General features: G+C 49.3%; 1 protein-coding gene across 2 annotated transcripts; it reads left to right on the top strand.

The window, feature by feature from the left end:
• Positions 1-23,463: 23,463 nt before the first annotated feature.
• Positions 23,464-118,633, top strand: mcm3 (minichromosome maintenance complex component 3). 2 transcript variants are annotated; one of them, XM_085979050.1, is made up of 18 exons: positions 23,464-23,760; positions 24,838-24,950; positions 28,744-28,952; positions 29,526-29,656; positions 32,091-32,329; positions 35,623-35,731; positions 41,788-41,941; positions 43,616-43,747; positions 45,325-45,533; positions 46,335-46,509; positions 46,769-46,895; positions 92,597-92,764; positions 92,859-93,009; positions 94,085-94,225; positions 113,603-113,697; positions 114,180-114,292; positions 115,516-115,606; positions 116,537-118,633. In XM_085979050.1, exons 1-18 carry the CDS (start codon positions 23,689-23,691, stop codon positions 116,733-116,735), a joined length of 2,628 nt encoding a protein of 875 aa, XP_085835176.1. In that variant the 5' UTR covers positions 23,464-23,688; the 3' UTR covers positions 116,736-118,633. The 2 variants fall into 2 exon arrangements, with proteins under 2 accessions (XP_085835176.1, XP_085835184.1); XM_085979058.1 differs by lacking the exon at positions 92,597-92,764.
• The last annotated feature ends 24,294 nt before the right edge of the window (positions 118,634-142,927 follow it).

Genomic DNA, 142,927 nt, shown 5'->3' with positions numbered 1-142,927 from the left:
GGTTGCTGACCTGCTCCAGCTCCTGTTCTGCCCTGTCTAGACGGCTGCTCACTCCCTCCTCTGCCTCTCCCCGTGTGTCTCCACTCCAAGTCTCAATGGGGAGACGACAGTCTCCGTGTATTAAAAGGCTTCCCTGGGAGAGAATGAAAGTATAAACAAATGGGGAAAAGACTTAAAAAAACTCCCAAACCCACTGTACATATCCAGAACCGGAATGAATCAGGACCTTGCTCAATCTCACTCTGGCGACAAGCGGTGAGGAAAGTTTCGGAATCGAACTCGACGCCACCAAACTGCCGGAGAGCAGGTGGGCTTCTGTGAGTCGGCTGTTCCCTGGAGAAAACAGATTTCATGCTCGGGGTAAAGTGGCGAGGTCTCCTGGACTCGATGCAGATCAGTAACCGCTGGTGTCGGCCTGGTTTCCTGAGGCTGCGCACAGCCCAGCTCTGATATCTCAGCGTCTCCATGGAAACCCACAGTGAGAAAGCACTTGCTGTCTGTGTGCGAGGGGCAGTCCCTGCACCCAGTGGCCAAGTATGCTCAGCACCTCCCTCCCACACTCATTACCCAGACCCTCTTAAAGCAACAGCCTCTTGTACATTTTCTCTCTCTTTCTCTCTCTCTCCCGCTCTCTACCAGGTGTCCGCGGGACCTGCAGCACGGTCGCAGTTTAAAAGTGTGCGCGGGTCGAGGGCCACACCCACTGACACCTATGTTTCCAGCAGGAACCACTGGACTGTGAGCAGGGCTGGGGACTGTGGCTCATTAACCTCCACATCACCTGGAGGAGGACACGGACCGTGCTTGAAGGTGGAAATTTAACACTAATCTGCTTAAACATTATCAGTGAGCGAGTGGTCAATCTATGGAACAGGCTTCCTAAGGGAAGCAGTCAGTGTCGATTCATTCAAATGAAAATTAGATAGATTTCTTTCAGAAAATCACATTTTGGGACACAGTGGATTTTGCCAATGGGGGCGGGTTGGGGGCGGGACTGCTGCTTGTCGGGTTTTAGTCCCGCCTCCATCGACTTGTGGCCAACCCACGCTACCTTCCCTTGATTGACCTTGTTAAGCCTGCCCAGCGGGCTCAGCAGGCCAATTAAGGGGAAGTCGGTTACAGAGAACGTCAGTATTGAATCCGTTGATTCTTAAGGTATGATGTTTTCCAATAACTAGACGGAGGCTGTAAATTAACAATCAACAGGTGTTTACTGGAGGAGGGTAGTCTAAAGACTGACAGTACAGAGGCATGCTCAAGGCTTATATACAGGTGTGGTCACTGCCGGTACTACAGTATACAGGAGCAGTAAAAGTAGTTCTCTCTTAAAGGTACATACACTACAATTCCTCCCCTTTTAGATTAACAGTACCCATAACATTCAAATAACAGTTAACACTTTAACATGCACATTAAACTGAAATAGTCCATTTATAGATTCAGTCTTTGGGGCAGCTTCCTGATCCTTCCTGGATAGCGCCTTTCCTGAGGTTCTTCTTCTTGGTGCGGAGGCGATTTTGGCTCCCTTTCGTCGGTTAGTTCATCAGTTTCCGCTGTTACTGTTTCTGGGGTAGATGCTACCGGTATGTCGGGTTCATCCCCAGGTACACGAGACATGGGGTTGACTCATTCCTGTGACGCTAGGATCTGGTCGACGTGGCGTCTCACAATGTTCTCCCCGACATCCACTGTGTACATTAGTGGCCCCTGCCGTGTGCATATCGTTCCGGGTTGCCATTTCTCTGTTCGGTAGTCGTGGGCCAAGACTGGTTGTCCTACATTGAAGCTCCTTGTCGGCTTCTCATTAATGTGCTGGAATTGCTTATCCTCAACATTCCTTCGCATATTTGGTCTGAGCAAATCCAGACGAGATCTCAACCTTTGGTTAAAGAACATCATGGCCGGGGTCTGGTTGGTAACTGCATGTGTCGCATTTCTGTAGGCTAACAGGAAATTGTCCACCTTATGCTGTAGTGGAATTTCATCATCGCACATGGCCCTTATCGCCTTTTTAAAGGTTTGTATGAACCTCTCAGCCAATCCATTTGTGGCTGGATGATACGGGGCGGATGTGTAATGCCTTACCCCATTCCTTTTCATAAATTTTCGAAACTCTTCGGACACAAACTGTGGTCCGTTATCAGAGCAAACCTGCTCTGGCAAGCCGTTCCTGGCAAATATGGTCCGTAGGACTGCAATCGTTTTCTCTGTAGTGGTGGAGGACATTTTGATCACCTTAGGCCATTTCGAGTGCGCATCCACTGCTATTAAGAACATTGAGTCCATGAATGGACCAGCAAAATCAATATGCACCCGTTGCCATGGAGAGGAGGGCCACTCCCATGGGTGTAGAGGGGCATGTGGTGGTGCATTTTGGAACTTCTGGCATCCTCAGCAGCTCTTTGTTAGGTCCTCGATTTGTTGATCGATCCCCGGCCACCACACATAAGCCCTGGCAAGGCTTTTCATTTTCACCCCTCCCAGATGGCCTTCGTGAAGCTCATTCAGCACTCTCTCCCTTAACTTGGGTGGAATTACCACTCGGGATCCACACATCAATGTCCCCTGGCATACTGACAGCTGTTCTCTTCTGGATGAGAATGCTGGCAACAGTGAGTCGCCATGTGTTGGCCATCCCATCACCATCAAATCATATGCTCGAGACAGTGTCGGATCATTGCGGGTCTCCTTCTCTATATCCGCGTTAGTTACTGGCAATCGTTCAATTATCGACGAATAAAATATTTCGATAGGGTCCACTGCTGGTGCTTCCTCCACAGTAGGCAGTGGCAGGCATGATAGCCCATCAGCGTTTCCATGCTGTTTCGTGCCCTTATACTCTATTTCATATTGGTTCGCCCCTAGAAAAAGGGACCATCTTTGTAGCTGTTGTGCAGTCATCACCGGAACGCTCTTCTTTGGATTAAAGATGGAAACAAGTGGTTGGTGGTCAGTCAGCAAGGTGAACTTCTGCCCATGCAGATAGTGGTTGAATTTTTTTACTCCCCATACTAGGCTGAGGGCCTCCCTGTCAATCTGGGCGTAGTTGCGCTCGGCTGAGGTTAGTGACCGAGACGCAAAGGCTACTGGCCTCTCCAACCCGTCTGGGAATTTGTGCGACAGCACCGCTCCAATACCATAGGGTGATGCATCACACGCCAACCGAATTGGTAGTGCTGGGTTGAAATGGGCCAACACCTCTTTTGATGTGATCAATTCTTTGCACTTCTGGAAAGCTCGTTTACATTCGTCATTCCACTTCCATGGTACCCCTATTTGCAGTAGGGTGTTCAGCGGGTGTAATACTGTAGACAAATTTGGTAAGAACTTATGGTAGTAGTTCAACAGCCCGAGGAACGACCTCAGTTGTGACACATTTTCCGGTGCTGGAGCCTTGACTACTGCCTCAATCTTTTCAGGGGACTTATGTAACCCCTCTTCATCAATAACGTGGCCACAATACGAGATCTGTTTCTGGAAAAACTTGCACTTATGGCGATTAGCTCGTAGCCCATATTCCTTTAATCTAGTGAGCACCTTCTCCAGGTTGGCAAGGTGATCACTGTCATTTTCGCCCGTGACCAGGATGTCGTCCAAATAACACTGGGTCCCTGGAATCCCTTGCAGGACTTGATCCATTGCCCTTTGCCAAATAGCCGGAGCCGATGCTACCCTGAACACCAGCCGGTTGTATTGGTAGAGACCTTTATGAGTGTTGATCATGAGGTATTGTTTCGAGGCTTCTTCTACCTCCATTTGCAGGTACGCCTGGGCCAGATCAATCTTGGTGAAGCGTTTACCTCCAGATAGTGAGGCGAAAATATCCTCAATCCGTGGAAGTGGATATTGTACCGTGTGAAGGACTGGGTTCACTGTCACCTTAAAATCCCCACAGATGCGGACCTTCTTAGGTTCCCCAGACGTATTACTCAACGACCTCTTCATTACAGGAATGATGGTTGTAGCCCACTCACTCCAGTCCACTTTGGACAGTACTCCTGAACGTTCCAACCCTTCCAGCTCTGCTTCGACGGCTGGTCTGATCGCATAAGGCACCGGTCTGGCCTTAAAAAACTTTGGGCTTGCATTTTCCTCTATTTTGATCGTCGCTGTTATGCCTTTTAATGTTCCAAGTCCCTCCTGGAACACTTCTTGTGCATCAGTTAGCATTTTTGACAGTCGTCCAGGTGTGACGTCGTCATCCTTTTTGGCCTCAACCTTCAGTGCCTGTATGGAATGCCAATCTAATTGTATCTTCCGGATCCATTCACGTCCTAGTAGTGGTGGTCCTCCATCTGGCAATACATATAGGTCCATTTTGGGTATTTCCTGGCCTTTGTATATCATGTTCACCCTTATTTTTCCTTTGGGGTAGACTTTTTGCCCCGTGTACGTCTTCAAGACAATCTCTGTAGCTTTCAAGGGTATATGTGAGAATAGCCACTTGTAGTCCCTTTGGTTTATGACTGTTAGGGCTGATCCTGTGTCCAATTCCATTTCCATTTGGACTCCGTCTATCTTGAGCATGACCCAGATAGTCTGGTGATCCTCCATTTTGATTACCTTATGTAGTTTCAGACAACCGAGCTCCTTGCTTCCGGAGTCTGTATCACTTTTCTGTTCGTCTGAACTACTGTCCATCACCTTATGTACCTTTTTGTACTTCTCATGTGGAGATTTCTTGCTGCTGGTTTTCTTCCCTGACCTGCAGACTCTTGCTGTGTGTCCTGCTTTTCCACACTGTCTGCACACTTGGTCCTTGAACCAACAATCCTTCTGGTCGTGTATTGTTCTGCCGCAGCGATAACACTTCCCTGCTCCATATGACATTTCATTGGTGCCATATTCTTGCGGTCTCCGTTGTATCTCTGCAGCGCCCCGTGCAGCTGCTTCGTGTGATACTGCCATGCTGGAAGCCTTGTCCAGCGTAAGATCCTTTTCTGATAGAAGCCGTTTCTGGGTTCCTTCACTTTGAAGCCCACACACAAACTTGTCCCTTAACGTATCTGATAGTCCCAATCCAAACTGGCAGTGTTTCGATAGCTTGCGCAGTTCCGTTAAGTACTCAGCATTACTTTCATCTTTATGCTGGTTCCTTTTGTGGAACTTAAATCTTTCTGCTATCAGCAGCGGTGTGGGGTTTAAGTGATCCTGTAGGATTTCCACTATGCTTTCGAAATTCTTATCCACTGGCTTCTCTGGGGTTATTAGGTTTCGCAGTAAGCCATAAGTTTTTGCACCCATGGAATTTAACAAAACCAGTGCTTTCCTAGCATCTGGCACTTCATTCGCCTTGCAGTACACCTCAATGCGTTCCACATATGTCGCCCAATCTTCGACTTCATTGTCGAACGCAGTGATACTGCCACTCTTCGACATCCCTGGGTGTGATTAAACTGTCTAAAATGGCGTCTCCCGCGCTCTCCCTTCTTCTCTGCTGGCACAAAATGGCGTCTCCCACGCTTTCCTTTCTTCCCACACTCGCCCTTCTTCTCCGCTGCGGCTTCTAAAATGGCGTCTCCCGCGCTCTCCCTTCTTCTTTGCGGCTCAATGGCGTCTCCCGCGCTTCCTTTTTTTTTTCCATGGACGCTGTTCAGCCCTTGAGCCCTGGCTGCGCTCTGCGCGTTCTCCTGTGCTTTACCCTCTCTCTCTTTTTGTTTTCCGTCGACGCTGCTCGGTCTTCAAACCCCCCGGCTGCGCCCTGTGCGCTTCACCCTCTCTCTTACCCCGTGGTCGGCTCCAGCCGCCGCTGTCCGGGAAGGGTCTGCGCTGTACCTGTTGCCAGTCTGTTGCTGGATCGTTGTGGCTGGAGAACCAAGCCCAGCTCTCAACAGCCTCCCCTGCGATGTTCACTCTCTGCCGGATGACTGGGCGGTTGCTCGTGGTCGACGCCCGTGCTTCTGGCCTCGACTTTCTTCCACCGTCCTCCCGGAGCGAATCCTTAAAAGGAAATGCAGAGTTGCAGGTAGATTCGAATCGACCTCGTCGCCACTATTGAATCCGTTGATTCTTAAGGTATGATGTTTTCCAATAACTAGACAGAGGCTGTAAATTAACAATCAACAGGTGTTTACTGGAGGAGGGTAGTAGTACAGAGGCATGCCCAAGGCTTATATACAGGTGTGGTCACTGCCGGTACTACAGTATACAGGAGCAGTAAAAGTAGTTCTCTCTTAAAGGTACATACACTACAGTCAGCGTTTGACAGATCAATTGTCATCGTTTGATAGCTCTGTGAAGCTGTCAAACACGAACATTCTCTGCAGTTTGATGAGTCCTTGTATTCAAGACTCACCAAACCTATGTTGTGAGCAGAAATTAGATGGTTGTTGCATCGGAGAATGCAGCTGCCATTCTGTCATCTCTGCCGGTGAGATGCCGGAGCCTCCGCATCCCCAACGATTGAAGCCTGCAGGAAGAAACAAAGGTAAGGAAACTTTTTCTATCACTTTCCACTCACCTCACATACTCACCTCTCTCACCTCTCCACACTTGCACCCATCACTCACCTCCACAGCAGACTTTTCGACCCCTACAACACCCGCAGACGCACTGCTCGCCTCGGTGACCCTGGCGGGGTTTCCCGACGTCAGGAAGCACATACCTCTGCCAGAAAAATGGGGATAATCCTCTTAACTGCCTGTTAACAGGCAGATAAGTGACTGTAATGCCCTCCCTGCCTCCAGGAGACGGGACCCGGCACGGGTCGGGTACCCGCCTCCTGGGAAAATGGCACAGAGGCGGGTTGGGGATGGGATGGGTACCCGCCCCCAGATTCTGCCATTTTCCCGGGAGTCTCGCCTCCAAACCTGCCTCCCCAGGGCTGGGAAGATCGCCCTCATGATCTGAGTAATTTGAGACATGAGGTGTGGGGAGTGCAGCGAGCTCGGGAGGAACAGATGACTCTGGACCTCTGGTTCCCAAAGCTCTCCACCACTGGGGGTTTTCCTCACCTCATGTCTGGGTCTGTGATTACTCATTGATAGAGATTGATCGCTGTGAATGGTCAACAATCCATTATCGTAGGATCATGTGACTACCAGGATGGGCGAAGGGGAACTCGATGGACACAGGAACCCATTCAGTCCATCGAACCGGCTCTTGTCCTTCTAATCTGAACTGTACCTCAACTCCATTGACCCGCGTTAGCTCCACAACCCTTGACAGCCTTACCCAACATGAATCTGTCGATCTCAGTCTTGAAAATGTCAATTGCCCAAGCACTCACAATCTTTTGGAGGGAGTTGCATTTTTCCATTAACCTTTGTGCGAGTGCACACACACCCACACACACACGTACATTGACAAGTGCACATACAGTGCGTACTCGCAGAAACATTCAAACACATGCCAATGCTCCCTCACACACAAACACTCCTGCTCACGGGCACAATCTGACTCTCATGTTCTTCCACAATTAAAAAGCACAAGTTGTTCTCTTGAAATCAGTGCCGAGTGTGATGCAACAAGCTTCCCATTGGCCCAGCCCTTGTGTACTGACCGGGGCTGTGAGCACTGATCTGAGAGAGGGTAAAGCTCCCTCACTCAATGGGGGGCACACTCACCCAACTATAGGGAAACAAAGAGTTGATCCGGGTGGGAGCAGACTGCAGTTTCCAGGAGCACGCCGGAAGATGCACATTGATAACAGCGTTATCAGGGAGAAATACAGATACAATCCGGCACAGATCAGCATTCAAAAATATCACATTTCTACTGGCTGACATCACAGTGACAACCTGACATCACAAAGCAACTTCAGCTGGTGTTCCCGCTATAAACACTCTCGTTAAAAACTCTTTACAATTGCATGTTTTTACTCGAAACCCAAATACAAACACACAAGCAATGATCCCAGCCTTGTGACTTTACTCAGTAAGGACGTGCATGAGGGAATTTATCAGAACCTGGCCTGTAGAGAAGCTGCCTGAAGGCTCAGCAGATTATAAACCCTGACGCTCGGTGTGGAACTGAGCCATGTACAGATCAAGAAGGTCCCACATTCAGTCGGCACTGCGGGGGGGCTCTACCCTGCATGTCGGAACCCCTCGTGGTAGGGAAAGGTGGGAGAGGGGAAACAAATCAGCCGGGGTACCCGCTTCTGATCACTGTCCATTGAATCCGCGTGCTGGAAATGATACCTGTGTGTGAGGTCACGGCATCTCCTTTGGCTGGCCAGTGATGCCCAAGCTTGGTCAAATAGTCCGCTGACCCTCACTGCCTTGGGTCAGACGTGAAAAATATCCACTTGGGCGAGGTGCCAGAGAACTTTTTTTTTAATTCGCAGGATGTGGGAGTCACTGGCAAGGCCGGCATTTATTGCCCATCTCTAGCTGCCCTTGAGAAGGTGGTGGTGAGCCATCTTCTTGAACCGCTGCAGTCCGTGTGGTGAAGGTGCTCCCACAGTGCTGTTAGGGAGGGAGTTCCAGGATTTTGACCCTGCGACGATGAAGGATCGGCGATATACTTCTAAGTTAGGATGATGTGTGACTTGGAGGGGAACTTGGAGGTGGTGGTGTTCCCGTGCGCCTGTTGCCCCTTGTCCTTCTAAGTGGTAGAGGTCGTGGGTTTGGGAGGTGCTGCCAAAGAAGCCTTGGTGAGTTGCTGTAGTGCATCTTGTAGATGGTACACACTGCAGCCACGGTACGCTGGTGGTGGAGGGAGTGAATGTTTAAGGTGGTGGATGGGGTGCCAATCAAACGGGCTGCTTTGTTCTGGATGGTGTCGAGCTTCTTGAGTGTTGTTGGAGCTGCAATCATCCAGGCTAGTGGAGAGTATTCCATCACACTCCTTACTTGTGCCTTGTAGATGGTGGAAAGGCTTTGGGGAGTCAGGAGGTGAGACACTCGCCGCAGAATACCCAGCCTCTGACCTGCTCTTGTTGCCACAGTATTTATGTGGCTGGTCCAGTTAAGTTTCTGGTCAATGGTGACCCTCAGGATGTTGATGGTGGGGGATTCGGTGATGGCAATGCCGTTGAATGTCAAGGGGTGTAAGATTCTCAAAATTCACAGATCCCCCAAAACTTGGAGAAAAACCCTAAAGAAAAGGACTTTGGACTCTTTTCTAACCACTTCAGGGTGATAAAATGTATTGGGCCTAAGAGGGAGATTCAAGGTCAAAAACCAAGATTTGGTATTTAAAAAAAAACATGCTTGGGCTTGTAAAGGAAAAGGTTGCAACAGGAGATGGGATCAACCTCTGTAATAGACAGTTTAAGTATTGGAGTTAATCAAACTGTCTGGGGCACTGTCTAACGTCACTCAGCCCCATCAGACAATTTACATTCTAACAATAGACCCACGGAAGAACAGTCCCCACCCAAATTACAGGACCCATCCAAAACATGCATAAAACAAATCACCTCGCCCAACTCCATAGAAATCTCAGGCCCAGTCAGGAAACTCGAAACCTGAGCACAATGACTGCAATCAAGAGCTCAACAGCTCATGGAACCATCCCGAAACCACTTCACATTTATAAACAAGTTACTATTAACGAGCCCGCCAAAATCTTACAATAAACCGGGACTGATTTGGCACGCAGATTAGGAGGCCCCAATTAGTATAATTGAAGGCCTGTTTTTCTGAAGAAGACAGTTCAGCAGTTACACAGTGATAACAAGTTCTCTACAAGCCCTACAGTTCTCGGCAGTTCTCAGGAGTTGATCGAGTTCGAAGAAGTTCACAGTTCTGGAAGCAGGTCAACACACAAGAAGAAACCAGAGCAACAGTTCCAGTGACCATCAGACACCTCGCGGCAACAAGGGCCTTACAAAACAACCAACCGAATGTTACCACCAACCAACTGGGTAATATTGGGCCACCGCGACCAAAGAAAACCAACTCAGGAGAAAACCGAAGATTTGCAAGTTTTCCACTCTGCAATCTATTCCTGACTTACCCCTGGGTAAGATTTTTACTTAAAAAGACTCTAAACCCTATCTCTAACAGAAGAAAAGTGGGTACTCACCCGATAAATCCAATACGCACCCTACTGCATCAGCAGACTCGCGAAGACTGACCAGATACGCAGGTGAAGTCCTCTACTGCATCCAGGGTACGGCAGGCACCAACCAACACATCTAGTGAACCCCGAAAACGCGAACCAGCTCAACTGTCAAGGATTCATTTGGTGAGCATTATCCCTGGTCCTCTAGAGTCCAACTTAGCTAGTAAAGTGGGATTGGGAGGGATGAGGTATTTTCCTACTGTAATTTCCCTCGTGTGTATCGAAGTGTTCCCCATTTTATTAGAGTGTTAAGATTGTTGTGTTATATTTTCTCTCTTGAATAAAGATCAAAGTTTCTTGCACCAAAACCAGTTGTTTGCTGCACTTTTGTCACAACCCCCAAATAAGTCCAAGGTCTAGAACCAAGGGAGTGGGAGCGATTCGAACCGCTCATAAGTCAGAGGTGAAGCTGACACACACCACCACCCCCTACAGGGGCGGTGTTTAGACTCTTCGCTTGTTGGAGATAGTCATTGCCTGGCACTTGTGTGGCGCAAATGTTACCTGCCACTTATCAGCCCAAGCCTGAATGTCATCCAGGTCTTGCTACATGGAGACATGGACTGCTTCATTATCTGAGGAGTTGTGAATGGCGCTGAACACTGTGCAGACATCAGCGAACATCCCCATTTCTGTCTGACCGTATGTTGGAGGGAAGGTCATTGATGAAGCAGCTGAAGATGGTTGGGCCTAGGACACTGCCCTGAGGAACTCCTGCAGCGATGTCCTGGGGCTGTGATGATTGACCTCCAACCACCACAACCATCTTCCTTTGTGCTAGGTATGACTCCAGCCAGTGGAGTGTTTTCCCCTCCTGATTCCCATTGACTTCAGTTTTACTCATGTTACTTGATGCCAGACTTGGTCAAATGCTGCCTTGATGTCAAGGGCAGTCACTCTCACCTCACCTCTGGAATTCAGCATTTTTGTCCATGTTTGGACCAATGAGGTCGGGAGCCGAGTGGTCTTGGCGGAACCCAAACTGGGCATCAGTGAGCAGGTTATTGGTGAGTAAGTGCCAATACTAAGGGGGTTAGTGAACCAGATGGGTTTTCATGGTCACCATTACTGACACTAGCTTTTTATTCCAGATTTATTTAGTTAACTGAATTTAAATTACCCAGCTGCCGTGGTGGGATTGTGAATTCACGTCTCTGGATCATTAGTCCAGGCCTCTGGATTACTAGTCCAGTGACATTATCACGATTGTATTGTCCCCCAGCAAAGGGCCAGCTGTTACAGGACGGGAGCAGAGAAGCGGAGGAACGATGAAACCACAGGGTGACACCGCGAGCACCTCAGACTGCGGCGTGTAATGGGCGGACTTGCTAGCAGTTCACTTTGACAGTAATGACTGACTCTTGCTACATCTCTGTCTGTGCCACGTGATGACCCGCCACGTCCAGTGAAACATTCTTTTTTCCTTATCTCCCCAAATTTTTATAACTAATTTTTATAAGTGTTGAAAAAAATGAATAAAACACACCATTTTTTTAATGGCCGTATAATTTTTCTCCCTGCTTGCTCGCAGCCATATCCAGGAGATTGATCTCAACCCTATCTCCCCACCAAGCATTTAAGGGATGCATGCATGAGGGAGAAGGGAATAGAGGGATAAGGGGGCAAGGTGCGGAGAGGTAATCAGCGTGGGAGCGGGTTTGTGTGGAGAATAAACACCGGCGCAGACCTGTTGGGCTGAATGGCCTGTTTCTGTGCTGTAGATTCTAGGTCACCACCAACTCAATACATGTTGGCTGCCAGCTTGCTGATCGTCCTGGGTCTGAACATAAAAACTACAAATTGATACGAGAGAGAAAAAGGAGAGAGAAAAATGAGAAGGAAAGACTTGCATTTACATAGCGCCTTTCACAACCACCAGACATCTCAAAGTGCTTTACAGCCAATGAAGTACTTTTGAAGTGTAGTCACTGTTGTAATCTGGGAAACGCAGTAGTCAATTTGTGCACAGCAAGGCCCCACAAACCACAATGTGGTAATGATCAGATAATCTGTTTTTGTTATATTGATTGAGCGATAAATATTGGCCAGGACACCGGGGATAACTCCCCTGCTCTTCTTTGAAATAGTGCCGTGGGATCTTTTACGTCCACCGAGAGAGCAAACGGGGCCTCGGTTTAATGTCTCATCCGAAAGGCGGAACCTCCGACAGTGTGGCACTCCCTCAGTACTGCACTGGAGTGTCAGCCTAGATTGTTGTGGTCAAGTCTCTGGAGTGGGACTTGAACCCACAACCTTCAGACTCAGAGACAAGAGAGAGTGCTGCCCACTGAGCCACAGGCTGGCACTGAGAGAGGAGAAAGAGAGAGAAAAGAGAGAGACGGAAAGAGAGAAAAAGCAGAGAGAAAAAGGAAAGCGAGGAGAGAGCGAGTGAAAAAAGAGAGAGAGAAGAGTGAGAGAGAGGAAGCATGGGTTGGAAGAGGCAGAGTCCAGTGCAGCAGGGAGTCACTGCTGCCAGTGTTGTTGTTGCAGCTGCTGCTGGTGTTGTTGCTTCTGCTGGTGTTGTTGCAGCTGCTGGTGTTGTTGTTGCTTCTGCTGGTGGTGTTGCTGCCAGTGTTGTTGCTGCTAGTGGTGCTGGTGGTGTTGTTGCTGCTGGTGGTGTTATTGCTGCTGGTGGTGCTGCTGGTGTTGTTGCTGCTGGTGGTGCTGGTGTTGCTGCTGGTGTTGTTGCTGCTGGTGTTGCTGCTGGTGTTGCTGCTGGTGTTGTTGCTGCTGTTGGTGTTGTTGTTGCTGGTGGTGTTGTTGCTGCTTCTGGTGTTTTTTTTTATTCGTTTATGGGATCTGGGCATCGCTGGCTGATTTATTGCCCATCCCTAGTTGCCCTTGAGAAGGTGGTGGTGAGCCACCTTCTTGAACAGCTGCAGTCCGTGTGGTGAAGGTACTCCCACAGTGCTGTTAGGGAGGGAGTTCCAGGATTTTGACCCAATGACGATAAAGGATCGGCGACATACTTCTAAATCAGGATGGTGTGTGATTGGAGGGGAACTTGGAGGTGGTGGTGTTCCCATGCGCCTGCTGTCCTTGTCCTTCTAGGTGGAAGAGGTTGCGGATTTGGGAGGTGCTGCCGAAGAAGCCTTGGCGAGTTGCTGCAGTGCATCTTGTAGATGGTACACACTGCAGCCACGGTGCGCCGGTGGTGGAGGGAGTGAATGTTGAAGGTGGTGGATGGGGTGCCAATCAAGCGGGCTGCTTTGTCCTGGATGGTGTCGAGCTTCTTGAGTGTTGTTGGAGCTGCACTCATCCAGGCAAGTGGAGAGTATTCCATCACACTCCTTACTTGTGCATTGTAGATGGTGGAAAGGCTATGGAGAGTCAGGAGGTGAGACACTCGCCACAGAATACTTAGCCTCTGACCTGCTCTTGTTGCCACAGTATTTATATGGCTGGTCCAGTTAAGTTTCTGGTCAATGGTGACCCCCAGGATGTTGATAGTGGGGGATTCGGTGATGGTAATGCCATTGAATGTCAAGGAGAGGTGGTCAGACTCTCGCTTGTTGGAGATAGTCATTACCTGGCACTTCTGTGGCGTGAATGTTACCTGCCACTTATCAGCCCAAGCCTGAACGTCGTCCAGGTCTTGCTGCATGTGGGCATGGACTGCTTCATTATCTGAAGAGTTGTGAATGGCACTGAACACTGTATAGTCATCAGCGAACATCCCCATTTCTGACCTTATGTTGGAGGGAAGGTCATTGATGAAGCAGCTGAAGATGGTTGGGCCTAGGACACTGCCCTGAGGAACTCCTGCAGCGATGTCCTGGGGCTGTGATGATTGACCTCCAACCACCACAACCATCTTCCTTTGTGCTAGGTATGACTACAGCCTGTGGAGCGTTTTCCCCCTGATTCCCATTGATTTCAGTTTTACTAGGGCTCCTTGATGCCACACTCGGTCAAATGCTGCCTTGATGTCAAGGACAGTCACTCTCACCTCACCTCTGGAATTCAGCTCCTTTGTCCATGTTTGAACCAAGGCTGTAATGAGGTCGGGAGCCGAGTGGTCTTGGCAGAACCCAAACTGGGCATCAGTGAGCAGGTTATTGGTGAGTAAGTGCCGCTTGATAGCACTGTCAATGACACCTTCCATCACTTTGCTGATGATTGAGAGTAGATTGATGGGGCGGTAATTGGCCGGGTTGGATTTGTCCTGCTTTTTGTGGACAGGACATACCTGGACAGTTTTTCACATTGTCGGGTAGATGCCAGTGTTGTAGTTGTACTGGAACAGCTTGGCTAGAGGCGCGGCTAGTTCTGGAGCGCAAGTCTTCAGCACAGCAGCCGGGATGTTGTGCTGCTGCTGGTATTGTTGTTGTTGCTGGTATTGTTGTTGTTGCTGATGGTGTTGTTGTTGCTGGTGTTGTTGTTGCTGCTGGTGTTGTTGCTGCTGGTGTTGTTGCTGCTGCTGGTGTTGTTGCTGCTGCTGGTGTTGTTGTTGCTTCTGTTGTTGTTGTTGCTGCTGGTGTTGTTGCTGGTGTTGTTGTTGCTGTTGGTGTTGTTGTTGCTGTTGGTGTTGTTGTTGATGTTGGTGTTGTTGTTGCTGTTGGTGTTGTTGCTGCTGTTGGTGTTGTTGTTGCTGTTGGTGTTGTTGTTGCTGCTGGTGTTGTTGTTGCTGTTGGTGTTGTTGTTGCTGCTGGTGTTGTTGTTGCTGTTGGTGTTGTTGTTGATGGTGTTGTTGCTGCTGGCGTTGGTGTTGTTGCTGGTTGTGCTGGTGTTGGTGTTGCTGCTGGTGTTGTTGTTGCTGCTGGTGTTGTTGCTGTTGTTGTTGCTGTTGGTGTTGTTGTTGATGGTGTTGTTGCTGCTGGTGTTGGTGTTGTTGCTGGTTGTGCTGGTGTTATTGCTGCTGGTGTTGCTTCTGCTGGTGTTGTTGCTGCTGCTGGTGTTGCTGCTGCTGCTGGTGTTGCTGCTGCTGCTGGTGTTGTTAAGAACATAAGAAATAGGAGCAGGAGTTGGCCATTCGGCCCTTCGAGCCTGCTCCGCCATTCAATGAGATCATGGCTGATCTTCTGCCTCAATTACATTCGCCGGCCCTATCGCCATATCCCTTGATGCCCTTACTAGTCAGAAATCTATCGACATCTGTTTTGAATATATTCAATAATTGAGCCTCCACAGCCCTCTGGGGTAGAGAATTCCAAAGATTCACCACCCTCTGTGTGAAGAAATTTCTTCTCATCTCAGTCCTGAATGGCCTACCCTTTATCCTGAGGCTGTGGCCCCTGGTTCTAGACTCCCCAGCCCAGGGAAACATTCTCCCAGCATCCACCCTATCAAGCCCTGTAATAATTTTGTATGCTTCAATGAGATCCCCTCTCATTCTTCTGAAGTCAAGAGAATACAGGCCTAGTTTACTCAATTTCTTCTCATACGTCAGTCCCGCCATCCCAGGAATCAATCTCGTGAACCTTCGTTGCACTCCCTCTATGGCAAGTACATCCTTCCTTAGGTAAGGAGACCAAAATTGTACACAGTACTCCAGGTGTGGTCTCACCAAGGCCCTATATAATTGGAGTAAGACTTCTTTACTCCTATACTCAAATCCTCTTGTAATGAAGGCCAGCATACCATTTGCCTTCCTAATGGCTTGCTGCACCTGCACATTCACTTTCAGTGACTCATGTACAAGGATACCCAGGTCCCTTTGAGCATCTGCATTCCCCAATCTTTCACCATTTAGGAAATATTCTGCCTTTCTGTTTTTTCTACCAAAGTGGATAACTTCACATTTATCCACATTATAATCCATCTGCCATGTTCTCGCCCACTCACTGAGCCTGTTGAGATCCCCTTGAAGCCTCTTCACATCCTCTTCGCAACTGACACTGCCACCTAGCTTTGTGTCATCAGCAAACTTGGAAATGTTACATTCAGTCCCCTCATCCAAATCATTGATATAGATTGTGAATAGCTGGGGCCCAAGCACCGATCCTTGCGGTACCCCACTAGTCACAGCCTGCCATCCTGAAAAAAACCTGTTTATCCCTACTCTTTGTTTTCTTTCTGTTAACCAATTCTCAATCCATGCTAGTATATTACCCCCAGTTCCATGTGCTCTAATTTTGTTCACCAACCTATTGTGTGGGACCTTATCAAACTCCTTCTGAAAATCCAAATACACCACATCTACCGGTTCCCCTTTGTCTACTCCACTAGTTACATCCTCAAAGAACTCCAATAGGTTTGTCAAACAGGACTTCCCTTTCATAAATCCATGTTGACTCTGCTCAATTTTACTATTAGTTTCTAAGTGCCACTGTATTGCATCCTTTATAATAGATTCCAGCATTTTCCCCAACTACTGATGTGAGGCTAACCGGTCTGTAGTTCCCCGTTTTCTCTCTCCCTCCTTTCTTAAATAGCGGGGTTACATTTGCTATCCTCCAATCTGCAGGAACCGTTCCAGAATCTATAGAATTTTGGAAGATGACAACCAATGCGTCAATTATCCCAATGGCCACCTCTTTCAAAACCCGAGGATGTAGGTCATCCGGTCCTTGAGATTTATCGACTTTTAGTCCCATTAATTTTGCGAGTACTTTTTTTTACCAGTAATAATTTCTTTAAGTTCCTCATTCTCGTTTTCTCGTATTTCTGGGAGGTTTTTTGTGTCTTCCTCCGTGAAGACAGAAGCAAAGTATTTATTTAATTTCTCTGCCATTTCTTCATTCCCCATTATAAATTCTCCTGTCTCTGACTGTAAAGGACCTACATTTACCTTCGCATGTCTTTTCCTTTTCACATACCTATAGAAGCTGTTACAATCTGTTTTTATATTTTTCGCTAGTTTGTGCTCATATTCCATTTTCCCTTTCTTTATCAATTTCTTGGTCCCTCTTTGCTGATTTCTAAAAAGATCCCAATCCTCAGGCTGATTGCTTTTTCTGGCAACTTTATAAGCTTCCTCCTTTGACTTAATACTAGCTTTAATTTCTTTTGTTAGTCATGGTTGGATCACTTTTCCTTTTGGGTTTTTATGCCCTAGAGAAATATATGTTTGTTGCAAATTATGTATTATTTCCTTGAATGTTAGCCATTGTATGTCCATCAGCATACCTTTTAGTGTAGTCTCCCAATCTACCAAGGCCAACTTGTCCCTCATACCCTTGTAGTTTCCTCTGTTTAGATTGAAAACCTTAGTTTCAGATTGGACTACATCATTCACAAACTTAATATAAAATTCATTCATATTATGGTCACTTGTCCCTAAAGGCCCCTTTACCACAAGATTTTTGATTAGCCCTTTCTCATTGCACAGTGCCAGATCTAGAATAGCCTGTTCCCTGGTTGGTTCCTCCACATACTGATCCAGGAAACCATCTCGCATGCATTCCAAGAATTCGTCCTCCACACCATTATAGAGTCAAAGAGTTATACAGCACAGAAAGAGGCCCTTCGGCCCATCGCGTCCGCGCCAGCCATCAAGCCCTGTCTAATCTAATCCCATTTTCAAGCATTTGGTCCGTAGCCTTGTATGCTATGGCATTTCAAGTGCTCATCCAAATGCTTCTTGAATGTTGTGAGGGTTCCTGCCTCTACCACCCTTTCAGGCAGTGAGTTCCAGATTCCAGCCACCCTCTGGGTGAAAAAGTTCTTCCTCAAATCCCCTCTAAACCTCCTGCCCCTTATCTTGAGTCTATGCCCCCTTGTTATTGACTCCTCTACTAAGGGAAAAAGTTCCTTTCTATCTACCCTATCTATGCCCCTCATAATTTTGTACACCTCAATCAAGTCCCCCCTCAGCCTTCTCTGCTCCAAGGAAAACAACCCCAGCCTGTCCAGTCTTTCTTCATAGCTGAAGCGCTCCAGCCCAGGTAACATCCTGGTGAATCTCCTCTGCACCCTCTCCAAAGCAATCACATCCTTCCTATAGTGTGGCGACCAGAACTACACACAGTATTCCAGCTGTGGCCTAACCAGCGTTTTGTACAGTTCCATCATAACCTCCCTGCTCTTATAGTCTATGCCTCGGCTAATGAAGGCAAGTATCCCATATGCCTTTTTAACCACCTTATCCACTTGTTCTGCTGCCTTCAGGGATCTATGTACATGCACACCAAGGTCCCTCTGATCCTCTGTCTTTCCTAGGGTCTTACCATTCATTGTGGTAATTTGATTTGATTTGTTGTTGTTTCTGCTGGTATTGCTGCTGGTGTTGTTGCTGGTTTTGCTGGTGTTGGTGTTGTTGCTGCTGGTGGTGCTGGTGTTGTTGTTGCTGCTGGTGTTGTTGCTGTGGGTTTTATTGTTGCAGTTGGTGTTGTTGCTGCTGCTGGTGTTGGTGGTGTTGCTGCTGGTGTTTTTGTTGTTGCTTGTGGTGTTGTTGCTGCTGTTGGTGTTGCTGTCGGTGTTGTTGTTGCTGGTGGTGTTGATGTTGCTGCTGGTGTTATTGTTGCTGGTGGTGTTGGTGTTGCTGCTGGTGTTGTTGTCATTGCTGGTGTTGTTGCTGCTGGTGCTGCTGGTGGTGGTGTTGTTGCTGCTGGTGTTGTGTTGCTGCTGGTGTTGTTGTCATTGCTGGTGTTGTTGCTGCTGGTATTGTTGCTGCTGCTGATGTCGTTGCTGCTGGTGTTGTTGCTGCAGCTGGTGGTGTTGTTGCTGCTGGTGTTGTTGTTGCTGCTGGTATTGTTGCTGCTGCTGGTGTTGTTGTTGCTGCTGGTGTTGTGCTGCTGCTGGTGTTGTTGCTGCTGCTGTTGCTGCTGGTGGTGCTGGTGTTCCTGCTGGTGTTGTTGCTGCTGGTGGTGCTGGTGTTCCTGCTGGTGTTGTTGCTGCTGGTGGTGGTGTTGCTGCTGGTCTTGTTGCTGCTGGTGTTGTTGCTGCTGGTGTTGTTGCTGCTGCTATTGTTGCTGCTGGTATTGTTGCTGCTGCTGGTGTTGTTGCTGCTGGTGTTGTTGCTGCTGCTGGTGTTGTTGTTGCTGCTGGTATTGTTGCTGCTGCTGGTGTTGTTGCTGCTGGTGTTGTGCTGCTGCTGGTGTTGTTCTTGTTGCTGCTGGTGTTGTTCTTGTTGCTGCTGCAGGTGTTGTTGTTGCTGCTGGTGCTGTTGCTGCTGGTGTTGTGCTGCTGCTGGTGTTGTTCTTGTTGCTGCTGGTGTTGTTCTTGTTGCTGCTGCTGGTGTTGTTGCTGCTTCTGGTGTCGGTGGTGTTGCTGCTGCTGGTGTTGTTGCTACTGGTGTTGTTGCTGGTGTTGTTGCTGCTGGTGGTGCTGGTGTTCCTGCTGGTGTTGTTGCTGCTGGTGGTGGTGTTGCTGCTGGTGTTGTTGCTGCTGGTGTTGTTGCTGCTGCTGTTTTTGCTGCTGGTATTGTTGCTGCTGCTGGTGTTGTTGCTGCTGGTGTTGTTGCTGCTGCTGGTGTTGTTGTTGCTGCTGGTATTGTTGCTACTTCTGGTGTTGTTGCTGCTGGTGTTGCGCTGCTGCTGGTGTTGTTCTTGTTGCTGCTGGTGTTGTTCTTGTTGCTGCTGCTGGTGTTGTTGCTGCTTCTGGTGTCAGTGGTGTTGCTGCTGCTGGTGTTGTTGCTACTGGTGTTGTTGCTGGTGTTGTTGCTACTGGTTTTGCTGCTGCTGGTGTTGCTACTGCTGGTGTTGTTGGTTCTGTTGGTGTTGCCACTGTTGCTGGTGTTGTTGTTGTTTCTGCTGGTGTTGGTCTTGTTGCTGGTTTTGCTGGTGTTGTTGCTGCTGGTGTAGTTTTGTTGCTGCTGGTGGTGCTGCTGGTGTTGCTGCTGGTGCTGTTGCTGCTGGTGGTGCTGGTGTTGCTGCTGGTGTTGTTGCTGCTGGTTTTGGTGTTGTTGCTGGTGTTGTTGCTGCTGGGTTTGCTGGTGTTGTTGCTGCTGGTTTTGCTGCTGCTGGGTTTGCTGGTGTTGTTGCTGCTGGTGGTGTTGTTGTTGCTGCTGGTTTTGCTGGCGTTGTTGCTGCTGGTTTTGCTGGTGCTGTTGCTGCTGCTGGGTTTGCTGGTGTTATTGCTGCTGGTGTTGTTGCTGCTGGTTTTGCTGCTGCTGGCATTGGTGGTGTTGCTGCTGGTGTTTTTGCTGCTGCTGCTGGTGTTGATGTTGCTGCTGGTGTTGCTGCTACTGGTGTTGCTGGTGCTGATGGTGTTGTTGCTGCGACTGGTGTTGTTCCTGCTGGTGTTGTTGCTGCTGCTGGTGTTGCTGTTGCTGCTGGTGTTGTTGCTGCTGGTGTTGTTGCTGCTGGTATTGTTGTTGCTGCTGGTATTGTTGTTGCTGCTGCTGGTGTTGTTGCTGCTGGTATTGTTGTTGCTGCTGCTGGTGTTGTTGCTGCTGGTAGTGCTTGTTGTTGCTGCTGGTTTTGCTGGTGTTGGTGCTGCTGGTGTTGGTGTTGTTGTTGCTGCTGGTGTTGTTGCTGGTGGTTTTGTTGTTGTTGCTGGTGTTGTTGCTGCTGGTGCTGTTGCTGGTGTTGTTGTTGCTGCTGGTGGTGTTGTTGGTGTTGTTGCTGCTGGTTTTGCTAGTGTTGTTGCTGCTGGGTTTGTTGGTATTGTTGCTGCTGGTTTTGCTGGTGTTGTTGCTGCTGGTGGTGTTGTTGTTGCTGCTGGTTTTGCTGGTGTTGTTGCTGCTGGGTTTGCTGGTGTTGTTGCTGCTGGTTTTGCTGGTGTTGTTGCTGCTGCTTTTGCTGGTGTTGTTGCTGCTGCTTTTGCTGGTGTTGTTGCTGGTTTTGCTGTATTGTTGCTGCTGGGTTTGCTTGTATTGTTGCTGCTGGGTTTGCTGGTGTTGTTGCTGCTGGTGGTGTTGGTGTTGCTGCTGGTTTTGCTGGTGTTCTTGCTGCTGGGTTTGCTGGTGTTGTCGCTGCTGGTTTTGCTGGTGTTGTTGCTGCTGCTGGTGTTGTTGCTGCTGGGTTTGCTGGTGTTGTTGCTGCTGGTGGTGTTGGTGTTGTTGTTGCTGCTGGTTTTGCTGGTGTTCTTGTTGCTGGGTTTGCTGGTGTTGTTGCTGCTGGTTTTGCTGGTGTTCTTGCTGCTGGGTTTGCTGGTGTTGTTGCTGCTGGGTTTGCTGGTGTTGTTGCTGCTGGTTTTGCTGGTGTTGTTGCTGCTCGTGGTGTTGGTGTTGTTGTTGCTGCTGGGTTTGCTAGTGTTGTTGCTGCTGGGTTTGTTGGTGTTGTTGCTGCTGGGTTTGCTGGTGTTGTTGCTGCTGGGTTTGCTGGTGTTGTTGCTGCTGGGTTTGCTGGTGTTGTTGCTGCTGGTTTTGCTGGTGTTGTTGCTGCTGGTGGTGTTGTTGCTGCTGGTTTTGCTGCTGGGTTTGTTGGTGTTGTTGCTGCTGGGTTTGCTGGTGTTCTTGCTGCTGGTTTTGCTGGTGTTCTTGCAGCTGCTGGTGTTGTTGCTGCTGCTGGTGTTGTTGCTGCTGTGTTTGCTGGTGTTGTTGCTGCTAGTTTTGCTGGTGTTGTTGCTGGTTTTGCTGGTGTTGTTGTTGCTGGTTTTGCTGTATTGTTGCTGCTGGGTTTGCTGGTGTTGTTGCTGCTGGGTTTGCTGGTGTTGTTGCTGCTGGTGGTGTTGGTGTTGTTGTTGCTGCTGGTTTTGCTGGTGTTCTTGCTGCTGGGTTTGCTGGTGTTGTCGCTGCTGGTTTTGCTGGTGTTGGTGCTGCTGCTGGTGTTGCTGCTGGGTTTGCTGGTGTTGTTGCTGCTGGTGGTGTTTGTGTTGTTGTTGCTGCTTGTTTGTGTTGTTGTTGCTGCTGGTTTTGCTGGTGTTCTTGCTGCTTGGTTTGCTGGTGTTGTTGCTGCTGGTTGTGCTGGTGTTGTTGTTGCTGGGTTTGCTGGTGTTGTTGCTGCTGGTTTTGCTGGTGTTGTTGCTGCTGGTGGTGTTGTTGTTGCTGCTGGTTTTGCTAGTGTTGTTGCTGCTGGGTTTGTTGGTGTTGTTGCTGCTGGGTTTGCTGGTGTTGTTGCTGCTGGGTTTGCTGGTGTTGTTGCTGCTGGTTTTGCTGGTGTTCTTGCTGCTTGGCTTGCTGGTGTTGTTGCTGCTGGTTGTGCTGGTGTTGTTGTTGCTGGGTTTGCTGGTGTTGTTGCTGCTGGGTTTGCTGGTGTTGTTGCTGCTGGTGGTGTTGTTGTTGCTGCTGGTTTTGCTAGTGTTGTTGCTGCTGGGTTTGTTGGTGTTGTTGCTGCTGGGTTTGCTGGTGTTGTTGCTGCTGGGTTTGCTGGTGTTGTTGCTGCTGGTTTTGCTGGTGTTCTTGCTGCTGGGTTTGCTGGTGTTGTTGCTGCTGGTTGTGCTGGTGTTGTTGTTGCTGGGTTTGCTGGTGTTGTTGCTGCTGGTTTTGCTGGTGTTGTTGCTGCTGGTGGTGTTGTTGTTGCTGCTGGTTTTGCTAGTGTTGTTGCTGCTGGGTTTGTTGGTGTTGTTGCTGCTGGTTTTGCTGGTGTTCTTGCTGCTGGGTTTGCTGGTGTTGTTGCTGCTGGTTTTGCTGGTGTTCTTGCTGCTGGGTTTGCTGGTGCTGTTGCTGCTGGGTTTGCTGGTGTTGTTGCTGCTGGTTTTGCTGGTGTTGTTGCTGCTCGTGGTGTTGGTGTTGTTGTTGCTGCTGGGTTTGCTAGTGTTGTTGCTGCTGGGTTTGTTGGTGTTGTTGCTGCTGGGTTTGCTGGTGTTGTTGCTGCTGGGTTTGCTGATGTTGTTGCTGCTGGTTTTGCTGGTGTTGTTGCTGCTGGGTTTGCTGGTGTTGTTGCTGCTGGGTTTGCTGGTGTTCTTGCTGCTGGTTTTGCTGGTGTTCTTGCAGCTGCTGGTGTTGTTGCTGCTGCTGGTGTTGTTGCTGCTGTGTTTGCTGGTGTTGTTGCTGCTAGTTTTGCTGGTGTTGTTGCTGGTTTTGCTGGTGTTGTTGCTGGTTTTGCTGTATTGTTGCTGCTGGGTTTGCTGGTGTTGTTGCTGCCGGGTTTGCTGGTGTTGTTGCTGCTGGTGGTGTTGGTGTTGTTATTGCTGCTGGTTTTGCTGGTGTTCTTGCTGCTGGGTTTGCTGGTGTTGTCGCTGCTGGTTTTGCTGGTGTTGGTGCTGCTGCTGGTGTTGCTGCTGGGTTTGCTGGTGTTGTTGCTGCTGGTGGTGTTTGTGTTGTTGTTGCTGCTGGTTTTGCTGGTGTTCTTGCTGCTTGGTTTGCTGGTGTTGTTGCTGCTGGTTGTGCTGGTGTTGTTGTTGCTGGGTTTGCTGGTGTTGTTGCTGCTGGTTTTGCTGGTGTTGTTGCTGCTGGTGGTGTTGTTGTTGCTGCTGGTTTTGCTAGTGTTGTTGCTGCTGGTTTTGTTGGTGTTGTTGCTGCTGGGTTTGCTGGTGTTGTTGCTGCTGGTGGTGTTGGTGTTGTTGTTGCTGCTGGGTTTGCTGGTGTTCAGGCTCCAGTGGGCGGAGCCGGATGGGGACACGTGGTCCGGCACCGGCCGTATGCTAATGACGCTGCACGTTGGGTCAGCGCGGACTGTGATTGGTCGGTGCCGGAGTTTCAGCCCGCGAAATATGCTAATCCCAGCGCGCGCTCGGCGACACGTGACCTTCCGCTTGGCGCGAAAGACAGAGGAAGAGAGAGAAAGTGAGAGAGACTGAGGGAGAGATAGAGAGTGAGATAGACACACAGAGAGAGAGAGAGAGAGAGAGAGAGAGAGAGTGTGAGTGAGTGAGAGAGAGAGAGAGAGACAGACAAACAAAGGCTGAGCGTGGGTAAGCCTGCGGGAGGAGAGCGCGGTACCGGGGAGCGGGGATTGAGGAGCGGGGAGAGCGATGGCGGGCCGGGCGGATGAGCCGGCTCTGAGAGAGGCGCAGCGCGAGTACCTGGACTTCCTGGATGATGAGGTGAGGCTAGGGGGGGTTGTTAGGGGGTGGTGGGGTTGCTGGGGGAGGTTGCTAGGGGAGGGGGGTTGTTGCTGGGGGGGGTGGTTGCTAGGGGAGGGGGGTTGCTTGGGGGGGGTGGTTGCTGGGGGGGTGGTGGTGGGGGAGGGGGGTTGCTTGGGGGAGGGGTGGTTGCTGGGGGGGCGGTGGTGGGGGAGGGGGGTTGCTTGGGGGAGGGGTGGTTGCTGGGGGGGGTGGTGGTGGGGGAGGGGGGTTGCTAGGGGGCAGAAACAACAAAAACCCAAAGCAAACTCATTTGCTACTTGGCCCTAAACAGACAATACAACATAGCTGATTGCCTGACCATGGTAAAGGATAACAAACTGAGAAGAACCTTGACAAGGTACAGACTTAGCGAACATAGCCTAGCGATCGAAAAAGGCAGACACCGGCAGACCAGGCTGCCAAGAGAAGACAGGATATGCTCTCACTGCAGTCAGGGAGTAGTGGAGACAGAGATGCACTTCCTCACAGCCTGTGGAAAATATCAGGACATCAGGGAGAATTTCTACCAAAGATTCTCACAAATATGCCCTGAATTCAGAAATCTGAATGACAACCAAAAACTCCCATTCCTACTGGGAGAGGAGAGAAGCTGTGTAACACTGGCGGCACACTATGTTACAGCTTGCCATGAACAGAGGGACAACCAGTAAACTAAGAAATGAATATATATAAACAATGCGAATGTATATTTATACACTCAGGGATATACCTGTTTATACACTGTATGAATAGAACTGCGTTTATGTGCTGAATCATAAATGTATTTTGATGCTTTGGCAACATAAGATGTAACTTATCATGCCAATAAAGCGATTTGAATTGTGAATTGGGTGGTGGGGGAGGGGGGAGAGGGTGTATCGAGGAGGGGAGAGTCCAGTGGGAAAGGTCAGTGATGGAAGCGGTAGGGGAGGGCGGCCTGGAAGAGTTGCTCCATATAATTTTTGCTGTACTGGTGCCAGGTTTATGAAGTGTGGCTGTTGTAAAGGAACGGCTGAAAGAGACTTTCAGACTGACTGTTTTTGAATATGCTTGCAGCAAGATCAGGGGATTTACCAGAGCAAAGTGAGGGATATGATCAGTGACAACATGTACCGGCTGATCGTCAACATCAATCACCTGCGCAGCAAGAACGAGAAACGCGCACACCAGTGAGTACCTGCGGACAGTGACTCGGTCGCTGGAATCTCAACTATTGTTGTCACCTATTCCTCATCTGCCCCATCAGCAAGGACTGTTCTTTCCAGGTTACTTAAAAAATAAGAGCAGGAGTCGGCCATTCGGCCCCTCGAGCCTGCTCCACCATTCAATAAGATCATGGCTGATCATCCACCTCAACTCCACTTTCCCGCCCGATCCCCATATCCCTCGATTCCCCTAGAGTCCATAAATCTTTATCGATCTCAGTCTTGAATATTTTCAACGGCTGAGCCTCCACAGCCCTCTGGGGCAGAGAATTCCAAAGAATCACCGCCCTCTGTGTGAAGAAATTCCTCCTCATCTCAGTCCGAAATGGCCGACCCCTTATCCTGAGACTATGCCCCACTAGTTCTAGACTCTCCAGCCAGGGGAAGCAGCCTCTCAGCATCTGTCCTGTCAAGCCCTCTGCGAATTAGTGATCGAGTTTATTACCCAGAGGATTGAGAGTTTCAATGTCTGGCGGGAGAGTGTCACAAGTTCTCGGGTGAGCTGTACTGTTTCTTACAAGCAACTTGGGAGGAAATGCATTTCCTTTGGAAGTTGGATTGAAACATGCTGTTTAATCCGTTTGGTTGAGGTGGCTGTGTGAACATGAAACGTATCCTTCTATTGGAGTGAGATTCTCCTGTTGACAGTACAGTTGATATACTTAGAATCTTACAGCACGGAAGGTGGCCCTTTAGCCCATCATGCCTGGGCCAGCTCTTTCATCCAACTAGCCCCCCACCCCCCACTCTGCCCTTGCAAATTTCTCCGTTTCACAATTTCTTTCTGAAAGTTACTGTGGAATCTGCTTCCACTGCCCTTTCAGGCAGCGCTTTCCAGATCACAACACACTGCCTAAAAAAAAAAAAAAAAAAAAAAAAAAATTCTCATCTCTCTGGTTCTTTTGCCAGTGACCTTATATCTGTGTCCCCCTGGTTACTGATCCTCCTGCCAGTGGAAGCAGCTTCGCCTTATTTGTGCTATCAAAACCTCTGCATGTTGAACAGCTCTCTGAAATGTGTTTTTATTGCTAGTGGACTCTGCTGGTGCGCTGATACGGAGAAGGTAAGCAGGGCTCTGGTTGGGGTGCCAACGATTGACCGTCCAGGTTGAGTGGAAGACCAGAGGGCCTCCAAAAAAAAGGAAGAGGGTAGCTAAAGTAAATGTTGGTCCCTTAGAGGATGAGACTGGGGAATTAATAATGGGGAACGGGGAAAGGCAGAGACTGAACAAATATTTTGTATCTGTAGAAGACACCAACAACATCCCAATAATGGATAATCAAGGGGCCACAGGGAGGGGGGAACTAAAGACAATCACTGTCAATGGCCCAGAAATTCAGGTCGGGGGCTTCCCGTGGGTGCAAGCCCCCGACCTGCAATTACCTAGCGCGCCGGCCGTTGAGCTGTGGGCCTGCGTGGGATTCCGATCCTGGGCCTCCTCCAACTGCCGGCGCGCAGTGCTCGTGTATCCCAGGGGCGCAGTTAGTTCGATGCGTCCCCTGGGATCGCGTGGGCCATGGGGAGCCAATGGTAGCAGGGAATGCTTCATTCATCAGTTTGACAGGACCTGTCAAACCTATAAATACTATAAGCCCCAAAAATCACTAAATCTTCAAATAAATTTTTAAAAAACCATCACATTTTTAAAATAAACTATAAATTACATCAAATAACTATTTTAAACAATAATTTAAACTTTTGAAAAAATTAATTACATTTTCTAACGGGGCTAAAAATAATAAACCTGTGGAAAAAATGTTTTAATTTTAATTAATTCACCACTTACTTTGTAAAAAGCAGGCCTTGCGACTGCTGGAGACTTACCCTCCCAGGAAAACCTGCAAAAAAAACCGTAAGTTCGATGCGCATGCGCAGCCTCTCCTGCGCACACGTTTGACTCCTGAACCCCTTTCAGGGGAACGGAAGTGCTGGTTTCCCGCGCATGCAGGAAACTGGCACTTCCATTGGGCTAACGGGTGAGTACCCCGTGCGTACTCACCTGTGGAGACCCGAATTTCTGGGCCAATAAGGAAATAGTACTTGGTAAAATAATAAGACTAAAGGACGACAAGTCCCCTGGACCAGATGGCCTGCATCCCAGGGTCTTAAAAGAAGTGGCTGCAGAGATAGTGGATGCATTGGTTGCAATATACCAAAATTCCCTGGACTCTGGAGAGGTCCCAGTGGATTGGAAAACCGCTAATGTAACGCCCCTATTTAAGAAAGGAGGGAGACAGAAAGCAGGAAACTATAGACCAGTTAGCCTAACATTGTCGTTGGGAAAATGCTGGAGTCCTTCATTAAGGAAGCAGTAGCAGGGCATTTGGAAATCATAATGCAGTCAAGCAGAGTCAGCATGGTTTTATGAAGGGGAAATCATGTTTAACAAACTTGCTGGAGTTCTTTGAGGAGGTAACGAGCAGGGTGGATAAAGGGGAACCGGTGGATAAAGGGGAGCCAGTGGATGTGGTGTATTTGGATTTCCAGAAGGCATTCGATAAGGTGCCACATAAAAGGTTACTGCATAAGATAAGAGCTCACAGGGTTGGGGGTAATATATTAGCATGGATAGAGGATTGGCTAACTAACAGAAAGCAGAGAGTCGGGATAAATGGGTCATTTTCCGGTTGGCAAACGGTAACTAGTGGGGTGCCACAGGGATCGGTGCTGTGGCCTCAACTATTTACAATCTATATTAATGACTTGGATGAAGGGACCGAGTGTAATGTAGCCAAGTTTGCGGATGATACAAAGATGGGTGGGAAAGTGCGAGGTTATACATTTGGCAGGAAAAATAAAAAAGCAAATTATTTAAATGGAGAGAGATTACAAAATGCTACAGTTCAGAGGGACCTGGGGGTCCTTGTGCATGAAACACAAAAAGTTAGCATGCAGGTACAGCAAGTAATTAAAAAGGCAACTGGAATGTTGGCCTTTATTTCAAAGGGGTTGGAGTATAAAAGCAGGGAAGTCCTGCTACAACTGTACAGGGTATTGGTGAGACCACACCTGGAGTACTGCGTACAGTTTTGGTCTCCTTATTTAAGGAAGGATATATTTGCATTGGAGGCAGTTCAGAGACGATTCACTGGGTTAATTCCAGAGATGAGGGGGTTGACTTATTAGGAAAGGTTGAGCAGGCTGGGCCTATACTTATTGGAATTTAGAAGAATGAGAGGTGATCTTATTGAAACATATAAGATACTGAGGGGGCACGACAGGGTAGATGCAGAGAGGATGTTTCCCCTCGCGGGGAAATCTAGAACTCGGGGGCACAGTTTCAGAATAAAGGGTCACCCTTTTAGAACTGAGATGAGGAGGAATTTCTTCTCTGAGGGTCGTAAATCTGTGGAATTCTCTGCCCCAGAGAGCTGTGGAGGCTGGGTCATTAAATATATTTAAGGTGGAGATAGAGAGATTTTTGCAAGATAAGGGAGTGAAGGGTTATGGGGAGCGGGCGGGGAAGTGGCTTTGAGCCCAAGATCAGCCATGATCTTACTAAATGGTGGAGCAGGCTCGAGGGGCCAAGTGGCCTATTCCTGCTGCTATTTGTTATGGCCTGTACCTCCTCGGAGAGAGGCCAAAATTGTAGGGGCAGCTCACCCGAAGGCATGGTATGTCTGCCAGAGGGTCGTTGCAGTAGGAATTCTTGTTTGAGAAATTCTGTTAGTGAGGTTACTTTTAACATTCAGAAACCTGATGCTGAAAGGCAATGTGTCCGTGTACTGCCAGCTACCTCTGTCTAATCCTCTCTCAGGCTACTGAACAACTCTTTCGAAGAACTCTTGGCCTTCCAGCAAGCGTTGAAGGACTTTGTTGCCTCCATTGATGCCACCTATGCCAAGCAGTTCGAGGACTTCTATGTCGGCCTGGAAGGCAGCTTCGGATCCAAGCATGTCAGCCCACGAACCCTGACCTCTCGCTTCCTCAGCAACATCGTCTGTGTGGAGGGGATCGTAATCAAATGTGAGTCATTGGGGAGCCCTGGTGGGGCGGTGCGAGGCTGCTCCCCGCCACTGCTGTGGATTGCCGTGGCAGCTTAGTAGCACTCTTGCCTCTGAATCAGATGACACTGGGTTCAAGCCCCATTGAGAGAAGTGAGCATGTAAATATAAGTTGATTCTTGGTGTAGTACTGCATTGTGAGAACTGCTGTCCTTCAGCGGAAATGTTAAACTAAAGCCAAACTGCTTGTCCCTGTGGTTCAGGTGGATGGTAAAAATCCCGTGGCACCATTTGAAGAGGAACAGGCAGCCCCCTTGAGTTAACTTTCTCCCTCAACCAATGCTGCCAAAAGCAAATGAACTGGTTGTTGCAGTTTGAGAGATCTTGTTTGCCACTCTTGGCTACGTAAGTCGTTGTATTTCAAAGTAATTTGAATGTGTCCGAGGGATATGAGGTGTGGTCTAAATGTAGAAAGCCTTTCTTTCTCAAACGTGCCTGTGTAAACTCCTGACTCCTCCAGCACAGATCACTTCCCGGTGAGTCATCGCCGGGTCTTGCTAAAATTTATCTCTACTGCTGTTGGTTCTCGTTGCAGGTTCACTGGTACGTCCCAAGGTCGTTCGTAGTGTTCATTACTGTCCCGCCACAAAGAAAACTATTGAACGCAAGTACACGGATATGACTTCTCTTGAAGCCTTCCCCTCCAGCGCCATCTACCCAACCAAGGTGAGGCTCCCGAGGGACAATGTGGAGGGGCTGCACTGGTTTCAACATTAGACAAATTACACTCAGCCCTCTGGAACTCGTAGCTGTATTTCAGTTCTCCCTCAGACTGCCATCTGTGGGCGTGAGGGCAGGTGGGCACTCATTACTGGGCATGGGGTGGGCTCTGGAGATCCTTTAACTTTTATAACCAGGACACTTACTTACAGTTGAACTCTCAATGTTATTCTTGTTGGTAGCAAAATGTAGCTTCCATGGGCGGCCCACACCTCTGATCAGGAACCTTCGTGCCGTGAATGGGTGTAGGGTGTTGCAGGATTAACAGTTACTGAATTAGTTTACACCAGTGGTTGCACGCCAGGCACTCCTGACCCTTCTGATAGTCCGGCAAAGCACTGCGCTGAGGGTGAAACTATCACTCCGATTTATTTATGGAGATCAGAGTTGCACAGAAGCCAAAGAATATCCCAATTTTGATGGTATGAATACTTGTGCTTGTTTATAAGAGTTTTGTAAGCTTCTTGATGTGTTTGTGCACTAGTTGTTCGAGGGAAGCTGTCTTGCCCTGCGGAACATCAGTTAGTTCACAAAGCTGCGTAATCCTATGTACAACTAATAAAGGTCATAAGGGAACGCATGCTGAAATGTTGTTGTAATTTGACTTGAACCGGTGCTTTCTCTTGGGGGGGAACGAGCGCTCGCCAGCTGCATGGTGCTTCCGGCTGACCTTCAGCAGCCTCCATTGCCACAAGCCCATCTGGACATCCTTTTCCAGTGGGTGGAATGGTTGCCTCGTTGGGTTGCAGCTCAGCTGGTCTGGCTCACTGGTCAGGGAAACCGCCCTCTTGCTGTAAATCGAACCCCCTTCATGCAGGAGCCTTTCACCCTGCAGAGGGAGCGTGATTTCATCGCGCAGTCCGGGCTGGATTGAAATCCAGATCCGAGAGGGGACATGCCAGTGCACTAATCCATGGGAGCACCTGACATTCTGCCAGCCTATTGCTCCTCATCACCTTCAGCAGAATAATCTGAACTCCGCATAATTGTCCAAAGCGACTGAGTGATGCTGGTGTGGAACAAGGCTGACTGAATAAGGGATCTGCCAGTGACATTCACACCACTTCAACTCATTTTCCTGGGAAAGGAACAAAATTAATTTTCCCCAGAAAATGTTGAATGTCTCCCAAGTGTCACCTCACTGGCGACCGTGACTGTTTATTATGTTGCATTCAGCGCAGGGGCAGCTGGCTGGATAGTGCGTTTCTCTGTCTCAATTCTGCTTACATAGCCCACTCTTAGCAGATCTGTCCCTGGCGTTCTGGACAAGTTGACCTACCTGTGGATCTGCTGTTCTCCACAGTAAATGTGTGGCGTGAAGAAGTGAACCTGGCTCTGTCGGTCTGGTGCTCCCTGTTGGCACTCCACCATCTGTGTTAACAGCTTCACCGCTAGCTTCACAGCTGGGTCCAGCTCTGTCAAAACCTTCACATAATTAAGAGGCAAAATAAATGGGCAGCATTCAGACCGCCCTTTCCTGAGGTTTTATGAAGTCCAATAACACTAGGTTCATTGATCATGGTTTCTGATTTCTTGGACCCCTCCCTTCTATAACACCGGAGCTCCTTCAGTTGAAATGCCAGTGCTTTGTACAATGAATTACTTATGAAGTGTGCTGACCGTTTTGTAGGCAAGCACAGAAATAATCTAACTTTAGCATTAAATTTGCAAGGTGACGAGGTTGTGTTTCATGAGGAATGGAACAGATTCAAGTGGATTCCTTTTTAGGGCACTCTGTCTTGTAATGTAGAAAGTCCGTTCATGTCTTGTAATCCGATGGTGCCCTACAGGCCTGTTCTAAATATCACTCAGCTCTTTTTGCGTTGAATTCATCTCTGAGAAAGAACATCTGAATGGCGAGGTTACTTGGGGCAATGAATCGCAAGTTCAGCGCCCTTTTGTTTAAGGCATGCTGAATGCTGTTTCACCCGCTCCACCGCAACAAATGTCACCTGCTGATGGTGTTAGTTTGAGGCAGTTATATCTGGCCGAGGTGTAACCTGCTAAGTGTTTCGGGAACGGTGCCCTGTGTGGCACAGTGTGTTAAAGCTCTGATGTGTGTAGGTCTCACTGCTGCGATTTCTCCATTGCATGAACTCCCTGTCTCGATCCTGCCAAACACGAGAAACGTCTTCTCTTTCCTACCAATGCACCCGTCACTGAGACAGAAGGACATTTTACTGACATGTTTGGTGTCACTCTGAGCTCGTTCCTTGCTCAGCGCTTGGTATTGAGCGGCCCACTGTTAAATCTGGATATTGTAGGTGTGTGGCTCGGAGTCACACAGTATCGTTTGTTATGGAAAAAATATTGGGAGCGGGATTAAATAACCGGCTCTGTCTTGCGGTCAAGTAAACTTTTTATTTATTAATCTCTGCAGGACGAGGAGAATAACCCCCTGGAGACGGAGTTTGGGCTGTCCTTGTACAAAGACCACCAAACCATCACCATTCAGGAGATGCCGGAGAAGGCTCCTGCTGGCCAGCTGCCTCGCTCCGTCGACATCATTCTGGACAATGACCTGGTGGATGTGGTGAAGCCCGGTGACCGGGTGCAGGTCATTGGCACCTACCGGTGTCTGCCTGGGAAAAAGAACGGCTACACCTCTGGGACCTTCAGGTACGTTTGGTGTGACTGTGCACACAACATTAATCACCCGCAGGGGGCACAGCTTCCACTTGGTCAGCTCGTTCTCAGGTGAGGAGCCAAGGCTCATACACCCTTCACCTGAGTTCTTGTTAGGCTCCCCGTGTCCCGGAGAATCTATTTCAAGATCTCGGCCCTGCAGTTTCCTATTGTCAAGATATCTTCCATCTGTACGTGCCTGTGTGCAGCTCCATTCTTCCAACACCTTATTCCTATGTCTGCGGCCTCTCCTTCAGCCTCTATATCTCACTCTCTGGAACTTCTTTCATCCTTTCCGCGATAGACTTGAGCAGTTTTCAGGCTGAAGCCTTGAGCATTTTAATGCAGGTTCCATGGCTGGGAGGAATTTTCATCAAGGGGTTCATGTGGAATTGTTGTTGGGTTTTGTAAATCCTTTAAACTCTTATGGTGTTACCCTGTCACACTGTTTAATGGTGTTTAAGGTAATTTTTGAAGTCTTTTCTATCAGCTAATCTCCCCTGCCCCTAATGTACAGGTAGGTAATCTTGCTCGGTGTGGTCGCTACTTAATGACCATCATTGTAGTGAAGATACTTCACAACTGTTAAACGTTCCTGCTTTAAATTAAGTTGATTATTGAGAAGCGATGCTGGTGTTAATTTTTGTTGTGTCCAATATTGCATCGGATGTAATAATAAGAGCATAAGAATTAGGAACAGGAGTCGGCCATTCAGCCCCTCGAGCCTGCTCTGCCATTCAATAAGATTATGGCTGATCTTCTACCTCATCTCCACTTTCCTGCACTATCCCCATATCCCTGGATTCCCTTAATATTCAAAAATCTATAGATCTCTGTCTTGAATATACTCAACGACTGAGCCGCCACAGCCCTCTGGGGCAGAGAATTCCAAAGATTCACCGCCCTCTGAGTGAAGAAATTTCTCCTCATCTCAGTCCTAAATGGCCGACCCCTTATTCTGAGTCTGTGACCCCTGGTTCTAGACTCCCCAGCCAGGGGGAAACATCCTCCCTGCATCTACCCTGTCAAGCCCTGTAAGAATGTTGTATGTTTCAATGAGATCACCTCTCATTCTTCTAAACTCTAGAGAATATAGGCCTAGTCTACTCAATCTCTCCTCATCGGACAATCCCCCCATCCCAGGAACCGGTCTGGATGTGCTGGGAACCAGAGATTTTCAACCTTTTGGCAACTGGAGGCTGCATACACGTCAAGACTGGTGAATGGTTCACGTGTGATTTGTGCACTAGTCCTTCCAACCCCCCCTGCCCACACTCAGACAAACTGAACTGATGGGGCTTCATGGCCTGAATTCCGCCCGTGGGGCTGGTCTTGGACATTCTTGCTGTAAATTACATTAATTTTTCTATTGTATCTGATTCTTGCCATTTTAAGGAAAAAGAACTCTCGCTTATATACACACGGAGCCTTTCACATCCTCGGTGTCCCAAAGTGCTTCAGAGCCAGCGAATTACTGTCGAAGCACAGTCACTGTTCTGCATTTTGCACACAGCAAGATCACACAAACCAATCCGAGAATGACCAGTTAACTTTGTCTATAGTGATGGTGGAGGGGGGGGGATGTTGCCCAGGGCACTAGATAATGCCAAACAAACCTACAATGAAGACTTGATAAAGGGAATAGCCAATGAAAAGACCCAAGAATATTCCCCCTGGCTGTTAAAATGCTCCACCCTCCTCCGTCGCCGGCAGTGCTAACTCCTGAACACAGCCAATTTCAGGGGAAAGTTGTGAAATGCCTGCTGGAGCCCAGAGGGTAAGTTTGAAGTGAGCATGGTTACACATTATCAAGCGATGTAGTTGGCTAGGCTCTCCCTCCCTGATCTGTCCTCGCATGTAGCCCCAAAAATCAGACTTGCTACAATGCTCTCTATCTCATACTCTTCATTAGCTCTGTCAGCCAAAAATATATTCTTCACCCTCTTGAAATCTACATTCTCTGCTCGCACTGCTTCCCTGGGTGAGCTGTTCCACCTTTTCAAACTCTACCTGAAGGAGTTACTTCATAACTGCATATTCAGCCTTTCTGAATCCATGCCTGTGTCCTAGAGTGTGTATTAGTGTTAAAGATTGTGGGATCCAGTCTATCTACAGGAAACTTTGTGCTATCCGGAGGTTGAATGTCCGGCAGCTTCGATCTAACGGCAGAAATCAGCAGCGTTTTGGTAAGGTTTTTTTTCTTCTCCTAGCATTCTTTTCACAGGCAGGCTCTGGAAAGCGTCTTTGTAGCTTAGCAACAGCTTCAGAGACGCTTACAAGCCACGGGCCGAGTGTTGACAAGCTGTTGCTAAGCAACAGTCTTTGTTGTCAGATACGGAGATGAAAAGCTCCTATCTGATAACTTCCGGATAGACCAGCGTCAATGTTTTGAGGCAACGGCAGCAGCTCGGTCCCGTGGGTGCCGGATCGCACAAAGTTTCCTGTATATAGCTCGAGGAACAGCACCTCATCTTCCGATTAGGCACTTTACAGCCTTCCGGACTCCATATCGAGTTCAACAATTTCAGATCATAACCTCGGCCCCTATTACATTTTTATATATTTTTTATCCACACCTTTGTTTTGTGCCTTTTCCTTTTCTCTCTCCCACATGGCAGCTGTCTCTCACCCTGCCAGCGTATTTCACACTTCACCTCGAGCCATCCTTTGTCTCTACCTGTCCTATTACCATCTCGTCTCACCTGGAATATCTCTCAATGTCTCTCCACCTCCCGACCTTCCCTTTTGTTCTTTCATCCCCTCCCCCATTTCCCAGCCCCCAAACTTGCTTTTTCATCCGTTTCATTTCCTGCTTTTTTCTCCGTTCTGACGAAGGGTCATTGAGAGGAAACGTTGACTCTGTTTCTCTCTCCACGGATGTTGCCGGGCCTGCTGAGCCTTTCCAGCGTTTTCTGTTGTTATTCCGGTCTATCGATCCCCTTTAGGATCTTAAATACATTGAGATCCCCCTTGAAGCCTTCCTCTCGTGCCTTACAGAAATGATGGGGAGATCATTCAGTAGAATTGCCTGATAAATGACGATGTTTTCTTGCTGAGCTGACCATTCAATGAGATGAGCTTCACTGTATTGCAGGGTACTGTGGTCCTATCGGAGATTGATGTGTGCTGGAGGGGAGAGACGGATGCAGCGGTTTCCACCTTGTGTTTAGGTCTGACTGTCTGGCCAAGTAGATGCTAACCTTGAGTGACTAAGGGACATGATCTGGATGCACTGTTAGGGGAGGTAGAACCTGTTTAACCTGAGACTGACTGACTGTTTTCTGCAGGACGATTCTGATCGCGTGCAACGTCAAGTTGATGAGCAAGGAGGTGTCGCCCATGTTTTCTGCAGATGATGTGGCCAAAATCAAGAAATTCAGCAAATCCCGTTCAAAGGTAGGAGTTACTGAGTGTGGTAATGGAGTGAATGATGCGAGGTTGGGGCCGCGCTGACATCGTTTGCGCTTGCTTAATGTCTCCATAAGTGTAATGCCACAAAACAGAAAGTTAGCATGTAGGTACAGCAAGCAATTAGAAAGAAAAGAAAGACTTGCATTTATATAGCACCTTTCACGACCACCAGACGTCTCGAAGCACTTTACAGCCAATGAAGTAATATTAAAGTGGAGTCAGTGTTGTAATGTGGGAAACGCGGCAGCCAATTTGCGCACAGCTCCCACTAACGGCAATGTGATCTGCTTTTGGATATGTTGAGGGATAAATATTGGCCAGGACACAAGGGATAACTGCCCTACTGTTCTTCGAAATAGTGCCATGGGATCTTTCACGTCCACCTGAGAGAGCAGACGGGGCCTCGGTTTAACGTCTCATCCAAAAGCCGGCACCTCTGACAGTGCGGCGCTCCCTCAGTACTGCCCCTCCAACTGTGCGGCGCTCCCTCAGCACTGCCCCTCCGACAGTGCGGCACTCCCTCAGTACTGCCCCTCCGACAGTGCAGCGCTCCCTCAGTACTGCCCCTCCGACAGTGCAGCGCTCCCTCAGTACTGCCCCTCCGACAGTGCAGCACTCCCTCAGTACTGCCCCTCTGACAGTGCAGCACTCCCTCAGTACTGCCCCTCCGGCAGTGCAGCACTCCCTCAGTACTGACCCTCCGACAGTGCAGCGCTCCCTCAGTACTGCCCCTCTGACAGTGCAGCACTCCCTCAGTACTGCCCCTCCGACAGTGCAGCGCTCCCTCAGTATTGCCCCTCCGACAGTGCAGCACTCCCTCAGTACTGCCCCTCCGACAGTGCGGCGCTCCCTCAGTACTGCCCCTCCGACAGTGCAGCACTCCCTCAGTACTGCCCCTCCGACAGTGCGGCGCTCCCTCAGTACTGCCCCTCCGACAGTGCGGCGCTCCCTTAGTACTGCCCCTCCGACAGTGTGGCGCTCCCTCAGTACTGCCCCTCCGACAGTGCGGCACTCCCTCGGCACCTCCGACAGTGCAGCACTCCCTCAGTACTGCCCCTCCGACAGTGCAGCGCTCCCTCAGTACTGCCCCTCCGACAGTGCAGCACTCCCTCAGTACTGCCCCTCCGACAGTGCAGCGCTCCCTCAGTATTGCCCCTCCGACAGTGCAGCACTCCCTCAGTACTGCCCCTCCGACAGTGCGGCGCTCCCTTAGTACTGCCCCTCCGACAGTGTGGCACTCCCTCGGCACTGCCCCTCCGATAGTGCAGCACTCCCTCGGCACCTCCGAGAGTGCAGCACTCCCTCAGTACTGCCCCTCCGACAGTGCAGCGCTCCCTCAGTACTGCCCCTCCGACAGTGCAGCACTCCCTCAGTACTGCCCCTCCGACAGTGCAGCGCTCCCTCAGTATTGCCCCTCCGACAGTGCAGCACTCCCTCAGTACTGCCCCTCCGACAGTGCGGCGCTCCCTCAGTACTGTCCCTCCGACAGTGCGGCGCTCCCTTAGTACTGCCCCTCCGACAGTGCGGCGCTCCCTCAGTACTGCCCCTCTGACAGTGCGGCACTCCCTCGGCACTGCCCCTCCGACAGTGCAGCACTCCCTCGGCACCTCCGAGAGTGCGGCACTCCCTCAGTACTGCCCCTCCGACAGTGCAGCACTCCCTCAGTACTGCCCCTCCGACAGTGCAGCACTCCCTCGGCACTGCCCCTCCGACAGTGCAGCACTCCCTCGGCACCTCCGACAGTGCAGCACTCCCTCAGTACTGCCCCTCCGACAGTGCAGCACTCCCTCAGTACTGCCCCTCCGACAGTGCAGCACTCCCTCGGCACTGCCCCTCCGACAGTGCAGCACTCCCTCGGCACCTCCGACAGTGCAGCACTCCCTCGGCACTGCCCCTCCGACAGTGCAGCACTCCCTCGGCACCTCCGACAGTGCGGCACTCCCTCGGCACCTCCGACAGGGCGGCACTCCCTCGGCACTGCCCCTCCGACAGTGCAGCATTCCCTCGGCACTGCCCCTCCGACAGTGCAGCACTCCCTCGGCACCTCCGACAGTGCAGCACTCCCTCGGCACCTCCGACAGTGCAGCACTCCCTCGGCACCTCCGACAGTGCGGCACTCCCTCGGCACCTCCGACAGTGCGGCACTCCCTCGGCACCTCCGACAGTGCGGCACTCCCTCGGCACCTCCGACAGTGCGGCACTCCCTCGGCACCTCCGACAGTGCGGCACTCCCTCGGCACCTCCGACAGTGCGGCACTCCCTCGGCACCTCCGACAGTGCGGCACTCCCTCGGCACCTCCGACAGTGCGGCACTCCCTCGGCACCTCCGACAGTGCGGCACTCCCTCGGCACCTCCGACAGTGCGGCACTCCCTCGGCACCTCCGACAGTGCGGCACTCCCTCGGCACCTCCGACAGTGCGGCACTCCCTCGGCACCTCCGACAGTGCGGCACTCCCTCGGCACTGCCCCTCCGACAGTGCGGCGCTCCCTCGGCACCTCCGACAGTGCGGCGCTCCCTCGGCACTGCCCCTCCGACAGTGCGGCGCTCCCTCGGCACCTCCGACAGTGCGGCGCTCCCTCGGCACCTCCGACAGTGCGGCGCTCCCTCGGCACCTCCGACAGTGCGGCGCTCCCTCGGCACCTCCGACAGTGCGGCGCTCCCTCGGCACTGCCCCTCCGACAGTGCGGCGCTCCCTCGGCACCTCCGACAGTGCGGCGCTCCCTCGGCACCTCCGACAGTGCGGCGCTCCCTCGGCACCTCCGACAGTGCGGCGCTCCCTCGGCACCTCCGACAGTGCGGCGCTCCCTCGGCACCTCCGACAGTGCGGCGCTCCCTCGGCACCTCCGACAGTGCGGCGCTCCCTCGGCACTGCCCCTCCGACAGTGCGGCGCTCCCTCGGCACCTCCGACAGTGCGGCACTCCCTCGGCACCTCCGACAGTGCGGCACTCCCTCGGCACCTCCGACAGTGCGGCACTCCCTCGGCACCTCCGACAGTGCGGCACTCCCTCGGCACCTCCGACAGTGCGGCACTCCCTCGGCACCTCCGACAGTGCGGCACTCCCTCGGCACCTCCGACAGTGCGGCACTCCCTCGGCACCTCCGACAGTGCGGCACTCCCTCGGCACCTCCGACAGTGCGGCACTCCCTCGGCACCTCCGACAGTGCGGCACTCCCTCGGCACCTCCGACAGTGCGGCGCTCCCTCGGCACCTCCGACAGTGCGGCGCTCCCTCGGCACCTCCGACAGTGCGGCGCTCCCTCGGCACCTCCGACAGTGCGGCGCTCCCTCGGCACCTCCGACAGTGCGGCGCTCCCTCGGCACTGCCCCTCCGACAGTGCGGCGCTCCCTCGGCACTGCCCCTCCGACAGTGCGGCGCTCCCTCGGCACCTCCGACAGTGCGGCGCTCCCTCGGCACCTCCGACAGTGCGGCGCTCCCTCGGCACCTCCGACAGTGCGGCGCTCCCTCGGCACCTCCGACAGTGCGGCGCTCCCTCGGCACTGCCCCTCCGACAGTGCGGCGCTCCCTCGGCACCTCCGACAGTGCGGCGCTCCCTCGGCACCTCCGACAGTGCGGCGCTCCCTCGGCACCTCCGACAGTGCGGCGCTCCCTCGGCACCTCCGACAGTGCGGCGCTCCCTCGGCACCTCCGACAGTGCGGCGCTCCCTCGGCACCTCCGACAGTGCGGCGCTCCCTCGGCACCTCCGACAGTGCGGCGCTCCCTCGGCACCTCCGACAGTGCGGCGCTCCCTCGGCACCTCCGACAGTGCGGCGCTCCCTCGGCACCTCCGACAGTGCGGCGCTCCCTCGGCACCTCCGACAGTGCGGCGCTCCCTCGGCACCTCCGACAGTGCGGCGCTCCCTCGGCACCTCCGACAGTGCGGCGCTCCCTCGGCACCTCCGACAGTGCGGCGCTCCCTCGGCACCTCCGACAGTGCGGCGCTCCCTCGGCACCTCCGACAGTGCGGCGCTCCCTCGGCACCTCCGACAGTGCGGCGCTCCCTCGGCACCTCCGACAGTGCGGCGCTCCCTCGGCACCTCCGACAGTGCGGCGCTCCCTCGGCACCTCCGACAGTGCGGCGCTCCCTCGGCACCTCCGACAGTGCGGCGCTCCCTCGGCACCTCCGACAGTGCGGCGCTCCCTCGGCACCTCCGACAGTGCGGCGCTCCCTCGGCACCTCCGACAGTGCGGCGCTCCCTCGGCACCTCCGACAGTGCGGCGCTCCCTCGGCACCTCCGACAGTGCGGCGCTCCCTCGGCACCTCCGACAGTGCGGCGCTCCCTCGGCACCTCCGACAGTGCGGCGCTCCCTCGGCACCTCCGACAGTGCGGCGCTCCCTCGGCACCTCCGACAGTGCGGCGCTCCCTCGGCACCTCCGACAGTGCGGCGCTCCCTCGGCACCTCCGACAGTGCGGCGCTCCCTCGGCACCTCCGACAGTGCGGCGCTCCCTCGGCACCTCCGACAGTGCGGCGCTCCCTCGGCACCTCCGACAGTGCGGCGCTCCCTCGGCACCTCCGACAGTGCGGCGCTCCCTCGGCACCTCCGACAGTGCGGCGCTCCCTCGGCACCTCCGACAGTGCGGCGCTCCCTCGGCACCTCCGACAGTGCGGCGCTCCCTCGGCACCTCCGACAGTGCGGCGCTCCCTCGGCACCTCCGACAGTGCGGCGCTCCCTCGGCACCTCCGACAGTGCGGCGCTCCCTCGGCACCTCCGACAGTGCGGCGCTCCCTCGGCACCTCCGACAGTGCGGCGCTCCCTCGGCACCTCCGACAGTGCGGCGCTCCCTCGGCACCTCCGACAGTGCGGCGCTCCCTCGGCACCTCCGACAGTGCGGCGCTCCCTCGGCACCTCCGACAGTGCGGCGCTCCCTCGGCACCTCCGACAGTGCGGCGCTCCCTCGGCACCTCCGACAGTGCGGCGCTCCCTCGGCACCTCCGACAGTGCGGCGCTCCCTCGGCACCTCCGACAGTGCGGCGCTCCCTCGGCACCTCCGACAGTGCGGCGCTCCCTCGGCACCTCCGACAGTGCGGCGCTCCCTCGGCACCTCCGACAGTGCGGCGCTCCCTCGGCACCTCCGACAGTGCGGCGCTCCCTCGGCACCTCCGACAGTGCGGCGCTCCCTCGGCACCTCCGACAGTGCGGCGCTCCCTCGGCACCTCCGACAGTGCGGCGCTCCCTCAGCACTGCACTGGAGTGTCAGCCTAGCTTGATGTGCTCAAGTCCCTGGAGTGTGACATGAACCCACAACCTTCGGACTCAGAGGCGAGTGAGCTACCCACTGAGCCACAGCTGACGCTAGCGATTAGGATGGCAAGTGGCATGTTGGCCTTTATTGCTAGAGGGTTGTAGTACTAGAGTCAAGTCTTGCTGTACTTGTTCAGGGCTTTGGTCTGACCACACCTGGAGTACTGTGCACAGTTTTGGTTTCCTTCTCTAAGGAAGGACATACTTGTGTTAGAGGCGGTGCAGAAGGTTCACTAGATTGATTCCTGGGATGAGAGGGCTGTCCTATGATGAGAGATTGTGTAGAATGGGCCTATACTCTCGAGTTTAGAAGAATGAGATGTGATCTCATTGAATCCTATAAGGTTCTGAGGGGCATTGACAGGGTGGATGCTGAGAGGTTGTTTCCCCCTGGCTGGAGTGTCTAGAACTAGGGGACATAGTCTCAGGTTAAGTGGTCAGCCATTTAAGACTGAGATGAGGAGGAATTTCTCCACTCGGCTGTGAATCTTTGGAATTCTCTTCCCCAAAGAGTTGTGAATGCTGAGTCGTTGAGTATATTCAAGGCTGAGAGATTTTTGGACTCCAGAGGAATCGAGGGATATGGGGATCGGGCGGGAAAGTGGAGTTGAGGTTGAAGATCAGCCATGATCTTATTGAATGGCGGAGCAGGCTCGAGGGGCCGTATGGCCGACTCCTGCTCCTAATTCTTATGTTCTTACTCCATTTGCTCACAGTGTCTCCATCTTGCCTTCTACTCTCGCTGTGGACCTCACTTCTGTGATTATTCACGTGCCTCTCTGCTCTGTTTCCAGGACATCTTTGAGCAGCTCGCCAGGTCCCTGGCTCCCAGTATTCATGGACACGAGTACATCAAGAAGGCGATCCTCTGTCTGCTGCTGAGCGGCTCGGAGAAAGTCCTCGAGAATGGGAGCCGCATTCGTGGTGACATCAACGTTCTGTTAATAGGTGCAGTATGCAAGCCCTGTCTCTGAGCGCTGGGGAATGTTCTCTTTGCTCTTAGTCACACAACACCAGGTTATAGTCCAACAGCATTATTTGAAATCACAAGCTTTCGGAGCGCTGCTCCTTCGTCAGGTGAAGGAGCAGCGCTCCGAAAGCTTGTGATTTCAAATAAAGCTGTTGGACTATAACCTGGTGTTGTGCGACTTCTCACATTTGTCCACCCCAGTCCAACACCGGCATCTCCACATCATGGCCTCTTTGCTCTTGGTAGTTCCATTTCAGTACGCAGATGGGGTCCTGATTCATGACCTTCATTGCTAAGGCTGAACCTTGTCACAGATTCTGGTGATTTTATCTCTGGTTTCCTCCTGTTTAGCCTTGGTGGGTCTGCGGTTGGCTTCTTCTGTGGCAAATCCCCGCTGGCAGGTTCAACACCTGAAGCGCAGCCTGGGGTCTTAGTGGGACGAGAGCTTCCTGTTTGTAGCACTCTGAGGTCTTTGTAATTCATATCGAGGAGTTCTGTGTATGGGAATTAATGTACAAGTGGTAAGGTGGATTCACATTATAAATATACCCCCAAGGAATTTGCTTCAAGTCCAAGCCCATGTTGGAGTTAGTACATCCTCGTATGTAACTAGGGGCCGGTCAGCAAGTGACTCTGCACCTCCCAGCTCCTGTAGTCGCATCCAACCCCTCTTAACACGCAGACGCTGGAAACCTGACCTAAAAACAGCAAATACTGGAAACACTCAGCAGGTCAGGCAACATCTGTGGAGAGAGAAACAGTTAACGTTTCAGGTCAATGACCTTTCATTAGAACTGTTAAAGTGGGCCCTGCCTTGATCATCAATAAAACTAATAGCTTAGTTCCCTGCCCAGCGCCCCACAATAGCATCCATTCAAGGATCCCTCGGGATGCTAACCCCCAGAGGGGAAAAAACCACTTGACAGCATCTTGTGTAACCCTGTCTGCCAGCTGCAATAGTCATTGCTTCACGTTCCCCCCCCCCCCCGGAGGAACCAGGACCCACTTTGTTACGGCACCAGTGACCGCAGTCCCATGAAAGATACCTGATTTATTCAACTGATAACATTACCATTACTCAACCTTGATTTTCCCACAATTCCACAGCTGGAAATCAGCAGGGAAAAGTTGTGGATGTGAGAGAGAGCAGTGTCCTATTGCGAGCCACACAGTCCTCGACTCTCCAGCAGGGCTAGCTGCGTCTTCGAGAGTGCGGAATGTTCTGCCTGTTTTCCACTGCGGAACGTGTGCAGCTCTGAACGAGGGGTCTTGCGACGATTGAATTGCTTGGCACTCTAACTTGCGGGCCTAGCTTGAGATGACTATGAAACTGGGGATACAGGCTTTAGTTACCCGCAGTACAAAGGAGCTGAAGTTAGGATCATGGGAACCTGTGTATTTGTATAAAAAGAACAAGAACAGCAAGGCCCAGGCAACACCGTCACCTCCCAAGTTCCTGCCTTGGTCATTCATTGCCGTTTCTTCGTCGCTGCTGGGTCGATATCCTGGAATCCCCTCATCGAGCAGCATCAGAGCACGGACTGTCTGTTCAAGGTGAAGGCCCAGCAACACCACCACTTGTCTTATTTAAGCGGTAACCTTGTCCCGTATGTAACCCTAACTTACCATCCTGTGTGTTCTCTTCTGGTTAGGTGACCCATCAGTGGCTAAATCGCAGCTCCTACGTTATGTACTGTTCAGTGCTCCACGCGCTATCTCCACCACTGGCCGAGGCTCCACTGGTGTGGGTTTGACCGCTGCCGTCACCACTGACCAAGAAACTGGTAAGAGCCGTCGATCAGCCAGTGTGCTGATGCAGTTGGAGGCAGTAGTGAGGGAGGGAGTGTTAAATGGCCAGGTGTATTGAGTGGTTGATGTGGGATGAAGTTGGTCACGTTTAGTGAGCGTGATTAGGGCCTACACTTTGAAATGCCGTTGGATGTATCCGTCACAGTGGCCCCTGGACTCTGGTCTGCCGGGGGGGTGGGGGGGAGTGGGCCTGACTGGAGTGGGCCTGACTGGAGTGGGCCTGAATGGAGTGGGTCTGTCTGGAGTGGGTCTGACTGGATCATGCCTGAGTTTTGTTCAGAATACTTTTTAAAACTAAGAACTAATGTCCAATATTTGTCGAGCTGCTATATTTCTGCCAGAGGGCTATCACTTCTTGGAGTGCGCTGTGAAATAACCCAGGGGGGATGTAGCTTCAGTCCACCTTTAACCAGGTGATGCGGGTGGCCGACAGCGGGGGTTTGTGACTCTCTGAGCTTGCTGGCAGTGCCTGTTCCTGCCACATGTGGGTGCAGTCAGCTCTGCTATTTCAGCACCATGTGATCACCATTGCTTTGCGCTGTTCCATATATGCTGAGTCAATCTGTTACCTGTATGGCTTAGAGCGGAGCCTGTGCCCCAGCGCAGGATGCATTAGATGTAGTAATGCAAGTTGTGTAACAGGATTTAAAGGAGATCGATGATTTGGGGAGAGGATGCTTTCAATTCGAGTTTATTTTAAGAAGGACTGTCTCTTGTGATGAGAGAAGCTAACTGCCATAGCAAGGAATCGCCTGCTGTTCCAGCTGCTCGTGGGCAGAGACCTGCTCGGCGATCTCGTGTCTGGGAGAGATCGGTGTTCCTGTACAGCACTGAACCAGTACTGGGACCTTGCCCTGTGGGGGAGGCGATGGGGCAGTCTCAGCTGGCCCCAGATAACGCATTTATAGCAACTCCTCCCCAGACTATTTAATGAGGATTAGAAAAATACTATGAGCGTAGTGTAGTCTCCAGCCCATGGGCACTTTAGTCATCAGTGTGTTATCCCAGCTCCATAGAATCATAGAAATTTACAGCACAGAAAGAGACCATTTGGCCCATTGTGTCTGTGCCGGCTGAGAAAGTGCTGCCCAGTTCCATAACTCTGTTCTACCAATGGAGTTGTTGAGCGAAGGAGAATAATGAGTGTCCCCATCGGCATGCTTTGTAAACATGAAATTACAGCGGTTTTTAATCGAAGGTAGTTTGTGAGTGAGTGCTGTGGAAGTAGGTTTGAAGGAGTGACTGCTCTCCGCTATGGTGCAGAGTAGCTGAGCTAACCTGCAGATCCAAAACCAAAGTGTCCCACCGATAGAACAGTGTTGGAGTGAATGATTTATTATTTGCGATTTGTAAAGGGTTTGTGGGTGGTTTCTGCTGGTGCTGCCTGTCTTCTCTCAGTTACAGAGTGATTTATTAGCCCATTGGTGAGAGTTGTGGAGAAGCAGGAGTCTGCTCTCTCTCTAGGGTTCACTCAGAAATTCTGCTTCATCGCAAGCGATGTGTGTGGGCACTGTTTAAAAGTAGGATTCTGATTGTCTGTTCTCTCTCCCAGGGGAGCGACGGCTCGAGGCTGGTGCTATGGTTTTGGCAGACCGCGGTGTCGTCTGTATAGACGAGTTCGACAAGATGTCTGACCTGGACCGCACGGCCATCCATGAAGTGATGGAGCAGGGTCGTGTGACCATCGCTAAAGCGGGCATTCATGCCAGGCTGAATGCCAGGTGCAGTGTGCTGGCCGCAGCTAATCCTGTCTATGGAAAGGTGAGGGGGGGTGTGCTGTGATCAGGGGGCGTCTGTGCAGATCGGGATCAGGGGCAGCCTCCGGGTCCCCCCTAATCATAGAGTTCATTTGTCCATCAGTCACTGTGTCTAATCCCATTTCTCTCCATTTTGCATGCCAATTCTTGAGATTTCGACACTGCTTCAGCCTTTGACCTGTGCGCTCCACAAGTGGCAGCGTGTTGTTACGGTGACTGGCGTAAACTGGATGGGAGTTGCACTGTGAAAAGGATCTTCTAGTCTGCTGTTCAGTTACAGTGCTTGGCGATCTGTGTCGTTAGAAGGCAGACACTCTTTGGAAGTGTATCCCGTGTCAGGGTTTTGGGCCAGTGGGAGGGAAGCAGAGTGGAGATACTAAAACCGCTTGTTTATGTAGCACTGGCTAATTACATTAGCAATACTGTCATTTGGTGCAATCTTTCCCATCCGGTTTTATTTTAATGTGGCAGTATCTTCAGAGCAATGTTCCCTCTAATTTTTTTTCCCATGGTGGTGGGGGGGGGGGGAGGTGTGTGAGCTGCTTCCCTTTCCTTTGGGGAGGAGTCCCTACTGTGCCTTCTGCCTAATAAATCTGGCTGCTAATGAGAGGCAATGCAGAGAGGCGTGCCTCAGCTCAGAGGCTTGTATGAAGCAGCGAGGCTGAGCCTGTCCTGCCTTGTGTCACTCCACGAGTCGCTCTCCTCTCCATCCTGCTGCAGTGGGGATTTGTCCGTGCTGGTGCGTTAGTGTTTGCTTCTCCTGGCCGGATGGCTCATTCTGTCCCTGTTGATTTGCGCCTCCCAGTACAACCAGTATAAAACTCCGATGGAGAACATCGGCCTCCAGGATTCACTGCTATCCCGTTTCGACCTGCTTTTCATCATGCTGGACCAGATGGACCCAGAACAGGACCGGGCCGTGTCTGAGCACGTGCTGCGGATGCACCGATACCGAGCTACAGGGGAGCAGGATGGTGATGGTAAGTGTTCCTCACTTGGGAGGAGGGAGTGGGCGCCGAGGAAACATTGAATCCATTGTAACCACAGCCACATCCATCAATGGATGAAGGGTTTATTCCTCGTCCCGCCTGTCAGGAACTCTGCAGCTGGGGGGTGGACCCTTCACTCGCGTTGTGAGATGTGGAAGTGATGGTTTGTATTTGGAGGTTTAGTGGCCTGAAGCTCCTGTCTCAACACTGTTGATCCTAAATGTGATGTTTGTGTGACATCTTCTTTTAGCCTTGCCCCTGGGCAGTGCTGTCGATGTCCTGGCAACAGAGGATCCTGAGGCCACGCAGGAGGAGGAGCAGGAGCTCCAGATTTATGAAAAGCACGACAACCTTCTACACGGAGCCAAGAGGCGCAAGTAAGTCCCAGCAGAGATTGTCAGCACGCTGTGCGGGCAGGAATGAGTGTGGAGTGAGCGGGTGGGCGAAGGGCTCCGAGTGCACCAGGAGTGAGTGTGGAGTGAGCGGGTGGGCGAAGGGCTCACAGAGCACCGGGAATGAGTGTGGAGTGAGCGGGTGGGCGAAGGGCTCACAGAGCACCAGGAATGAGTGTGGAGTGAGCGGGTGGGCGAAGGGCTCACAGAGCACCAGGAGCGAGTGTGGACTGAGCGGGTGGGTGAAGGGCTCCGAGCACCTGGAGTGAGCGGTGGGCGAAGGGCTCCGAGAGCACCAGGAGTGAGTGTGGAGTGAGCGGTGGGCGAAGGGCTCCGAGAGCACCAGGAGTGAGTGTGGAGTGAGCGGGTGGGCGAAGGGCTCCGAGAGCACCAGGAGTGAGTGTGGAGTGAGCGGGTGGGCGAAGGGCTCCGAGAGCACCAGGAGTGAGTGTGGAGTGAGCGGGTGGGCGAAGGGCTCCGAGCACCAGGAGTGAGTGTGGAGTGAGTGGGTGGGCGAAGGGCTCCGACAGCACCAGGAGTGAGTGTGGAGTGAGCGGTTGGGCGAAGGGCTCCGAGCACCAGGAGTGAGTGTGGAGTGAGCGGGTGGGCGAAGGGCTCCGAGAGCACCAGGAGTGAGTGTGGAGTGAGTTTGGGGGGGCGAAGGGCTCCAGGGAAACGGCGCACCATCCAGTTATGAACTAAACATGTTCTCCGAAATTAACTTTTGCATTAAATACATTGATGTCAGAATGTTAAATCTTCGCTCGGCCCTTGCCCTGCTAGACTATCCACACCTCCAGCAGATTGTTTGAGGGGGCAGTACCTATATATGGATAGACTGTTGGTGCAGTGTATTCTGATCTGTCCCTACCCCAGGTGGATAGTCTGTTGGCGCAGTGTATTCTGATCTGTCTCTCTACCCCGGGTGGATAGTCTGTTGGTGTGGTGTATTCTGATCTGTCCCTACCCCGGGTGGATAGTCTGGTGGTGTATTCTGATCTGTCAGTACCCCGGGTGGATAGTCTGTTGGTGCAGTGTATTCTGATCTGTCCCTACCCCGGGTGGATAGTCTGTTGGTGCAGTGTGTTCTGATCTGTCATTACCCCAGGTGGATAGTCTGTTGGTGCGGTGTATTCTGATCTGTCATTACCCCGGGTGGATAGTCTGTTGGTGCGGTGTATTCTGATCTGTCACTACCCCGGGTGGATAGCGTAAAGTCCGCGCCTCAATAATACACGAACTTCGGGAGAACAGTTTAACAGGTACTTTACTGAACAGGAGGCAGCGTCAGACTGAAATACAGAAGCCTGCTAGGGCCTTTTATACAGGGGTGGTCACTGCCGGTACTGCAGTCTAAAACCAGTTCTTCCCTTAAAGGTACATACACAACAATTCCTCCCCTTTTAGATAAACAGTACATAACATTCATTTAACAACTAAATAATAACTAATTACAATTTTCTGGGTACTATATACATCAACTGAAATAATCATTTATAAGTTCAGTCTTTTGAGGAGGCTTCCTGATCCTGACTGGATAGCGCCTTAGTCGAGTATCCTGTTCTTGCGGCGGAGTCGATTCTGGCTCATTGTCATTGGTTGGTTCGTCAGCTTCCAATACCACTGATTCTGAGGTAGACGCAATCTGTACTTCGGGTTCATCACCAGGTGCGCCTGCTCGTGGTATGGGTTTGACTTGTTCCTGTCACTCTAGAATCTGGTCAGCATGGCGTCTCACGATGCTCTCTCCAACGTCCACTGTGTACATGAGTGGTCCCTGCTGTGTGCATATCGTTCCTGGCTGCCATTTTTCTGTTCGGTAGTCGCGGGCCAAGACTGGTTGCCCTATTTTGAAGCTCCGGGTTGGCTTCTCATTTATGTGCTGGAATTGCTTATCCTCAACATCTCGTCTTATGTTTGGTTTGAGCAACTCCAGGCGACATCTTAGCCTTCGGTTGAAAAACAGTACGGCTGGAGCTTGGTTGGTGACTGCATGTGTCACATTCCGGTAAGCAAACAAGAAATTATCCACCTTGTGTTGTAGTGGTATGTCGTCATTATACATTGCCTTTATGGCCTTTTTAAAGGTCTGAACAAACCTCTCAGCCAATCCATTTGTGGCTGGATGATATGGGGCAGATGTGTAATGTTTCACCCCATTCCTCAGAAACCTCCGGAAATCCTCAGACACAAACTGTGGCCCATTGTCGGAGCAAATCTATTCTGGCAACCCATTCCTGGCGCAGATGGTCCTTAGGACTGCAATAGTTTTTTCCGTGGTAGTGGAGGACATTTTAATGACCTCTGGCCATTTCGAATGGGCGTCCACAGCGATTAGAAACATTGAGTCCATAAATGGACCAGCAAAATCAATGTGTACCCGTTGCCATGGAGATGAGGGCCACTCCCATGGATGTAGCGGTGATGCGCTATCAATTACTCATAAAAGACGGAGAGTTAGGAGAGTAACTAAAGGCTTTTATTAGCAAAGAACAGAGCATGCCTCTCGTGGTTGACTGGGTTCCAAGAAGGCAGGGGGCTGCAGGTCAATCACCTTTATACCTGGGCCTGTGAGTGGAGCCAGCCGAGACATGTTGAGGCATGCATAGGTACAACAGTGTGCAACAACAACAGTGAATAACAATAACAGTGGTTTACCACATTCACCCCTTGTTTAAAATTGAGTCCGGCAGGGTGAAGTGTACTAAAGGTTCGTGTAAGTAAGTCTATCAGGTGGCCTTGTATGCCGTCCTGATCGTTGTGGTGGCGGCGGTGATGGTGCAGCATCCAACGTTGAATCTGGCGTCTCATTGAGTGGTTGGGTGGTCAATGACGGGTCCTGGGGCTGCGGCATGCCGTCTAGCGGGGTTGGGTTGTGGGTAGTGGTGGATGGCAATGGTAGTGTTTCAGGGGCACTCAAAGGTGCGAGATCTCGTGTGGGGGCTGTGTCCTCCCGCCCGTCCGGGTACGCTACGTAAGCGTACTGGGGGTAGGCGTGGGTAGTGGTGGGTGGCGAGGGAGGTGTTTCGGGAGCACCCGAAGGTGCGAGGTCTCTTATGGAGACTGTGTCCTCCCGCCTGTCCGGGTACACCACGTAAGCATACTGAGGGTTGGCATGGAGGAGGCTCACCCTCTCGACCAGGGGGTCCGTCTTATGGGACCTCACGTGCTTCCGCAGTAGGACGGGTCCTGGAGAAGTCAGCCATGTCTGTAACGAGATCCCCGATGTGGACTTCCTGGGGAAGGAGAACATTCTCTCGTGAGGGGTAGCATTGGTGGCTGTACAGAGCAGTGACTGAATGGAATGGAGCGCCGCAGGGAGGACTTCCTGCCAGCGAGAGGTCGGAAGGCCCTTAGATTTCAAGTTTAAAAGGACTGCCTTCCAGACCGTCGCATTCTCCCTTTCCACCTGGCCATTCCCCCGGGGGTTGTAGCTGGTGGTCCTGCTTGTAGCGATACCTCTCGAGAGCAGGTACTGCCGGAGCTCGTCGCTCATAAAGGATGAGCCCCTGTCGCTATGAATATAGCTAGGGAAACCGAACAAGGCGAAGAGGTCATTCAGACATTTAATGACCGTGGTACTGGTCATGTCTGAGCAAGGGATGGCAAACGGGAAACGGGAGTACTCATCAATTATGTTGAGGAAGTACACATTGCGGTCGGAGGAGGGGAGGGGCCCTTTAAAATCGACGCTCAGCCGTTCAAAGGGGCGCGTGGCTTTGATCAGGCTTGCTCTGTCTGGCCTATAAAAATGCGGTTTGCACTCGGCACAGATTTGGCAGTTCCTGGTCATGGTCCTGACCTCCTCGATGGAGTAGGGCAGGTTACGGGATTTGATGAAGTGAAAAAACCTGGTGACCCCCGGGTGGCAGAGGTCATTGTGGAGGGTCTTCAGTCTATCGACCTGCGCGTTGGCGCATGTACCACGTGATAGGGCATCTGGGGGCTCATTGAGTTTCCCGGGCCGGTACAAGATATCGTAATTGTAGGTGGAGAGTTCGATTCTCCACCTCAAGATCTTGTCGTTCTTGATTTTGCCCCTCTGCTTATTATTAAACATAAAAGCTACTGAACGCTGGTCAGTGAGCAGGGTAAATCGTTTTCCGGCCAGGTAATGCCTCCAATGTCGCACAGCTTCCACAATGGCCTGGGCTTCCTTTTCAACAGAGGAGTGTCGAATCTCGGGGCCCTGGAGGGTCCTTGAGAAAAAGGCCACGGGTCTCCCCGCCTGGTTAAGGGTTGCAGCTAGGGCAAAGTCGGATGCGTCGCTCTCCACTTGGAAAGGGATGGACTCATCCACTGCGTGCATTGTGGCCTTCGCAATATCTCCTTTTATGAGAGTGAAGGCTGCACAGGCCTCTGCTGTCAGGGGGAAGGAGGTGGACTTGATGAGGGGTCTGGCTTTGTCCACATAGTTGGGCACCCACTGAGCATAGTACGAGAAAAACCCTAGGCATCTCTTCAGTGCTTTTTGGCAGTGGGGGAGCTCCATAAGGGGGCGCATCCTGTCGGGGTCGGGGCCGATGACTCCGTTCTCCACTACACAGCCAAGAATGGCAAGGCGCTTGGTACGAAACATACATTTGTCCTTGTATGTTAGGTTCAGCCGCTGGGCCGTACGGAGGAATTTCTCTAGATTAACATCATGGTCCTGCTGGTTGCGGCCGCAGATGCTGACGTTGTCTAGATAGGGGAAAGTGGCCTAGAGCGCGTTCTGGTCGACCATCCGGTCCATCTCCCGCTGGAAGACTGAAACCCCGTTGGTGACGCCGAAGGGAACTCTGAGGAAGTGGTAGAGACGACCGTCAGCTTCAAAAGCTGTGTACTGGCGGTCCTCAGCCCTGATGGGGAGCTGGTGGTATGCCGACTTCAGATCAATAGTCGAGAACACCCGGTATTGTGCTATCTGATTGACCATGTCAGATATGCGGGGGAGTGGGTATGCATCTAGCTGGGTGTAGCGATTGATCGTCTGGCTGTAGTCAATAACTAGGCGCTGTTTTTCGCCAGTCTTCACTACCACCACTTGTGCTCGCCATGGGCTGGTGCTACTTTCAATAATCCCTTCCTTCAGGAGTCTTGCTACCTCGGATTTAATGAAGCTCCTATCCCCGGCACTGTAACGCCTGCTTTTGGTAGCGATGGGCTTACAGTCGCGGGTGAGGTTAGCGAACAAGGAGGGGGGGGGGGGGGGGGGCTTTAAGGGTGGAGAGGCTGCAAATGGTGCGCGGCGGGCGATTTAAAAGCTGCTGGCTGCATGCAGACTGTGAGTGGGGGGAGGGGTCCGTCGTACGCTAATGTGACACTCTTAAGGTGGCACTGAAAATCCAACCCCAGTAGAACGGCAGCGCAAAGATGGGGCAGGACCAGGAGTTTAAAATTTTTGTATTCTGTGCCCCTTACTGAAAGGGTCACTACACAGTAGCCACCGACGTCCGCTGACTGGGCTTTGGAAGCCAAAGAGATCCGATGTCGCGTCGGCAGGACCGGGAGAGAGTAACTGCGCACCGTGTCGGGGTGGATAAAGCTTTCCGTGCTCCCGCTGTCAAAAAGGCAGGTAGTGGCGCGGCCGTTTACCGTAATGTCCATCATGGACCTGGACAGTTGATGAGGGAGAGATTGGTCCAGCGTCACGGAGGCCAGCGTATGGTCGAGCGAGTCGATGTGGTCGTCAGATGAGGCGGTGGTTGAGTCCGGGTCCCCCGTGATTGAAGTTGGAGACGTCCGAGATGGTGGACAAAATGGCGGCGCCCATGGTCCCGATCCCCACGCGGCTGGGGGAGCCCAAGATGGCGGACAAGATGGCTGCCCCCACGGTTCGCACGTGGCGCTGCTGGCGTTAGCGGTTTTACCTTTGCAGGCGCTGACATAGTGTCCTTTCTTCCCGCAGCCGGAGCAGGTAGCGTTTCTCGCCGGGCAGCGTGCTCTGGGATGTTTTGCCTGGCCACAAAAATAACATTTCTGTGCCTTGGACATCGCAGCAGCAGTTGAAGGTGGCGGTCCCATGACCCAAGGTTGTGGCGTCCACGTTGCGGAGCGGTTAGGGGAGAAGGCGTCCATATTCCTGTGGGCCGCGTCGAGCGAGAGCGCGAGGGACACCGCCTTTCTCAGGTCCATTTCTCCCTTTTCCAACAGTCTCTGCCGGGAGTAGTCGGACCTTAGACCCGCAACGAAAGCATCTCGGATCAGTCCCTCCGTGTGTGCTGCGGCTGATCCTTCTTTGCAATCGCAGTCTCGGCCGAGTATCCGTAGTGCCCGTAGAAAGGCCTCCACCGATTCCCCGGGCTGCTGTCTGCGGAACCTTAAGAGGTGCCTGGCATAGACCGTATTTACCGGGCGTGCGTATTGCCCTTTTAGCAGATCGATGGTCGTCGCGTCCTGGATTATTGTATAAACTTGGTGGCTCACCTTTGAGGCCAGGATTTCCAACTTGTTTTCGTCCAGGGTCACAGTTGAGGCTTGCAGGTAGGCCTCGAAGCAACGCAGCCAATGCGCGAATTTGGTAGCCGAACCCGCTTCTTGGGGGTCTAGGTCCAGGCATGTTGGTCTGAGGGCTCGCAGCAGCTCCTGCTGCTCAGCGTTTGGTGCAGCAGCCTGCTGCTCAGCGTTCGTCAACATTTTGTTTTTGCTAATAAAATTGATGCGCTATCAATTGCTCATAAAAGACGGAGAGTTAGGAGAGTAACTAAAGGCTTTTATTAGCAAAGAACAGAGCATGCCTCTCGTGGTTGACTGGGTTCCAAGAAGGCAGGGGGCTGCAGGTCAATCACCTTTATACCTGGGCCTGTGGGTGGAGCCAGCCGAGACACGTTGAGGCATGCATAGGTACAACAGTGTACAACAACAGTGAATAACAATAACAGTGGTTTACCACAAGCGGGGCCTGTGGTGGAGCGTTTTGGACTTTCTGGCATCCTGTGCATCTCTTGGTCATATCCTCGATTTCTTTATCGATTCCCGGCCACCACACAAACGCCCTGGCTAGGCTCTTCATTTTTACCCCTCCCAGATGACCCTCCTGAAGCTCATTGAGCACTCTATCTCTCAACTTAGGTGGAATTACCACTCGGGATCCACACATCAAGGTCCCCCGGCACACTGACAGCTGTTCTCTCCTTGGCGAGAATGCTGGCAACAGTGAGTCGCCAAATGCTGGCCATCCCTTCACCGTCAAATCATAGACCCGAGAGAGTGTCGGGTCATTTCGGGTTTCCTTCTCAATACTTGCGTTTGTAACAGGCAGAGATTCGACTATGGTCGCATGGAATATCTCCACAGGGTCCACTGCAGGTGCTTCTTCCGCCGTAGGCAACGGTAGGCGCGACAGCCCATCAGCGTTTCCATGTTGTTTCGTACCTTTGTACTCTATATATTGATGTGCCCCTAGAAAAAGTGACCATCTTTGCAGCCGTTGCGCCGTCATCACTGGAACGCCCTTCTTTGGGTTAAAAATTGAGACCAGGGGTTGATGATCAGTCAGTAGGGTGAATTTCTGCCCGTGCAGATAGTGATTGAACTTCTTCACCCCCCCACACCAGGCTGAGGGCCTTCCTGTCAATCTGGGCGTAGTTACGCTCGGCTGAGGTTAGCGAGCGCGATGCAAAGGCTGTTGGCCTCTCTGAACCGTCACGGAATTTGTGTGACAGCATTGCTCCAATGCCGTAAGGTGACGCATCACATGCCAACTGAATCGGTAGTGTTGGGTTGTAATGGGCCAATACTTCTTTTGAAGTGATTTGGCATTTACACTCCTGAAAGGCACGCTTACACTCATCACTCCATTTCCATGTTACACCAGTTTGAAGCAGGGCGTTCAGTGGGTGCAGAATTGTAGATAAATTCGGCAAGAACTTATGGTAGTAGTTCACCAACCCGAGGAACGACCTCAGTTGCGACACATTTTCCGGTGCTGGAGCCTTGACTACAGCCTCAATCTTGTCCAGCGACTTATGCAACCCTTCCTCATCAATCATGTGGCCACAATACGAGATTTGTCTCCTGAAGAACTCGCACTTGGGACGGTTGGCTCGTAGCCCATATTCCTGCAATCGCGTGAGCACCTGTTCCAGGTTGGCAAGGTGTTCATTGTCATTTTTGCCCGTAACCAGGATGTCGTCCAAATAACACTGGGTCCCCGGGATCCCTTGCAGGACTTGTTCCATTGCCCTCTGCCAAATAGCCGGGGCCGATGCTACCCCAAATACCAGTCGATTGTACTGGTAAAGGCCTTTGTGAGTGTTTATCGTGAGGTATTTCCTAGATGCTTCTTCCACCTCCATTTGTAGATACGCTTGAGCCAGGTCAATCTTTGTAAAACGTTTCCCTCCAGATAGTGAGGCGAAAATATCTTCTATCTGCGGAAGCGGCTACTGTACTGTGTGCAGGACTGGGTTCACAGTCACCTTGAAGTCCCCACAGATGCGAACCTTCCTTGGCTCCCCAGGCGTGCTGCTCAATGCTTTCTTCATTACAGGAATGATGGGTGTGGCCCACTCGCTCCAGTCCACCTTAGACAGCACCCCCGAACACTCCAGACTCTCCAGTTCAGCTTCCACGGCTGGGCGTATCGCGTATGGCACCGGTCTGGCCTTGAAAAATTTTGGGGTTGCGTTATCCTCAATCTTTATGGTTGCCTTTACTCCTTTTAGAGTCCCAAGTCCTTGTTGGAACACCTCTTCTGCGTCAGATAGAATTTGTGACAGACGTCCAAGTGCGATGACGTCATCTTTTTTGTCAGTCACAGTTAGTGCCAGAATGGAATGCCAATCCAATTGTAGTTTTCGGATCCATTCACGTCCCAATAATGGTGGTCCTCCATCTCGTAGTATATACATGTATAGTTTCTGTGTTTCCTTTCCGTTATATTCAACTGGTACCCTTATTTTTCCTCTGGGGTAGACCTTTTGCCCCGTGTATGTCTTCAATACAATGGACGTGTCCTTTAAGGGTATGTGTGAGAACAGCCGCTCATAGTCTCGTCGATTCATGACAGTTAGGGCTGATCCTGTGTCCAATTCCATCTTTACTGGGGACCCTGCTATCATGAGGGTGAACCAAATGGTTCGGTGATCTTCCTTTGCGATCACGTTGTGTAACTTTAAACAACTTAGTCGCCTGCTGCCGGAGCCCTTATCACTCTCCTGATCTTCTGAACTACTATCTGTCAGTTTCTTTACTTTCCTGTACTGTTCCTCAGTAGTTCTTGTCGTGTTGGTCTTCTTTCCCGACCTGCAGACTCTTGCTATATGTCCCATTTTCCCGCATTGCCTGCATATTTTGTCTTTAAACCAGCAGTCCTTCTGCTCATGGGTTGTTCTGCCGCAGCGATAGCACTTTTCGGCTCCATACGCCATTTCGTTAGCGCTGTATTCTTGTGGTTTCTGTTGTATTTCCGCAGCTCCCCGTGCTGCTTCGTAGGATACTGCCACGCTGAAAGCCTGTTCTAGCGTCAGGTCCTTTTTTGAAAGTAGTCGTTTCTGGGTTCCTTCACTCTGGAGCCCGCAGACAAACTTATCCCGTAAGGTGTCTGCCAGTCCTGCTCCGAACTGGCAGTGCTTCGATAACTTGCGTAGTTCCGTAAGATAGTCAGCATTGCTCTCATCTTTGTGCTGGTTTCTTTTATGGAACTTGAATCTTTCTGCTATCAGCAGTGGTGTAGGGCTTAGGTGTTCCTGTAAGATATGAACAATCTCCTCAAAACTTTTCTCCATTGGTTTAGCTGGGGTAATTAAATTCCGCAATAGGCCGTACGTACTCGCACCCATCAGATTTAATAATACCGATGCCCTCTTCCCATCGGCCACCTCATTTGCCTTGCAGTACACTTCAATTCTTTCCACATACGTGGTCCAGTCTTCTACCTCGTTGTCGAAAGCAGTGATACTGCCACTTTTCGGCATCTTGGGCGATTTAAAATGGCGCCTCCCGCGCTTTTGCTTCTTCCCCAATGGAATAAAATGGCGCCTCCCGCGCTTTTGCTTCTTCCCCAACGGGATAAAATGGCGCCTCCCGCGCTTTTGCTTCTTCCCCTTACTGCCACGCTGCTAGCGTTCTACGGGGTAATGGCGGCGACCCGCAGCTTCGGCGCGTCTTGCTTTCCTTCCCCCCCCCCCCGTTTAGTTTCTCTCCACTGTCCTGTCCTTGAGCACCAACCGCGCCCTGTGCGCTCCACCCTCTCGCGTTTTCTTTTCCCGGCGGCGCTGGGCCCGTTTTTCATAGCCGCTCGATCGAGCTTGAGCCCACCGCAGTCCGGAAGGGTCAGCGCGCTACCTGCTACCAGCACGATTCACTGGAACCACAGTCTCTCCCGCAATTCTCCGAACACCGATGGATTCTTTGGGTGGTTGCCCTCAGTCGACGCCCGTTGCTCAGACTAGACGTTCCAGGACCTTCCTTTCAGGTGAGATCCCCGTGAAATGATGCCACACTGCAGGTGAGTTCGAACTTGCTCGTCGCCACTGTAAAGTCTGCGCCTCAATAATACACGGACTTCGGGAGAACAGTTTAACAGGTACTTTACTGAACAGGAGGCAGCGTCAGACTGAAATACAGAAGCCTGCTAGGGCCTTTTATACAGGGGTGGTCACTGCCGGTACTGCAGTCTAAAACCAGTTCTTCCCTTAAAGGTACATACACAACAGATAGTCTGTTGGTGCGGTGTATTCTGATCTGTCCCTACCCTGGGTGGATAGTCTGTTGGTGCGGTGTATTCTGATCTGTCATTACCCCGAGTGGATAGTCTGTTGGTGCGGTGTATTCTGATCTGTCCCTACCCCGAGTGGATAGTCTGTTGGTGCGGTGTATTATGATCTGCCACTAGATGTCACACTTGCTTTTTACAGTCAGTTGCATATTTAGAAACCGTACAGAAGGCATGGAAAAGCAGAATATCACAACTGAATCCACTTGCCTTTCACCTCTGGGACCTGGGTTTAAATCCAGTACCGAAACATGGAATAAAGTTCAATCCTGGAAATTGGTATGATGTTAGGGAGGGAGACAATGATCTAAGGAATAAAGCAGGACAAATCCGACCCGGCCAATGACTGCCCCATCAGTCTACTCTCAATCATCGGCAAAGTGATGGAAGGTGTCATCGACAGTGCTATCAAGCGGCACTTACTCACCAATAACCTGCTGACTGATGCCCAGTTTGGGTTCTGCCAAGACCACTCGGCTCCAGACCTCATTACAGCCTTGGTCCAAACATGGACAAAGGAGCTGAATTCCAGAGGTGAAGTGAGAGTGACTGCCCTTGACATCAAGGCAGCATTTGACCGAGTTTGGCATCAAGGAGCCCGAGTAAAACAAGTCAATGGGAATCAGGGGGAAAATGCTCCACTGGCTGGAGTCATACCTAGCACAAAGGAAGATGGTTGTGGTTGTTGGAGGCCAATCATCTCAGCCCCAGGACATGGCTGCAGGAGTTCCTCAGGGCAGTGTCCTAGGCCCAACCATCTTCAGCTGCTTCATCAATGAGTTTCCCTCTATCATAAGGTCAGAAGTGGGAATGTTTGCTGATGATTGCAATGTTCAGTTCAATTCAGAACACCCCAGATAATGAAGCATGCAGCAAGACCAGACAATGACTACCTCCAACAAGCGAGAGTCTAACCACCTCCCCTTGACAGTCAATGGCATTACCATCACCGAATCCCCACCATCAACATCCTGGGGGTCACCATTGGCCAGAAACTTAACTGGACCAGCCACATAAATACTGTGGCAACAAGAGCAGGTCAGAGGCTGGGTATTCTGTGGCGAGTGTCTCACCTCCTGACTCCTTCCACCATCTACAAGGCACAAGTCAGGAGTGTGATGGAATATTCTCCACTTGCCTAGATGAGTGCAGCTCCAACAACACTCAAGAAGCTCGACACCATCCAGGACAAAGCAGCCCGCTTGATTGATACCCCATCCACCACCTTAAACATTCACTCCCTCCACCACCGGTGTACCGTCGCTGTAGTGTGTACCATCTACAAGATGCACTGCAGCAACTCGCCAAGGCTTCTTCGGCAGCACCTCCCAAACCCGCGACCTCTTCCACCTAGAAGGACGAGGGCAGCAGGCACATGGGAACACCACCACCTCCAAGTTCCCCTCCAAGTCACACACCATCCTGACTTGGGAATATATCGCCTTTCCTTCATCGTCGCTGGGTCACAATCCTGGAACTCCCTCCCGAACAGCACTGTGGGAGCACCTTCACCGCACGGACTGCAGCGGTTCAAGGAGGCTCACCACCACCTTCTCAAGGGCGATTAGGATTGGGCAATAAATGCTGGCCTTGCCAGCGATGCCCACATCCCAGGAACAAATGTTTAAAAAGTCCTGCGTGGGGCTGGAGAGGAAGGAGCGAGCAGCATGCACATAATGAAGGGCTCCTGTTGTGGAGAAAAGGTTGGGGTATGGATGTTAATACTACCCATTTTCTGAAGTATCTGGTCAGTACGAAGCCGTTCTCAGTAAGTAGTTGAATGTTACCGCGCACCTGAAGGGCTTTTCACTATTCTTCCGAATTGATTCTAGCCTTGGACACATTGCTGGTGAGGCCAGCTTTAGAATATTGAGAGCAGTTTCGGACATCCAACCTTCCGAAGCATGCAGATGGTTTTGGGAAAGTGCTGAGAATGATTCTGGGACAGGAGCCTCTTAAATTGAGATGTCGCAGAATTGAACTTGCTTTACAGGGAGGAGATATGATCTGGGTTTTAAAATGAATGTGGATTGAACTTGGGCTGTAAGTGTGGAACTCGAGGACATGAGCTTGAACAACCCTTAAAGCAGACTTTGGAAGGAACCTTTCCCTGAATGTGAGCAGCTGATGCTATCTCCAATAATACTTCAACAAAAGGAGCTGGAGAAATACTGAGATAGGAATGGTGCTGAGAGTTACAAGGACTAGTGTTGAGGTGATTGACTGTTGAATGCTGCGTGGAACATGATGGCTCCTCGCTTGTCATGCATAGGATGATTAGGGTATGAGGGTAGATGGGTACGCGCAGCTTTGCTCGATGTACGTTTGGGGACAGGAGGGAACTCTACAAAACCTTTCCTCGCAAGCTTAATTGGATTGAGGGGAGTCCGTCATGGAGATTGTGAATCGTCTGGAAAGCGGGGGTTTGATGGGCTGAGTGGCCTCCTTATTCCACACGTTTTATATGAAATCTCTGGGACATGTTAAAATATTTTATTTAAATGGATTGAATGTTTGAACAATCTGGGCTGCTTTTAAGATGCTGACTGAATTTGTTGAATCTGTTCACTTACTCCTGAATTGATGAGAAGCGGCTCTGTAGAATTAGACCGCTGGATCCTATGTTTATCGAAAGGAGAGTGTGCGATATTACTGGTTCCATTTGATCTTGTCGTAGTTGTAAATTAAAGGTTATACTGTGTAGCCCGAGCTTCCGTGAGTTCTGAGAATGACCTGTTGTGTCTCTAATAATGAAAGGTGACTCTCTAATGAAGAAACCACATGAAAGTCCTTTGTGATACGGATGTACCACAAACTTTGATAGAACTCCTTCGCTTGGGCTCTCTCTAATAGTGAAGTGAAATGATTTGTACACAGTTTGCCACAAGTTTCAATATTCAGACTACATAACTGGCTTAACTTGCAAATGACCAAGTGTTGGTTTATGCGGTGTATCGTACACACTATTGTGGCTTTGATTATATTGAAAGGACCTTGCGGGTATGCTGGTTTTCTTGGTTGTGAGTTACAGAGTAATAATTAGGAGCAGCTGTTGTGGCAGTGCTGATGGTATCGGGTGCAGTGTGCGCACATCTCATGGATTCCTGTATCCATACCGTATCGCCGTGTGTCAGCTGTGGCTCAGTGGGCAGCACTCCTGCCTCCGAGTCAGAAGGTTGTGGGTTCAAGTCCCACTCCAGGGACTTGAGCACAACAATCTAGGCTGACGCTCAAGTGCGGTACGGAGGGAGTGCTGCACTGTCGGAGGTGCCGTCTAGGGCTGCAAAATTCTGGGAATTTTTAAGAGGAAACTTTCCATGGGAATTTTCAGGAATTTATGGGAATTTTGAGTTTTTTTGCACACGGATGGTTTTTGTCTCTGACCCTTATATTATCTTTGTCGTCAAAATAGACATACTGTTCCATACAAATAAAAACAGGCTTTCAAAACTTTATTTAGGTTATAATTTTGAACTTTATTGAACCCCCACAAAAAAGACCCATCTAAAATAAAATAAAAAGAGCGTCAGCTTATTTAGCCTGTAATTTGTCCTTATTTTGTCCCTTTGAGTCTTCTACTCATGAGTCTTCTGAGCCTTCTGCTCCTCCAGATTCTCTGACGTGTCCATTTCTTCCTCAGTGTCTAGCTGTGTGGTGGACACTTCTGTATCTGGCTCAATAAGTTGTAGGTTCGCCCGGATAGCCACCAGTTTCTCCACTCTCTTGTTAGTCAGCCTGTTGCGCACCTTTGTATGCGTATTCCCAAAAAGTGACCAGTTTCGTTCAGAGGCCGCTGATGAAGGTGGGATTTGGAGTATTGTTGAGATACCGCGGCAAACGTGGGAGTCGAGACAGAGCTATTGAAAACACAACTGCTTTATTCTGACCACATGGCAAACAGGAACTAGAAAAGCCCGCGCATCCACTTAAATACTTCCCAGACAGGAAGTGCTCCCGGCAGCCTGTCCCTGCGGGAAACAAGTTGCTGGAGGAAAGGGCCCCCGGCTGGGGGCTTCTGCTTAGACTGTCTGTGCCGCCGTGAGCGGATTATGTCCAGTGGTGGCGTGTCGCCACAGAGCTCCCCCCAGAATCCGCTTAGGAGGAGTGGACGAGTCGTGACGGTGGTCTAATGGTTCTGCCGCAGCGGCTCTGAGTGGTCGCCGGTCTGGTTGGTTGGGTTGGGCGGTTCGCCGCCGGCTGTGCTGGCTTGCCGGGGGGACGGCCTCTGGCTGGAGGCTGGGCCACGGGGACCTGTTCCCCTGGTTCTGTGTGTGCTGGTTTGAGCCGGTCGATGGAGACTGTCTCGACCCTGTCGCCGAGTCGCAGCTTGAATACCTTGTCCCCGGTTTGTAGTACCTCGTACGGACCGTCGTACGGGGGTCGCAGGGGCCCGCGGTGCGCGTCGTGTCGCACGAAGACGAAGCGCGCCTGCTGTAAATTTGGCGGGATGTGAGGTGCGAGTTCGCCGTGTCGGTTGACCGGAAGTGGGGCGAACTGCTGAGCGGAAGAGAAAGAGTCGAGCCGCTGCTGTTCGGCCGACCAAGGCTTGGTAGGCTCCGGAAGGAATTCGCCTGGGACGCGCAGCGGTTGTCCGTAGACTAACTCCGCTGCCGAGGACTGGAGGTCTTGACCGCGGTGCGTAGGCCGAGTAGCACCCACGGTAGGCGGTCAGTCCAGGTACTGTCCTGCAGGCCGGCGCGGAGTGAGGCCTTGAGTGACCTGTGGAAGCGTTCACAAAGTCCGTTGGCCTGCGGGTGGTACGCCGTGGTGCGGTGGAGCATCACCCCGAGGTTGCGTGCTGTGGCCGTCCAGAGTTCGGAGGTGAACTGGGCGCCTCTGTCGGAGGTTATGTCGGCCGATACGCCGAACCTCGCAACCCAGGTGTTAACGAACGCCCTGGCGATGTAGGCTGTGGTGGTGGAGGTCAGCGGCACTGCCTCAGGCCAGCGTGTGTAGCGGTCGACCATCGTGAGGAGATAAGTTTGGCCTTGCGATGGCGGCAGGGGACCGACGATGTCGACGTGTACGTGGTCGAAGCGGCGGCTGGGTACCTCGAAGTCTCCCAGGGGTGCTTTGGTGTGCAGCTGTACCTTAGCCCGTTGGCAGTCGAGGCAGGAGGTGGCCCAAGTCCGAACATCTCTGCTAAGGCCGAGCCAGACGAAGCGCTTGGAGAGGAGTTTGACGGATGCGCGGGAACCCGGGTGAGAGAGCCCGTGGAGCGCGTCGAAGACGCGGCGGCGCCAGGTCTCAGGGACGACCGGCCTGGGTTGGCCGAGTGAGACGTCGCACGTGACTGCCGTGGCTTCGGGCCCGTGCGCGACCTTGGCTCGGCGTAGCCCTGGCAGGCTGGTAGCCGCCGAGGAGGTCTGGGTCCGTGAGCTGGGCCGCTGCTAGTTGTGCGTAGTCGACCGCGAGGTGATTCGCACAGATGGCGGGACGGGAAAGGCAGTCGGCGACCACGTTGTCTCTACCGGAGACGTGCTGAATGTCCGTAGTAAACTCGGAGACGGCCGCGAGCTGGCGTTGCTGCCTAGCGGACCAGGGTTCGGTGTGCTTGGCCATCGCGTATGTGAGTGGCTTGTGGTCCACATACGCGGTGAAGGGGCGGCCTTCCAGGAGGAACCTGAAATGGCGGACCGACAGGTGGAGTGCGAGAAGCTCGCGGTCGAAAGTGGAGTATTTGACCTCCGGGGGGCGCAGTTGGCGGCTGTAGAAGGCAAGTGGCTGCCATGCGCCATTGACCCACTGCTCGAACACGGCCCCGACCGCGTGGTCGGAGGCGTCGGTGGTGAGCGCGACCCGGGCATCGGCCCTCGGGTGCGCGAGCAGAGTGGCGTCGGCGAGCGCGTTTTTGGTGGCGTCGAAGGCGGCTGCCGTGTCAGTGGTCCAGGCTACGTCCATCTTGCCGGATTTTCCTCGGAGGGAGTCGTATAGGGGCTTCATAAGGGCTGCGGCTCTGGGGATGAACCTGTTGTAGAAGTTCACCATCCCGAGGAACTCCTGGAGGCCCTTGATGGTTGTGGGGCGGGGGAATTGCTGGACGGCCTGCACCTTGTTGGGCAGGGGGACGGCCCCAGCAGGGGTGATGTGGTGACCGAGAAAATCGATCTCGGTTAGGCCGAATTGGCACTTCGCCGGGCTGAGGATGAGCCCGTGTTGGGCTAGGCGCCCGAACAGGATGCGAAGGTGTTCGAGGTGTTCCTGTTTGGAGGAGCTGGCCACGAGAATGTCGTCTAGATAGACGAATAGGAAGTTCAGGTCCCGGAGGACTGAGTCCATAAGGCGCTGGAAAGCCTGTGCTGCATTCTTGAGGCCGAAGGGCATCCTCAGGAACTCGAACAGGCCGAATGGGGTGATGACGGCCGTTTTGGGGATGTCCGCGGGGTGTACGGGGACTTGGTGGTAACCGCGCACCAGGTCGACTTTGGAAAAGACGGTTCGTCCGGCCAGTCGGGCCGAGAAGTCCTGGATGTGTGGCACCGGGTACCGATCGGGGGTGGTGGCGTCGTTGAGGCGGCGGTAGTCCCCGCAAGGGCGCCAGCCTCCGCCGGGCTTGGGGGCGATGTGGAGGGGCGAGGCCCAAGGGCTGCTGGAGCGGCGGATGATGCCGAGTTGTTCCATGTTGGTAAACTCGGCCCGCGCGATTTCCAGCTTGGCCGGGTTGAGTCTGCGGGTGTGGGCAGAAACTGGGGGGCCGGTGGTGGGGATATAGTGTTCCACACCGTGCTTGGCGGCTTTGGCCGAAAAGGTCGGGTTAGTGAGGGCGGGAAACTCAGCAAGGAGTGCCGAGTAGTCGTCCGTGGCTCTGGCGAGGCAGTAGGTCGTCGGGCCGGCCGAACGGGCCGGGGTAAAGGCGCCGGGGATGGGGGCCATAGTGTTGATGTCGACGAGGCGGTGCTTCGGAATGTCGACAAGGAGGCCGTGGGCGCGTAGGAAGTCGGCGCCGATGAGTGGGCAGAGGACCTTGGCTGTCAGGAACTCCCAGCGGTAGCGGCGGCCCGCGAGGTCGAGCGTGACCATGCGGGTGCCATATGTGCGGATTTCAGAGCCGTTGGCTGCAGCCAGTGTGATACCCCGTGTGCCGCGTTAGATCTCGAGGGCGGAGGCGGGGGTGATGCTGTGCTGGGCCCCTGTGTCGCACAGAAATCGGCGGTTGGTTCTGTCGTCAGTGACGTACAGTAGGGGCTCCTTCTGCCCCGCGGCCATCGCGGGGGCCGGTGCGGGGGGGGGTTTGAAGGAACACGGTGGCGTGCAGCGTTGAGCCCTAGCGCCAAAACGGGTGTGGTAGTAGCAGTGACCCGGAGTGGTAGGGCGGTCAGGCCTAGCGGCCCGGGAAGACCGCGTGGTCGTTGCCGTGAGGTCGGGCGCGACGTCGCGAGCGGCCTGTGCAGAGAGCAGCCGGTCGGCCTTTTCGGCTATCTCATTCAGGTCCGTGGAGTCAGACTCCACAAGGAGCGGGCGGATGCTGGCGGGGAGCTGCCGAATGAAAAGCGTGCGAAAAAGGGCGCCGGGATTTTTGTCGTCTGAGAGGGACAGCATGTGGGAAAGCAGGTCTGATGGTGAAGCGTCACCAAGGCCGGGGAGGTCCAGGAGTTGGCAGTGGCGCTGGTAAGCGGACGTTTGAAATTTTTTAAGTAGCGCAGCCTTCAGATGCTCGTACTTGCCCTCCGTTGGTGGATTCTGCAGCGCTGCCCAAACCTTGGGGACTGTAGCGTAGGTGAGCGAGGCGACGAGGTAGTCGTACTTCGTGGCGTCGACTGTAATGCCTTTCAGCCGGAATCTGGACTCAGCTTGAACGAACCAGGCTTCGGCGAGGTTCTCCCAAAAGTCAGGTAATTTAACCGTGACTACGTTTGTATCCGCCATGCTAGCTTAGGATTCGTCCTGAGCGTCGGGGTCACCAGTGTTGAGATACCGCGGCAAACGTGGGAGTCGAGACAGAGCTATTGAAAACACAACTGCTTTATTCTGACCACATGGCAAACAGGAACTAGAAAAGCCCGCGCATCCACTTAAATACTTCCCAGACAGGAAGTGCTCCCGGCAGCCTGTCCCTGCGGGAAACAAGTTGCTGGAGGAAAGGGCCCCCGGCTGGGGGCTTCTGCTTAGACTGTCTGTGCCGCCGTGAGCGGATTATGTCCAGTGGTGGCGTGTCGCCACAGTATCACCGATGCAATAGGTGACAGGGCCTCAGATGCACAAAGTCCCTTCCACCAGGTATGTGCACTGATATGCTTGCATGATTCCCATATCCCATCCCCATTCCAAAGACCTTGCTTGGTAGAGAACTTTGCCAGACTTCCCAGAACTTTGCCCACATCCAGATTGAGATGGTGTGAGAGGGTAGAAATCACATTGTAAGCGCTGTTGATCTGTTCTCCAGAAAGTATTGGTCTCCCAACATGCTTTGGGTCCAGCATGTATGCTGCAGCATGAATCGGCTTGACACAAAATTCTTGACGCGCCTGTATGAATTGAACAATTGCCTTCTCCTCTGCTTTGAGCAGCAGGGATGTGGGTAGGGCAATGCTGATTTGTTCTTTTAAATCAGTAAAAAGCCTGAGAACATCTGAAAAGACAGCGTCATCTCCTTCAATCTGAGCAATTGCAGATGCTACTGGTGAGAGCAGTTTAAGGCTGCTAACCACTCTCTCCCAAAACACATCATCCAGCAGTATTTTCTTGATGGTGGTTTCCATATCCCCAGACTGGGATATTGTCATTTCTTGCAGCGACTCCTTACCCTCCAGAAGGCTGTTGTACATTATGACAACACCACCCCATCTAGTGTTGTTGGGCAGCTTCAGTGTGGTGTTCTTGTTCTTTGTCATTTGCTTGGAGTTGTAGGTTGCTGCAACTACCTGTTTTCCCCTGACATACTTAACAACTTGCTTGGCTCTCTTGTACAGTGCTTCCATGGTTCTCAAACCCATGATGTCCTTGAGGAGCAGGTTAAGCCCATGAGCTGCGCACCCAATAGACGTAATATGAGGGTAGGCCTCCTCCACTTGAGCCCAAGCAGCCTTCATAGTCGCAGCATTGTCAGTAACTACTGCAAAGACCTTTTGTGATCCAAGATCGTTGGATAAATGCTGCTGCATCTTTGTGGCATTCTTTACATATGGCTTTCTACAGTGTTTGCACATGTACACAGTCTTTCCATCTTTAATGCCTGGGGTAAAATGCTTCCACACATCCGACGGTAAACGTGGCATTGTTCTATGCAGAGGAATAAAGGGCATTCATCTCTGTGTCGAACTGCGGTCGATCAGCACGATTGCAACAGGGTTAGTACATTTTTGCTGATGCTCCATGTGATGGAAGCATGACCTGTACACACACGACGCTACATCACCAATAGTGTAATATTTTGTATATTTTAAATTGAAGGACAACAGAGTTCAACAAGTAACTGGTTTATTTGGTATAAAGTCTGATTTACTTACTGCATCATCACAACATCAGCAGAAAACAAAATGACTTCCCTCAGGACCCCTAACCTGGATCTTAAAAAAACTATAGCAGTCTTACAGATGCCTGCAGGCCAATCGCAATTCGATATGCAAATATTACAAATAGAGGGAGCTAATCACTCATCTAACCAATCAGGACACATTTGTTCACAGTCACACACAAAACTTGTAATTATTAAAACAAGCGAAGTAAGAAGATAAACATATATTGATTAAGAAATTCCTTAATAATTAAGATTCCATCTCTGTTAGTAATTTTAAGAGAGGATCTGTGGGGGGGAAAAAAAAGAAAAATACAAAAAAAACAATATTATGCTAGCATGTGCTTTTTTGGGCAAAATTCCCAAGCTAAACTTCCCGTGGAAAATTTACCGGAAACTTTCCACCCCTTTGCAACCCTAGTGCCGTCTTTCAGATGAGATGCTAAACCGAGGCCCCGTCTCGTCTGCTCTCTCAAGTGGACGTTAAAGATCCCATGGCACTATTTTGAAGAAGAGCAGGGGAGTTCTCCCCGGTGTCCTGAGGCCAATATTTATCCCTCAATCAACATCACTGAAACAGATGATCTGGTCATTATCACGTTGCTGTTTGTGGGAGCTTGCTGTGCGCAAATGGCTGCTGCGTTTCCCACATTACAACAGTGACTGCACTCCAAAAGTACTTCATTGGCTGTAAAGCGCTTTGGGGTGTCCGGTGGTCGTGAAAGGCGCTGTAGAAATGCAAGTCTTTTTCGCTGGGCTTCCTTACTCTTGGCCAGCCTCACCTTGGGGGCAATCTTTGTTTGGTCTTGCTTTATTCATGTGGTGGTAGTGGATTATAGCCGCGTGCATTTTATAAAGCACTTTAAGCATAGAAAAATGTCCCAAAGTACTTCACAAAGGCAAAATCAAAACACTAGGGGGTCTGTGACAAAGGAGATATTGAGCTAGAAAATTGGTAGGCGAGGCAGGTGGGAGGGAAGTCTAGACTGTGGGCCCACGTGGCTGAAGACATGGCCAGTATTGGAATAGTCAAGTCTGGAAGAGGCAAAGGCACTGATGAGCGTTTGAGCAGCAGACGAGCTGAGGTAGGTGTGGGTAATGTTATGGAGGTGGTCTCTGGCATTGATGATCTAACCTGTAAGCTTGACGTGATAATTGGGTGGGAAGTTTTGTTCGCGGCACAGAACCCTTGATTGCAGAAGGAAACTGCTGCAAAGATGGTGCAGTTGCGGAAGTGCCTTACTGGTAATGGGAGCCGAGTGCCCGCGGAGGAACCCCTATGTAGGTCAGCTTGTTGAACTTAGCAGCCTTTGTGTAAGTCATCGTGGGCAGTGTTCGAGATGAATGTCTTTTCGTGTGAAAGCTGATTGATGTGTTCGTGGCAGTAATCTGTAGGCTACGTTAGCTTCCTTATGAAACCAGATTTCCATCCGCGGTCTCTGACTGGTGTGTTAGTGCGGAAAAAGAGATGAGTACGTGTGATGAGCTGGTCTTTGAGTTCATTTTGAAATGAGCCTGTGTACACGTTCAATGGGGCGATGGATGGAGGTTTTGGAGACTGGAACGTTTCTGTTTCTGACAAAGGGAGCTATTCTAACCGAACTCGCGAGTCGGGACACTGACTGGATCGGGTGCAGCGCTGGTTTTGTGCCCCGCCTGATTTCACTCTCCATTGAAGTCGATGAATAATATTGGGTGGGGTGTAAAACCGGCGTTCCACCCGATCCCGTGGGTTTCCGTGAGTTCAGTTAAAATTGCCCCCAAAGGCTCTGTGTCCAGCACCGAGGGGGCCGCACAGGATAGTGCTACATTTACATTGTTTCATTAACCTGCCTTTAAATGTAGCGTCAGTATCTCCCCATACACCCTCACATTTCCACATTCCTACACAAGGCACTAAGAGCAGGTTTAAAACTGTCTCAATCCTTTGTAACTCTCGAAGCCTCTTCCTTTGAGCGAGATTAAAATTCCACCCATGCACTGGATGTGAAAGGACTGCCTTGAAATGAACCTTGAGCAAATGGAGTTCACTGTGGAGAAGTGTGAAGTGAGGCACTTTGGGAGGACTAGTATGGAAAGACAGTGTACAGGAAACTTTGGTTTATCCGGAGGTTGTATGTCCGGCAACCTCGATCTACCAGCAGAAATCAGGAGCCATTTTGTTAGGTTTTTTTTCTTCTCTTGGCTTTGTTTTCAACAGTCGGGCTCTGGAAAGTCTCTCTGAAGCTGTTGCTGAGCTACAGAGACGCTTCCAAGATACGGGCCGACTGTTTACAAGCTGTTGCTAAGCAACAGTGTTTGTTGTCAGATACGGAGATGAAAACCTCCGTATGCTTCAACATTAACTTTGTATGTCTGGCAGTTTTGATAGATCGGCAACAACTCGGTCCCGTCGGTGCCGGATATAACAAAGTTTCCTGTACAATAAATGGCCTGATTTTGAAAAATGTAGATGAGCAGATGGTGTCCATGTACACAAATCTTTAAAGGTGGCAGGGCAAGTTGATAAGGTGGTCAAAAAAGCTTGTGTGTTACTGGGGTTTATAAATAAGAGGAATAGAATATAACAGCAAAGAGGTCACGCTAGAACTTATAAATCACTGGTTAGGCCTCAGCTGGAGTATTGTGGACAGTTCTGGGCCCCACACTTCAGGAAAGATGTAAGGGCCTTAGAAAGGGCGGAGAGGAGGTTTCCCAGGATGTCACCAGGGATGAGGAGAGGTTGGGGATCTGGAACGCTCTGCCTGAAGAGGTGGTGGTAGCTGATTCCATCAATAATTTTACAGAGTTGGACGGGCACTTGAAGATGAGCAACTTACAGGGTTACAGAAGCGGTGCTGTAAGTTTGTGTGAATAATTCTCTGATTCTAAGCTGGCGTTGAGCCACCTGAGGTGTACGTACTCTTGATGAGAGCAGCTGAAGTTCAGAATCATAGAACGTTGCAGCGCAGAAACAGGACATTCGGCCCATCAGATCTGCGTGAGTACCCAGTCTGAACCCACTCCCCATACCCTTTAACTATTCTATCCCAAGTGAAAGTACATCTCTTGCCAGCCAAAGGAAGCAATGCATTTTACCTCATCTTAACCCTTGATAATCTTGAACATCTCTCTGATCAATCCTCAAACTTTGTTTTAGTGAAAATAGCTGTAATTTCTCAACTCTCTCCACTCTTGAGTCAGAAGCTCATGAATTCAACCCTTACTCCAGCACATAATCTAGGCTGACACTCCCAGTGCAGTACTGAGGGAGTGCTGTGCTGTCAGAGGTGCTGTCTTTTGGATGAGACATTAAACCGAAGCCCTGTCTGCTTGTTTCGGTGGAAGTAGAAGATCCCGTGACTCTATTGAACTCCCGGTGTCCAGGCCAACGTTCATGACTCAACCAAAAATGCCCAAAATATTTAACTGCTCACGTGTCTCATTGCTGTTCATGAGATCTTGCTGTGCACAGATTGGCTGCTATGTTTTTGTCTATAAAGTAGTGACTTCACTGTCAATTAATTACTTTTAAAGGGTAAAGACTTGGGATGCAATGGGTGCTGTAAGTCTCTGTTTTCTGGCACCCTGCAGCTCTAGTTTTGGCATTCATTTTAATAACTTCAGGCTTTGGCAATATCCTCCATTTTCCAGCATTTCAGTTTTAATTCTACACCTGCATTTTCAGCCTTTCAATTAAGTTTTTCACCATTTCTCTCTTTTCCAAAGGCTGTCCTTTCCAAAACTGCTGTCGTAATTCGTAAGTTTTACTGTGTCTTTCTCCTGCTCTTTCCTGTGTATATCTCTTGTGTCATCTAATGATCTCCTGCTTTTCTTAAGTTCCCCATTGTGATTGTTGCATCGATTATGTCCCTTCCCTTTCCTCTTTTTCCCCCCCTTTGATTGTGTTAAATGTTTGTTCATCTGTCTTCAGTTCTGAAAGATGCCATCTGAAACATTGGCCTAGAAATTCGGGTCTCCACGGGTGAGTACGCGCGGGGTACTCGCCCGTAAGCCCAATGGAAGAGCCAGTTTCATGCATGCACTGCGCATGCGCGGGAAACCGGCACTTCCGTTCCCCTGAAAGAAGGGGTTGAGAGGTGGAACGTGTGCGCAGGAGAGGCAGCGCGTGCGCATCGAACTTACAGTTTTTGCCGGTTTCTCCAGCAGGGAATGTCTCCAGCAGTTACACTTTTAAAAAGCAGGCGGTGAATTAAAACATTTTTTCCACAGGTTTATTATTTTTAAATACTTTAAAGAAAGGTAAGTTTATTTTTAGCCTGTTAGAAAATGTAATTAATTTTTTCAAAAATGTAAATTATTGTTTAAAATAGTTATTTCATGTAACTTATAGTTTATTTTAAAAATGTGATTTTAAAATGTATTTGAAGATTTAGTGATGTTTTGGGGCTTATAGTATTTATAGGTTTGACAGCTCTTCCTGTCAAACTGATGAATGAAGCATTCCCTGCTACCATTGGCTCCCCATGGCCCACGTGATCCCAGGGGACGCATCGAACTAACTGCGCCCCTGGGATACACAAGCACTGCGCGCCGGCAGTTCGAGGAGGCCCAGGATCGGAATCCCACGCGGGCCCACAGCTCAACGGACGGCGCGCAAGGTAAGTGCAGGTCGGAGGCTTGCACCCGCGGGAAGCCCCCGACCCGAATTTCTGGGCCATTAGCTTTTCTCAGCAGATGCTGTGTCCAGTATTTTCTGTTTTTGTTTCAATACCCTAGTGACTGTACGCTGTAACACTTCCATTGCTTTTTGCCCCCACTATAATGAGGTGCTGTAAACCGTACTCCTGACTTCTGTATATGTGCCTAACATTGAATATCACGAGGGGCACAGTGGCATTGCAGCAATTGAAAGTGACCAGTTGAAGGAATCGTCTGTTTTACTGGATTGATGCATTTTCACAAGGAAATTAAAAAGCTCCTTTAAAAAAAAAAAAAAAAAAGAATATTAAAGGGTATGGGGACTGAGTAGGAGAGTGGGATCAGACTAGGCAGCTCTAGCGCAGATTTGATGTGCTGAATGTTCTGTTTCTGCACGGTAACATTCTGATTCTGGACTATTGGAATATTTTGGTTACAAAGGGTGCAGTGGTTACCTGCCAGATGATGATGTGTGCGACTGTGGGAGGGGCGGCACAATTGAAAGGCTTCCTGGAACTGGATGATGCAGCTGTGCATTCAGTGGTATTGTGACATTCTTCTGAAACTCCTTGCAGAGGAAATTCAAAGTGTCACAGAATGTTGGGATTTTCCCCCCGGTCTCTCTCTCTCCCTCCCTCGGTCTCTCTCTCTCCCTCCCTCGGTCTCTCTCTCTCCCTCCCTCGGTCTCTCTCTCTCCCTCCCTCGGTCTCTCTCTCTCCCTCCCTCGGTCTCTCTCTCTCCCTCCCTCGGTCTCTCTCTCCCCCTCCCTCGGTCTCCCTCCCTCGGTCTCTCTCCCTCCCTCCCTCGGTCTCTCTCCCTCCCTCGGTCGCGCTCTCTCTCTCTCCCTCCCTCGGTCGCGCTCTCTCTCTCTCTCCCTCCCTCGGTCGCGCTCTCTCTCTCCCTCCCTCGGTCGCGCTCTCTCTCTCTCCCTCCCTCGGTCGCGCTCTCTCTCTCTCCCTCCCTCGGTCGCGCTCTCTCTCTCTCCCTCCCTCGGTCGCGCTCTCTCTCTCTCTCTCCCTCCCTCGGTCGCGCTCTCTCTCTCTCTCTCCCTCCCTCGGTCGCGCTCTCTCTCTCTCCCTCCCTCGGTCGCGCTCTCTCTCTCTCCCTCCCTCGGTCGCGCTCTCTCTCTCTCCCTCCCTCGGTCGCGCTCTCTCTCTCTCTCCCTCCCTCCCTCGGTCTCTGTCTCTCTCTCTCTCTCTCTCGGCCTCTGTCTCTCTCTCTCCCTCGGTCTCTCTCTCCCTCGGTGTCTCTCTCCCTCGGGCTCTCTCTCAGTCTCTGTCTGTCTCTCTCTCTCTCACTCTCTCTCTCACCCTCCCTCCCTCTCTCTCAATTCAATTTTTTCAATTCAAATGCTTTATTGGCATGAAAGTTTACAGGGAACCATGTTGCCAAAGCTTACATAACAAAAAGTACAGGTTTCCAACATTCTGTAGGTGTCAAACGTTTTTGACCCTCGTTGGGTACAGACAGTATTAATTTAAACAGTCGTTGACCCTCGTTGGGTGCATTCAGTATTAATTTAAAACAGTCGTTGGGTACATTCGGTATTGATTTAAACATTTTTAGGGTATATATGCTATGGGTGTGCTCGTTAGTCACTCAGTGTTCCTCAGGTTGTGACATGTTGTTACATATTGGGCACCAAGATATGGTCTGTCTGTCTCCCTCCCCCAGGACTATTCTTAATTTTGACAGGTCATCCAATTCTTTGAAATCTGGGGTTGTAAGGCTGAGCTTGTCAAAATATGTGTTTCTTGTCTCGTTGAATTTTTCACATTTTAGGAGGAAGTGCACCTCTGTCTCAACCTCGCCGGCCAGACAGTGATCACATATTCTATTTTCTTTAGGTTGCCAGGATTTCTTGTATCTTCCTTTTTCAATTGCCAGTTGGTGGTCGCTTAGTCTGTATCTGGTGAGGGTCTGTCTCTGTTTTGTGTCTCTGATGGTCGAGAGATAGTCTGCCAGTTTATATTCTCTTTTTAGGGCCCGGTAGCATTCTAATCTGCTTTGGCTTTTGGTTATTGTGTTCCAATGTTCCAGGTAGGTTTCTTTGCATTGTTTAATGATTTGGTTCACTCGGATTGGTGTTTGGGGAGCAGTGTTGGTCTGGGACTGGTCAGGGTCCGGCTGGGTAGGAGAACTTAGTTTCAGTAACAACTGACTCGGGACTCGTTTCTGGGTTCAGCTCTTGGGTCTCTCTGTCTCTCTCTCTCTCAATTTTCAATTCAATTCAAATCGCTTTATTGGCATGACAAGTTACATCTTATGTTGCCAAAGCATTGGAAAACATTCATGTTTGTTCACAAAAATACAGATCTATCCATACAGTGTATAAACAGATATATCCCTGAGTGTATAAATATACTTTCATATAATTTATATATACTCTTATCTTGTCTTTAGTGGTTGTCCCTCTGTTTATGGCAAGCTGTAACATAGTGTGCCACCAGTGTTATGCAACTTCTCTCTTCCCCTAGTAGGTATGGGAGTTTTTGGTCGTCATTCAATTTTCTGAATTCCGGGCATATTTTTGTAAATTTTGGGTAGAAATTCTCCCTTATGCCCTGATATTTTCTACAAGCTGTGAGGAAGTGCATCTCTGTCTCCACCACTCCCTGACTGCAGTGAGAGCATATCCTGTCCTCCCTTGGTAGCCGGGTCTGCCTGTGTCTACCTTTTTCGATCGCCAGGCTATGTTCACTAAGTCTGTACATTGTCAGGATTTTTCTCAGTTTGCTGTCCTTTACCATGGTCAGGTAATCAGCTATGTTGTATTGTCTGTTTAGGGCCAAGTAGCAATTGAGTTTGCTTTGGGTTTTTGTTGTTTCTGCCCAATATGTCAGATATTTTTCCTTTTGCTTAGCGACGATTGTGTTGGGTCGAATTCTTTGTGTGACGCTGTCACTGTCCTGTGGCTGGTTATTGTTAGTAGTGTTAGTAGTTACTTCACTGAGTCCCAGGGCTAGTTGACTGAGGGTATTCTTCTTTATGGTCAGCTCTTGGCATTTCAGGGCGTCGTAGTGATAGCATTGGGGGTTGCTCATTTGTAGGTGATTCCAAAATTTGGTGGCTCTTTTTTGGATGGTGATTATTAATGGATATTGGCCTAGTTCCGCACTGCATGCATTGTTTACTGTTTTCCTTTGAGTCCGGAGGATACTTTTACAGAATTCTGCATGTAGGATCTCAATTGGGTGTTTGTCCCATTTTGCAAATTCTTGTTGTGTTAGCGGTCCCCATACCTCACTGCCATAGAGTGCAATTGGTTCAATTACTGATTTGAACATTTTTAGCCAAATGCTAATTGGGATTTCTATTTGGATTGATTTTTTAATGGCATAGAAAGCCCTTGCTTTCTCTTTCAGTTCATTCACAGCCAGTTTGAAGTTTCCCGTAGAACTGATTTTTAAGCCCAAGTATGTGTAGTTAGTGGTTTGTTCAATTTTGGTTGTTCCTATTGTGAAATTTATTTTGGGTCCCTGATGTCTGGATCTTTGCTGGAACACAACGACTTTGTTTTTTTTGGGATTTATTGTCAGGGCCCAAGTCTGGCAGTACGACTCCAGCAGATCCAGGTTCTGCTGTAGACCCTCCTTAGTTGGTGACAGCAGAACCAGGTCGTCTGCATAGAGGAGGAATTTAACCTTGGATTCATATAGGGTGAGGCCGGGTGCTGTAGATTGTTCAAGTAGTTTTGCCAATTCATTTATGTAAATATTAAAGAGTGTCGGTGAGATTGGCGAGCCCTGCGTCACCCCCCGCCCCTGTGGGAAGTATTTTGTTCGTTTGTCTCCAATTTTAACTGCACATTTGTTGTTTGTATACATTGATTTAATTACATCATATGTTTTTCCCCCTACCCCGCTTTCGATAAGTTTCAGGAATAAACCGTCATGCCAGATGGAGTCGAAAGCCTTCTGGAAATCTATAAAGCATGCGTAGATTTTGCTTTTGTTATGGTGAACGTGTTTGTCAATTAGGGCCTGTAGGGTGAAGATATGATCTGATGTTCTATAGTTTGGCAGGAATCCAATTTGGCTTTTACTCAAGACATTGTGCTCCTCAAGGAAGTTTATAAGTCTTTTGTTTATGATGCTACAGAATACCTTCCCCAGGTTACTGTTTACACAGATGCCTCGATAGTTATTTGGGTCGACTTTGTCCCCACTTTTGTATATGGGCGTTATGAGTCCTTTGTTCCAGATATCAGGGAAGTAACCGACACTCAGAACCAAGTTGAAGAGTTTTAGGATAGCCAGTTTCATTTTGTCGTCTGTGTGTTTAATCATCTCGTTTAGTATGCCGTCTGTCCCGCAAGCTTTTCCTGGTCGCTGGTCCTTGAGTTTTTCAGAAAGTTCTTTTTCTGTTATTGTGGAGTCTAGCGGGTTTTGGTTATCTTTTATGGCCATTTCTAGCTTTTCCAGTTTTTTGCATATTTGGTGTTGCTCTGGCCTTAGTGTGTTTTTCTGGTATAATTTTTCAAAGTGGTTTTCCCATGTGTCCCCATTTTGAATGGCCAATTCGTCGTGTTGTTTTTTGTGTAGTGTATTCAAGTTGTCCCAGAAACAATTGGAATCAATGGATTCCTCCATGGAGCTGAGTGTATTCTTAATATATTGCTCTTTTTTGGTTGAGTGTGTTTCTGTATTGTGTTAGTGTCTGACAATAAGTAAGGCGTAATTCCTCGTTTTCTGGATGTCTGTGTTTTTGGTTTGATGTTATGGCAATCTGGGTCAAACCATTTTTCATAGTTTTTTGTTTTGGGTTTGTTCTTGCAAGCTTTCAAGTTTGCACTTGTTGCCAAATTATCGAAAATATTGTTTAGGTTATTTACTGCCCGGTTTACGCCTTCTTTATTGTGAGTGTATATGTTATCCAGAAAGGTGTCCAAGAGAGCTTGAGTTGGTGCATTGCTAATTGTTTTCTGGAATTTTTCCGTGTCGTTTTTGGCCCATCTGTACGGTTTTTTGGTGTTGTACAGTTTACTGGGTTGTGTTTCTATGTTTGTTTCTGTCTTTTTGAGATACATAGTAATTTGACTGTGATCTGACAGTGTTGTTTGTGGTTTGACTGTGAATGCTCTGAAAGAGGATGGGTCCAAATCTGTAATCATATAGTCTACTGTGCTGCAGCCAAGAGGTGAGCAATAGGTCGATCTTCCTAGGAGGTCTCCTATGAACCTACCATTGACAATGTACAGACCCAGGCTTCGACAGAGCTGTAGGAGCTGTTTTCCGTTGGTATTTGTCTGCTTGTCGCAGTTATGCCTGTATGGACTGATGGGATATCAAAGTGGTTATTCCCGAATACGTAATTGTTTCCCTGATTATTGGTGAAGTCTGGTTGTTCGCCCGTTCTTGAATTGAGGTCCCCACAGATGAACACGTTCCCCTGGGCCTGGTATTGGATAATTTCCCCCTCTATGTTGGAGAAAGTGTCCTCTTTAAAGTACGGGGAATCCATTGGGGGGATATAAAGTGCGCAAATGTAAACATCTTGGGTGTTAGAGATAATCTCCCTCTCAATTTTGAGCCACATGTGGTTTTCGCCCTTTTTTATAAATTTGATGTAATTCTTAAGTTCTGTTTTAAACCAGATCAGTATGCCTCCGGAGTCTCTGCCTTGGGTTACTCTTGGTAATTTATTGGAGGGGACCACCAGCTCAGTGTACCCTTGGGGACAGCCAGTGTGTCCTTTTCCTTTATACCAAGTTTCCTGTAAAATGATAATATCTAGATCTTTAGTTTCATCTATGAACTCTGGGGTCCTACTCTTCACGTCGAGCACCGAAGAGCGTAGACCTTGGATATTCAAGGTCGAAATACATAAGGATTTCATGTTAAGTTTGATCTTTTACTATGATAGGTTAAAGAGTGGTATGCGTTTGTCGTGTCTAAGTGTGGGAAAAAAAAGATCATCTCAGTTGTCTATAAAAGTTAATACTATTTGGTTACACTTCTTTCTATTAATTAGTCCTTGATCCATAAGGCGGAAGTAGATGCTGCTGCACGTCTGCTTATTGTCTCTTAATGGATTGTCTCTGTCTGAGGTATTGCGTACGTCCTGTGCATCTCTCCCTCTGTCTGGCTGGGAGCGGTCCTGTTCCCCTGTGGGACAGGAGTGGTGCAGGTCTGATGTTGTTGTGCATGGGGATCCTCTCTGGTCTCGGTTGGTGTCTCTCTCTGTCTGTCTCTCTCTCTCTGTCTCTCTCTCTCTCTCTGTCAATTCAATTCAAATGCTTTATTGGCATGAAAGTTTACAGGGAACCATATTGCCAAAGCTTACATAACAAAAAGTACAGTTTTCCAACATTCTGTAGGTGTCAAACAATTTTGACCTTCGTTGGGTACATACAATATTAGTTTAAACAATATTAATTTAACGTCGTTGAACATCGTTGGGTACATTCAGTATTAATTTTAAACAGTCCTCAGGTTGTGACATGTTGTTACATATTTGGCACCAAGGTATGGTCTGTCTCCTTCTCCAAGGACTAATCTTAATTTTGACAGGTCATCCAATTACATAGATAGATACATAGAAGATAGGAGCAGGAGTAGGCCATTCGGCCCTTCGTGCCTGCTCCGCCATTCGATGAGATCATGGCTGATCTTTTAATTCAGTATCCCGTCCCCGCCTTCTCTCCGTAACCCTTAACCCCTTTTGCCCGTAGAAATATATCTAATTCCCTCTTAAATATATTTAATGAGCTGGCGTACACTGCCCTCTGTGGCAATGAGTTCCACAGGTTCACCACTCTCTGAGTGAAGAAATTCCCCCTCATCTCTGTCCTAAATGGTTTAGCCCTTATCCTCAAATTATGTCCTCTAGTTCTGTTCTCACCCGCCAAGGGAAACATTCCTTCTGCATCCAGTCTGTCTAGACCTGTCAGAATTTTATACACTTCTATGAGGTCCCCTCTCAATCTTCTAAACTCCAGTGTGTACATCCCTAAACTACATAGTCTCTCCTCATAGGTCATTCCCGCCATTCCTGGTATCAGCCTGGTGAATCGCCGCTGCACCCCCTCCATGGCAAGAACATCCTTCCTCAGATGAGGCGACCAAAACTGTACACAGTACTCGAGGTGTGGTCTCACCAGTGCCCTGTACAGCTGCAGCAAGGTATCCCTGTTCCTGTATTCTAACCCTTTTGCTATGAAGGCCAGCATACCGTTTGCCTTCTTGACCGCCTGTTGCACCTGCATGCTCGCCTTCAGTGACTGGTGTACAAGAACACCCAGGTCTCTCTGTACTTCCCCCTCTCCCAATCTATTGCCATTTAAATAATAATTTGCCCTCCCGTTCCTGCACCCAAGGTGGATAACTTCGCACTTGTCCACATTATAGTGCATCTGCCATTTATCCGCCCAATCGCCCAGTCTGTCCAAATCGCTCTGGAGCTTCCTGGTCTCTTCCTCTGAGCCCACCCCCCCTCCTAGTTTAGTGTCGTCTGCAAATTTGGAAATGCTGCATCCGACTCCCTGATCCAGGTCATTAATGTAAATTGTGAACAGCTGGGGGCCCAGGACAGATCCCTGTGGTACCCCACTTGTTACTGCCTGCCATTCAGAAAATGAGCCGTTTATTCCAACTCTCTGTTTTCTATCTGACAGCCAGTTCCCTATCCACGCCAAAACTTTCCCCTTTATCCCATGAGCCTCAATTTTCCATGCTAATCTTTTATGTGGGACCTTATCGAAGGCCTTTTGGAAGTCCAGGTACACCACATCTACTGGCTCTCCCCCATCTATTCTACCAGTTACTCCCTCAAAAAATTCCAATAGATTAGTCAAGCACGATTTACCCTTTGTAAATCCATGTTGACTCTGTCCTATCCTGTCCCCATTTGCTAAGTGCTCCGCTATTTCATCCTTAATGATGGACTCCAGCATTTTGCCCACAACTGATGTAAGGCTTACAGGTCTGTAATTACCTGCTTTTTCCCTACCCCCCTTTTTGAATAGTGGGGTAACGTTAGCTACCCTCCAATCCATCGGCACTGTTCCCGAGTCTAATGAATTCTGAAAAATCCTCCTTAGTGCATCCGCTATCTCTAGGGCCACCTCCTTCAGTACCCTAGGATGCATGTTATCAGGCCCTGGGGATTTGTCCACCTTCAATCCCTTTAGCTTCCTTAACACCATATCCTTAGAGATATTGATTTGCGTCAGTTCCTCCTTTGCCAATGTCCCTATTTTTCCCGATATCCCAGGGAATTCTTTGAAATCTGGGGTTGTTTGGCTGAGCTTGTCAAATAATATGTTTCTTGTTGTGTTGAATTTTTCGCATTTTAGGAGGAAATGCATCTCTGTCTCAACCTCGCCGGCCAGACATTGACCACATATTCTATTCTCTCTAGGCTGCCAGGATTTCTTGTATCTTCCTTTTTCAATTGCCAGTTGGTGGTCGCTTAGTCTGTACCTGGTGAGGGTCTGTCTCTGTTTTGTGTCTCTGATGGTCGAGAGATAGTCTGCCAGTTTATATTCTCTTTTTAGGGCCCGGTAACATTCTAATCTGCTTTGGCTTTTGGTTACATTGTTCCAATGTTCCAGGTAGGTTTCTTTGCATTGTTTAATGATTTGGTTCACTCGGATTGGTGTTTGGACGGCAGTGTTGGTCTGGGACTGGTCAGGGTCCGGCTGAGTAGGAGTACTTAGTTTCAGTAGCAGCTGACTCAGGGGTCTCTTTTCTGGTTTTACCTCTTGGGTCTGGAAGGCTTTAAAATGAAGGGTGTCTGGGGAGCTAGATTTGAGGTGATTTAGGAAGTTTAGTGCTCGTTTGTGGATGTTTATTATCAGTGGGTATCTGCCTAGTTCGGCTCTGCATGCATTTGTTGGTGTTTTCCTTTGGGTGCGAAGAATGCTTCGGCAAAATTCTGCATGTAGTGCTTCTATTGTGTGTTTTTCCCATTTACTGTAGCTATGGTGATTGAGCGGGCCCCATACTTCACTACCGTACAGCGCAATGGGCAGGATTATGCTGTCAAATATTTTGAGCCAGATTGGGATTTGGATGTTGTAGAATTTTCTTTTTTATTGCATATAGGGCTCTTCGGGCTTTTTCTTTTAGTGCATTCACTGCTATGCTGAAGCTCCCTGATGCTGTAATGGTTAGACCAAGGTAAGTGTAGCTCATAGTGTGTCCTATGATGGTATCACTGAGAGTAAACTGGTATTTGTTTTCCTGACACCTGGGCCTTTTTTGAAAAATCATGATGTTGGTTTTCTTTAGATTTACTGTTAGGGCCCAATTTTGGCAGTATTCGTCGAGTAGGTCTAGTTGTTGCTGTAATCTCTCTCTCTCCTGTCTCTCTCTCTCTCTCTCTCTCTCTCTCTCTGTCTCTCTGTCTCTCTCTCTCTCTCTCTCTGTCTCTGTCTCTGTCTCTCTCTGTCTCTCTCTCTCTCTCTCTCTCTCTCTCTGTCTCTCTCTGTCTCTGTCTCTCTCTGTGTCTCTGTCTCTCTCTCTGTCTCTCTCTCTGTCTCTCTCTCTCTGTCTCTGTCTCTCTCTGTGTCTCTGTCTCTCTCTCTGTCTCTCTCTCTGCCTCTGTCCCTCTCCCTCGGGCTCTCTCTCTCTCTCGGGCGCGCTCTCTCTCTCTTTTCCCCCCCCCCCCCCCCCTCTCGGTGTCTGTCTCTCTCGGTTTGTCTGCCTCTCTCAATTCAATTCAATTCAATTCAAATCGCTTTATTGGCATGACAAGTTACATCTTATGTTGCCAAAGCATCGAAAAACATTCATGTTTATTCACAAAAATACAGATCTATCCATACAGTGTATAAACAGATATATCCCTGAGTGTATAAATATACTTTCATATAATTTATATATACTCTTATATTTAGTGGTTGTCCCTCTGTTTATGGCAAGCTGTAACATAGTGTGTCGCTAATGTTACACAATTTCTCTCTTCCCCTAGTAGGTATGGGAGTTTTTGGTCGTCATTCAAATTTCTGAATTCCGGGCATATCTTTGTGAATTTTGGGTAGAAATTCTCCCTTATGCCCTGATATTTTCCACAGGCTGTGAGGAAGTGCATCTCTGTCTCCACCACTCCCTGACTACAGTGAGAGCATATGCTGTCCTCTCTTGGTAGCCTGGTCTGCCTGTGTCTACCTTTTTCGATCGCCAGGTTATGTTCACTAAGTCTGTACATTGTCAAAGTTTTTCTCAGTTTGCTATCCTTTACCATGGTCAGGTAATCAGCCATGTTGTATTGTCTGTTTAGGGCCAAGTAGCAATTGAGTTTGCTTTGGGTTTTTGTTGTTTCTGCCCAATATGACAGATATTTTTCCTTTTGCTTAGCGACGATTGTGTTGGGTCGAATTCTTTGTGTTACGCTGTCACTGTCCTGGGGCTGGTTATTGTTAGTAGTGTTAGTAGTTACTTCACTGAGTCCCAGGACTAGTTGACTGAGGGTATTCTTCTTTATAGTCCTCTCTTGGCATTTCAGGGCTTCGTGATGATAGCATTGGGGGTTGCTCATTTCTAGGTGTTTCCAAAATTTGGCGGCTCTTTTTTGGATAGTGATTATTAATGGATATTGGCCTAGTTCTGCCCTGCATGCATTGTTTACGGTTTTCCTTTGAGCCCGGAGGATACTTTTACAGAATTCTGCATGTAGGATCTCAATTGGGTGTTTGCCCCATTTTGCAAATTCTTGTTGTGTTAGCGGTCCCCACACCTCACTGCCATAGAGTGCAATTGGTTCAATTACTGATTTGAAAATTTTCAGCCAAATGCTAATTGGGATTTCTATTTGGTTTGATTTTTTAATGGCATAGAAAGCCCTTCTTGCTTTCTCTTTCAGTTCATTCACAGCCAGTTTGAAATTTCCCGTAGAACTGATTTTTAAGCCCAAGTATGTGTAGTTAGTGGTTTGTTCAATTTTGGTTGTTCCTAGTGTGAAATTTATTTTGGGTCCCTGATGTCTGGATCTTTGCTGGAACACAAGGACTTTGGTTTTTTGGGGATTTATTGTCCGGGCCCAAGTCTGGCAATACGACTCCAGCAGATCCAGGTTCTGCTGTAGACCCTCCTTAGTTGGTGACAGCAGAACCAGGTCGTCTGCATAGAGGAGGAATTTAACCTTGGATTCATATAGGGTGAGGCCGGGTGCTGTAGATTGTTCAAGTAGTTTTGCCAATTCATTTATGTAAATATTAAAGAGTGTCGGTGAGATTGGCGAGCCCTGCGTCACCCCCCGCCCCTGTGGGAAGTATTTTGTTTGTTTGTCTCCAATTTTAACTGCACATTTGTTGTTTGTATACATTGATTTAATTACATCATATGTTTTTCCCCCTACCCCGCTTTCGATAAGTTTCAGGAATAAACCGTCGTGCCAGATGGAATCGAAAGCCTTCTGGAAATCTATAAAGCATGCGTAGATTTTGCTTTTGTTTTGATGAACGTGTTTGTCAATTAGGGTCTGTCGGGTGAAGATATGATCTGATGTTCTATAGTTTGGCAGGAATCCAATTTGGCTTTTACTCAAGACATTGTGCTCCTCAAGGAAGTTTATAAGTCTTTTGTTTATGATACTACAGAATACCTTCCCCAGGTTACTGTTTACACAGATGCCTCGATAGTTATTTGGGTCGACTTTGTCCCCACTTTTGTATATGGGCGTTATGAGTCCTTTGTTCCAGATATCAGGGAAGTAACCGACACTCAGAGCCAAGTTGAAGAGTTTTAGGATAGCCAGTTTCATTTTATCGTCTGTGTGTTTAATCATCTCGCTTAGTATGCCGTCTGCCCCGCAAGCTTTTCCTGGTCGCAGGTCCTTGAGTTTTTCAAAAAGTTATTTTTCTGTTATTATGGAGTCTAGCGGGTTTTGGTTATCTTTTATGGCCATTTCTAGCTTTTCCAGTTTTTTGCATATTTGGTGTTGCTCTGGCCTTAGTGTGTTTTTCTGGTATAATTTTTCAAAGTGGTTTTCCCATGTGTCTCCATTTTGAATGGCCAATTTGTCGTGTTGTTTTTTGTGTAATGTATTCCAGTTGTCCCAGAAATAATTGGAATCAATGGATTCCTCAATGGAGCTGAGTGTATTCTTAATATATTGCTCTTTTTTGGTTCTGAGTGTGTTTCTGTATTGTGTTAGTGTCTGACAATAAGTAAGGCATAATTCCTCGTTTTCTGGATGTCTGTGTTTTTGGTTTGATATTTTTCTAAGTTTTTTCCTCATGTTATGGCAATCTGGGTCAAACCATTTTTCATAGTTTTTTGTTTTGGGTTTGTTCTTGCGAGCTTTCAAGTTTGACCTTGTTGCCAAATTATCAAAAATATTGATTAGGTTATTCACTGCTGTGGTAAACCACTTTTATCGTTCACTATCGTTACACTATGGTTATCACTGTTTATATCGTTACACTATGGTTATCACTGTTTACACTGTTGTATCACTACACAAGGTCACCTCTTGTCACGCTGTTATACCTGGGCTGACCACAGCTGACTCCGCCCATGGCTCCGCCTGTTTGCCCAGGTATAAAGGTGGTCGACTGGCTGGTATTCCTCCTTGTTGGACCCGATCACCCACGAGGGTGGGCTCTGTTATTTAGCCAATAAAAACCTATAGTTACTATCTTAACTCGTCGCTTTTCATTGGATGAATTGATAGGTATATCAACTGCCCGGTTTACGCCTTCTTTATTGTGAGTGTATATGTTATCCAGAAAGGTGTCCAAGAGAGCTTGAGTTGATTCATTGCTAATTGCTTTCTGGTATTTTTCCGTGTCGTTTTTGGCCCATCTGTACGATTTTTTGGTGTTGTACAGTTTACTGGGTTGTGTTTCTGTGTTGTTTGTTTCTGTCTTTTTAAGATACATAGTAATTTGACTGTGATCTGACAGTGTTGTTTGTGGTTTGACTGTGAATGCTCTGAAAGAGGATGGGTCCAAATCCGTAATTATATAGCCTACGGTGCTGCAGCCAAGAGGTGAGCAATAGGTCGATCTTCCTAGGAGGTCTCCTATGAACCTACCATTGACAATGTACAGACCCAGGCTTCGACAGAGCTGCAGGAGCTGTTTTCCGTTGGTATTTGTCTGCTTGTCGCAGTTATGCCTGTATGGAAGGGAAGGGATATCGAAGTGGTTATTCCCGAATATGTAATTGTTTCCCTGATTATTGGTGAAGTCTGGTTCTTCGCCAGTTCTTGAATTGAGGTCACCACAGATCAACACGTTCCCCTGGGCCTGGTATTGGATAATTTCCCCCTCAATGTTGGAGAAGGTGTCCTCTTTAAAGTACGGGGATTCCATTGGGGGGATATAGAGTGCGCAAATGTAAACATCTTGGGTGTTAGAGATAATCTCCCTCTCAATTTTGAGCCACATGTGGTTTTCGCCCTTTTTTATAAATTTGATGCAATTCTTAAGCTCTGTTTTAAACCAAATCAGTATGCCTCCGGAGTCTCTGCCTTGGGTTACTCCTGGTAATTTATTGGAGGGGACCACCAGCTCTGTGTACCCTTGGGGATGGCCAGTGTGTCCATTTCCTTTATACCAAGTTTCCTGTAAAATGATAATATCTAGATCTTTAGTTTCATCTATGAACTCTGGGGTCCTACTCTTCACGTCGAGCACCGAAGAGCGTAGACCTTGGATATTCCAGGTCGAAATATATAAGGATTTCATGTTAAGTTTGATCTTTTACTAGGATATGTTAAAGAATGATATGTGTTTGTCGTGTCTAAATGTGGGAAAAAAAGATCATCACAGTTGTCTATAAATGCTAATACTACTTGGTTACAATTCTTTCTATTAATTAGTCCTTGATTTTTTTCATTTTCTGATCCATAAGGCGGAAGTAGATGCTGCTGCACGTCTGCTTATTGTCTCTTAATGGATTGTCTCTGTCTGAGGTATTGCGTACGCCCTGTGCATCCCTCCCTCTGTCTGGCTGGGAGCGGTCTTGTTCCCCTGTGGGACAGGAGTGGTGCAGGTCTGATGTTGTGCATGGGGATCCTCTCTGGTCCCGGTTGGTGTGGTGGTGGTCTCTGTAGTGGTCCTGGTATGTACCCTGCTGATCTCTGGTGGTTGGGGGGGGGGTCCTCTTGGAGTCTGGGTATGGACCCGGTTAAAAGCGACGTCCTTCAGGGCTTTAGCAAAGATCGATATTCGTTTCCTGTGGATGTGGACGCGGTCGTAAAGACATTCCTCATCGAGGGTGGGGTGTTGGGCCAGGTGCACGTTGTGTTTTGATTCACAGTCTCTTGCTATGCTGGCATTTATCTCATGAATTGTGTTGCTGTTAAAGTCTGTTCTCGGCAATATTGTGGAAACAGTGATTCTAGTGTTTGGAAATGTATTGCTTGCCTTCCTAATCACTGCTCTGAGCGATGTTGCTACCCCTTTCTGCTTGGCCTTTAGGTCATTTGTGCCCGTGTGTATTATTATGTGTTGGGGGGAGCCTAATCGGGTTTTGGTCAGCCATTCCAGGGCTCTGTCTGTTGTTGGGCACCAGATCTTTTCTACTTTGCTTCTAGGGAAGAGCTTTTTCTCCCATAGAAATTTCCCATTTGAGTCGATGAGTATTACGATGTCAGCCTTGTTTGTGTTTACTGTCTGGTGGCTTTCGCCTGGACTCATAGCGTCTGGGGTGGTCGTGTCTGGTGTGTGCGCTCCTCTTGTGAGCGGCTCGCTTGTGGTTCCACGGTGGTGGGGGAAGACTGAGCTTCAGTATGCTGGTCGGTCCGTGTGGCATCCCTTGTATTGTGTGTCTGCTGCTGTTGTTCAGTGTGGGGGTGCAGCTGTTCAGGCTGGCTCTGTATTGTCTTATCTCTAGCCTCTGGCTGCTGGTCTAATGGTGCTATCTCACCTCTATGGCTCTCTTTGTTTTCCTGCAGCTCTTGCACCTGATTCCCAAGTAGATTCACCTGATTCTCCAGTAGATTCAGCTCTCTCCTGTATCTCTCCCTCTCTTGCTTTTGTTCGTGTTTCAGTTTAAGGACCTCCTCTCTAAGTTTAACCATCTCTGTCTCTAACTGGTTAAATTTATTCTTTAGTTGTATCTGGCTGTGTGATCCCGGGGTATGTGTCTGGTCGGCCCTGGAGGGCTCACACACTTCCTGGCTAGGCTGCTCTTCTCTTGGTGAGCTGGAATTGGTAGGGGGAGTATGTGTGGCTTCCTCCCTGGTAATTACGCTGGGGTTGGTCAGTTGTATCGTGTGGCTGTGGGGCCCCGGGGTTAGTGTCTGGTTAGAACTGTGTGGCTCGTTCACCTCCTGACCAGGCTGATTTACTCCTGGTGAGTTGTCAATGGTGGGGGGAGTGCGGGTCGCTTTTCCCCTGTTAGCCACTCTGGGGCTGTTCCTTTCCCTCTGTTATTTCTTTGTGTCTTGAAGGCCGTTTCAAAGTTGTCGAGGTTGCCTTGCACTAATATTGTTCCGTTATTGTACATGTTGACAGTCGTGGTTGCACTGTCCCCTGGTTTCTTAATTTTCATTTTGGACCCATTAGCGGTTCTTTCCTGCTTAACCCTGGTATAGTGTGATTTTATTGCTGTGATCCAAGCCGCTGGCTGATCTGAGTAAAAAATGAGATTACATTTTTTCCCAGTGCTGTACCGGTCAGCAAAAAGAGTTTCTAGTTTTTCTCTCAGCTGCTCATGCTTGATCGATTTTATAGCATTTTTTCTGGTGTTGGGGGGAATCTGGAAGAGGTTGCTCTCAGTGTGCCTCGGGAGCTGCTGTGGCTCCTCTGATTCGCTCTCTCTCTCTCTTTCCCCCCCCCCCCCCCCCCCCTCGGTGTCTGTCTCTCTCTCTCGGTTTGTCTGCCCCTCTCTGTGTCTGTCTCTCTCTCTCTCAACACCCCCCCCCCCCCCCCCCCCCCCCGTTTAAAAAAAAAAAAAAAAACCCGATTTGTTTTCTAGGTATTCTGCTACTTCAGTACTACATAAATCATCAGGATTGCAAGTGTAACGTCATTTCCTTCAGAAATGGTGTTCCCTGTGTCCAAATCTTGTATATGAACCAAAGTGGGTTCAGCACAGACCCCTGAGGTACACCTTTTCCAATCTGAGCAACACCCATTTACCCCAACCTTGTTTCCAGTCACTCAACAAACTTCTATCCACGCTGCTATTTTTCTAATGAGCCTCTTGAGAGACCTTATTGACCAACCTCTCAAAATCCATTTATGTGACATCGACTGCATTCCCTTTATCTATCCAGTCAATCCCCTCTTCAGACAAACTCTTACATTTGGCAAACACAACTTGCCTTTAGCACCTATAGCTGCTAACTCTCCCTGATTAGCCCATGCAGTTCAAGTGCTCATTAATTTAATCTTGGAGTTTGCCAACAACTGATGATGGACCAGCTGGCCTATAGTTACCTCTTCTACCCCTCGAGTGAGAGATGTTAATCAGGCTCCTTTGCTCCACACTAAAAGGGTTTTATTGATTCTATCTACTGATAATCCAGATGTTTTACTTTGTACTAAGGCTTTGAAACATAGAAACATAGAAGATAGGAGCAGGTGTAGGCCATTCGGCCCCTCGAGCCTGCTCCGCCATTCAATGAGATCATGGCTGATCATCCAAACTCAGTATCCTGTCCCTGCCTTCTCCCCATATCCCCTGATCCCTTTAGCCTTAAGAAATATATCCAACTCCTTGAATATGTTTAATGAATTGGCCTCAACTGCCTTCTGTGGTAGAGAATTCCACAGGTTCACCACTCTCTGGGTGAAGAAATTCCTCCTCATCTCTGTCCTAAATGGCTTACCCCTTATCCTTCGACTGTGACCCCTGGTTCTGGACTCCCCGACCATCAGGAACATCTTTCCTGCATTGAGTCTGTCTAGTCCTGTTAGAATTTTATAAGTTTCAATGCGATCCCCTCTCATTCTTCTAAACTCCAGCGAGTATAAGCCCAATCGACCCAATCTCTCCTCATACGTCATTCCTGCCATCCCAGGTATCAGTCTGGTGAATCTTCGCTGAACTCCTTCCATGGCAAGAACATCCTTCCTCAGATAAGGCGACCAAAACTGCACACAATACTCAAGATGTGGTCTCACCAAGGCGCTGTACAACTGCAGCAAGACATCCTTGTTCCTGTACTCAAACCCTCTCGCTACGAAGGCCAACATACCATTTGCCTTCTTAACCACCTGCTGCACCTGCATGCTTACCTTCAGCGACTGGTGCACAAGAACATCAGGTCTCGTTGCACTTCCTCTTTTCCCAATCTATTGCCATTCAGATAATAATCTGCCTTCCTGTTTTTTGCCACCAAAGTGGAAAACCTCACATTTAACCACGTTATATTGCATCTGCCATGCTTCTGCCCAATCACCCAACCTGTCCAAATTATCCTGGAGTTTCTCTGCATCCTCCTCACAGCACACACGCCCACCCAGCTTTGTGTCGCCTGCAAACTTGGAGATATTACATCGAGTTCACTCGTCTAGATCATTAATATATATTGTGAACAGCTGGGCAAATTACTGACACTCCAGGTTATCCACTTTGGTGGCAAAAACAGGAAGGTAGATTATTATCTGAACGGCAATAGATTGGGAGAAGGGGAAGTGCAACGAGACCTGGGTGTTCTTGTGCACCAGTCGCTGAAGGTAAGCATGCAGGTGCAGCAGGCGGTTAAGAAGGCAAATGGTATGTTGGCCTTCGTAGCGAGAGGGTTTGAGTACAGGAACAAGGATGTCTTGCTGCAGTTGTACAGCGCCTTGGTGAGACCACACCTTGAGTAATGTGTGCAGTTTTGGTCGCCTTATCTGAGGAAGGATGTTCTTGCCATGGAAGGAGTTCAGCGAAGATTCACCAGACTGATACCTGGGATGGCAGGAATGACGCATGAGGATAGATTGGGTCGATTGGGCTTATACTTGCTGGAGTTTAGAAGAATGAGAGGGGATCTCATTGAAATTTATAAAATTCTAACAGGACTAGAGAGACTAGATGCAGGAAGGATGTTCCCGATGGCGGGGGAGTCCACAACCAGGGGTCACAGTCTACGGATAAGGGGTAAGCCATTTAGGACAGAGATGAGGAATTTCTTCACCCAGAGAGTGGTGAACCTGTGGAATTCTCTACCACAGAAGGCCATTGAGGCCAATTCATTAAATATATCCAAGAAGGAGTTGGATATATTTCTTAAGGCTAAAGGGATATGGGGAGAAGGCAGGAACAGGGTACTGAATTTGGATGATCAGCCATGATCGCATTGAATGGCGGAGCAGGCTCGAGGGGCCGAATGGCCGACTCCTGCTCCTATCTTCTATGTTTCTATGTATAGTTTGACATTTAGTTACATGTTGCATCAACTGAATAATGCAGGAAGGCTAGTCTGTGATGACTAGTTGTAGTACAGATACTGGCACTTGCTCTGATTTGTGCAAAAAGAACGCTATCAGCAACAGTGGAATCTGAGCCACTGATCTACGGTGTGGTTTAAATGTAAGCGCAGTTTGCATCTATTTATGTGTAATAATTTTGTTTATCAGATTGTAAAGTGCTGAGTAGATAACCGTACATCCTCTGGGGCAGCAGCAGCACAGACTGAGTCACCTCGTGTTCTGGGGAACGGGTTACTGTGGCATTGGCTGACTTTCAACTCCGTTAATAACCAACTCTTGGGCTGACTCGCCATCAGGGCGTGTATCAGTTATTTTCTGGTTTGCTTTTTAATTGGGTCCTTGGTGCTGTTGAGTTTGAACTTGCCCTGATCTTTTTCCATCTAAAGTTCTGAGAAGGGCTCAGCCCACAATGTTGACTGTTCACCCGCAGGTGCTGATTGACCTGTGTGTTTCCAGAAACAGGCCATTTGGCCCAATATATCCATGCTGGTGTTTGTGCCACACAAGCCTGATCCCACCCTCTTTATCTAATCGCTATCAAAATATTTAATTCCTTTCTTGCTCATGTGCTTATCTAGCCTCCCCTTGAATGTATCTATACTATTCGCCTCAACCACTCCCTGTGGTAGTGAGTTCCACATTCTCACCCCTCTCTGGGTAAAGAGGTTTTTCCTGAATTCCCTATAGGATTTATTAGTACAGGAAACTCTTTTTATCCGGGACCGGCGTGGTGCCGGTTTATCAAAAAGTCCGGATTACAGAGAGGTATAGTAAAAGGTACGAGAGCTCCATACACAGCAACAAATCCAGGCTTCCCTGTTGCTTAGCAACAAGTGCAGGAACCCCGGCCACAGACCAAGCGTCCCTGTTGCTTAGCAACAAGTGCAGGAACCCCGATTACACAGCCACAGATCCAGGAACGGCCACTAATATGAAGTAAAACTTACCTGAACCTACTCCTGAATTTTGCCGGTTAACAGATTTCCGGTTATTTAGGTGTCGGTAAATCGAGAGTTCCCTGTAACTCTGTATATTTGCAGTCCCACACCTCTGATTCGGAACCTCCATACCGTGAATGGGTGTAGGGTGTTGCAGGATTAACAGTTACTGAATTAATTTACACCAGAGGTTGCATGCCAGGCACTCCTGACCCCTCTGATAGTCAGCAAAGCACTGCGCTGAGGGTGAAACTCCCACTCCAATTTATTTATGGGGATCAGAGTTGCACAGAAGCCACTCAGTGGGTTAAGCACACGACTGTTACACCTCTGGAAACCTGGACTCAGCTTCAGGACAACCTTTGATGGACGTCTCTACTTTCTGCTGGTTGTAAGGATCCTAAATGCACTAAAAAAGGGTCGTTTCAATAAAACCACCTGAGAATTGGGAACCTAGGAATAGGAGGAGGCCATTCAGCCGCTGGAGCCTGTCCCGTCACTCTATTCGATCATGGCTGACCTCTACCTCAACCCCATTTTCTTGCCTTTGATCCATATTCCTCATTATCCTTTCCTAATAAAAACTCTTGACTATTTCAATTGTCCCCTAGCATCCATATTTCACTGGTGCAGATGATTGCAGAGCTAATCTCATTCTGAGTGTATTAATTAGTTGCACAGTATTAACCAGTCTGTCTTTGCTCAATTTTCTGGTATATGGTGGTATAAAACAGTATTGTGCAATACATCAGCCAGTAACCGCATATGGCTAATTGCATTTCTGATTAGGAAATAAAAAAAAGTGAGTTAATAGACACCATCATTGGGCATGTGATCTCAGTACTGTTTTAAGAGAATTGGGGGGTGAAATTGGGGCGATAACTTTTAAAAGATTGGAAAATTAGTGCCAGACGCTATGTTTTTCTAACTTTTAAAATATTCGGTTTTCTCGCTCCAAGAGCTAGGTGGAGCAAGTGCTCCACTTCCCTTTTGGAGCGCGGTCGGTAGCAGGCGGGGCGGTGAGTTCTGTACACTGGGTCGTGCCGCGCCGTACACTGGGCCGCGCCTTCCCTCCCTTAAAGGGACGGGCCATCGCTGCAGGCTCTGCAAAAGAAAGGGCGACTACCTTGACCACCAAGGGAGCGGCGAACCCACGTGATCAGCTGAGTGCCGGGCTGATCGATCGTGGACAGGAACCCACGAGAAAAACAGATCAAAAAAGACAAGTTTTTTTTTACTTCCCTCGGCCACCTCACCTTTAAGCATCGCCCCCAAAGCGGCCGGTCGCCCGATGCATGTACCCTGAAGCTGGCGTTGTTTTCGCCCCGTGATGCTTTGGGGGCGGAACTAATTTTGGGTTCAGGACGATGTGCAGCCGGGTGACGTCATGACCTCCGGCCACAGGCGGTGTTACCGCCGCCATAAACCGGCAGGTGAATTTCGCGGGCGGTGAGACCTTGGAGCCCCGTTATCGTCCCCCGATGGCGATAACTGCAGGCACTAAGGCATAGAATTTCTAGCCTTTGGTATCTCTTGTACTTTCTACTCTTGGCCCCCTTGACATGCTACAGACCATGACTTCACTGTTGCTCCTAATCTCATTGTGTTTATTCCCTTCTCTAATCTGGTAATTAGTGGGTTACCACAAGAGAAATGTGGAAATGAAAGCTGCTGGATTGCTCTAACACCGCCAACTGGTTCAGATAAAGGAACCTGCCACCTCGACCTAGTGTGGTCCACCCGTGACTCCAGCCCCACTCTGTGGTTGACTCCTAATGCCCTCTGGGCAACTAGGGATGAGCAGTAAGCATTGCCAGTACCGCTCGCATCCCAAGATCATAAAATCTAAGAGTCGATGATAACCGAATGACCTTCCAAATTGTCTTTTGTGTTTCAGAGAGAAGATTGTCAGCATGGAGTTCATGCGCAAGTACATCCACGTTGCGAAGATTGTCAAACCTGTGCTCACGTCTGAGGCAGCGAGTTACATTGCGGAGGAATACTCGAGTCTGCGCAGTCAGGACCAGATGAGTTCCGATGTTGCTCGGGTGCGTGGACTTTGTGAAAAGACAATTAAAAAAATTAAACGCTAAGGACCTTCGATGAAGCTATTCCACAAATAGGTGTATATTCACATGTGCATGTCGGATATCTTTTAGAATATACCGTCACATCAACGTTTTGAGGCAGTTGCACTTGGATGCCCATTCAGACGTATATTTTATTGCAGTGAACATTCCCATTCATGTTTTATGGCTGCGTGGCCCAGGTGTCTTGGCGTGATTGTGCTCGCACTGAGCCTTGGGCATCTTGTTTGGTATTCAGTTCTGCATATTAATTAGGTCTAGGAATGGGGATATTGCGTACTGGTGGTTATGCTGCTTGGGTTAATGCCCTCCGATGGGAAGTGGTTTGTTGTTGCACTGGGTGGGGGGGCTGTTTGTGTGAATGGATCGTCATGGACAGGCCCTAGATTGGTTCCAGACAGAGGTCCGCCATCACTCATTCTGACTGGCCGATGTCATGCGCGTGCTTCGGCCATGTTGTGGGAGGAGCTACACTGTCATGGAGGGGGTGTCCGTAATGGGTTGAGCCAGCCTGCTTATTGTAGGTGTACCTTCCCCTTCAAAACACTTCATGCTGTTGTCAGGTACTAGGGCCCAATACCCCAGGGGGTGAGCTTTTAAGATTTCTTTTTAATGTAAGGAGCTCCTGGAGTGAATATAATTTTTAAGATCTTCAGTTTTTGTGCTCATGGGCCTCTGCCATTGCCTTGGTGACAGCAGTCTGATCGTTTCATCCTCTCCCTCCGTCCCTTTATGGTGCCGTTAAAAACTGCCCATGTGAGCAATTATGTGTGCAAGGCTGCTTCATTACAATTCTGTTTAAAGATAACTGGTTTCAAAGTAAAAGGTCACCACAATTTCCCCCCCCCACCCACCCTCAATTAGTTGGTGCTACATACTGTAGACACATAAAGGAGCGCTTTTGTTTTGAGTTCATTGGTAGGTCAGACATTGCTTACTCGGGTCGTGTGCTGAAGTACTGATTGATGTAGCTTCCTGGCGTAGGCTGTGGCTTTTGTAACTAGTTGTGTTTTGGTCCCCCTCCTCCCTCATTCAGACATCACCTGTGACCGCCCGAACTCTGGAGACCTTGATCAGACTGTCAACAGCTCACGCCAAAGCCCGCATGAGCAAGACCATAGACCTGCAGGATTCTGAAGCAGCAGTCGAGCTGGTTCAGTTCGCATACTTCAAGAAGGTAAGAACATGGTGTGTGTGTGTGCAGCACAGACCGTAATGGTGCACTCCACAGTTACTGAGGACTTAACTTCTGTGATTTATACCAGTGTTGTCCAATAGAAATCGCTGATTAGCACTACGGCGATGCTGTTTTAATCGGGTGCACACTCATTTCAGTAGAAAAGGCCTTCCGCACAACAGGTAAACATACTTCACGTGTGTATAGTTACTGAACGAACAGCTAGCTCCATTCAGTAAACAAGGAAGTGAAGCACTCGGTGATCTAAAACCTTGCTCACTCTGCTTTTCCTTATACCAACAAAGGTCAAAGTTCACATGCACACTGAATGAGTATTGAGATTACACGATCAACAACTGTGTGTTACTCATTCTTGATTTACTAATCAGAAATGCACCTGGATTCCCAATGAGCCACATTTGGCGACTGGTTAATGTATTGCACAATGCTGTTTTATACCCCCATTGTGTTGTGGCCCCATTAAACTTTTAATGTCTTTCTCTCTTTGACCCTATAATGAAGAAATTACTGAAAAACTACCTTTTTAAAATGCCCCGTGCTCGGTCACTGAGATTGAAGGTGTCTGAGATTTAATTTATACTTGTCAAAGGCGTCCAAAGGGACAGTCTGCCTCCCCCCATCCATTACCAACACCAGAACATTTATACATGCTGTCTCCTGGATTTTAAATCTCTTTAAATGCTGGCGGCTGTTGTAGCATTTGGATGAAATGTAGTTCATTGGCTCAGACTCCCTCCCACCCCCCCACACTCGGGCCATGATGCAACCTTGCAATTAGAAAAAAGAGGAAATAGTTCAGCTACAGTCAAGGTACATTCCCACTAGGGGGAAAGGTAGGGCAACTAAAGTCCAAGCTCCCTGGATGATGAAAGAGAGAGAGTAAGATGAAGCAGACTAAGAGCGCGTATAAGAACATAAGAAATAGGAGCAGGAGTAGGCCAATCGGCCCCTCGAGCCTGCTCCGCCATTCAATAAGATCATGGCTGATCTGATCCTAACCGCCAATCCACTATCACAGAACCATCTCCTGAATCTAACAGAATTAGACGCACGAAATAGGAGCAGGATCAGGCTACACGGCCCCTGGGCCCGCTCCGCTACCCACAGGGCCATGTCCGATCCGAACCTAGACTCATGTCCAAATTCCTGCCCGCTCCCCGTAACCCTTAATTCCCTTTACTTCTAGGAAACTGTCTATTTCTGTTTTAAATTTATGTAATGATGTAGCTTCTACAGCTTTTGGGGCAGCATATTCCATGGGCCTACCACCCTCTGAGTGAAGTAGTTCCTCCTCATCTCAGTTTTGAAAGAGCAGCCCCTTATTCGAAGACTATGCCCCCTAGTTCTAGTTTCACCCATCATCGGGAACATCCTCCCCGCATCCACCCGATTCAACCCCATCACAATCTTATATGTTTCAATAAGATCGCCCTCATCCCCGGGATTAACCGAGTGAACCTTCTTTGTACTGACTCGAGAGCAAGTATGTCCTTTCTTAAGTATGGACACCAAAACTGTACGCAGTATTCCAGGTGCGGTCTCACCAATACCTTGTACAACTGAATCAATACCTCCCTATTTTTATATTCTATCCCCCTAGCAATGAAAGCCAACATTCCACCGGCCGCCTTAATCACTTGCTGCACCTGCATACTAACCTTTTGAGTTTCGTGCACCAGGACCCCCAGATCCCTTTGTACTTCAGTGCTTTCCAGTTTCTTGCCATTAAGATAATAACTTGCTCTACGATTTTTCCTGCCAAAGTGCATAACCTCTCAGTTTCCAGTATTGTATTCCATCTGCCAAATCTCTGCCCACTTACTTAGCCTGTCGATGTCCCCTTGCAGGTTTTTTATGTCCTCCTCACTCACTACTTTCCCTCCCATCTTAGTATCATCTGCAAACTTTGATATGTTACACTCGGTCCCCTCCTCCAAATCGTTAATATAGATTGTAAAGAGTTGGGGACCCATCACTGACCCCTGCGGAACACCACTAGTTACTGATTGCCAGTCTGAGAGTGAACCATTTATCCCAACTCTCTGCCTTCTGTTAGATAGCTGTGGTAAACCACTGTTATTGTTTTCATTGTTGTTCACTGTTGTTCACTACTGTTATCGTTATTGGCACATTGTTACCTCTTGCTACTCACTGTGTACCAATGCATGCCTCAGCTGGCTCTGCCTCCGTGACCTGGTATAAAGGTGGCTGCTCGGCAGCCCACTTCCTTCTTGGAACCAGTCGCCCACGAGAGGCATGCTCTGTTCTTTAGTTAATAAAAACCTTTTCATTACTATCCTAATTCATCGCCTTTTATGGAATAATTGATAAGCGTATCAATTTTATTAACTAAAATTAAAATGTCGGGACCTGAGCAGCAACAACAACCAGGCGTTGCTGCGAGCCCTCAGACCAGCATGCCTGGACCTCGACCCTCAAGCGGCGGGTTCAGCTACCAATTTCGAACACTGGCTGAGCTGCTTTGAATCCTTCCTAGAAGCCTCCGCCGTGACATCGGAGGAGAACAAATTAAAAGTTCTGACCGCCCAGGTGAGCCCTCAAGTATATACACTCATCCGGGACGCTACTACGTACACGGCGGCTCTCGACCTGCTCTCGCCCAGTGAATACGATCTACGCCAGACACCTCCTGGGATCCTGCAGGCAGCAACCGGGGGAATCGGTAGAGGCATTTTTACGGGCGTTACAGACACTCTGCAGGGACTGCGACTGTAAGGCGGTAACGGCTGCGGCGCACGCGGAGGGACTTATCTGTGATGCCTTCGTTAAGGGCCTCCAGTCCGACTACTCCCGGCAGAGACTGCTCGAAAGCAAGGAGCTCGACCTGAAGAAGGCCGTAGCCCTCGCGCTCTCACTAGATGCGGCCCACCGAAACCTCGAAGCATACTCACGTAACGGTGCCGCGCCATGGCCATCGCGACCTTGGGACATGGGACCGCCACCCCCAGTACCAACTACTGCAGCAATGTCCCGAAATCAACTGGGACCGCCGCCCCCGGTACCAACTTCTGCAACGATGTCCCGTAACCAGGCCCAAAAATGCTACTTGTGGCCAGTTAAAACACCCTAGAGCGCGCTGCCCGGCGAAGACTGCTACCTGCTCTGGCTGCAGGAAGAAAGGCCATTACGCCAACGCCTGCAGAGGGAAACCCGCGAACGCCAGCAGCGCCGCGTGTGAACTGTGGGGGCAGCCATCTTCTCCGCCATTTTGTGCACCTCCGGCCGCGTGGGGATCGGAATCATGGCCGCCGCCATTTTGTCTCCGGCCTCGACCACCGTCTCGTCTGCCGACCATATCGGCTCACTCAGCCATACACTGGCCTCCGTTACGCTGGATCAAGCTCTCCCTCATCATCTGTCCAGGTCCATGATGGACATTATGGTAAACGGCCGCGCCACTACTTGCCTGTTTGACAGCGGGAGCACGGAGAGTTTTATTCACCCCGACACGGTGCGTAGCCACTCCCTCACGGTCCTGCCAACGCGCCATCGGATTTCTATGGCGTCCAAGTCCCATTCAACGGACGTCGGCGGCTACTGTGTGGTGACCCTTTCGGTTAGGGGCACCGAATATAAAAATTTTAAACTTCTTGTCCTGCCCCGTCTTTGCGCTGCCGTTCTGCTAGGGTTGGATTTTCAGTGCCACCTCAAAAGTGTCACATTGGCATACGGTGGACCCCTCCCCCCACTCACAGTCTGCAACCAACAGCTTTTAAATCGCCCGCCGCGCACCACTTGCAGTCTTTCCACACTCAAAGTCCCCCCCCCCCCCCCCCCTTGTTCGCTAACCTCACCCGTGACTGTAAACCCATCGCTACCAAGAGCAGGCGGTACAGCGCCGGGGACAGAGCTTTTATTAGCGCTGAGGTGGAGCGGCTCCTGAAGGAGGGCATTATCGAAGGGAGCACCAGCCCTGGCGAGCCCAGGTTGTAGTCGTTAAGACCGCCGATAAACGCCGCCTGGTCATTGACTACAGCCAAACCATAAACCGGTACACCCAGCTGGACGCATACCCGCTTCCCCGCATATCTGATATGGTCAATCAGATTGCGCAATACAGGGTATTCTCCACCATTGACCTTAAGTCAGCATACCACCAACTCCCTATCCGCCATGAGGACCGCCAGTATACTGCCTTCGAGGCAAACGGCCGCCTCTACCACTTCCTTAGGGTTCCCTTCGGCGTCACCAACGGGGTTTCGGTCTTCCAAAGGGAGATGGACCGGATGGTCGACCAGAACGCGCTGCAGGCCACCTTTCCCTATCTGGATAACGTCACCATCTGCGGCCACGACCAGCAGGACCATGACGTTAATCTAGCGAAATTCCTCCGTACGGCCCAGCGGCTGAATCTAACATACAATAAGGAGAAATGTATGTTTCGCACCGCGCGCCTTGCCATCCTCGGCTGCGTAGTGGAGAACGGAGTCATTGGGCCCGACCCCGACAGAATGCGCCCCCTTGTGGAGCTCCCCCTCCCCCACTGCCAAAAAGCACTGAAGAGATGCCTGGAGTTTTTCTCTTACTACGCTCAGTGGGTGCCCAACTGTGCAGACAAAGCCAGACCCCTCATCAAGTCCACCTCCTTCCCCCTGACATCAGAGGCGGGTGCAGCCTTCACTCTTATCAAGAGTGATATTGCGAAGGCCACAATGCACGCAGTGGATGAGTCCATCCCTTTCCAAGTGGAGAGCGATGCGTCCGACTTCGCCCTAGCTGCAACCCTTAACCAGGCGGGGAGACCCGTGGCCTTTTTCTCAAGGACCCTCCAGGGCCCCGAGATTCGACACTCCTCTGTCGAAAAGGAGGCCCAGGCTATTGTGGAAGCGGTGCGGCACTGGAGGCATTACCTGGCCGGAAAACGATTTACCCTTCTCACTGACCAGCGTTCAGTTGCTTTTATGTTCAATAATAAGCAGAGGGGCAAAATCAAGAACGACAAGATCTTGAGGTGGAGAATTGAACTCTCCACCTACAATTACGATATCTTGTACCGGCCTGGGAAACTCAATGAGCCCCCAGATGCCCTATCACGAGGTACATGCGCCAACGCGCAGGTTGATAGACTGCGGACCCTCCACAATGACCTCTGCCACCCCGGGGTCACCAGATTCTGCCACTTCATTAAGGCCCGCAACCTGCCCTACTCCATCGAGGAGGTCAGGACTATGACCAGGAACTGCCAAACCTGTGCCGAATGCAAACCGCATTTTTATAGGCCAGACAGAGCACGCCTGATCAAGGCTACCCGCCCTTTCGAGCGCTTGAGCATCGACTTTAAGGGGCCTCTCCCTTCCTCTGACCGCAACGTGTACTTCCTCAACATAGTTGATGAGTACTCCCGTTTCCCTTTTGCCATCCCTTGCCCAGACATGACCAGTACCACGGTCATCAAATGCCTGAATGACCTCTTCGTCTTGTTCGGGTTCCCTAGCTATATACATAGCGACCGGGGCTCCTCTTTCATGAGCGACGAACTTCGGCAGTACCTGCTCGCGAGAGGTATTGCTACGAGCAGGACCACCAACGCGACGGTTTGGAAGGCCGTCCTCTTAGCCTTAAAATCTAAGGGCCTTCTGACCTCTCGCTGGCAGGAGGTCCTCCCTGCGGCGCTCCACTCCATCCGGTCACTGCTTTGTACTGCCACTAATGCCACCCCTCATGAGCAAATGTTCGTTTTCCCCAGGAAGTCCACATTGGGAACCTCGCTACCGACATGGCTGACTTCTCCTGGGCCCGTCCTACTGCGGAGGCACGTGAGGACCCATAAAATGGACCCCCTGGTCGAGAGGGTGAACCTCCTACACGCCAACCCCCAGTATGCCTACGTGGCATACCCAGACGGGCGGGAGGACATGGTCTCCATACGAGACCTCGCACCCTCGGGCGCCCCTGAATCACCACCGTTATTCTCCACCACTTCTCCCAACCCAACCCCTGTAGACGGCATGCCGGAGCCCCAGGACCCTTCGTTGACAACTCAGCCAACAGATTCGACGTTGGATACTGCACCGCCGCCGCTACGACGATCAGGATGGCATACAAGGCCTCCTGATAGACTTACCTACACGAACTTTTAGCACACTTCACCCCGCCGGACTCAATTTTAAACAAGGGGTGAAGTGTGCTAAAAGTTCCTATCAATTCCTCCAATAAAAGGCGAAGAGTTACGAAGGTGACTAAAGGTTTTTATTGACTAAATAACAGAGCCCACTCTCGTGGGTGATCCGATCCAAGCAGGAGGAATACCAGCCAGTCGCTCACCTTTATACCTGGCCTGGTGGGTGGAGCCAAGGCGGAGTCGGCAGTGGTCATCCCAGGTATAGCAGTGTGGCAAGAGGCGACCTCGTACCGTGATACAATAGTGGTCAGTGATACAGTTATAACGAACAGTGCTAACTACTAACAGTGATACGATAGTGAACGTGGTTTACCACATTCACCCCTTGTTTAGAATTAAGTCCGGCGGGGTGAAGTGTACTACCAATTCTGGTAGGTCAGTCTGTCCGGAGGCTTCGTAAGCCTCTCCGATCGCCGCAGCGGTGGCGTTGCCTTATCCGGTGTTGATGCTGGTGTTTGCGTGGTCGGCGAGGGCTCGTGGGGTTCCGGCATGCCGTCTACCTGGACTGAGGTTGGGGGGGGGTGGTGGCGGTGTTTCCGGATCGGCTGAGGGTGCGAGGTCTCGTAGGGAGACAGTGTCCTCCCGCCCGTCTGGGTACGCCACGTAGGCGTACTGGGGGTTGGCGTGCAGGAGGTTCACCCTCTCGACCAGGGGGTCCGTTTTATGGGTCCTCACGTGTTTCCGCAGCCAGACCGGCCCCGGGGCGGTCAGCCAGGTTGGTAGAGTGGTTCCCGTAGTCGACTTCCTGGGGAAAACGAACATTCGTTCATGGGGGGTGGTGTTAGTGGCCGTGCAAAGTAATGACCGGATGGAGTGCAGCGCTGTCGGGAGGACTTCTTGCCAGCGGGAGGTTGGGAGGCCCTCAGACTTTAAGGCTAAGAGGACGGCCTTCCATACCGTCGCGTTCTCTCTTTCCACCTGACCGTTACCTCTGGGGTTGTAGCTGGTGGTCCTGCTTGCTGCAATACCTCTCTCTAGGAGGAATTGCCGGAGTTCCTCGCTCATGAAGGAGGAGCCCCGGTCGCTGTGTATATAGTTCGGGAACCCGAACAAGGCGAAGAGGGCATTCAGGCACTTAATGACCGTGCTACTGGTCATGTCGGGACAGGGGAAGGCAAAGGGGAAACGGGAGTACTTATCAACGATGTTGAGGAAGTACACATTACGGTCAGAGGACGGGAGGGGCCCCTTAAAGTCGATGCTCAGGCGCTCGAAGGGGCGGGTGGCCTTGATCAGGCTTGCTCGGTCCGGCCTATAGAAGTGCGGTTTGCACTCCGCACAGGTCTGGCAGTTCCTGGTCATGGTCCTGACCTCCTCGATGGAGTAGGTCAGGTTGCGGGCCTTAATGAAATGGTAGAGTCTGGTGACTCCGGGGTGGCAGAGCTGGTCGTGGAGGGTCTGAAGCCTATCGATATGCGCGCTGGCGCATGTCATTCGTGAAAGGGCATCAGGGGATTCGTTCAGCTTGCCTGGCCGGTACAAGATCTCATAATCGTAGGTGGAGAGCTCGATTCTCCATCTCAAAATCTTGTCATTCTTGATTTTGCCCTTCAGCTTGTTATTAAACATGAAAGCCACCGAACGCTGGTCGGTGAGGAGGGTAAATCGTTTGCCTGCCAGGTAGTGCCTCCAGCGCCGTACTGCCTCCACGATCGCCTGGGCCTCTTTCTCGACCGACGAATGTCGGATCTCAGGGCCCTGTAGGGTCCTTGAGAAGAAGGCCACTGGCCTCCCCTCCTGGTTTAGGGTGGCGGCTAAGGCGAAGTCGGATGCGTCGCTCTCCACCTGAAAGGGGATGGACTCGTCCACTGTGTGCATCGTGGCCTTGGCTATGTCTCCCTTAATGAGGGAGAAGGCCGCGCACGCCTCCTCCGTGAGGGGGAAGGAAGTGGCTTTCAGGAGGGGTCTGGCTTTGTCCACGTAATTGGGTACCCATTGGGCATAGTAGGCGAAAAGCCCCAGGGTTCTCCTAAGTGCTTTAGGGCAGTGGGGGAGGGGTAGCTCCATGAGGGGGCGCACTCTTTCTGGGTCGGGGCCGATGATTCCGTTCTCCACTACGCAGCCGAGGATGGCAAGGCGCGTGGTGTTAAACACGCATTTCTCCTTATTGTAGGTGAGGTTGGGCCGTACGGAGGAATTTCTCCAGATTCGCGTCATGTTCCTGCCGGTCGCGGCCGCAGATAGTGACGTTATCTAGGTAGGGGAATGTAGCCTGCAGTTCGTTCTGGTCAACCATCTGGTCCATCTCCCTTTGGAAGACCGAGACCCCATTAGTGACACCGAAGGGGACCCTAAGGATGTGGTATAGGCGCCCATTCGCCTCGAAGGCGGTATACTGGCGGTCCTCAGGGTGGATAGGGAGTTGGTGGTAGGCCGACTTCAGGTCGATGGTCGAGAATACTTTATACTGTGCAATCTGATTGACCATGTCAGATATGCGGGGGAGGGGGTATGCGTCCAGCTGGGTATATCTGTTTATGGTCTGGCTGTAGTCGATGACCAGGCGGTTTTTATCGCCGGTCTTTACGACTACGACCTGGGCACGCCAGGGGCTGCTGCTCCCCTCGATAATGCCCTCTTTCAGGAGGCGCCGCACCTCAGAGCTAATGAAGGCTCTGTCCCCGGCGCTATACCGCCTGCTCTTGGTAGCGACGGGTTTGCAGTCAGGGGTAAGGTTAGCAAACAGAGAGGGTGGCGGGACCTTGAGGGTGGAGAGGCTGCAGGTGTTACGCGGTGGGCGGTTTAACGTTTGCTGGTTGTTGACTGTGAGTGGGGGGAGGGGTCCACCGTATGCTAGGGTTACGCTTTGGAGGTGGGATTGGAAGTCCAGCCCTAGTAGGACGGCAGCGCAGAGATGGGGGAGGACGAGGAGTTTAAAGTTTTTATACTCCGTGCCCTTAACCGACAGGGTCACGACACAGTAGCCACTGATGTCCGTGGCGTGGGACCTCGATGCCATCGAGATTCGGCTGCGCGTTGGTAGGACAGAGAGGGAGTAGTGGCTCACCGTGTCTGGGTGGATGAAGCTCTCCGTGCTTCCGCTGTCGAACAGGCAGGTCGTGGCGTGGCCGTTCACTTTGATGTCCATCATTGACTTGGACAGATGGTGCGGGCGGGCTTGGTCCAGGGTGACGGAAGCTAGTGTGTAGCTGAGCGAGTCGTTGTCATCTGCGGGCGAGGCGGTCGGGCGTGGTGAGTAAAATGGCGTCTCCCACGAGGTAGGGCCCCATGAGGCACTATTGGGGTCGGTTGCCTTAATCAAAGATGGCCGCCCCATGACTCATGTGTGGGGATGCTGGCCTCAGTTGCCCTAAACAAAGATGGCCACCCCCATGACTCATGTGTGGGGATGCTGGCCTCAGTTGCCCTAAACGAAGATGGCCGCCCCCATAGTTCGCATGCGGCACTGCTGGCCTCTGAGGATCCGCTCCTGCATGCCTTGGAGAAGTGGCCTTTCTTCAGGCAGGTTTTGCATATGGAGTTCTTGGCTGGGCAGCGCGACCTCGGGTGCTTCTCCTGGCCACAAAAAAAACAGCCGGCGGCCCGATCGCGGATGTCCGATGTCGGGGCCGGTGCCGGGGGTGGCGGGGCCGGTCGTGTCCGGGACGCCGACGCAGAGGTAGGTCCCGGGGGCGGCGCTGGGAAGGGTGCTGTGGTAGGGGTCGGGCCCGAGTCCCAGGGTCGCGAGCAGTACCTGGTGAATGCTTCCTGATCTTGGTGGGCCACTTCCAGGGAGATAGCGAGGGCTTCAGCTTTTTCCATGCTGAGGTCTTTAGCTTCCAGCAGTCTTTGCCGTGAGTACTCGGACCGTAGGCCTTTCAGGAATGCGTCGCGGATATTATCTTCAGTATTTTCGGCTGCCGACACCGATTTAAAGTCACAGTTCCTGGCGAGTGCATATAGCGCCTGTGAGAATTCGGCTACTGATTCTCCTGGCTGTTGCGGCCGTGATCTTAGGAGGTGCCTAGCGTACATGTAGTTTACCGGGGTCCGGTACTTCTGTTTCAGCAGGTTGATGGCGGTCTCGTAGGTAGTCATGTCCTCGATGAGAGTGTATACTCTCGGGCTCAGTTGTGCCTGCAGGACACTTAGTTTGGATGCCTGAGGGACGCTGGATTCTCTCAGGTATGATTCGAAGCAGACCAGCCAGTGTTTAAAGTCTGCGGCTGAGTTTGCTGCTCGTGGGTTCAGGTCCAGGTACGGCGGTCTGAGGGCTCGCAGCCAAGCTGGCTGGTGTGGCTGTGCTCCTGGGAGCTGCGCTGGTGGCTCCTCCGCCGGTTGTGACTCGTTGTCGGACATCATTAATTTAGTCAATAAAATTGATATACCTATCAATTCCTCCAATAAAAGGCGAAGAGTTACGAAGGTGACTAAAGGTTTTTATTGACTAAATAACAGAGCCCACTCTCGTGGGTGATCCGATCCAAGCAGGAGGAATACCAGCCAGTCGCTCACCTTTATACCTGGCCTGGTGGGTGGAGCCAAGGCGGAGTCGGCAGTGGTCATCCCAGGTATAGCAGTGTGGCAAGAGGCGACCTCGTACCGTGATACAATAGTGGTCAGTGATACAGTTATAACGAACAGTGGTGAACAGTGCTAACTACTAACAGTGATACGATAGTGAACGTGGTTTACCACAGTAAACCACTGTTATTGTTTTCATTGTTGTTCACTGTGGTTCACTACTGTTATCGTTATTGGCACATTGTTACCTCTTGCTACTCACTGTGTACCAATGCATGCCTCAGCTGGCTCCGCCTACGTGACCTGGTATAAAGGTGGCTGCTCGGCAGCCCACTTCCTTCTTGGAACCAGTCGCCCACGAGAGGCATGCTCTGTTCTTTAGTTAATAAAAACCTTTTCATTACTATCCTAATTCATCGCCTTTTATGGAATAATTGATAAGCGTATCAATAGCCAATCCTCTATCCATGCCAGAATATTACCCCCAATCCTGTGATTTTTTATCTTAAGCAATAATCTTTTGTGTGGCACCTTGTCAAATGCCTTTCGGAAGTCTAAATACACTACGTCCACTGGTTCCCCTTTATCCACCCTATATGTTATTTCCTCAAAGAACTCCAGCAAATTTGTCAAACATGACTTCCCCTTCATAAAACCATGCTGACTTTGTCCTATTAAATTATGATTATTCAAATGTCCTGTTACTGTCTCCTTAATAGTGGACTCGAATATTTTACCTACCACAGATGTTAGGCTAACCGGTCTATAGTTTCCCGCCTTCTGTCTACTGCCCTTTTTAAATAAGGGTGTTACATTAGCAGTTTTCCAGTCTGCCGGGACCATTGCCGAGTCCAGGGAGTTTTGGAAAACTATTACCAATGCATCCACAATCCCTACCGCCACTTCCCTCAAGACCCTAGGATGTAAGCCATCAGGTCCAGGTGATTTATCCGCCTTGAGTCCCATTATTTTACCGAGTACCACTTCCTTAGTGATTTTGATCGTGTTTAGCTCCTCCCCCCCCTATAGCCCCCTGTTTGTCCAGTGTTGGGATATTCTTCGTGTCTTCTACTGTAAAGACTGATACAAAATATTCATTCAGTGTTTTTGCCATCTCCATATTTCCCACCATTAATTTCCCGGTCTCATCCTCTAAGGGGCCAACATTTACTTTAGCCACCCTTTTTCTTTTTATATAACTATAAAAACACTTACTATCTGTTTTTATATTTTTTGCTAATTTACTTTCATAATCTATCTTTGTTTTTTTGCTGTCTTTTAAAGTTTTCCCAATCCTCTATCCTTCCACTAGATTTGGCTACCTTATATGCCCTTGTTTTTAGTCAAATACTATCCTTAATTTCTTTACTTAGCCACGGATGGCTGTCTTTTCTTTTACACCCTTTTCTTCTCAGTGGAATATATTTTTTTGGGAAGTTGTAAAATAACTCCTTAAGTGTACACCACTGATCATGTATTACCCTTTAATCTATTTTCCCAATCCACTCTACTCAATTCCGCTCTCATACCTTCATAGTCTCCTTTATTCAAGCTTAGCACGCTTGTTTGAGATCCAACCTTCTCACCCTCTAATTGAATATGGAATTCAACCATGTTATGGTCACTCATTCCAAGGGGATCCTTTACTAGGACATTTTTAATTAATCCTGTCTCGTTACACAGGACCAGATCTAAGGTTGCTTGCCCCCTGGTCGGTTCAGTTATATACTGCTCAAGAAACCCATCCCTAATACACTCAATGAACTCATCCTCAAGGCAGCCCTGCCCAATTTGATTTGTCCAATTAATATGATAGTTAAAATCCCCCATAATTATAGATTTTCCCTTATTACAAGCCTCAATTATTTCCTGATTGATACTCCGTCCAACAGAGTTGCCACTGTTCGGAGGCCTATAGACTACGCCCACTAGTGTTTTTTTCCCCTTATTATTCCTTACCTCCACCCAAACTGTTTAATTATCCTGATCTTTTGACCCAATATCATTTCTCTGTATTACAGTGATTCCTTCCTTTATTAACATAGCCACCCCACCTCCCCTTCCTTCCTGCCTGTCCTTCCTGATCGTTAAATAACCTGGTATGTTTAATTCCCAGGCATTGTCACCCTGCAGCCATGTTTCTGTAATGGCCACAAGATCATACCCATATGTAGTTATTTGTGCCATTAACTCGTCTATTTTGTTACGAATGCTACGTGCATTCAGATAGAGAACTTTCAAAGATGTTTTGTGACACTTAGTTCCTGCTTTTGCCCTTTTTATTACTTTACCTTTTACTCCATACCTTCTGCCCCTTCCTGACACGCTCTGGTTTTTAATTTCCCCACTGCTACCTAAGTCTATGACCTTCTCTGTTGTCATTTTTATTATTTGCTCTCTAGGAACCTCCCCCTCACTAGTTAGTTTAAAGCCCTCTCTACAGCCCTAGTTATATGATCCGCCAGGACTCTAGTCCCAGCACTGGCCAAGTGAAGCCCGTCCCAATGGAACAGCTCCCTCCTGCCCCAGTACTGGTGCCAGTGTCCCAGGAAGCAAAACCCATTTCTCCCACACCAGTCTTTGAGCCACGCATTTAACTCTCTAATTTTATTTGTCCTAGCCAAATTCGCTCGTGGCTCAGGTAGTAATCCAGAGATGATTACCCTTGTGGTTCTGCTTTTTAATTTGGCCCCTAGCTGCTCAAACTCCCTCAGCAGAACCTCCTTCCTTTTCCTATCTATGTCGTTGGTACCAACATGGACCACGACAACTGGATCCTCCCCCTCCCACTCCAAGTTTCTCTCCAGCCCAGAGGAGATGTCCTTAACCCTGGCACCGGGCAGGCAACACAGCCTTCGGGACTCTCGCTCTCTGCTGCATAGAACCTTATCTATCCCCCTAACGATACTATCCCCTACCACTACAACATTTCTTTTAACTCCCCCCACTTGAATGGCCCCCCGCTCCAGGGTGCTGTGGCCAGGTTGCTCATCCTCCCCGCAGTCCCTGATGACAGATGTCAGGTCGAGAATACAAGTGAGAAGCAGGCTAAATATAGAAAGTTCAGAGGGGAAGTGAAAAAGAAAGTAAGAGGGGCAAAGAGAGAGTATGAGAATAGACTGGCAGCTAACATAAAAGGTAATCCAAAAGTCTTCTATAGGCATATAAATAGTAAATGGGTAGTAAGAGGAGGGGTGGGGCTGATTAGGGACCAAAAAGGAGACCTATGCATGGAGGCTGAGGGTATGGCTGAGGTGCTAAATGAGTACTTTGCATCTGTCTTCACCAAGGAAGAAGATGCTGCCACAGACATAGTGAAGGAGGAGGTAGAAGAGATACTGGATGGGATAAAAATTGATAAAGAGGAGGTACTAGAAAAGCTGGCTGTACTTAAAGTAGATAAGTCACCAGGACCAGATGGGATGTATCCTAGGATGCTGAGGGAAGTGAAGGAGGAAATCACGGCGGTACTGGCCATAATCTTCCAATCCTCCTTAGATACAGGGGTGGTGCCAGAGGACTGGAGAATTGTAAAATGCACCCTTGTTCACAAAAGGGTGTAAGGATAAACCCAGCAACTACAGGCCAGTCAGTTTAACCTCGGTAGTGGGGAAGCTTTTAGAAACAATAATCAGGGACAAAATTAACAGTCACTTGGACAAGTGTGGATTAATTAAGGAAAGTCAGCACAGATTTGTTAAAGACAAATCGTGTTTAACCAGCTTGATTGAGTTTTTTGATGAGGCAAGAAAGTGTTGATGAGGTTTAATGCGGTTGACGTGGCGTACATGGATTTCCAAAAGGTGTTTGACAAAGTGCCACATAATAGGCTTGCCAGCAAAGTTGAAGCCCATGGAATAAAAGGGACAGTGGCAACATGGATACGGAATTGGTTAAGTGACAGGAAACAGAGAATAGTGGTGAACGGTTGTTTTTCGGACTGGAGGAAGGTATACAGTGGTGTTCCCAGGGGTCGGTTCTAGGACCACTGCTTTTCTTGATCTATATTAATGACTTGGATGTGGGTGTACAGGGCACAATTTGATGATACAAAATTTGGAAGTATAGTGAACAGTGAGGAGGAGAGTGATAGACTTCAAGAGGACATAGACAGGCTGGTGGAATAGGTGGACACATGGCAGATGAAATTTAACACAGAAAAGTGCAAAGTGATACATTTTGGTAGAAAGAATGAGGAGAGGCAATATAAACTAAAGGGTACAATCCTAAAGTGGGTGCATGAACAGAGAGAGTCAGAGTTTTACAGCACAGAAAGAGGCCCTTCGGCCCATCGTGTCTGCGCCGCCCATCCATCCCTGTCCAGTCTAATCCCATTTTCCAGCATTTGGTCCATAGCCTTGTATGCAATGGCATTTCAAGTGCTCATCCAAATGCTTCTTGAATGTTGTGAGGGTTCCTGCCTCTACCACCCTTTCAGGCATTGAGTTCCACATTCCAACCACCCTCTGGGTGAAGAAGTTCCTCCTCAAATCCCCTCTAAATCTCCTGCCCCTTACCCTGAATCTATGCCCCCTTGTTATTGACCCCCCTACTAAGGGGAAAAGTTCCTCTTTATCTACCCTATCTATGCCCCTCATCATTTTGTACACCTCAATCAGGTCCCCCCTCAGCCTTCTTTGCTCCAAGGAAAACAACCCCAGCCTGTCCAGCCTCTCTTCATAGCTGAGGCGCTCCATCCCAGGTAACATCCTGGTGAATCTTCTCTGCACCCTCTCCAAAGCAATCACATCCTTCCTATAGTGAGGCGACCAGAACTGCACACAGTACTCCAGCTGTGGCCTCACCAGCGTTTTGTACAGCTCCATCATAACCTCCCTGCTCTTATATTCTATGCCTCGGCTAATGAAGGCAAGTATCCCATATGCCTTTTTAACCACCTTATCTACCTGTTCCGCTGCCTTCAGGGATCTATGTACATGTACACCAAGGTCCCTCTGACCCTCTCTACTTCCTAGGGTCCTACCACTCATTGTGTATTCCCTTGCCTTATTTGTCCGTCCAAAATGCATCACCTCGCACTTTTCAGGGTTAAATTCCATTTGCCACTTTTCCGCCCATCTGACCAACCCGTTTATATCGTTCTGTAGCCTGAGGCTTTCCTCCTCGCAATTTACCACCCCACCAATTTTCGTGTCATCTGCGAACTTACTGATCATACCTTTTACATTCTCATCCAAATCATTTATGTAGATCACAAACAACAAGGGACCCAGCACCGATCCCTGAGGTACCCCACTGGACACAGGCTTCCAGTCACAAAAGCAACCTTCGACCATCACCCTCTGCCTCCTGCCACTCAGCCAGTTTAGGATCCAACGCGCCAAGGCACCCTGGATCCCATGGGCTCTTACCTTCTTGACCAGTCTCCTATGCGGGACTTTGTCAAAAGCTTTACTGAAGTCCATGTAAACCACATCCACAGCATTTCCCTCATCCACCCCCCTAGTCACCCCCTCGAAAAATTCAATCAGATTTGTCAGACATGATTTACCCTTGACAAAGCCATGCTGACTATCCCCGATTAATCCTTGCCTCTCCAAGTGGAGACTAATTTTGTCCCTCAGAATTTTTTCCAATAATTTCCCTACCACAGATGTTAGGCTCACTGGCCTGTAATTCCCTGGTTTATCCCTGCTACCCTTCTTGAATAATGGTACTACGTTAGCTGTTCTCCAGTCCTCTGGTACATCCCCTGTGGCCAGAGAGGTTCTGAAAATTTGTGTCAGAGCCCCTGCAATCTCCTCCTTTGCCTCCCACAGCAGCCTGGGATACATCTCGTCCGGGCCTGGGGATTTATCCACTTTTTGGCCTGCTAAAACCGCTAGCACCTCCTCCCTCTCGATGCTAATATGTTCAAGTATGTCACAGTCCCCTTGCCCGATTTCTATGCATCGTCTTTCTCCATAGTGAACACAGATGCAAAAAATTCATTTAAAACCCCGCCTACCTCATCTGGCTCTACACACAGATTGCCACTTTGGTCCCTAATGGGCCCTACCCTTTCCCTGGTTATCCTCTTGCCCTTAATATACTGATAAAACATCTTAGGATTTTCCTTTATTTTGCTCGCCAGTGTTATTTCATGGCCCCTCCTCGCCCTCCTAATTTCTTTTTTAAGTACGCCCCTGCACTTTTTATACTCCTCTAGGGCTTCTTCCGTCTTTAGTCTTTTGTAACTGCCAAAAGCCCCCCTTTTATTCCTAATGCATTTTTGTATATCCCTTGTCATCCAAGGTTCCCTTTGCTTGTTGGTCCCACCCTTGACCTTTACAGGAACATGTTGGCGTTGTACTCTCTCTATTTCCCTTCTGAAAGTCTCCCACTGTTTTGATGTGGATTTTCCTATAAGTAGCTGCTCCCAGTCCACTTTGGCCAGATCCTGCCTTATCATATTAAAATCGGCCTTCCCCCAATTTAGAACCCTTATTTCCGGGCCGTCTTTGTCCTTTTCCATGACCACCTTAAATCTCACCGAATTATGGTCACTGTCGCCAAAATGCTCTCCTACTGACACTTCCACCACTTGCCCGGCTACATTCCCTAGAATTAGGTCCAGTACCGCCCCCTCTCTTGTAGGACTTTCTACATGTTGGCTCAAAAAGCTCTCCTGGATGCACTTTAAGAATTCTGCACCCTCTAAGCCTTTCACTCTCTGACTATCCCAATTTATATTGGGGAAGTTGAAATCCCCCACTATTATTACCCTATTATTTTCGCACTTTTCTGAGATTTGCCTACATATCTGTCCCTCTATCTCCCCCTGACTGTTTGGGGGCCTATAGTACACTCCCAGCAAAGTGCTTGCCCCCTTTTTGTTTTTAAGTTCTACCCATATGGCCTCATTAGAGGAACCCGCTAATATATCATCCCTCCTTACAGCAGTAATTGACTCCTTAATTAACATTGCAACACCCCCTCCCCTTTTACACCCCCCTCTGTCTCGCCTGAAGATTCTATACCCCGGAATATTGAGCTGCCAGTCCTGACCCTCCCTCAACCATGTCTCCGTGATAGCAACAATATCGTACTCCCATGTGTTCAACAACAACTTCAGTTCATCCACCTTATTTGCAAGACTCCTTGCATTAAAATAAATGCCTTCCAGCCCTGCCATATTCTCTTTTGCCTTCACATATTTGCTCTGCCTTCCCAGCTGACTTGTTTTTCCCTCTGTATTTGGCTGTAAATCACCCCCTACTATAGCTCCACTCTGTACCCCATCCCCCTGCCAAGTTAGTTTAAACCCCCCCCCAGCAGTGCTAGCAAACCTCCCCGCAAGGATATTGGTTCCCCTCTGGTTCAGGTGTAAACCGTCCGACTTGTACAAGTCCCACCTTTTCCAGAAGCAGACCCAGTGATCCAGGAAACTAAAGCCCTCCCTCCTGCACCATCCCTTTAGCCACACATTCATCTGTTCTATCTTCCTATTCCTGGGGGTATATATGCACAAATCGATGAAGGTGGCAGGGCAGGTTGAGAAAGTGGTTAAAAAAGCTACGGGATCCTGGGCTTCATAAATAGAGGGATAGAGTACAAAAGCAAGGAAGTTATGATGATGAACCTTTATAAAACACTGGTTCGGCCTCAACTGGAGTATTGTGTCCAATTCTGGCACCGCACTTTAGGAAGGATGTGAAGACCTTAGAGAAGGTGCAGAAATGATTGACGAGAATGATCCCAGGGATGAGGGACTTCAGTTACATGGAGAGACTGGAGAAGCTGGGGTTGTTCTCCTTGGAGCAGAGAAGGTTGAGAGGAGATTTGATAGAGGCGTTCAAAATCATGAGGGGTCTGGACAGAGTAGAGATAGAGAAACTGTTCCCATTGGCGGAGGGTTGAGAACCAGAGGACACAGATTTAAGGGGATTGGCAGAAGAACCAAAGGTGATGTAAGAAAAAAACTTTTTTACGCAGCGACTGGTTAGGATCTGGAATGCACTGCCTGAAAGGGCGGTGGAGGCAGATTCAATTACTGCCTTCAAAAGGAAATTGGACAAGTATCTGAAGGAACCAAATTTCCAGGGCTACGGGGAAAGGATGGGGGCGTGGGACTAGCTGAAGTGCTCTTGCAGAGACCCAGCACGGTCTCGACGGGCAGAATGGCCTCCTGTGCTGTAACGCTGAGCAGAGACCCAGTGTTCCTGGCAGAATTCCTGCCTCAGTTGGACCTCTTGTGGCCCAGGCCTGCTATTGAGGCCAATGATGTGAACCTCTCCCACACTCTTCTCTCCCCTGTTGCTTTTTAGAGGCAGCAACAGGGAAAGTAGCATAAAGTACTGAAGCAGTGAGACACTTTAGTTTTTATTCCTGCATTCGGTGGATTTTTAGTTTAATTGAATGGTGCCTTTTTCTTTCTGTCTGTCACATGCATCAGTGGAAATTATTATCCTGCTCCGATAAGATCAGATCATCAGGCTGGTGATGTACACAGAGAGAGCTGCAGTATGTTCGGAAACGGCGTTCAGTTAAACATCATGTAATTATTATGGAAGAAAAATCTGGGTTAAACCTTTGAGCTGTGTGTTAACTTGCTAGAGAAAGGGCCAGTGTTCTCCCATCCCTGGAATGCTGCCGCACAAATAATAACCGGAGCAGCCGGAATATGTTGTTGATCCGACCTTGCTCCTCATACCAAAGGCCTGTTTATACACCGCGAGACCCCACTTCAGCAGAAGCTCCACATCCCCAGCAGGCCACCGAGCTCTCATGCTGCAGTTTGTTTCGTGTAGGTTTTGGAGAAAGAGAAGAAACGTCGCAAGGAGGAGAGTGACGTGGAAACGGAGGAGGAAGAGGTGAGCCAGGAAGACGGAGACAGCAAGAAGAGGTAAGGGGCCCGCATGGTGAGGGAACGTGCAGAGAATTCTGGCAAATTTAGGCGCTCTCTATTAATCCATTTGTTTGTGTGTGTGCAGCAATAAAATGTTTCCCCGGTCAAAGGCCCATAAAGTGTCTCTTTCCTAGTTTAGCCGTTCATTGTTCTTGACTTCTGCGTGCTGCAGGAGCTAACTCTGTCCTGGCTAGGCCCACTCTTTCACTGTGAAGAGTGCCTCCATTTGAAGAATGAAATTCGTACTAGATCAGTAATCTGAATGTAATGGCCATTTTTGTGAGATTGGGGCGGTGCAGGCTCGATGTGACCTTTTTGCCTGTGATCAATACGGATGAATATCCGCCTTCTCTTCCCTCGCTATTAACCCCCACCCGAGCAAAAACTGAAAGCCTTGCCTCGGTTGGTGAGACAGTAAATGGGGGATCTCCTTTGTTTGCTAGCCAGTGCACTAAAGCTCTCGATTCCACCCCTCTCAGGAGGAAGACTCGAGCTAAAGACAGTGAGGGCAGGAAGCGGAGACGGGAGCCGAAGGAGGGCGAGCAGTATGATCCCTACGACTTCAGTGATGTTGAGGGGGAGACTCCGGAGGGTAAGTTCTTGTATTTGGCCTCAGTTACTATTGTACCTCAGTGCGGAGTCTGTGAGTTAGGGTGATGTGTAAAGCGGGGAGACTGACTGCGGACAGTAAGTGGGTTGCTATTGTACCTCGGTGGGGAGCCTGGGAATGAAGTGTACAGCGGGGAGACTGACTGCGGACAGTAAGTGGGTTGCTATTGTACCTCGGTGGGGAGCCTGGGAATGAAGTGTAGAGCGGGGAGACTGACTGTGTTTGTGGCTTTGTTTTCGTAGAGGTGACCTGGCTCTGTGCTCGCTGAAACTTTGGGCAACCAGGATAGTGGTTTATATGTGGGTTTTGAAAGGACAATTAGCCAGCTTTGAGATTAATTAGCCAATGCACTGATGTTTTCTCATAATACCACTGCCATATAAGCCAATTGAAAATCTATCTAGTCACAATGGCAGGGCAGTAGACCTTAGACCGGAACTAAGTCACAGCAAGAGTGTGTTTTTGTGGGTCTTCAAAAAACTCCAAGGGAGCTCTGAATCTTAAATCTACACTTCAGATGTTGAGTACTAGTTATAGTGCCCTTTGCTTTTTACTCAAAGCATTTCAATGAATTGTGTCCCAAGACAGTGCGAGGGTTTGAGTTGGGAAATCTCTGCTCTCTTGCTAGAGGAACGGGAGCCCCACGTTAACAACGTCCTGTAAATCTGACAACATCTTTGGGTTCACCCGGCTTTCAACCTTCGGCTGCCAGGAGGTGAGGTGAGATGGGAGATCTGTCCTAGATGGGCAATAACTGTCTCTCTAACTGACCACCAGGCGGTGAGATGGGTGATCTGTCCTAGGTGGGCAATAACTGTCTCTCTAACTGACCACCAGGCGGTGAGATGGGTGATCTGTCCTAGAGGGACAATAACTGTCTCTCTAACTGACCACCAGGAGGTGAGATGGGTGATCTGTCCTAGAGGGACAATAATATCTCTGATTGACCACCAGGCGGTGAGGTGGGTGATCTGTCCTAGAGGGACAATAACTGTCTGTGCCTAGGTATGAATTTTCTTCCCCTTTAAGGAGATGCTGCAGCATGTTTGACGCAGGTCAGATGAGGAACGTGGGAGATTGAAGCCTGACTGTCACCACCCTGAACAAAGGATCGGTTACGTCTTGAGGCTTTAGGTTGGATATATAAAGGGAACGTGTGCAACTAAGTTAGTAAAACAATCTGTTGTTTCCCCCCCTCCCCCCAGTCCAGCCACGCACTCCAAAGACCCCAGAACCAGAGGAGCGCATGGACACGAGTGATGGAACTGCCAAGAAGTCTGAGTTGAGTGAACAAAGGTCAGTCTATCAGCACAGTGAGACTTGGTAATTCCCCCTGAATTTACAAATGTGCGATTGGTTTGGTGCTAAACAGGCTCTGTCTGTCTTGTTTTCCTTCATCACCGGGAACAATATGGACACTTCTGTGCTCTTTCGGTTAGAGTACTTTTAGCAGTGTTGGGAAATGTGGATAAATGATTGAAACGGTTTGCCCTATGGGCAGTTTTCTTTAAATAGTATGTTATGGGTAGTATGCAAATACTCCCTGACCTTACTTGGGGAGGGAGAACTATCGCAGCAATCCAACTGGCCTGAATAAAGGAGCACTGCGAGCAGAAGGAGCCTCCAGTTAAATTTGTTGGTTAATTCCAGATTTGATTCATCTCGGAGGGAATATAAGTTCAGAAGAGCCAGATGAACAGAGAGATTGAAAATTGGAGTCCAACGATGACTGATGATAAAATTAAGGTGTTTACAGATTTTCTAACTGCACGAACTTGGGTGCAAGTACAAACTCGCACTACCAATCCATGTTCCAGTGTGTCGGCGGGGACTTGGATGCAGAAGACCAGAGGGTAAGGGGTCACACTAGGTCGTCTTAGTGCAAACAACTAAAGAGGTTAGTGTAGAAATAATTGGAATGAGGATTGAGACTTGGGGCCGCTGTAACCTGAACAGCAGAGGCCTTGCTGGAGCTCACCTGTCGGCCCCTTTAGTTGGCAAATAGAAGACACAAGGAACGGAGGAAAGGAGCACAGAGTACAAGCACCTGGTGGTAGCAGCACGGTGCTGCGTACTTCACCGCCGGCACAGGTTCAGTGGTCTTGGCTCAGCACTGCTGTGCTCCTTCTGGATTGGATAACTGGACTTGGATCATACTTGCTGCTGAGGGTATCTGCACTTGTGTGTTTTTCAGTGGCTCTAACCCTCTCTTTAATCCTGTCACAGGTTCAAAGAGTTCAAAGCTGCTCTCTTGGATGCTTTCAAGACTGCACATGCTCAGTCCCTTGGGATGCAGACTCTGATGGCGTCCATCAACAAAGGTAACGAGGCACCATTTTCCGATGTGGAGGTGCAGACTGCCCTCGACAAGATGCAGGAAGACAACCAGATCATGGTGTCCGATAACATCATCTTCCTGATCTAATGGTGTGGAGTTCACCGACTGAGTGAGGGGCCAGTGTGTGGCACGCGAGTCTGTGTGTCAAACTCCATTAAAGAGACTCGTCACTCTTAAAGTGTAGGCAGTGACTAAAGGACATGCTGACAATTTAAAGTACACAGGTTTTTTTTTTGTATAAATCCGATTTTTGCAATATACTTCCAACACTGCTTCCCTCATTCTTTACCCTGCCACCTGAGTTTCTGTACAGGTAGCTGGTGATGTGACCACTGTACAACTTGTTCTGATGATTAATGTTGTGGGTATTGACTGCGGGGAGCAGCTTATAACTGAATAGAAAGAGCTAATTTCTCCTTAACTCTGATTAATTGAAGAGGGGGAAAAAATTATTTACTGGCAGATATTTGTGCACAAGCTAATTGGATCGCCGTTACACAAAGCTGTTTGTAGTCAAGTGCAGAAGAAACTGGTTGATTATGATCAACTAAAGAATTGAGTTAGAAAGAGAATTGGACCGAGTGTTGCTTGGCAGTGCCATTGATACTAATCGGAATCCTAGAAAGCTGAAGCAGAGCGGGGGCGTTGCACAGCTGTGAAAGAATTGCAGTGGAAGTGCTTAAAGGTTGTGCTTGGAGTGTGTCATGTTTCCTGTACCTATCGGCACCTCTGTTGGCAGAGTTGGAGTGTTTGTTTGGTGGAAGGGTTATATTCTGGGTTTTTGTATTGGCAATTATGCAAGTACCAAAAGTTAGTGAAACACTGAAGGATTTTAGATTGAGGTGATCAGTAAAGTGATATGCGAGCCCAGCTTTAATGGGTACCTTCTGAAGACCTTTTTAAGAGCTGCATTCTGCTCTCTCTTTTTTGTATTCATTGCTTTGCCCTTGAGGATCATTACAGGAAACTCTCATTTAAACAGCACCTAAATATCCGGAATTCTCTATTAACCGGCAAAATTCAGACTCCGAAAACAACACCTCAATAACTGGAAATGTTGCCGAGTCCGAGTATCCAGCGGTGGCCGAGTTAGTCAGCGGGGGTAGTTCTCCAAACTGCCACTACTCGGCTTCTTGGCGCTGTTGGAAGTCCGAACACCTCAATAACAGGAGTCTGACTCTTTGTTTGTTAAAAATAGCCTCGGTAGATAACCCTCTCCATCATCCAGAATTTTTAATCAACTGGCACCATCCGGTCCCGTCGGTGCCGGATACCAAAGAGTTTCCTGTATTTTAAATCAAATCAAATGTCGGACACCACAGCCTTGGTTCCACTTGCCCTACCCAGTGCTCCATCAATAATGGGTACACTGGCCAATGTAACATTTACCTCTGGGATATACACCAGGTATCAACAATGACCACTCCACTGGCATGGGGTAAATCTGCAGCTTTGGGCCCTGTGGAGAAGTGCAACGCTGCTCTTTGCCCTTGTGTGGTTTGGAAATTAACTTGAATTAGTGCACCGCTTGCAGTAGGGTGGCAGCATTTTCTGACTCTTTACTGGTTGGCCTGCATTAGTGCAGAATCGGCTTCAGTTTCCCAGGCATTCAAACACAGCAGGGCTCTTTTACATTGGAGGAGTGCCCTTGCAGCAGATGCATGGTAGGCACACAGTCTATAATGTAAAGGCCTTGAGCTCCTGGAGCTGCATTGGCAACAGCGACCCAGGCTTATAGGTCAGCTGCTGTTGGGACCTCCATCTAAAGAGCTTATCACCCTCTCTTGTAACAATAGGAATTAACCCCAACAACTGGTTAGCAATGGCAGGTGCACCTTTGTTAAGCCAAAAGGACCTGATTCCACTGAGTTGGGTGAGCAGAGAGCCAGAAGAGGAGTTGAGTTGTGTGCGGTGTGCTAAATTCGCATTACTGCTTTTTCAAAAGTCTTGCTATTTTTTTCTATAATAAAGCAGAGTTCTTGCAATTTTTTTGTGGAAGCCATTCTGTTCAGATAAGAAGCCCTTGCGGTTTCAGTGAGACGTTCAAACTGCAGATGAAGCTGTGCAAAAACACGGTGGAAAAAACGTACCTCATGTTCCAAACGCAAGGGTTCATTTGACCTTGTTTTGCTGTTCTACTTTCTACGTTCCACGTAGGTTATGCTCACTTGAGAGAGTCTGGTCTCGGTTCATCTGTAACGTGCAGTTTCATGGCAGTTTTTGTTGTTGCAGTATCGATCTTGAAGTCACACTTTCATAGCAGCTGTTGGGGCAGATACCAACCCAAGGACATTATTGGCTGTGATTTTTACACCCGCTCCTCTAAGGGGAGGAAACTCTCGGGCCGAAGGGAAAATGCAGCCCACTGTGTTCTCTGTGAATATTGCACCACTGCCTTTTTCCACAATGTGCTTTTGTTTCAGGAATTCTAAATCCATTCTTGCTTCCTTTTGAAAAGCAAGAGTGTTGTAGGAACGTGGCTACCTCAGTATCACCCCCTGCTTCTTGCCTGCTTTCTGGAATGGGAACAGCCTTTCCAAGTCACATTTTAATAACGTGGCTTACACAAATCCCAGAAACATTTGAGCACATTTGTTATTGGGAAGCCCTGATTAAATGCTGTACAATTCCAAAATGTGAGATGAGATGGCATAACGCAGCGAGAAGGATTGCTGAAAGTACACAGACGTGGTACTTGTGCACATGACAGAACAGCAATCTGCTTTTCCATTCTCTCCACACCACCACCCACCCCCCCCCCCCCCTCCGCCAAAAAAAAGTCTTTCTACTGCTTCAGCCTGTTTGAATATTTCTGGATGTAGTGCCTGCTTTATAAAGATACAGCGCTGTTTAGTCATCATAACTGCTGCCTGCTGTACCAAATGCGCCTGGAGAGAGAACTGTGAGCAGCAGCTTTATGCAACAAGAAGACTTCTTGGAAAATAATTATGCATTTAACTGCATGCAACACTCATCAGAGTAAAAAAACTTTCACATCTGTGCATCAGATCGGACACAGGTCTTGGCACGAGAGACAACTACACTGGGAGGGGCGAAGAGTTGAATGGAGTTGCGTGTGGCTAATGTTGCAAATGGTTATCGAAAAGCCTAGATGCTCTTGAAATCTAGAAATTGTACACATGCGCATCTTAAAGGAGTTATATAGCTGGGAACTAGTTTTTGTCTTGATATCAATTATAGGGCGAACCCTTGAAACAACTTCTGGGGATTGAGTCGGTCACCAGCTTAAAAAAGGACAACAAACATTCATCTGGAAGTAATTAGCTGCAATTTTAGAAAGATGTTGATATGGTGCACAAGGGAAATGTAATGGGTTTTATATACTTAGATTTTCAAAGAGCTTTGGATAAGGTAAAGGGTCATCTGATATAGGGGGTCATTTTAATTTGAGCGATACAGAACATGCTATCTGGGGACAAGTGCAGTATTTCTCAGAGGTGCTGAGAAGGTGCTGGGGTTGAGATCAGTCAAAAGATTGATAATATTTTCAATTCGCCCAACATTTCCTTCTATTCATGCTCACAGCAAAACAGTTTCTGTAAGTAGATCTGTGTTTTACCATCTGCAATGTACAGCCTTCAGTGGTGTGCATTTGGATAGTGGCTGTAGAGAAAACTGACTCTTAGGGTTGACCACCGTCTACTGCTGACCAACCCAAAAGGTGGAAACTGCCACATTGTCATCCCATAGCATGCTGGCTAAATTTAATAGTTGAATTTATTTACAAGGTATCATTACAAAGTAAAGGAATGTAGCAAGTAGCCAGAAGAAGTAGAATACTTAATAACAGAAAATGCTGCAAAAACTCAGCAGGCCAGGCAACATCTGTGGAGAGAGCAACAGTTAACGTTTCCGGTCAATGACCCTTCATCAGAACTGAGAAAAAAAGCAGGAAATGAGACAGATTAAAAAGCAAGTTTCGTGGCTGGGAAATGGAGGAGGGGATGAAAGAGCAAAAGGCAAGTTCTGTGAGAGGTGAAGAGATATTGAGATATTCAAGGCGAGATGAGATGGTAATAGGACAGGTAAAAAAACAAAGGATGGCTCTAGATGAAGTGTGAAATGCACTGGCAGAGTGAGAGACAGCTGCCATGTGGGAGAGAAAAAAAAAAAGGAAAAGGCACAAACCAAAAGTTTGGATAAAAAATATAAGGGCTGAGGTTATGATCTGAAATTGTTGAACTCGATATTGAGCCCAGAAGGCTGTAAAGTGCCTCATCGGAAGATGGGGTGCTGTTCCTGGAGCTTACGCTGAGCTTCCGTGGAACAATGCAAGAGGCCGCGGACGGTGAGGTCTGAGTGGGAATGGGGCGGTGAATTAAAATGACAGGCGACCGGAAGCTCGGGGTCCCCCTTACGGACTGAACGGAGGTGTTCCGCAAAGCGGTCACCCAATCTGCGTTTGGTCTCCCCAATGTAGAGGAGACCGCATCGTGAGCAGCGAATACAGTATACTAGATTGCAAGAAGTACAAGTAAATCACTGTTTCACCTGGAAGGGGTGTTTGGGGCCCTGGACAGTGGGAAGGGGCGAGGTATAAGGGCAGGTGTTGCATCTCCTGCGCTTGGACGGGAAGGTGCCAGGGGAAGGGGTGCTGGGGGTGATAGAGGAGTGGACTAGGGTGTCTCGGAGGGAGCGGTCCCTACGGAATGCTGAAAAGGGAGGAGAGGAGAATATGCGTTTAGTGAGAGAGTTGGATCTTAAACCAGTGTACTGAGCTTAAATAAAGTAGACTATGAAGGTATGAGAGTAGAATTGACTAAAGTGGACTGGGAAAACATTAAAGTGTAAGACGGTACAAGAGCAGTGGTCTACATGCAAGGAGATATTTCACATCTTTCAAGATAAATATATTCCACTGAGGAAAAAGGGGAGTAAAAGAAAAGACAGGCATCCGTGGCTTAGTAAAGTAATAAAGGATAGTATCCGATTGAAAACAAGGGCATATAAAGTAGCCAAATCTAGTGGGAGGATAGAAGATTGGGAAGCATTTAAAAGCCAGCAAAGAATAACTAAAAGATTAATTAAGAAAGGGAAGATAGATTATGAAAGTAAACTAGCAAAAAATATAAAAACAGATAGCAAGAGTTTCTACAGCTATATAAAAAGAAAAAGGGTGGCTAAAGTGAACGTTGGTCCCTTAGAGGATGAGACCGGGAAACTAGTGGTGGGGAACATGGAGATGGCAAAGACGCTGAACAAATATTTCGTATCAGTCTTTACAGCAGAGGACACTAAAAATATCCCAACACTGGACAAACGGGGCAATGGGGGGGGGAGGAGCTAAACACGATTAAAATCACTAAGGAGATGGTACTCGGTAAAATAATGGGACTTAAGGCGGATAAATCCCCCGGACCTGATGGCCTACATCCTAGGGTCTTGAGAGAAGTGGTGATTATTTTCCAAAACTCCCTGGACTCAGGAAAGGTCCTGGCAGATTGGAAAACTGCTAATGTAACACCCTTCTTTAAGAAGGGAAGTAGACAAAAAGCTGGAAACTCTAGACCAGTTAGCCTAACATCTGTGGTTGGCAAAATGTTGGAGTCCATTATTAAGGAAACAGTAACAGAGCATTTGGATAAACATAATTTAATAGGACAGAGTCTGTAAGGGGTCATAGATTGCAGAGGTGCCTCTCTCTTGCACAGTAAAACCGTGAGTGGTTCGACCCACTCGCCCCTTAGATTCTATACCCTGGACTTTGGGGCAGGAACTACAATGTAGAGAAAACTCTTATAGACCAAGTTTGATGAAAGGAAATGGAATTTTATTGCATAATGTAAAACAAATCAAATCCAAGCAAATAAGAGGGTACATGGGAGGGGAAAACACAAACAAATCATAACGACACAGTACTAACTAAAGCAAATACAGGCATATTAAAATCTACAAAGATCATCATGAAATGGGGAAAACACACGGAACATCGAGGGACAAAAACTCATGTTAATTATGCCCTTAAATGTCCACCCCCTTAAACCTATCTAGATCTGATTATGAAGGGCCAGAAACATGCTCACCAATCCAACTAGGAAGTGTAAGGTTTTGAAACAGGTATGCGTTTGATCCTTTCAGGCGTCCTGTCTCCACGTGGAGCCCCAGCGAACTGCGCCACACCTCTCCTGAGGTGGGGGTCGGGGACGGCTGGACACTGGCTGGTCTGGATGTCGGCGGGGTCGGGGATCGTTTGCTCGACCCCGGTCAAAGGAGCCTCGGGCTGGCCCCCATCATTTCTTCTGTTTCTTATTGTCTCTTTTCCCGAGCCGGAGTGGGTCGATGGCCTCCCGTTTCGTCAACGGCCCGGGGTTGGTCAATGATCTCCCGATGTTTTACCCCGGGGCAGGACGCCGGCTCGAACCGTCTTCTTCTCCTTCTAGCGACGATGCCGCCGATACGATGGTAGCTCCACGATGGCCATCTTTTCTTTCTACCCCTGGGTTCCCAGATATACTTATCAGAAGCCCTTATCTCGCGTCAAATCAAGTTAGTCTTGTTTTAATTTTGGCAGGCTGGGAGCACAACGGGGTAGTTATATTTTAAACTGTTCTTGGATGGCCGGTAACGGGCCATCTCTGGTCTGGAATGACCTTCATTGTTTGTAACGTCCTGGTGATGTCCTTAACGGGTCCTTGATGCTCTTCTCATGAATATGAAACTTCCCTTTTGTCTGGTTAAACATTTAGATGGTCTTTATCTACAGGCCGATCTTGACTGGATCTGCATCCAATCTATATGTATATGTGGGTGTCTGGTTTCGTTCTCTCAGAAACGGCTCCCAGAACTTACTGTGGGCTGAATCCACAAAGCTGTCTGAGGACTGCAGGAACCATTTTAAAGTGTCCTAATAAGTTGGTCACGGGGTCTGGCGGCCATTTTGAATGCCCCTTTTTCCTAAGCTTTTAAAACAGTCTTTAAAATCATGGCCTCTTCTGCCATTCGACCCTCTATAATATAAAGTTCAATTTTGCGAATCCTACAGTCAGCATGGTTTTATGAAGGGGAAGTCATGTTTGACAATTATGCTCGAATTCTTTGAGGACGTAACATACAGGGTGGATAAAGGGGAACCAGTGGATGTAGTGTATTTGGACTTCCAAAAGGCATTTGACAAGGTTCCACACAAAAGATTACTGATCAAGATAAAAAAATCACGGGATTGGGGGTAATATACTGGCATGGGTGGAAGATTGGCTATCTAACAGAAAACAAAGAGTTGGGATAAATGGTTCATTCTCGGGTTGGCAATCAGTGACTAGTGGTTCACTCGGTTGATTCCGGAGATGAGGGGGTTGACGTATGAGGAAAGGTTGAGTAGGTTGGACCTCTACTCATTGGAGTTCAGAAGAATGAGAGACGATCTTATCGAAACATATAAGATTGTGAGGGGGCTTGATCGGGTGGATGCGGTGAGGATGTTTCCACTGATGGGTGAGACTAGAACTAGGGGGCATAATCTTAGAATAAGGGGCTGCCCTTTAAAAACTGAGATGAGGAGAAACTTCTTCACTCAGAGGGTAGTAAATCTATGGAATTTACTACCCCAGAGAGCTGTGGAAGCTGCAACATTAAATAAGTTTTAAACGGAGATAGACAGTTTCCTAGCAGATAAGGGAATTGGGGGTTACGGGGAGAGGGCAGGGAAGTGGACGTGAGTCTAGATTCGGATCACCCATGATCCTATTGAATGGCGGAGCAGGCCCGAGGGGCCGTATGGCCTACTCCTTCTTATGTTCTAGTGGTGGGATCACGTTGGAGGTGGCGGAAATGGCGGAGGATGATCCGTTGAATGTGGAGGCTGGTGGAGTGAAACGTGAGGAAAATGGGAACCCTATCGTGGTTCCGGGAGGGAGGGGCAGGGGTGAGGGCAGAAGTGTGGGAGATAGAACGGACACGGCCAAGGGCCGTGTGAACCACGGTAGAGGGGAATCCTCGGTTGAGGAAAAAGGAAGACATGTCTGAAGCACTGGTGTGGAAGGTGGCATCGTCGCAGCAGATGCGGCGGAGACGGGGAGACTGGGAAAATGGAATCGAGTCCTTACAGGAGGCGGGGTGGGAGGAAGTGTAGTCCAGGTAGCTGTGGGAGCCAGTGGGCTTGTAGTGAATGTTGGTCAATAACCTATCTCCAGAGATGGAGACAGAGAAGTTGAGGAAGGGAAGAGTTGGAGATGGACCATGTGAAGGTGAGGGAAGGGTGGAAATTGGAGGCAAAGTGAATGAAATTGTTTAGTTCAGGGTGAGAGCAGGAAACGGCACCGATACAGTCATCATTGTACTGAAAAAAGAGGTGAGGGAGGGGACCCGAGTAGGACTGGAACAAAGAGTGTTCCACATATCCCACGAAAAGGCAGGCATAGCTAGGACCCATGTGGGTTCCCATAGCAACACCTTTGATTTGGAGGAAATGAGTGGAGTCAAAGGAGAAGTTGTTCAATGTGAGAACAAGTTCAGCCAGGCAGAGGAGGGTGGTGGTGGATGGGGACTGGTCGGGCCTCTGTTCAAGGAAGAAGCGGAGAGCCCTCAGGTCATCCTGGTGGGGGATGGAGGTGTAGAAGGATTGTACGTCCATCGTGAAAAGGAGGTGGTTGGGGCCAGGAAACTTAAAGTGGCCCAGCCCCCAAACTTGCTTTTCCATGTTTCATTTCCTGCTTTTTTTCTCAGTTCTGACGAAGGGTCATCGACCTGATACGTTAACTCTGTTTCTCTCTCCGCGGATGTTGCCTGGCCTGCTGAGCTTTTTCAGCGTTTTCTATTGTTATCTCGGATTTCCAGCGTCCGCAGTATTTTACTATCGAAGTAGAATGCTTCAAAACAAAATAGGAGAGCTAAAGAGACCACCATGGAGCGAACTGGTGATGCAGAGAGAGGTCTGAACAGAGCATGAGAAAATGGGTTTGGTGGTGGGAAGAGAGAGAGAAAGGGAATACAAGAGAATCTAAATGGCAGCACAGGAAGAGACTTACCACACGGTCTAAGAGTTTCAAGCAGCAGGTGTTGATGCGGGATGTGTCTGAGAAGTGTCACCAACTCATTGCTCGAGATGGAGACAGTGACATTTTGGGGAGGGAGACCTGTTTTTGCAATAAGAGCTTGACTGGGTAGTCTCACCGATGAGAGGGAGCAGGCAGTGCGGGGGGAGGCAGTATGAACACCCCATCCTCGACAATGGCGGGGCGGAGCCCAGCACCTGAATGTAAAAGACAAGGCTGAAGCCAGAAGTGCGTGATCCATCTCTGCCTTCTCCTGAGGTCCCCAGCCTCAGAGGCCAGTCTTCAGCCAATTCAATTCACTCCGGCTGAGCACGCTGGATAGAAAGACAGACTTGCATTTATATAGCGCCTTCACGACCACCCGACATCCCAAAGCACTTTACAACAAATTTGAAGTGTAGTCACTGTTGCAGTGTAGGAAACATGGCAGCCAATTTGCGCACAGCAAGCTCCCACAAACAGCAATGTGATAATGGCCAGATAATCTTTTAGTGATGTTGATTGAGGGATAAATATTGGCCAGGACACCAGGGTGAACTCCCCTGCTCTTCTTCGAAATAGTGCCATGGGATCTTTTTCGTCCACCTGAGAGCGCAGACGGGGCCTCGGTTTAACATCTCATCCGAAAGACAGCACCTCCGACAGTGCGGCACTCCCTCAGTACTGCACTGGGAGTGTCAGCCTAGATTGTGCTCAAGTGCCTGGAGTGGGACTTGAACCCACAACCATCTGGCTCAGTGGCAAGAGTGCCACCCGTTGAGCCACTGGCTGACACCTGGATACAGCAAGGGCTATGGGCCCTGACAACATCCCAACTGTAGTGCTGAAGACTTAAGCTCCACAATTAGCCACTCATACAGCCAAACTGTTCTTGTGCAGCTACAACACTGGCATCTACCCAACAATATGGAAAATGTTGGTATGTCCTGTCCACAAAACGTTGGATAAATCCAACCTGGTCACCCTACTTCCAAATGTCAGCAGTGATGGAAGGTGTCGTTGACAGTGCTATCGAGTGGCACTTACCAACAAAATGCTCACTGATACTCAGTGTGATTTCCCCCAGGACCGACCACCACTTACTCAAAGGCATCTAGGGATGGGTCTATAAACGCTGGCTTTGCTAGTGACACCCGGATGTTGCTTGGCACTTGCGCAGTGCGAATGTTACTCACCACTTATCAGCCCAAGTCTGAATGTTGTCCAGTTTTGCTGAATGCGGGCATGGACTGCTTCATTATCTGGGGAATTGCGAATGGAGTTGAACACTGCAATCATCAGCGAACATCCCCACTTCTGACCTTATGATGGCGGGAAGGTCATTGATGAAGCAGCTGAAAATAATTGGGCCTCGGACACTGCCCTGAGAAATTCCTGCAGCGATGTCCTGGGGCTGAGATGATTGGCCTCCAACAACAACCACCTTTTGTGCCAGATGTGACTCCAGCCAGTGAAGAATTTGCCCCCTAATCCCCACTGACAGATTGTAGCGACGGTAGGGGTAGTTTCGACAAAAAACATGGGGAACGGAGTCCTTTTTAAAAAGAATGGTTAAAGTGCATGTATTTCATTGAGCAGAGTGCGAAGTAAACACGGGGAACTGGAAACAAGTATTTTACAGGAAGATCTGGGCTTGATAGCATTAATAGAAGCCCTCTGCAAACTGGACAAGAATGGAAAATAAGCATATTGGTTATAATATATTTAGGAGGAATAGAAAAGCTAAAGAAGGTGGAGTGGCAATATTGGTAAAGGGGAATGCTTGCTGTAGTGAGTGTCGATGTAGATAAGAAAGGTACAGACCTTATCTGTATGGTTAATATGGTTGGAGCTCAAAGATAAAATAAGCAGGTCTTGTTACATTAGATGAGGTGTATTACAAACCTCTAAATTGTGGTAAGGAAATTGAAGAGGAAACCTGCAGTCAGATGGAAGCGATGATTAGGAATAACAATTATTGTGAGATTTTAATTATGCAATTATCAATTTGGAGAAAGGGAGTAAAGGGAATGGAATTCCTAAAGTGTGTACAGAGCTCCTTCCTCGAGCAGTATGTTAGTCAGTCTACATGGGTGGCGGCGTTAGATCTGGTTATGAGTAATGACATAGATTAGGTGGATGAGCTGAATGTGGGTGAGCACTTTGTGATGAGGTTGAAAAACCAACTACGAAGAGGAAAAAGTCAGTCCAAAAAATAAGAACAGCAGATTGGATTCGGGCACATTTTAGAAAGCTGAGGTGAGGTGGAAGGAGAAATTGGCCCACGTGCCTGTAGAGCAACAGTGGGATGGGGACTAGCGTCACATAGGTCAGAGCAGGTAACGATGGCACTTCCTTTCCCTGAGTGAGCCACTTGGGTTTTTACAACAATCCCACAGCTTTATGGCCACTTTTACTGATTCCAGCTTTTTATTTCCAGACTTAAAAAAAAAACAGAATTAAAGTTCTCAATCTGCCATGGTGGGATTTGACCTCCCATTCTCTGGAGCGCATGATACATAAGAACATAAGAAGTAGGAGCAGGAGTAGGCCATACGGCCCCTCGGGCCTGCTCCACCATTCAATAGGATCATGGCTGATCTGAATCTAGACTCACGTCCACTTCCCTGCCCGCTCCCCGTAACCCCTAATTCCCTTATCTGCTAGGAAACTGTCTATCTCCGTTTTAAATTTATTTAATGTTGCAGCTTCCACAGCTCTCTGGGGTAGTAAATTCCATAGATTTACTACCCTCTGAGTGAAGAAGTTTCTCCTCATCTCAGTTTTGAAAGGGCAGCCCCTTATTCTAAGATTATGCCCCCTAGTTCTAGTCTCACCCATCAGTGGAAACATCCTCACCGCATCCACCCGATCAAGCCCCCTCACAATCTTATATGTTTCGATAAGATCGCCTCTCATTCTTCTGAACTCCAATGAGGTAGAGTCCCAACCTACTCAACCTTTCCTCATACGTCAACCCCCTCATCTCCAGAATCAACTGAGTGAACCTTCTCTGAACTGCCTCGAGAGCAAGTATATCTTTTCTTAAATATGGAAACCAAAACTGCATGCAGTATTCCAGGTGTGGCCTCACCAATACCCTGTATAACTGCAGCAAGACTTCCCTGTTTTTATACTCCCTCCCCCTTGCAATAAAAGCCAAGCTTCCATTGGCCTTCCTGATCACCTGCTGCACTTGCATACTAACTTTTTGTGTTTCATGCACCAGGACCCCCAGATCCCTTTGTACTGTAGCACTTTGCAGTTTCTCTCCATTTAGATAATAACTTGCTCTTTGATTTTTCCTGCCAAACTGCATAACCTCACACTTTCCAACATTATATTGCATCTGCCAAATCTCTGCCCACTCACTTAGCCTGTCGATGTCCTTTTGCAGGTTTTTTATGTCCTCCTCACTCACTGCTTTCCCTCCCATCTTTGTATCGTCGGCAAACTTGGATATGTTGCACTCAGCCCCTTCCTCCAAATCGTTAATATAGATTGTAAAGAGTTGGGGTCCCAGCACTGACCCCTGCGGAACACCACTGGTTACTGATTGCCAGCCCGAGAACGAACCATTTATCCCAACTCTTTGTTTTCTGTTAGATAGCCAATCTTCCACCCATGCCAGTATATTACCCCCAATCCTGTGATTTTTTATCTTGATCAGTAATCTTTTGTGTGGAACCTTGTCAAATGCCTTTTGGAAGTCCAAATACACTACATCCACTGGTTCCCCTTTATCCACCCTGTATGTTACGTCCTCAAAGAATTCGAGCAAATTTGTCAAACATGACTTCCCCTTCATAAAACCATGCTGACTCTGTCCTATTAAACTATGTTTATCCAAATGCTCTGTTACTGTTTCCTTAATAATGGACTCCAACATTTTGCCAACCACAGATGTTAGGCTAACTGGTCTAGTTTCCGGCTTTTTGTCTACTGTTAGCACTGTTGCCTCACAGTGCCAGGGACCTGGGTTCAAATCCGGCCTCGGGTGACTGTGTGGAGTTTGCACATTCTCCCCGTGTTTGCGTGGGTTTCCTCCGGGTGCTCCGGTTTCCTCCCACAGTCCAAAGATGTGCGGGTTAGGTTGATTGGCCATGATAAAAATTGACCCTTAGTGTTAGGGGGGATTAAATACGTGGGGTTACGGGGATAGGGCTTGGGTGGGATGGCTGTCGGTGTAGGGACCGGGTGCTAGGGTTTGGATGATCAGCCATGATCTCGTTGAATGGCGGAGCAGGCTCGAAGGGCCGAATGGCCTACTCCTGCTCCTATCTTCTATGTTTCTATGTTAAATAAGGGTGTTACATTAGCAGTTTTCCAATCTGCCGGGACCTTTCCCGAGTCCAGGGAGTTTTGGAAAATAATCACCAATGCATCCACAATCCCTACTGCCACTTCTCTGAAGACCCTAGGATGTAGGCCATCAGGTCCGGGGGATTTACCTGCCTTAAGTCCCATTTTACCGAATACCATCTCCTTAGTGATTTTAATCGTGTTTAGCTCCTTCCCCCCCCCCCCCCCCCATTGCCCCCTGTTTGTCCAGTGTTGGGATATTTTTAGTGTCCTCTACTGTAAAGACTGATACGAAATATTTGTTCAGCGTCTTTGCCATCTCCATGTTCCCCACCACTAGTTTCCCGGTCTCATCCTCTAAGGGACCAACGTTCACTTTAGCCACCCTTTTTCTTTTTATATAGCTGTAGAAACTCTTGCTATCTGTTTTTATATTTTTTGCTAGTTTACTTTCATAATCTATCTTCCCTTTCTTAATTAATCTTTTAGTTATTGTTTGCTGGCTTTTAAATGCTTCCCAATCTTCTATCCTCCCACTAGATTTGGCTACTTTATATGCCCTTGTTTTCAATCGGATACTATCCTTTATTACTTTACTAAGCCACGGATGGCTGTCTTTTCTTTTACTCCCCTTTTTCCTCAGTGGAATATATTTAGTGCTGCACTGTTGAAGGTGCTGTCTTTCAGGTGAGGCATTAAACCGTGGCCTGACTGCCCTCTTCAAGTAGATGGATAGGTCCCATGATACTATTTTGAAGAAGAGCAGTGGGAGCTATCCTGGTGTCCTGGCCAATTTCTATCCCTCCGCCAACATCACTTAAACAGATTATCTGGTCGTTTATCTCATTGCTGTTTGCAAATTGACTTGGCACATTTCCCTACATTACAACAGTGACCGCATTTCAAAAGTACTTAATTGGCCGTGCAGCAATTTGGGACGTACTGAAGTTGTGAAAGGTGCTATATAAATGCAAGTTATAGATGCAGGTTGATCATAGATATCTTTACGGGGATGCTAGATAAGTACATGAGGGAGAAAGGAATAGAAGGATATGTTAAGGTGGGAATAGGCTCGTGTGGAGCATAAACACTGGCATGGACCTGTTGGGCCGAACGGTCTGGTTCTGTGCTGTAAATTCGATGCAAGTTTGTTCTTCCTTTCTTGTAGAGCACCTGGCTGGGGTGAGCTTGATGGTGCTGTCTAGACTCCTCGTTTCTAATCCGAACTTGAAGATCTGATGTTGATTCTGGATGCCTAACCAGGAAGCGAATTCCATTTACCCTTGCCTTTTAATGAGCACACAAATTAAGGAGAATTTAAAGGTATGCTCCTCTCTGTTCTTCCTCCAGCCCTGTAGAATGTTTTGAGCATGTGTGGGTACAGAGAATGAGGAGCTTACCAGAGACAGGCAATTGAAGAATGTACATGGAGGTTGATCAGCACCATGAAAACCCTGCTATAATAGTTATATAAGCAAATAGAACCAAGTGCATTTTTTCTCTAAATTCAGCTGTTATAACTCTAGCAGGGGGCCTGCTGAGAATGCAGAAGGTGAGATTGATCTTGCAGGATGGCCTCCGCTATTGGCGGCTGCAATGGAAATGTTTCCTCTATGAGATGAACATGATGTTATCAAAGGCTGACCTTGATTGCTGTCAGGCCAGTTATATCTGTCTTTATATAGACATTGTATTGAAGTGGGGGTGGTTGCGAGCTTGAAGCTAAAAGTGTGTTTCCCTTTGCCATTTAAGATCTGACTAAGAATAGACATGGGCTGCAGTCCTTATCTATGTACCAGAAATGCGAGTTCTAGATTTACAAGTTTACAAAGGGCTACACCAACAACAACAACTTGCATAGTAAGACATCCCAAGGCTCTTCACCGGAGCGTTATAAAACAAAACTGGACACCGAGCCACATGAGATATTGGGGCAAGTGACCAAAATCGTGGTCATAGAGGTAGGTTTTAAGGAGCGTCTTAAAGGAGGATAGAGAGTTGGAGAGGTTTAGGGAGGGAATGCCAGAGATTAGGGCCTTGGCAGCTGAAGGCGCGGCCACCACTGGTGGGAGCGATTAAAATCGGGGATGCTCAAGAGGCCAGAATTAGAGAGTGCAGAGATCTCGGAGGGTTGTAGGGCTGGACGAGGTTACAGAGATAGGGAGGGGTGAGGCCCTGGAGGGATTTGAAAACAAGGATGAGAATCTTAAAATGGAGATATTGCTTAACCGGGAGCCAGTGTCGTTCAGCGAGCACAGGCGTAATGGGTGAATGGGACTTGGTGCGAGGTAGGACATGGCCAGCAGAGTTTTGGATGCATTTAACTTTATGGAGGGTGGAAAATGGGAGGCCGGCCAGGGGTGTGTTGGAATATTCAAGTCTGGAGGTTACAACGACATGGATGAGTTTTCAGCAGCAAATAAGCTGAGGCAGAGGCAGGGGCGGAGTCGGGCTATGTTCCGGAGGTGGAAATCTTAGTTATGCTGCGGATTTGTGGTTGGAAGCTCATCTCTGGGCCAAGTATGACACCAAGGTTGCAAATGGTGTGAATCAGCCTCAGACAGTTGCCAGGGAGAGGGATGGAGTCGGGGGCTCGGAGTTTATGACTGGATCGAAGACGATGGCTTCGGTCTACCCAATATTTAATTGGAGGAAATTTCTCATCCAGTACTGGATGTTGGACAAGCAGTCTGACAATTTAGAGACAGTGGAGGGGCCGAGAGAGGTGGTGGTGAGGTAGAGCTGGGTGTCGTCAGCCTACACGTGGAAACTGACGCTGTGTTTTCGGATGATGTCGTCGAGGGGCAGCATGTAGATGAGAAATAGGAGGGGGCCAAGGATAGATCCTTGGGGACACCAGAGGTAACGGTGTGGGAGCGGGAAGAGAAGCCGTTGCAGGTGATTCTCTGAATGGAACCAGGTGAGTGCAGCCCCACCCAGCTGGAAGACGGTGGTGATGGCGTTGGAGGAGGATGGTATGGTCAATGGTGTCAAATGTTAGGAAGGCAAATGCTATGTTAGCAAGGCAAATGGCATGTTGGCCTTTATTGCAAGGCGGTTGGTGTACAAGAGTAAGGAAGTCTTACTACAGTTGTACAGGGCTTTGGTGAGACCACACCTGGAGTACTGTGCACAGTTTTGGTCTCCTTATCTGAGGAATATTTGACTTGGAGGTGGTGCAACGAAGGTTCTCTAGATTGGTCACCTTACCTGAGGAAGGACATTCTTGCCATGGAGGGAGTGCAGCGAAGATTCACCAGGCTGATACCTGGGATGGCAGGAATGACGTATGAGGAGAGATTGTGTCGATTGGGCTTATACTCACTGGAGTTTAGAAGATTGAGAGGGGATCTCATCGAAACCTATAAAATTCTGTCCGGTCTGGACAGACAAGATGCAGGAAGGATGTTTCTGATGGCTGGGGAGTCCAGAACCAGGGGTCATAGTCTAAGGATAAGGGGTAAGCCATTTAGGACTGAAATGAGGAATTTCTTCACCCAGAGAGTGGTGAACCTGTGGAATTCTCTGCCACAGAGGGGGGTGGAGGCTAGTTCATTAAATATATTCAAGAAAGAGTTGGATATATTTCTTGAGGCTAAAGGGATCAAGGGATATGGGGAGAAGGCAGGGACAGGGTACTGAATTTGGATGATCAGCCATGATCACATTGAATGGCGGAGCAGGCTCGAACGTCCGAATGGCCTACTCCTGCTCCTATCTTCTATGTTTCTATGATCCCGGGGATGAGAGGATTGTCCTTTGAGGAGAGATTGAGTAGATTGGGCCTAAAATCTCTGGAGCTTAGAATGAGAGGTGATCTCTTTGAAACATTTAACATTCTGAGGGGGATTGACAGGGTAGATGCTGAGAGGTTGTTTCCCCTGGCTGGAGAATCTAGAACTAGGGGGCATATTCTCAGGATAAGGGGTTGGCCATTTAAGACTGAGATGAGAAATTTCTGCACTTAGAGGTTTGTGAATCTTTGGAATTCTCTATCCCAAAGGGCTGTGGATGCTGCATTGTTGAGTATATTCAGGGCTGAGATAGATTTTTGGACCCTCGGGGAATCAAGGGGTATGGCGAGGAAAGGGAGATTGGAGATTGGGCGGTAGTTTGCAAGGACGGAGGGGTCAAGGGTTGGTTTTTTTGAGGAGAGGGGTGATGACGGCAGATTTGAAGGAGAAAAGGACAGTACCTGTGGTGAGCTAACCGTTAACAATATCCGCTAACACTGGAGCCAGGAAAGGAAGTTGGGTAGTCAGCAGTTTAGTGGGAATAGGGTCAAGCGAGCAGGAAGTGGGTCTCATGGACAAGATGAGCTCTGAGAGGGCGTGAGGGGAGATCGGAGAAAACTGGAGAAAGATGCGAGTTCAGGCTAGGGCAGGGGAGAGAACCTTAGAGTAAGTTTGGCCCAGTGGGCATGGGGAAGGGAGGGAATTGGCAGAGACAGCTGATCAGACGGTCTCAATCAACATTCCCTTTGAATTGCGCGGCGCTCTGCAAGTCCCATGCAGCCGGTGAGCCGGCATATAAATAGGAAAAAACACGCATGTGCGGGATTCTAAGTGGCTCGTGCACCCCGTTAAAGGGACCGCGCGGCCCAAAAGAACATTCGAGGCATCCTTGGTCTCAATCTTAGTGACAAAGACGTCCATGAGCTCCTTGCATTTGTTGTTGGAGGCGAGGGTGAAGGATACAGGGGAGAGGGGTTTAAGCAGATGGTTTGCAGTAGGGAAAAGCCGGGGGTTGTCTTTGCATTCCAGAGTGATCCTGGAATAGTGCGCAGTTTAGGCAGACAAGAGCAGGACCCGATGCTGCTTTATGTGGTCCAGCCAGATCTGGCGGTGAATGGTTAAACCAGTTGTCTGCCATATCCGTTCAAGTCTGCGTCCCTTGGACTTAAGGGAGCGGGGTTGCTAACTGCGTTACTTCACATGCACACCATGACCCTCATACACTCTGCACCAGCTCCTCCCAGTCTTTATCAAGAAGTCCCAGGCTATTTAAACATCTGTGGTCCCACAGGCTAACAGAAGCTGTTGGTGTTTAGGTTAAGCAAGGCATAGATTGGACCTTGTTTACACTCTATTACAGATAAATGCATCTCTAAGCATGCATGGATTATTGAGAACGCGGAGAATTAACTGTAATCATTGTGTCTAAGATGGAGATTAGGCTGTTTATGACCTCCAGAAGACTGGGCAAATTTTGAATCAAAATCTTTGAGAGTGATAAATGTTTTTGTCCAGTGCTCCAATGTTAAAATATTATAGTTCCAGTTTTGCATCCCTTTGTGTGAACAGAGAAATCTAGTGTGTCCTGTAGTATAATGTCTTTCTACCTTGTTTGCTACACTCAAGCAGACAGAATTGTGCTGATGACCTGCTCTTAGAATCTGAAAATGTTACAGTGAAGAAACAGATTATCAATTCTGTGCCAGAATTTAGTTTTTCGTTCATTCTCCGAATGTTGGTGTCACTGGCAAGGTCGGTATTGCCCATCCCTAGTTGGCCTGATAAGGTGGTGGTGGGCCTTCTTGAACCGCTGAAGTCTGTGTAGTGAAGGTGCTTCCACAATGCTGTTAGGTAGGGACTATAGCGGTTTGATGCAACTGAGGGTCATGTTAGGGTAATTCAGAGACCAGTTAAGAGTCAACCAGGTTGGTGTGGGACTGGAGTCACCTATAGGCCAGACCGGGTAAGGACGGCAGGTTTCCTTCCCTAAAGGACATCAGTGAACCAGTTGGGTTTTTACGATAATCTGACCGCTTCATGGTCACTTTTACTGATCCCAGATTTTTATTTGGAGATGTTTTTAAAACTAATCATTCTCCCATCCCACAAACAGCAATGTGATAATGACCAGGTAATCTGTTTTAGTGATGTTGTTTGAGGGATAAATATTGGCCAAGACACCGGGGAGAACTCCCCTGCTCTTCTTCGAATAATGCCCTGGGATCTTTAATGTCTACCTGAGCGGGCAGATGGGGCCTCGGTTTAACGTCTCATCCGACTCCAGCACTCCCTCAGCACTGCACTGGGAGTGTCAGCCTGGGTTATGTGCTGAAGTCTCTGGAGTGGGACTTGAACCCACACCTTGTGACTCGGGTGAGAGTGCGACCCACTGAGCCACGGCTGATGCCAGTGTAGGGTTTTTTTTGGTGGTTTTGGGGTTTTTGCCTGGTCAGTCAGCCGTGTGTCTGAGCTGTTCCAGCCCCGTGCGGTTCGAATCGCTTCCCCTTTGGTTCTGACCACCGGACTTATTTCAGTAGCGAAATATACAAAACGAGGGGGGCACGGTGGCATAGTGGTTAGCACTGTTGCCTCACAGCGCCAGGGACCCGGGTTCAAATCTGGCCTCGGGCGACTGTCTGTGTGGAGTTTGCACATTCTCCCTGTGTCTGCGTGGGTTTCCTCCGGGTGCTCCGGTTTCCTCCCACAGTCCAAAGATGTGCAGGTTAGGTTGATTTGGCTATGATAAATTGACCCTTAGTGTTAGGGGATTAAATACGTGGGGTTACGGGGATAGGGTGGGATATGTGTCGGTGCAGGCTCGATGGGCCGAAATGGCCTCCATCTGCACTGTAGATTCTGTGATTCTGAGACCAGTGGTTTGGTGCAAAGAAAGCCAGTGTTTTATTGAAATAAAGAATAAAATTGCTATACAGTGAGAATAATTATGAATACAGCACACTTTTACTTAACGGGGAGGAGAAACGGACACATCGAGGGAAAATTGGCTAAAATTGCAATTTAACAACATTCCCCCTTAATTCCCACCCCTTATACCTATCTAGGTTGCCTTGTAATGGGCCAGAAAGTTTATGCTCACCAGTCTACGATGTTGAAACGCCTGCTCCGTGCCCTGCAGTCTGCCTTGGATTTTTCACCGCCCGAAGTAGAGATACTCCATTAATTCAAAAGTAACTTCTGGTATTCCACTTCTTTGGGTGGGCTGTTATGATCTTCCTGAAGGCAGGGCACCGGAGGTGAGGCGGTAGAGAGAGAGAGAGAGAGAATAGCTTCCTGAGGGGCTATCTTTATACCCCATTGGGAGCCCTTATCTTCGCGCCCAAATCTGGACGTATCTGGGTTACACAAAAGGGACCGATCTGTCCCCATTGACCGTAATGGGTTTGAATGCGTTTCCCATTCATTTAACTGGTTTGAATGGAGCTGTCCCAGTTTGAAAATGTCCCGCTGGCTTCTTGAGTGCTCGGTAAACAACCCTTAAGTGTTCGTGTAAACAATCCTTTGTCCTGTGGTTACATTTCAACCGCAACTTGATTGACAGCAATCACTTAAGCCCTTGAGTCAACACTGTTGAGGGCTTGTAAACAAACAATCCTTTGTTCCGTGTTGAAACTTCCTAACCGCAGTTGATTGACAGTTTCAAGTAATTAAATACAGGAAACTTTGTGCTATCTGGCACCCACGGGACCGAGCTGCTGCCATTGCCTCAAAACTGCCGTACTCTCCAGAGTTAATGTTGAGAGATACAGAGATTCTGATCTCCGTATTTGACAATAAACACTGTTGCTTAGCAACAGCTTCTAAACACTCGGGTGTGGCCTGCAAGCTCTGTAGCTGAAGCTGTTGCTATAGCTACAGACCTTGCACAGCTTGACTGTTCAAACAAAGCAAAAACAACAAACAAAAAGAATTAAAAACGGCTGCTGATTTTTGCCGGTGGCTCCAGATTGCCGGATAGCTCACCTCCGGATAGCACAAAGTTTCCTGTACCCAGACAGGCTGTTTTTCTCTTCTGCCACGAGGCCAGCTACAGCCATCTTTTTATGTCCTGGGTTTTTAAAGTACATTACAACCAGGTTTTTTTTTAATCAAATAATCTTCGGGGGCTGCCGAAATGTTGTGAACCTGACAGTCCGTCCTTGGATGCTAAAACTTGTTTGCAGTATCCAGTTAAGGTGAACAAAGATTTCTGACACCCCACAAACAACCTTCCCTTATACTTAGCTATATCTATCTCTGATCCCCCAACACCTCCATCCCCCTTACCCAGAGAGAATCGCAGTGCACGGTAGGCATCTATCGATAGAAAAACATGATTAGTTACAATAATACAAGCACGGAGGGGTCTAATACCCCTGCACCACTTGTGACATCATAGAGCTTTATCACGATACAACATCTTTAATGAGATTAACACCAAGCCAAAACATATTTGTTAAAAATACAAACGGAAGAAAACGAGCTTCCCCTTTTCCTTTTCCTTTTTTTTTATAATGCAATTGCCTGACACTTTAATAAATGGCACCATCCTTTAGCCATAAATGTATTTCAAACTTCCACAATCTGCAAACACAACAATTCACAGGCATATGCAATTTGTTCAATTGACTCCAAATAAATAGTACAATCTCACAGTTAGGAACCAAATTCACATATTATTTCCTTTGGAGTTGGGATACAATTACAAAGCCTTTTGTGAACACTTAATCTTAATCTGGATTTCCAATAACAGTTTAATTGCTGTGAACAATAATGTGCCAAGTATTGTTACACATTCTACACGTCAATCAACGTGTTCTAGTGTGTGAAACTGAATAGAACATTTAAATTACTTCTCACCGATAGTGTAATTATTTTCTATGCTAAAGTGAACAGTTATTAAAATATTTTCCAATGCCGTCTTTTCCTTGGGGTGACGATTCATATGCTCGGGCACTGGAGGGAGGCCTCCCCATACGTGAAGCCAGTCTCCCTAGAATACTGGGTTGAATTGGATCCCAGTCATCCTGGCCAGTACCCCTCATGGGCATCTGCCTTCTGCAGACCCCTCCCTTCGTGGGCTGGGGGTGCTCCCTTCCCCGAGCATCCAAAAACACGATGGTCCTCCGCACCTTTCAAAACTCTGAAAAAGACTTAAAAAAAAACATCTAGCCAGGTTCCCTGGCTCGGGGGAATGTGATCGGGTCCCGCGACCTCGGCTCACATAGACGACACTCTGGAACGGTTCCATACTTAAAACTTATACTTTAATACTGAAAACTACCGATTGCAATATAAAATTAAAATTAACACTCTCTAACTTACTTGTACACATTATTACACTTAAACAAAGCTATATACAAGCGCCGCCCATCTCCGGGCGGCTGGCCTAATCTCTGTTAGGACTGTTGCAGGATACTGCCTGTAGCGAAGCTGGACTGATCCCAACCTCTTGTCCCTCGCAGCTTATGGCTGCTGGTTGGGGACCTCTGTCTTTTGGCTTCTCCCTGACTTGGGAGACCGCCCTTTTTAAGTGGAAAGCTGGGGACCATACTTTCCTGGGCTGGGGTACCCGAAGAGACCTCCTAGGGAGTGTCGCTGGTATGGCTACCCTGTCGAGCGGACCCTTAGCTCGGGCCACAGTCCTTTCTGGCTGGGGACCTTCTCCCTCGGGTCCCTCCCTTCCCAAACCTGGGCTGGGGACAGGCAATCCCTCACCACCGGCTGCCAGTGGCTGAGAGTCATCCTCTTCAGGTTTAAAACCTGGTTCAGGCTTTTCCCCGGAGTCCCACAGGAGAGGGGGAATCGCTCGGGCCGAGTTCTGGGGAACTTCTCCTTTCACGCACGCGACTGCGCCTGCATGTGCAGTCTGTGTGAGTGTACGCGCTGCAGGCTGAGGATTTCTAACCTCAGGTTCAATCCCAGCTGCCCGTTTCCCTGCCTCCGGCTTAATCAATTTACATTGTTTACTATAACTAGCAGCCTGCCAGTAACCCTGTCCCAACTCCTTACTCATTACCAGGGCAGCCTTAAAGGCGGAAACTTGGGCTTGGACCTGCGTTTGTTCCGGGGCCAAAGCTATCCCCTGTGTGCCTCCCTTGTCCCAGATTGCTGCTACCGGGCCTGCTCTACAGGGGTCCCAGAACTCTCCTTCCCTGTCCCCCTGCTTGGCCACCTCGTCGGTCTTGTGGTTACCCTCCCACATGGTATGGAGGGATCCTAAACCTATGGCCAAAGGTTTTGACATTTCCTCAGCCTGCTCGTTCCCTGTGGGTCCCATTAAGCTAAATGGGACCTTGTTAGACCGGGGTGAGTTGGTCAGGTCTTCCGAATGGACCACCGTGCTGGAAGCTCCAGTGTCCACCGAATACCTCCCCTGCACCGTCTTCACCCCCATCCTAACATAGGGCCTGCTCCCCTCAGCGTTTTCGCGGGGACACAGGTCGACAGGCTGCGCTGGCTCTAGTCATTGCTGGGAGTGGGATGGGGCAGATGGGGTCAAAGCACTGGTGGTGGCTGCTATTCTCCCCTGGCCAGTCAGAAGAGACCGCACTGCCTCCAATAGTGACTCGACCGAGGCGGGAGGAATTCCTGTCTCTGCCTTTTGGACTGGGGTTGTGGGATTCTTTCCCTTGTTATCTTTCCAGGGATTCTTACAGTCTTTTCTCCAGTGACCATCTTTCCCGCACCCATAACAATTTAACTTAGTCTGGGAGGGAAGGTTCCCCTCCTGGTGCCACTCTTTCTTATTCAGGCCCACAGGTTTAACCTCATGGACTTTTCCCTTGTGTCGGTGCGTCTCGGTACCCCTCATGTTCCTAAATGCTACTGTGAGCCGGCGGATCACCGCTTCTTCGGTGGTCTGGGGGTTTCGGGGGTCAAACCAAGCCATGGCCTGGGCTTGGATCTGGGGTAGGCTGTTTGTCGTAAGACAACGGAGCCAGTGAGTCAATTGGGCTGCGTTCAGTAATGCCCGTGCTGGCATTCCCGGGCATGCGCTCTGGTAGACTGGCCTCAGCCTGTCTGCAAACTCCTGCGGGGACTCCCCTGGGAGCTGTACCATTCTTTCTACCCAGGCGAACGGACTACCATCCTTGAGTCCCACGGCCTCCAATATCTCATTCCTCAGATCCTCGTATTCTTTCTGCCCCCTTTGCATTTGCCAGATAGGGTCTGGAGGAGATCACCTCCCAGGGAAAACAGCAGCATTTTAGCTTGCTCTGCGTCATTGCAGTCATTAACACAAGCTGCTTGCTCTATCTCCCTGAAGTGCAGAGAGGGGTCTCCCTTTTTAGTGAGCTTGGGGATGTGGCTAACCATGTCCCTGAGCTGGTGGGTGCCATACGGCACCACAAACTGATTCTGGATGGCCCCTGGGTCATCATCATCAACGGGCGGACCGTACCTCCGTTGTCGGAGGGGGTACACTGGTCCTGGTCCCGGCCTATCTAGCGGGGCCTGCTGTGCTTCCTCTACCACCTCATCCTCCACCCCCCTTCGCTGCCAGAGCTCCTGAAAGCTCGGAGCTATGGGTGGCGGTCGTGGGACCTCTGATTCCCTAACCAACTTCGTTCTGGGTGCTGCCTGTAGGACGGTTCTATTTGGGTTGCCGGTAAAGTCTGACTGGCCTATCTTCGGGCTGATAAGACATATCATCCCCTTTGCCCTCTTTAAAGCCATATTCAAGCTTTCTATCTCTTCCCTACAGGGGCCATGATCTGCTTCCTCAAACCCTTGGTCGCAGGCCAGCTTATACACTGCCTTTACCTCCCTAACCTTTTCCTCCTCTCTTACTTCTTGTATGAGGCGGGCGTTCTCCTCCCGCACCCTCATCTCATTACTCTTGGCCTCTAACTAGGCACTTCAGGTACTCTAACTCGTGCCTCGTGCGGTATTTGTCCTCGCTAAACTGGTCCACCAGGCGCTCTATCTTGGCCTGGTATTCTTCAATCTCCATTTCCTTATCCCAACTCTCTGTTTTAACTTCCCTAAGCTTGCGGGTACCTAACCACAAACAGATCAGTGGTGTGATAAAAAGAAAACCAATAACTGCTACTCTCTCCAGACCACCGTCTGCTACATCGCATACTGTCGCCGACGGTCCTGCCGCGGTCGCCATTTTGTAGAGGTTTTTTGGTGGTTTGGGGGATTTTGCCTGGTCAGTCAGCCGTGTGTCTGAGCTGTTCCAGCCCTGTGCGGTTCGAATCGCTTCCCCTTTGGTTCTGACCGCCGGACTTATTTCAGTAGTGATATAGACAAAACGAGACCAGTGGTTTGGTGCAAAGAAAGCCAATGTTTAATTGAAATAAAGAATAAAATTGCTATACAGTGAGAATAATTATGAATACAGCACACTTTTACTTAACGGGGAGGAGAAACGGACACATCGAGGGAAAATTGACTAAAATTGCAATTTAACAAAATTCCCCCTTAATTCCCACCCCTTATACCTATCTAGGTTGCCTTGTAATGGGCCAGAAAGTTTATGCTCACCAGTCTACGATGTTGAAACACCTGCTCCGTGCCCTGCAGTCTGCCTTGGCTTTTTCACTGCCCGAAGTAGAGATACCCCAGTAATTCAAAAGTAACTGCTGGTATTCCACTTCTTTGGGCAGGCTGTTACGATCTTCCTGAAGGCAGGGCACCGGAGACGAGGCGGTAGAGAGAGAGAGAGAATGTCTTCCTGAGGGGCTATCTTTATGCCCCATTGGGAGCCCTTATCTTCGCGCCCAAATCTGGACATATCTGGGTTACACAAAAGGGACCGATCTGTCCCCATTGACCGTAATGGGTTTGAATGCGTTTCCCATTCGTTTAACTGGCTTGAATGGAGCCGTCCCGGTTTGAATGGAGCTGTCCCAGTTTGAAAATGTCCCGCTGGCTTCTTGAGTGCCCGGTAAACAATCCTTAGATGTTCGTGTAAACAATCCTTTGTCCTGTGGTTACATTTCAACCGCAACTTGATTGACAGCAATCACTTAAGCCCTTGAGTCAACACTGTTGAGGGCTTGTAAACAAACAATCCTTTGTTCTGTGTTGAAACTTCCTAACTGCAGTTGATTGACAGTTTCAAGTACTTAAATACTCAGGCTGTTTTTCTCTTCTGCCACGAGGCCGGCTACAGCCATCTTTTTATGTCCTGGATTTTTAAAGTACATTACAACCAGGTTTTCTTTAATCAAATAATCTTTGGGGGCTGCCGAAATTTAACGAACCTTACACCAGGGAGTTCTCCGAGTGTCTGAGCCGGCATTCC

Source organism: Somniosus microcephalus, chromosome 3 (assembly GCF_052327205.1).
Source record: "Somniosus microcephalus isolate GS21.2 chromosome 3, FLI_Smic_1.0, whole genome shotgun sequence".
Lineage (NCBI taxonomy): Eukaryota > Metazoa > Chordata > Chondrichthyes > Squaliformes > Somniosidae > Somniosus > Somniosus microcephalus.
The sequence above is the reverse complement of the archived record's forward strand: the minus strand, read 5'-3'. Positions and strand labels throughout refer to the sequence as shown.

Coding starts and splice junctions, on each gene's coding strand:
- mcm3 (XM_085979050.1), top strand. CDS start 23,689: ATGGCGGGCCGGGCGGATGAGCCGGCTCTGAGAGAGGCGCAGCGCGAG. Junction 45,534..46,334: donor CTAATCCTGTCTATGGAAAG/GTGAGGGGGGGT, acceptor TGCGCCTCCCAG/TACAACCAGTATAAAACTCC. Junction 115,607..116,536: donor TCTGAGTTGAGTGAACAAAG/GTCAGTCTATCA, acceptor ATCCTGTCACAG/GTTCAAAGAGTTCAAAGCTG.